Below are 119,999 nucleotides of genomic sequence, written 5' to 3'. Positions count from 1 at the left end.
GCCTTTCCTTCTCCAGATCCTTTTCACAGATGAGGAACTGAGGCAAATGGTTAAGTGTTCAGGATCACATAGCTGATAAGTGACTTGAGACACATTTGAACCCAGGAGGATTGAGTCTTCCTGACCCCAGGCCCCAGGGTTCTATCCACTGTTCTATCCACCTGGCTGCCCCTTTTAATTTTTTTTAGGTTTTTGCAAGGCAATGGGGTTAAGTGGCTTGCCCAGGGCCACACAGCTGGGTCATTATGAAGTGTCTGAGGCCGGACTGGAGCTCGGGTCCCCGGGGTCCACTGTACCCAAGGTGTGCACGCTCCCCGGGGGCAGTTGTCGGGGCGCTGCATCAGAGCCCCAAGCCTGACCCATCCGCCCCGGACGTCAGGAGGCGGCGCCCCACCTCTGGGCACCACACAAGGCCCCCGACACCAGCCAAGCGGAAGTGGGGGCGGCCCACGGCCACGCGCCCCGACCCCCGCCGTCTCCAGCGGCCAGGCGGCCCGACTTCCCTGAGCCGCACGGCCTGGAGGGATAGAAGGCGGGGCCCAAGCGTCATCTCACAGAGCAGGAATGCGGCAGGGCCCTCCCAAGGTGGCGGATGGGCGCGGACCCGGGGCCTGCCACCGTGCCTAGGACTCTCCCGCAGCCGCAGCCCGGAGAGGGAGTGCGCGTGCGCGCGCGCGCCTATGGCGTCACGGTCGCGCCGGCCTGCGCTTCCGGCCCGCGCCGCGCCAAACACCAATCGGCCCCGGCGAGGGGAGGGCTAAGAGCTCGCTTTCTAGGGAACTGACACTCCACTGGCTGGCAGAGACGCCCATCCTGAGCGGCTTCCTGTTTACGGGCTCGGGCTGCGCAGGCGCCGGAGGGCGCGGTGTCTCTGGCCTGAGTTGGGCGCCCCCGGCCTGTGCTGCGCCCGCGGTGTGGTCGCTCCTGTCCGGAGGATGGTAAGTGGCGCACCCCGGCCGGAGGCAGCCGCGGCCCCGCGCCGCGCGTGGCGGAGGGCTCCTCGGGGTGGGGTGCCCGGGCCGCGCCGCCCCTCCCCCGCCCGCCGCCAGCACCGCCGTCACCCCCGGGAGGGTCCCCCGGGGCAGGCCAGCGGCGGGAGGAAGCTGCGTCCTGCGGACAGGGCCGCCGCGCCCCCTGCGCGAGCCCTCCGGCCTGGAGCAGCCCCCCGAGGCGGGGCCTTGCCTCAGTGCCGCCCGCACGCGCCACGCGCATGCCCGCCGCCACCCCCCGGACGCTGGGCATTGGCCCCGGGGGGCGCTGGGGCGTCCATCACCGGCCTCTTCACTTGAGTTCTTACAAAAAGCTTCGCGGGGGGCGGCTAGGCGGGGCCGGGACTCAGGACGCCCTGGAATGACCTAGCTGTGTGGCCTGGGGCAAGCCACTTAACCCCAGTGCCAAGCTTCACGGGCATGAAGCTGTCGTATATACGTTACCTTATCTTATCTTTACAAAATCTCTCTTTGAAATTAGCCTTTGTAGCTGAGAAAAGTGAGACTTCATTATCACACCATTGCCATTCAGATTTGTGGTCCCTAATCTTTTTTCGTGTAGTCATCATGTCTTCCCCATTCTGCAAAGCACTTGATTTTTTTTTGAACCCAAGTAAAAGTCTTTACATACAGACTCATGGAATGCCCCCTGATCATTCCAGGATGACAGGAAAATATGATTTAACACATTTGTGCTTGTTTTCATTCTTGCTTCTTTTGCTTCCACCCTGTTTCTAGTTTTTAATTCACTTGCTGTTTTAATACCATTTATTTGTATCTGAATTTACCTTCCCAACCCAGATATTCACCCATTTTCTAGCTTTTGCCAGGTTTTTTGCATTTGAGGAATTTGACTTGCCTAAGTACCTTATCCTTTCATGTTTAAGGAGCTTCCTCCTTGTGGATATATTGGGTTATGAATTTAAAACCAGTCAGAAAATAATCATATTATAAAATACTTCCCCAGCCCTAGCCCCTGGGGAAAAAAAAGTGCTTCTCCATGAAAACCAAAAGTCCAACTTTATTGTGAAAAAAAAGTGCTTGGGATCAAAAGGTTTTTCTTTGGAGCAAGCTTTCTGAAGTAAAGTTGATCTTACCTCCTTAGAGGGTTTTAGGTTTAACCTCTGTCCTGTATCCTGTTTATAAATTCCAAAGTGTTTACTATTACTACAGAATAAACATTTCTGGCATAGAACTTTCTGTGATGTGTCAGATCCTCGGGTCTCAATTAAGTACATTAAGTCTCTGAGTCTATTCTCCCTTCCCTTAATGGAGGTTTGCTTCCTCCAGGATGTTTTGAATTTTTTCTTGGACTCCAGACTCCAGGGTTTTCAGTTGTTAAATGTTTCTGTTGCTTTTCCTCCAATTCTATTAAAAGAGACTTGAATGGAGGCTGGATATTACCCCCTTCCCCCATGCAAGAGATATAACTGTTATTCCTTGAATTTACAAAGTATATGTTTCCTTGAGGAGGGACAAATATCATTATTATCATCATCACCACCAGTCATTTACATGAGTTCTTACAAAAAGCTTCACAGGCATGAAACTGTTTTATATACTTTACCATATTTTTATCTTTACAAAATCCCTCTTTGAAATTAGTAGGGTTGGTCTTTTTAGCCCATTTTATAGCTGAGAAAAGTGAGATGGAATGGGATTAATTATCCTTCCCAATGTTCTTCAATTCATAGTGGAGAAGGCAACCTTTTCTGACTCAAAATTTAGGACCATTTGATAAGACATGTATATTAAGCCTTTCCCTTGATATACAGTGTACAAATTAAGCTACTTTTATTAAGGTTTGGGGGCAAAAAAAAGGTGAAAACAGGTCATCCCCAACTTGAAAACAGAATAATAGATATAAGTTTGGAACTTATTATTCCATAGAAATAATATTGTAAATGTTATTTAAATTCCTATTGTGACCCAAAATATAGTTGAACCATATAATATTTGAGGACTCAACCATTTTTTTTAGGTTTTTTTGCAAGGCAAAAGGGGTTAAGTGGCTTGCCCAAGGCCACACAGCTAGGTAATTATTAAGTGTCTGAGACCGGATTTGAACCCAGGTATTCCTGACTCCAGGGCCAGTGCTTTATCCACTGAGCCACCTAGCCACCCCAGACTCAACCATTTTTTTTATAACTTTTTTTTCATACTAGAATGTAAGTTTCTCAAGGATAGGGACATTTTTCATCTCTCTAGCTCAGTGCCTCACACTTAGAAAAGGTAAGAGAAGGGAATAAATATTTATTCAGGCCCTCAATTATTTCATGTAATCTTCACAACAATCCTGGGAATTCTGTGATATTTTGATCTCCATTTTACTGTTGAAGAAACTGAGGCCTGCAGAAGTCATGTAACTTGCCCAGGGTTGGTCACCAAGCTAGGAAGTGTCTGAGATCAGATTTCAACAGGATTCTTGATTTTAACCCTGGTGCTCCGGACTTCCATGATAGGTATTTCAGTGCTTTTTAAATTGAGATGGTGGAAATTGAATATGGGAAAGGATATTCTAAAGAAACTCTCTCTTCTGCTTTGTGTCTGAGCAGATAAAGATGGAATTAAAGGGATAACAGAGAATATCCCAGGTATTTCCATTGTCACCTGGGAGGGGATGAAGAATCTATTGATTCTAGCCAATCTTGGACCAGGAGATAAACTCTGGACTAGGAATAAGAGCCCAAGGAAGTTCTCCCTATTCAAGGAAATACTTATGATTTAAGTATCCAATCCCATGGACATTTAAGTATTCCTTAACCACGGTTAAGAGATATTTGGAGGACTAGGTGGCGCAGTGGATAAAGCACCGGCCCTGGAGTCAGGAGTACCTGGGTTCAAATCCAGTCTCAGACACTTAATAATTACCTAGCTGTGTGGCCTTGGGCAAGCCACTTAACCCCATTTGCCTTGCAAAAACCTAAATAAAAAAAAAGATATTTGGAAAGAAAAGTAAGGAGAGTAAAAAATAGCATTATTTTCTGTGCATCCTCTTCATATGAAGTGGACCTGTTTCAGGAACATGATGATGAAGTAAGACTGTAATAATAATCATGGCCTAGTTTTTTTTGTTTTGTTTTTTTCTAACAAATTCTGCTGTTAACACAGTTCTGTGGCTGTGATAGAAGGAATCAGCCAGGGAAAATTATAATACAACGACCCCAGGGTGAATGGAGAAGTTTGAGGAGTCAGGGAAACTGTAGTAAACCTTGGGAAATGGGTATTCATGTGAACTTGGGAACTCTTCCTAATCTTGTGGGGTTTTTTTTTCCATTTGCCAGGCTGAGGTAGAAGAAACCCTAAAACGAATTCAGAGCCAGAAAGGAGTGCAAGGGATCATTGTGGTAAATGCAGAAGGTACTTAGTTCTTTCTCTTGTCATGCTTTCATGTTCTTGATCTTGTTTTATCCTTATAACAGGGCATTTGTGGGGGGGGCTCTTAACAGACTTTTACAAAACAGGAAACTGAGGTTCAGAGGCAGCAGAATGTAGTAAACAGAGTCCTGAACCTGAGTTCCAGTCCTAGGTCTGCCATTCTCTGGTTATGTGTACAAGGACAAGATATCTCTACTCCCTGAAAATGTTTCCTATCTATTAAATGATGGAATTGGACCAGATGATCTTTAAATTTTTCCTAACTCTGACATTCTAGTGTTGCTTATTTATTTCATGTGCCAGGACTATCCTAGTCCAATTAGTAACTCAAGGTTCTGAAGATATTTCTAGGAAAGAGGAAGAAAGCAGAATGATAAAGAGAAAATTGTCCCTATATGTCTTGATTCAAGCTTCTGTAGAAACCTTAGAACTCATGTGGCTAGCATACAACAGTTTTTTCAGTAAGACCTTATCTAGGATGAATCCTGTGTGGAGGCTAAAAGACAAATTTGTCATGAAGTATCTTAAGACCTAAAAAATGTAGCGATTTTAGGCACAATGAAAAAAGCACCAGCCCTGGAGTGAGGAGGACCTGAGTTCAAGTCAAGACCTCAGACACTTAATTGCCTGTGTGACCTTGGGCAAGTCACTTAACTGCATTGCCTTAATTAAATAAAAAATTAAAAAAATAAAGAAAATAAAAATGTAGCTAATTTGAAATTATGAAAACAGTGCTGGTCTAAACCTACATAAAAAGTAACTTTGATGAACATTGAAAATTCACTTCCATATTGACAATTACATTGCAAACTCTTTGAAGAAAAGGGTATGTACTATTTCATTTTTTTGTAAAAAGACTCCCAACCTCAGGGAAAACACAGGCTAATCATGAGTCAAAGAGTGTAAGGTGGAAGACACCATCCAAACTGAACTCCTCCCTTGTAAATCTTGAGCTGTGGTCCTGAGCAGCAATGACAATGCCTTGAGGGCAAGGGATAGACCCTTAGGAATGATTGAGTCATAAGGATTCTTGCTTAGATCTTACTGGATCCAATCCTTCATTGATTAAAATAGCAACCAAGGCCCAGAGGAGGGGGAGTGACTTAATTGGCATTTAAGGCTCGGCTCGGCTCGGCTCGGCTTGGCTTGAGGCTTATGATCTGGAAGAGATGGTGGTGATGCAGTAATAGTAATTGAAACCTTCCTTGAGGTCTGAATTCTCACAGCATGAAGAGAAGGGAGAAGTATAGGAATAAGCTCTTTTAGAAGCTGCTTGAAAATCAAGGTACTTTTGGGGCAGCTGGGTAGAAGTAGATAGAGCACAGGCCCTGAAGTCAGGAAGACATGAGTTCAAATCCAGCGTGAGACACTTAGTAATTGTTTAGCTGTGTGGCCTTGGGCTTGTCACTTAACCCCACTGCCTTAAATGGGGGGGGAATTTTTAAAAATTAAGGCACTTCTTGGGGCATGGAGGGGGAGGGGAGGGTCAGACCACACCTACCATGTGAATTACTTTTGAATCTACTACCCTCTTGTGCCAGGAACTTGCAGTTGCCTAAGATCACCCTCTTAGTCAAGAAACTACTTGTTTTTTCAGGTCTTTGTCTGAACTGTTTTGGATAGAACCATGAAGCCTTTCCAGAACTGTTGTTTTGAAAGTACTGCTGAAAGCATGGGCACTTTGAGTTGCTCAGTTCTGACAGATCACACGACAGAATTGTTAACTATGGCTGATCAAAAAGACAGGGTAACCAGACTTAATCCTTTCTCTGCTTTATGGTGAAATCAAAAGCAATAATAGATTTGTATACCTTTTGGCAGTTTTCAAAATCCTTTTCAGGTATTATTTCATTTGATGATTACAAAAACCTTACTATGGAGGTAGGGTGGGAACTATCCCCATTTTACAAGTAGAAATGAAACCTGGAGGGTACTATGTTTTCCTCAAGGGCACATAGCTATGTAGTTGTTATGCCTGGGATTCCATAAGGTTCCATTCTAAAGAGGGAAGGAGTCAGGGGAAGACTGGGCAGTTATGTTGGAGACTAAAGTCTTTAGTGAAGCATGAAGCTTGCTGGGAAGTATATTGGGGCCTCAACAAGTTAAACTCTCAGTTTACCTTGTAGAGCTAAGGGACCCTGGACAGAAGACCAATTTTGCTCATCTTCCCTTTGATAAATGGGTATAATCTTACATTAACTATGGCTCATAAATATCTGTCAAATTCATCTTTGTTGAACCTAACCACTTAATATACATTCTAGACCAGTGTTAGGCATCAGGAGTACTGTGGGGAGTACAGTAATCATTCCAGCTCTAGTTATTTGAGTCTGGATTGAATAAAAATGAATGTTAAATAGTTATTGTTTGTTAAAGCCAGAAACCCTGAGGCTCTTTCCCTCCCAGTTTGATGGGGGGGGGGGGGGCTAGGTGAAAGAGACCCATCTCTGTCTCAGTTCTTTGGGTTTTGTGAGGCAATGGATTTAAATGACTTGCCCAAGGCCATACAGCTAGTTAATTATTAATTGTCTGGGGTCAGATTTGAATTGAGATCCCCCTGACTCCAGGGCCAGTGTTCTAAATCCAGTGAACCACCTAGCTGCCCCCATTTCTTTCTTACTTAGCCTTAATCACTGAATGGACTTTGCTTTTAAAAGGAGAGATACTATTATCTAGCTTAACTATGATAGATTTAGCAATTCTCAGCAACAGTGATCAAAGACAATTCTAAAAGATGATGGAAAATGTTATCTACATCCAGAGAAAGAACTAAGAAGTCTGAATGCAAATCAAAGCATATTGTTTTCATTTTTTATGTTTTTTCTTTTTTGTGGTTTTTCCCTTTTATTCTAATTCTTCTTTTGCAACTTGACTAATGGAAAATAGGTGTAACATGATTGTGCATGTATAAACTATATCAGATTACTTGCTATTTTAGGGCAGGAGTAAGGAAAGGATAGGAGGGAGAAAAATATTAAAAATGAATGTTGGTAGTTGTGCATATATTATATTAACCCTGTCAAAGAGAAGGAAAGGGAGGGAGGGAGAAAAATATGAAACTCAAAATCTTACACAAAAATGTTGAAAACTATCTTTACATGTAATAGGAAAAAGTAAATTTACAGCTCCTCTGAAAAAAATTGAATAGTGAAGATTATCTTTACATATAATTGGAAAAATAAATTAATTTTTAAAATAAACTCTGGTCTTAAAAGGCCAAGATCTCCCACTGCATCCAGGGCTATCTCCAGTGGTTCTGATCCATATCTGGTCTCTGGACTCAGATGATTCCGGAGGAGAAAATGAGGCGAGGCTGGTGACTTTGCATAGTCCTCCCTCACTTAAATCCAGGTCACTTTCATATCATGGTATCAAATCATGGAAGTCATGGTCCTCTTCAAGAAGAAAGGACCAACAACACTAATCATGAGGAATGAGCTGGCTTGTTATTCTAAACTAAGGTACCATCTATCAAAGAATGGTTCAGTTCCATAATCAAGGATAAATCTAAGATGATATACATCAAAGCACAGATAAATTGTTGGTTCTATGTCTTCTGAACTTTCAGTGTTTTTTCATATTCTGTTGGTGCTGCTGTTTTCTGGCGTCTTTGTGGTCAGTATATGCATGTTGTTCTCTTTTTTTACTTCAGGGAATTTTTCCATTTCTTTTTCTGACCTTTCTTTTTAGGTTTTTGCTAGGCAATGGGGTTAAGTGGCTTGCCCAAGGCCACACAGCTAGGTAATTATTAAGTGTCTGAGACCTGATTTGAACTCGGGTACTCCTGACTCCAGGGCTGGTGCTGCTAGACACTACCACTACAGTTTGCTGAGCCAGTCGCCAATCATTTAACCCATTGTTGATTTCAAGTTTTTTTAAAATGACTAACTTGAGAGAGCCTTTTGTCTCCTAAACTAGAACAAAAGGCCCCTTCCACAAAAGAAAGACTCATTGAAAGTTAATCCTTACTAGACTCTAAATGGATTGACTTCTAAATATAAATCACCCTGTTCATATCATAAAACTCAAGATTATAAGATTAATTTCTGGTTTTATTGTACAAGGCAAACACAGATGCCCATCTCTTATAACAAAGAAATGGGGAAGAAGCAGAAGAGCTTGCTTTGATTTTTCTTTCTTTACCTGTCCTTGAACCAGGCATTCCAATAAAAAGCACCATGGACAACTCCACCACCATGCAGTATGCCAACCTGATGCACAGCTTCATCCTGAAAGCTCGAGGTACTGTTCGAGACATTGATCCCCAGAATGATCTCACATTCCTCCGAATTCGCTCCAAGAAAAATGAGATCATGGTTGCTCCAGGTAAGAGTCTCATTGCCCAGATCTTAAGAGCAGATCTCAATATTTCATTGGGCATGTCAGAAAGAAAGTTCTTTGGGTAACGCCTTTGTGGTATTGTTTGGATTGTATGGATCATTGTATGGATGAAGAAACTGAGGTTCAGAGAATTTTCTTTGTCTTTTTCTTACTCAAGATCACACAAGGATTTTGTAGCAGCGAGGACTAGAATTCAACTCCCTTAATTCCCATTGGAGTACTAGTCTTCCTTCTACCACACAGCTGCTATTTAACCAAAGTACTTCAGAGCTAATGTTCATCTGTTCATATTACCAGAGAAATAGCTTTCTTAGCTTGTCTTATATTTTAGACTTCTACAAGTGAAAATGATCCTAAAATTCATCTTGCCCAACCTTCTTGATAATAAGAATCCCCTTAGGGTTAGGTGCTGCAGACAGTGACCTACACAGTCTAGATTGAATCTCGTTCTGTCACTGTAAGAAAATTATCTATATTATTTTATACCAAAAGTGTCCCTCTCAAATAGAAATTAACATAATCTATAATGTGTTTTTATTTATTTTGTTAAGCATTTCCCAATGACATTTTACTCTGGAGTTTTCAACTTGATACCTTTGGTCTACACTCCTAGGGTAGACTGGCCATCTGCCCCTTTTTTTTTGTAAGGTTTTTGAAAGGCAGTGGGGGTTAAGTGACTTGCCCAAGGTCACACAGCTAGGTACTTAATAAGTGTCTGAGACCAGATTTGAATTAAGGACCTCCTGACTCCAAGGCTGGTGCTCTATTCACTGTGCCACCTAGCTGCCCCTCTATACCAAAACAGTATAACACTTTGTCAACTGGGTATTTTGCAAAAACACTCAGAAATAGTTTACTTTTGGAGTACTACCAAGTGTGATATTTTAAGCATTAGTTTAAATCAGAGTTTCTAGATAATTAATCATTTTATTAATAGTGTTATCATATTCTTAATAATAGGGATGGTTATTTGGCCAACTTCCTTAGATCAAAGATGAATCATGGCAGTGGGCTCACAGTTAAGATGCCCTAGAAAGAGTAGGTGTTCCTGAGAGTGGCTATCTACCATGGTTAGCAGGTAATGAATTTTATTCTACTGGGGGCTTGGGGATTTGACTTTGATTCTGTCATTTTTATTTCCAGATCCTCTCCTAGCCTCTAAGAGTCTAGACAAAGGATCTATATCCCCCAACCAACTCTGAATCACCTTAAATTCTTTGTAAAGTGGGGTGGCAATACCTAGGTTGAGGAGAATGTTAATCCCATCTACTACACTCTGGCTATCTGAGAGTCCCTGGGTTTAGCACTGGAGATTCAGACACTTAGAGGAGTGCAGTCCCTACAGCTGTGGCCAGCCTCTTCTATATCACAAAGGATGGCTGTATTTTTCATTTAACACACCACCCACACATACCCACACACATCCTTGCCCCAAGACTGGGCAAATGGCTATTTTCAAAGTGGCTTTAGAGGCATACTCTAGGGACCAATGCCTAAAACTTAAGAATTTGAATCTTCCAACTCTTTAAGCAGTAACTTAGAGAAAGACAAAAGTAACATCTCCATCAGATTTGCAGGTGATAGGATAGGAGATGGATACCTCATATATTAGGTGAAACAGGATTTTTTAAAAGAGCAATGAGCCAGAATGTTGAGCTAAATTGAATAATGAGAATTTTTAAAGGGATAAATGTGAGGTTTGACACTTGGATTTTAAAATTTAACCTCAAAGATGGAGGGAGGCTTGCTTGATTGGACAGTGTTTGACCTGAAAATGATGTGAGACCACAAGTTCAGTATATGGGTCTGTAGGATGATATGGTATCCAAGATGGCTAAGGCAGTATTCTTCAGAATTAAGAGATCATGTTTAGCTAAAGTAGCATGAGCCCTGCAGAGGTAGTAGAAGGCAGTGCTTTCCTCCTTCATTGGAGCTTTTAAGCAAAGGCTAAATTGGCTTGTTGGATCTGCTATCTAGGGAATTATTTTTCAGGTGTAGGTTGACTTAGATGAGCCCTGAGGTCTCTTCCCATACTGATTTTATAATTCTATTACTCTTGTGACACTTGAGGCTTAGGGAAAGCAAAGGACTTGTCCAAGGCCCACAACAAATTTGTGGCAGAGCCTGGACTTGAGGTTGGGAATCAGTCTATTTGTAACATGTCTTTTCTTCTTTTTTGCAGATAAAGATTACTTCCTGATTGTGATCCAAAATCCATCAGAATAATTTACCATTTTCTTGATGCCATATTTTTTTTCTTTAAGTCTCCCTAATAAAAAGCATTGTTGATTCCTCTCACCACCCAATGGCATGTTGAAAACCAATCCATTATGTCAGAATGGATTTAGAGATCATGTGACCAAGGGCGTGGCCCAGATTGATTTTTCTGAACCTTTTATCACCTTGACTCTTCTGAGGTTGCAGCTGGAGCCATGGCCGTCTGGAAGAAGCCCTTTGAGACAAATTTAATGGCTGGGCTGGTGCTACCTGGCCCCTGAAGACCTGAATTCTCTTCTCCCTCCCCCCCCCCCCATGTGGGCTCTGGGCTTCTGGTTTTAATTTTGTTGCTGTTTTTTGAAAGGCTGTACAACTAAAAATAACTAATGATTGTTCTTTTGTTGTGTCTTTAAATGCCTTGTTGAGAAGGTCTCTTCAAGAATTATTGCATGGTGGGGGGATCTGAAACCTGGATCTATGAGGACAAGGCAATTAGCAGGGGGTGTAGTGGGAAGAACACTGGGATCAGAAGGCCTGAGCTCTTTGTGTTCCTTTTGGTCTTGGGCAAGTCACTTCCCTTCTCTTGACTTCAGTTTCTGAGTTAGCCTGGGTAACCTTCAAGGGTCCTTCACCTCTAAATCTATGATCCTATAACCTAGTGGAGGAGTCAAGACTGTGAATCAAATGGCAGTTGGGGGAACTGGGGACCTGGGGGTGTGGCCTTTCTATGGGCCTGGGACACACTTTAGATAGGTAGGTCCTGGTGTGAATGTGATCCAAGGGAAATCTGTGAAAGAAGCATGATTAGCTCCATTCTAACTTAGAAGAGATCTTTATATAAGCATTTCTGCTGCACTCTCTGTTTCATAAAAATAGGGTGAAAAGAAACTTAAGTGATATGGTGAGGCCCTGGAGGGTTCCGGACAAAGAAAGATTCCTTTGGGTCCATGAGATGCTATTGAGCAATTAAAGGGTTTCCTGTGTGGGAGCTGGGGTTGCATCATGCAGAGTTGTTGTTTGTCCTACCTTCTTGGAGAGGACCAGGCCATAAGGGAGGTGACACCATGAGTTGCAAATGAATTGAATTTGAGTGAGTGGGTGCTGTGCTATCACCATCTACCTCTCTTCCAGAGTGGTGGCCAGATATGTATGAAGCTAGCTGGAGGTGGCCCTGAAGCAGAGGCACGCCTTGACTTTTTTAAAAGAAGGTCTTTCCCAAGTTTCACTGAGGCAAGGCCCATTCAGTGATTAAGGCTGGGTAAAAAATAAAAAAACTTGTGAAAAAAAACTTGGATTTGGGTCCTGCCTCATAGCCAGACCCTTGGCAGATCATATAATCTCTCGCTGCCCTGGGAAAGACTGGGTGTGACAAAAATGCTCGTTATTTATTCCTCATCAGGAACCACCTTCAATTGGTAAAAATCACAAAAACAATGAAGTTTCATGGAACAGGGCAGTCAAGAGCAGTGCAGAAAAGTGCCTGTGAGTGATGTGCGAGGGTCCCTGAAGGCCATGGAGGTAGTATTTCAGGTGGCAGAGGAGGGCATTCCAGGCCTAGAAAGGCTGGTTGGACTTTACCTTCTGCGGGGGGCAGCAAGGGGCTATGGAAGGAAGGCTTTTGAACAGGGCACAGAGGGAGAGCTGGTCTAGGGAACTTCCTACGAGGCTGTTTTGTAGGGAAACTGGTTTTAGACATTGAAGTTTTCAGTAGCAAGGGGTTTGGACTTGATTCCTGTTTACCAGAGAATTACTTTATCTGGAAGGTTTTCCCTGTCACAGTCGTATGAAATGCAGTGTGTATGAGGCATGTGAATGCCAACAGCAACTCCGTGTATGATGGGGCATCAGTCTGCCGGGGTGATTCCAGCCTATAACCATGGCCCCCATGGCACTGCGGTGGCCCCCGCCCCGCTGCTGCCATCTCCAGCTGCCTCAGTACCCCAGGACACCAGGTGCTGGTCTCCCTTCGGAAGTGCCCCGGGGCAGGGGCCCCGCGGAGGCGGCGCGGGATGGGCTCGCAGCCCTGGGCGCCGCGCCCCGCAGCGGGCAGGGGCAGGACGCGGCTGGGCCCGGAGTCGGGGGCGGGGCGCGACGTCACGGGCGGACGCTGCGCCGTTGCCACGGCAGCGCGCGGGGAGGGCGGGGTCTCCTCGGGGGCCGCCCCTGCGTCACGGGGGCAGGGCGGGGAGGGCGGCTTTTTCGCCGGCCCAATGGCAGGCTGTTGTGGAGTGACGTCACGGCCGAGTCCCGTCTCCTCCGGGCGGCCGCGGGGGCTGCAGAAGCGCCAGGACCCGGAGCGTGCCCGGCGCCATGCCCTCGGACCGGCCCTTCAAGCAGCGGCGGAGCTTCGGTGAGGCGGGGGGCGGGGGGCGGGGAGCCGCGTGGCCGGCCGGGCCGGGGTCTCCGCGCCCCTCCGCCCTCCCCCACACGGCTGTGCCCTTTAAGGGCCGGGGGCGGAGCCGGCCGAAGCCCCTCCCCGCGGCGGCGCCCGGCCCGGCCGGCCCTCAACGCCGCCTCTGCCCGCAGCCGACAGGTGCAGGGAAGTCCAGCAGATCCGGGAGCAGCACCCCAGCAAGATCCCGGTGAGCGGGCCGGGCCGGGCGGGGCGGGGCGGCGGGCACGGCGGGCAGCGGGCACGGCGGGCAGCGGGCACAGCGGGCCCCGCGCCGCCCGCTCACCCCGCCCCCGCGCAGGTGATCATCGAGCGCTACAAAGGGGAGAAGCAGCTGCCGGTGCTGGACAAGACCAAGTTCCTGGTCCCGGACCACGTCAACATGAGCGAGCTGGTGAAGATCATCCGGTGCGGGGGGCGCGGGGGGCGCGGGGGGCGGGGGCCCGGGGGGCGCGGGGCGGGGGCCCGGGGGGCCCGGGGGGGGGGGCGCGGCGGCTCAGCAGGCCTGTCCCCGCAGCCGCAGGCTGCAGCTCAACCCCACGCAGGCCTTCTTCCTGCTGGTGAACCAGCGCAGCATGGTGAGCGTGTCCGCCCCCATCTCCGACATCTACGAGCGCGACCAGGACGACGACGGCTTCCTCTACATGGTCTACGCCTCCCAGGAGACCTTCGGCCGCTGAGCCCGGCCCGGCCCGGCCCCCGGAGCGCTGCCCCGCCGGACCCGGCTCTCGGTGCTACCCCGGGGCTGGAGCCTTGGGGCCCCGCGTGTCTGCGGGGGGTGAGAATACAGATGTAGACCCCCCTTGGAAGGGGCCCCTGGCGAGGGTGGGGGTGGGGGAGCGAAGGGGGCTCCCGTGGCCCCGGCCCCGCCCCGGCCCCGCTGTTCTCCTTTTCAGGCGCCCCCATCCCTACGGCTGCGGACTGGGCCCGTGCGGCGCGGCCACTCCCAGCACTCGCCCCCCCTCCTCAGCCCCCGCCCCCCTGCGTCCCCACACTTTGTACCGGACCAGCCACCTTACTCGGTGTAAATAAAAATTCAAATCCTACCCAGCCTCGGGGCAATGCTCCCTCTCTGCCTCCACAGCCTGAGCTTCGCATCCCTCAAGGGATATGCCTGAAGTTTTTTTTTTTAATGAAGTTCATTTACATGTTCAAATATGTGTCCTTGGGAGGAAACCCCAGCCGCTGCTCTAAGAGCATGACCTGGGAACTCATGGTTACCCTCAGGCACCTCCCCGGTGAGCGGCTCGGTTCTGATGGACCTGTGGTCCCGAAGCACCTCCGTGACACTAGTGGTTGCAGCTGAAGCATCCTTCCTGGACGTGGGGCAACGCCTATGATGTGCACTTAAACTTCTATTACATTAACAGACAGGCTAATTCTTAACCTCTACCCCCAAAAGAAGGGTGACTGGGAAGAAATGAAAATGACAGGAGGAACCTTTTAGTCATTCCAACAGGCTCCCAGCCTTTGGGATTTTGTCCCAGGACCGAGTAATGAAGCGGGCTGACAGCGATTGAGAACTTATGAACACTTGCCAACATCCTCAACTCATTCTCCCGGGCCCTACCCTTTTTTATCTCCACAAACAAGAATTCACTACCAAAAACACATTTATTCAGCATCAACAACACACCAAGGCTTTTGTCTGACTTTTAGGTTCATAAGGAGAGGGGCTGTCCAGGTTCAAGGGCAAAGGAAGAGTATGTAGGAATAGATTTTGGTCTGGGAGAATACAGGGCTGAGGAAGGGGCTATAAGGAATACTTTGGCCTGGGAGAATAAAGACCAGGGGTAACTTGTGCCTTGCTGAGGTGGACAAGGGATAATCTATGAGAGACAAAACAGTTTAGGATTTGGGGAATTGATAGGGGAAGGACCTGCTGAAACCATAATTTCCAGGGAGAAGACAAAAGACTCACCCAAAGCCCTCCACTGCTCCCCAAGGAGGACAGGCCCAAGGCAGACCCAGCCATTTCCCAATCAGGGACTACTTTTCATCCTCCATGCTGAAAGGCTTCACTTCCCAAAGAGGCCTTTGTTGACAGCTGTTCTCTTGAATTCCCAGGATCCAGGTCTGTGTAAGTCGAAGGAATCATGAGCCCCCCCCGACCTCTAAAACAGGCCCTCCCCAAAGTAGGGCCAAGATGAAGGGAAAGCAAAAGCCCAGCCTACCCCCAATTCTCCCAACTTGGTCTCACAGGAGTCCCATCTCCAGCAGGGCCAGCTGGCCCCTCACTACTTGAGCACCAGCATGGCCTCAGTCCCGTCCTGACGCTTCAGGTGGAGACCATGAGTGAGGTAGTACTCCCGCCGCAGGAAAGCATAGAAGTAATCTGAGATGAACAGGATCTGGGGAGCAAAAAGGGCAGTGAGAGGATGCACTCGTTTTCCAAACTCCACCCTCTCTGATGCCTCTTCTAAAGTCATGGCCTCTCATCTCCAGGGCTTCTGCTAGAAGGAATGGCCTAAAACACACCCCAAATCACAGCCTGTTTAAGGGCTAAAAAGCTATGAAAGAATGGAGTAACAGGAGCATGCATGTTTAACAAGCAACTGTTTCTTGGGGTTTTAAACAATTTAGAAAAGAGAGCTTTCATTTCTGTACTGTTTTAAAGTTTGCAAAAAGTCTTCCTCATTAGTCATATTATTAGGCCCATTTTATGAAGAAACTGAAAATCTCAGCAGTAACTTCTCCAAGGTCTCACATCTGTTTCATGGTAAAACTAGATCTTAAACTTAGATATTCAAGAACATTATCCTCTTTCAATTAACTAGAAAGGAAGATTATCTCAAACCAGGAAAGCTATCAAGGCAGAAGTCAAAAAGAAAATAGTGACAGGAAAGGAAAGGAAGGAATAATGTTTTCCTCAGAGACCATGCTGAGAAGCCTGGATTCAATTCCAAAGAGAGCCTGTCCTTTACTTTCCCAGAAAGTAAAGCAGAAGGTGGCTATGGTTATAAGGCCCTGACCTTCATTATGAAACTCTACCCTCCACCTAACTCTTAAAAGTAATAGCTTCATACCTTAAGGTCAAAAGATGCTGTCCCCCCCCCAAAGGGCAACAAAAATGAGCATACCCTTTGATCCAGCAATACCACTACTGGATTTATACCCTGAAGAGATGATGAAAAAGGGTAAAAACATCACTTGTACAAAAGTATTCATAGCAGCCCTGTTTGTGGTGGCAAAGAACTGGAAATCAAGTAAATGTCCTTCAATTGGGGAAGGGCTTAGCAAGCTGTGGTCTATGTATGTCATGGAACACTATTGTTCTATTAGAAACCAGGAGGGACGGGAATTCAGGGAGGCCTGGAGGGATTTGCATGAACTGATGCTGAGTGAGATGAGCAGAATCAGAAAAACATTACACCTTAACAGCAGCATGGGGGTGATGTTCAACCCTGAAGGACTCGCTCATTCCATCAGTGCAACAATCAGGAACAATTTTGGGCTGTCTGCAAAGGACAGTGCCACCTGGATCCAGACAAAGAGCCTTGGAATTTGAACACAGTTCAAGGACTATTCCCTTTAATTTAGAAAAAAAGAATAAAAAAACCGATATCTTATTGTCTGATCTTGTTATCTCTCACACTTCATGTTTCTTCCTTAAGGATATGATTTCTCTCTCATCACACTCAATTTGGATCAATGTACAACATGGAAACAAAATAAAGACTGACAGATTGCTTACTGTGGGGGGGGGGAAGTAATATGGGGGAAAATTGTAAAACTAAAATATAATATTTAAACAAAAAAAATTTAAAAATAACACTATCCACCCCAAAGGGAAAAAAAAAAGATGCTGTCCCTTGGCCAACTAGCCAGAGGAATTTCTATTGGGGAATATTCCCAATAAGTAGTAAAGTCAGGAGTAGAACTCAAATAGTCTGACTCCTCAGCCTAATGCCCTTTCCACTGCAATGCTTGGCTGGAATTCAAATTCATTACTACCTTCTTCACTCCACCTAAAACACCTAGCTGGCTACCTGTGTACATCTTGCCACACAACTGAATTATTACTCCCTAGTCTGAGACTCCTCATGACTTCTCCAACTTGACCATCTCAGAAGCAGAGAGAAAAGCTGTGAACTTCTTAAAAATCAGCAAAAGCAAGTAGTAGAAGAAGATGGAGACTGACATTACTCTAGAGTTGGGGGAAGGGGGGATTCAAGAATCTCAACCTTTAAAAAACGTGTACCCAAGCACAAACATGAACAGTTTCCTAGACCTTTAGCATAAGGGCCATGGTGGTGTGGGGTAGAGATGGACCTGGAAACTTCGTTAACTCTGCCCCTGAAAAATCTACTTCCAATTTTCCCCCATACCCTTCACCAGGCAGCCCTTGGCCCAAAGAGGTCAGAAGGAAGCTGATACTTTAGTTTCTGAGAAAGCAGATCTGCTCAAACTGTTACTTGATACCAAGAGCTGGCAGCTTCATTCATGTGAAAGTAGGAAGACATGGGAAATAAAGGGACACAGTGATCTTTCTTTGAGGCAGCCACACTGGACAAGGGCAATGGCTGGACAAAGCAACAAGATGAAAAGTATGGCTAGCCCAAGGATTCTATTCTCAGGACTGTCAAGAATAGCTCCTTTCTCCACAGGAAGCCACACCCTGCCCTCAACATCTTTAACTGGCAGGTGGACAAAGGAAATAAAGGAAGTTACATACCCAGAACCATGCTTTGGCACTGATAAATAAAAAAAGATAAATAAAACACAGTCTCTGCAATGAAGAGCTGACAGTTTAAAGAGAACCTGTCAACACAGTAGGGCTCCCCAACATAAAGAAGAGAGGGAGGGGAGAGAAAGCCCTGGTTGGTTCTAAACAACCCCCAGCCAACTTCATTTGCCTGCTACCATGCATAAATTGCTCTGGCTATAAAAATAAACTAAATATATTTTATTATTTGTTGTGTTAACTGATTCAAGTTTTAGATTCCTTTTTTTAATTTAAAAGGTCATCAATCTGAGGGCAGATTGACAAGCAATGAGTAACAAAATTTATTAATCTTGTAACCCATGTATCCATTGCTAACTATTCAAAAAAAATAATAAAAAGGATCTATTTATACAAAAATATTCAAAGTTGCTCTATTTGTAATAGCAACATATATGTAAAGCCAACAGCTTACGTTACATATTACTGTAATAGATTCCTATTCAAAGGATTTAAACAAGTTTTCAAAGGAAAAAATGCAAACAGCATGAAAAATTTCCTCATGTAGCTAATAAATGAAATGTAAAAGTAAAAACTAACCACATACCCATCAAATTGGCATGTATAAAAGACAAAAAAAAAAGATGAACTGAATCAAAATTAATATTGAAGGGACTTCAAGTATACAGGCATACTAAGCCACTACTGGTATATCTGTTCTTAAAATAATTTTGGAATACAAAAAAAGTTACCACTATTCATATTTTTTGACCCATCAATATCACTACTATGCATATATGCCAAGGAAGGGGTAATGACAGAAAGAAAACAAAACTTTTTGTGTTAGCAAAAGATTGGAAGCAAATTGAGTTGCTCATTGCCTGGAATATAACTAAATAAATGATAGTATGAATGTAATGGAATATTACTTACTGTAAGAAACTATGAATATGCAAAATTCAAAGTCACTTGAGATTTAAATGGATTAATACAAAAGGAAGAAATAAGATCCAGGAAAAAATTATGTACTCATGACTACAATGTAAATGCAAATAATTCCAAAAAAACAGAACTAAGATCTAATGAAATGCCAAATACTGGAAAATACTTTTTTTCTTCTTGGTAAAAATATAATGGCATGGAATGTTATCTATCTAGTTAAAGGGAAAGAATAAGTAGGGATGAGGAATAAAAGACAAAATGCAAGGCAAAATATTTGATGTGATATAATTGAACACCATAGTACCAAAAAATGGAAGTAAATATAGAAAGATCTATAGGATGGCACAGTAAAATTAGGAAAACCAGAACTGTATGCATACTAACTCCATTTGACTGCCAAGGGAAGAAGAATTTCAGAAAGATCTAAAAGAGGACAGAACAAAAGCATCTCATTTATTTGTCTGTTATTCATTAATTGTTCTTGTTTTTTGCCTTAACAGGTTAGGGATTTGAGTACAATTTTTACTGGTTTTGTTTGACTTACAGTTGATAATGACTAAATTTATAATAAAAAAAATTTTATAAAGTAGATGAACTGAACATTTCTTCCATAAAAATTAAGTTGCTACAAAGCAACTTATGTAACCTTTGATTAGTTTTTTTTTATCCTTTATGGGTCAACGACTTTCAACAGAAAAAAAAAAATTTCCCACTCAGACATAGAAAGGTCATATTTTTTCTGAGAATGATCCTGTGGAGTGAAAGAGGAAGCGATTCCTATTTCACATGTGAATTTATAAATGTTAGATAGCCGGAGCTATTAAGTGTGCAGCCCCAGTCAAAGGAGTGGCAAACAGTAGGTTTCCTACAGCTAAGACACAGGTCCTTCCTGGCATCAGCTGGCAAGGCATCTCTGTTCAGCTGAGCCATGTCCCATCTGAGCCACATACCCCCCTGGCCCCCCAACCATGGTGGCCTCTTACTTTCCTGTCCCTCCCTCAACAGATTCCAAAAAACAAAAAGCTTCTTCACTGGTACACAGGGTAATTATCAAATAATGAGGACCACGTGCAGAAAGATGCTTATAAATGCTTCAGAGAACTGCCTGAATCACACACTCTATCTAATAAACAAAGAATTCTTCCCTCAGAAAAATGCAGCCACTTTAAGCTGCACTACAATGAAAAGAAGGAAAAAAACCAACAACACTTTAATTTAAGTGGTTTGTCCATTTTCATTTTGTATGATGCTTCAACATGCCAAATATATCATGGATGAAATTCATATTGGAGTCAATACAATTTTTTTTTTGCAAGACAAATGGGGTTAAGTGGCTTGCCCAAGGCCACACAACTAGATAATTATTAAGTGTCTGAGACCGGATTTGAACCCAGGTCCTCCTGACTCCAAGGCCGGTGCTCTATCCACTACGCCACCTAGCCGCCCCGAGTCAATACAATTTTAAAGGTAATCAGGGATCAATTTTCAAAAATATTTCAAAGATGACTCTAAGAAACTGGAAAAACAACAAATAGTACTCTTATCCCAAAAGGGGGACAAAAAGACTAGCATCTACTTGTCCTTATGGTTTTTTTCATTTTTTAAAAGTCTTTACAAGGATGGCATATGTTTATTTTAACAGTATCAATAAAAATATGAGAAACAGGCTTTTAAAAACTATTTTCTGCAGAAGACAGATCAAGAGTGACTTTTTTCTTTACTGTTTGTGGATTTCAAAAAAGCACTTGACTCAGTACAATCAAATATAGCTTAAAAGATTTCTTTCAACAGGGTGTCTTCTATTCCATGGAATCCTGAAATCATGCAAGGTCTCAAGGCAGATGCACTCACAGAAAGACTTTATTCCAAGATATACTGAATATCAACATCAAGGAAGGCATCAAAAAACAAGGAGACATATAAGCTCAGTGTTTCCACACTGTCATGGCTATGATGTCCTGAATAAAGACCAAAAGATGTATGAATTCTTGATTCAAGATTAGGTTTTGTAGATTCTGATATTCACAGATTAACACTGTGCTTGATACACAGAACCTCAGAATCTCTCAATACACAAAATCTCTCAGTGATTCCTCAAAAGAGAGTGGCTTAGTTATCCACACAGAACAAATCAAATATATGGAAGGCACATGCTACTCAGACCATGACAGTTAGACAGTTGAACAGGCAACACACTGAGTGCATCAGTATATTGTAAATAGACACTACACTGATCTAGGTCCAGAATTGAATAAAGAGGCTAGGCTGGATTTCATTTAGGAAAATACACATTATAGTTAATGTTCCAAAGCAACTGGTTACTGTAGAAATCTCAATCTTTTTAAACCACCAATATTGTTCAAGTGATACTATATAGCTGTCAATCTGGGATCACTAAATTTTAGAAAGATCACAAATGTAGGAGAACTAAAGGGTAATGGAAATATCCATACTGTATGTAAGGTTGCAGTCTACTGTCAAAGAGGACTTTTATGCAAGGAACAAAAGATATCCTCAAAGACATGTTTGACAGTCAAAGGAGCTGGACCAGTAATATAATAGGAAGTAAGAATTAAAAATTAGTCAGCCCAGGTGTTGCAGTGGTATCAATAAATATTATCAGAACTAGAGGACAGACTGCATTACAATGGGTATCTATTCTAAAAATGATTCTGGGAAAACCATGAGGAAAAATTTCATAGGATGAGAAGAAATTGTGAGGAGATTAGAATCTCTATCAACAAAAGGAGGACCCTACTGATGAGATCATGGATCCTTCTCATAGCCCCTAGATACTGGTCAGAAATAAAAATCAACCTGAGGGGGCAACTAGGTGGCATAATGGACAGAGCACTGGCCCTGGAGTCAGGAGGGCCTGAGTTCGAATATGAACTCAGTCACTTAATAATTACCTAGCTGTGTGACTTTTGGCAAGTCACTTAACCCCACTGCCTTGCAAAAAAAAAAAAGTCAATCTGAACAGTTAGTTTTCTTTAACTCTTTTATTTTTGTTACAACAGAGAACAGGTATATTTGTAAATAACTGATGTTAAAAAAATAAAATTTAACTTTTTTTTTGGTTTTTGCACAGCAATGGGGTTAAGTGACTTGCCAAAGGTCACACAGCTAGGTAATTAGTAAGTGTCTGAGGTCTGATTTGAACTCAGGTATCCAATGCACCACCTAGCTGCCCCTAAAATTTAATCTTTTTTAAAGAATAAATGACAGGTCTGAAGCAACTCTTCCCTGGCAGCATGATTACTTACACACTTTTGATACAAACAAAGAATCTCCATTCCCATTCAAGGTGGATATAAAGTTTAAAAGACCAGGTCTATTTTTTGCCTTTCTTTGTACACCCAGCGCTAAGTGTTTGATATTAGGTACTTAATAAATACTATCTCTCTTGGTTTATATCTAATGGGTCCCTACAGTCACTTGTTCACATTAGCAGTTAAAAAGTCATTAATAGGTAGGAAGGTCTAAGTGTAGTACATCAACTAGAATTGGTATTCAGAGTCTAGAAGCCCCACAACAGCAAGATTTGGTCTTGATAACTAACTACTAAGGAAATATCAGTGATTTTAAAGAAAATAGCAGCTGGGTGAAAATAGTTTGAAAATGTATTCTATATTGCAGATACTATCTATCAGATTGAGTTGATGTGATAATTGGATTTATTGAATTGCTTTTTTCACTTATTTTTATTATTTTATAACGCATGACTCTAGATAAAGGGAGTGATATATTTAGAAATTAAAGGAAAAGAAGGAAGGAAAAAGAAAGGAAGGATGGCAAATGAACTCCAGATTAAATGCTTAACCTGGAAAACCTGAGTCTTGGAATGGAGGGGAAAGATGATGAGATGATCACTAATGGTCTTCAAATATCTAAAGTTTAGTCCTGCAGAATCAAGATTAAAGATCTTATGTCCAGAAGACAGAACTACTGGACAGAAGATAGAGGATGCAGATTTTAAGTATTATAAAGATCTTCTAAATTAGAGCTATCCAACAATGCACTAAGGGAAAGAGAAGAAGGAGATTAGATGTGCATTTTAACAGAAATTCTAAGGAATGATCAAATCTGGAAAGTTTCTAAAGTTTTGTATAACTCCCCATATTCTCATACAGAAGTTCACTTCTAAAGGAAGAACCAGATGCCCATCTATAAATGGCTATGTATAGAATAAAAATGTTTTGACTTTTTTTTTAAGATTTTTGTTTGTTTTTTGCAAGGCAGTAGGGTTAAGTGACTTCTCCAGAGTCACACTGCTAGGGGGATTATTAAGTGTATGAGGGTGGCTTCAGGGAGGTACTCTACACTGCATCACCTAGTTGCCACTTTTCTAAAAAATTTTAAGAATCAGAGCCTGCCAAAGAAAGTGAGCAGCAAAATCTAGGAGAAGTAGAATGTTGTCCAGGATTTCTTGCCACAAAGATGTATACATTATTAAATACATCAGTGTATCTGCTAGGTTGAAACCTGCAACAGCACAATGTAATGGAAAGAACATTATGGGATTAAGAGAATTGGATTCAAGTCTTGGCTATGACACTGACTAGAGCTTTGTCATCTTTGGCAAGGCAAGCCTTTCTGAACTTTTCAGATTTTTTCATCTGTAAAATGTATGTAACCTCATCCCAAGATCCCAAGATTGCTGCCATGGAAATTTAATGATGAATCTGAGAATGCTAAATCCCAGGTATTATTCATAGTTCCCCAAATTTCTGAGGTCTTTAGACAGTGAAACTTCATTCTGGGAGACACTGGTTAGTCATAAGAACAAAATTCTGAGAAGCAATTATGAAAAAGAAAAAAGGAGGAAGTTTATTGGCTTCCTCAAACAAAGACAGCATATAGCATAGCATGAATAAAACTGAGGAAAGATTCAGGCAGCAATGGAAAGCACAGTAGTTGGCAACATGAGTAAATGATCCATAGCTCTGGTATTCCCTTTTGTTTTTCCAAGTGCTGCCTGAAAGAAACTCTAGTCTCCACTCTAAATGAGCAATTTATTTTCTTTTTAACTCCCAAGGAAGAAGAAAATATTTGTGGGGAGGTAGAGGGGTAACACACACACACACACACACACACACACACACACACACACGAACGTGCACACAAACACAAAATCTATATCATTAAATGTTTATTTATATTCCTATGATATATGAAATGGCTTTTAAGGTTTTGGAGGTTTACAATGATTTGCATTACAAATCTATGAGCATTCAGCTTGGAATTAAAAGAAGCTGCTCTCTCTATTCTCAACTGAGGAATGTAAAGAACTCCTCCTGAGAAGAGTGGACAAGAAACTGCAAGCAACGTCATTCACAGTGAATCTGAGCAGGAGTTCTATTTTGGATCAGGAATAAAGGTCCAGATTAGCCAAACAGAAGTACACCTCCTCTATGAAGACTAATCCAAAATGCATTTTTCCTCCTCTGAAATTACTATCAATATAATTCCTATAGTGCACTTCCTAGTGGATGACCCCGTGGCATCTCTTCTATTGTCCTAAATTGTAATTTATATTTTTGGTTAATATTTAGATTTCCAAGTGTTTATGCATTATGTTGCTAATTAGACTAAAAGCAAGGAATAGATTTATCTTGTTTCTCTAAATTATCAACATCCCCTTGCACTAGGGTCCTGTTTACAACAAATTAGTCAAAACACTAGATAAGATCTGAGTAAAGGATCACTGAGAACAATCAAGGTAAAGTTCAGTTTTGTACAAAGGAGGCAGCCCAGAAGTAGATGAGGGCACCTGAAATCTGAAGGTAAGGGCATCCCTGATGGTGGTTTGGGCATTATCCCTGAGCCTTTATTTCCCCTATCTCTTTTTCAATATCTGCCACCATCTTCAATCTTGCTCACTTTGATACCACCCTTACTTTCACTGTGGGGAGCCATGTGGCTTGTAGAAAATAACTGGTTTACCTAGTAAGCCACAGGACTGACTCACAGTCAGCACCAGATAAGAGTCCTCAGGTTCAAGCAAACACTAACAGACAGTTGGGCAAATAAGACTCCCAGCAAGAAAGAGGAGCTCTCTTTCATAAAGAACTAAACTAGTACTCCTAAGTCCCAGAGATCCAACACTAATAGCTGAGGAAGAATAAGGAGGAATCCAGACTTTCCGGAGTTTGGAGGTAAAAGAAAGGGAGTCTGGGGAGTGTCTGACACCAAGAAATAGCACATGAAACAAAAAAGTATTTTGTTGTTCAGTTGTTTCATTTGTGTCTGACATTTTGTGATTCCATTTGGGGCTTCCCTGGCAAAGATATTGGAGTATTGTGTTTTTTTTTTTCTGACTAAAACACAATAGATTTCTTCATCTCTGATGCAGGCCCAGTGTTTGATATTCTAAGATAAATATCAGCACCAGACAATAATTTCCCAAAGATACCTATATAGCAAGCAGTAATTCTAGCTCCATCATTCACTCCCTTTCTTTTTTAAGATATAACCTTGAAAGCAACTGTTTTCTGTAAGGATTAAAGACACCTTTGCGTGGATCTTCAGTCATTAATCCAAAGGAAATGCCTAACCTTGAATAACTGGCTATTTAAATGGCCGTCCTTCCAAAAGGACAATCTCAAGTGCCCTTCAATACAACAAGAGGTCAATATGGAGAAGCTGGTTTTCCCCATGAATTAGAGGCTACTATGTGCTCTACCCTCTTCCCGACATGACTCACCTGTCCAACATTGAATGTCAGTGTGATGGCATAATAGAAATTGGAATTAGCACTTCCCGCATAAATCCAAAGATGCCACAAAACTGGGAAAAGCAGGGAGCAGACAATCATCACGCAGGAGAGAAAAAAGATGTTCCGAAGAACTACAAAAATAAACAAAACTGAGGTTTAGAGTCAAGAAACACATCTCTTGCCTTTTTTGGAATTTTTGGGGAGGTTTATTTGGAGTAAAGGTGGAGCAAAGAAAGGTTAACATACCCTGCCTCATATATCATGAGACAACCTCCTCAAAGATATCACATATCAATTCTCGTTTGTCAAGGAAATTGTTTCCAAGCTGGTATTTTCCAATCTTGTAAATGGGTTTATTAAAGCCCAGTGAGTTCAGTCACTAAAGCTACAGTTGATTGAGCAAAGTTATTATAGATAGTAGATAATTTATAGAAATCTATGTCCAGAGTAAGGAAGGTTAGACCACATCTAGATGATTTTATTAGTTTATCATCTAAATCTTAGGAAGGACATTCATAAGCTGGAGCATGTCTAAAATCATAAGTAGGACTGAAATATTAAATAAGGACTGAAGTGATTTAATTTAAAATGTTTATCAAGACCTAGAATTGCTCAAAATTAGAATAGGTATTACCTTGTGGATGAGTAAGATCTCTGCCACCAGCAAGTATTGAAGTAGAGGCTGAATTACATAACAATTGTTCTAAAAAGGGTAATTTAATCATCTATAATCCAACAGATTACATATGTACCACAGAAATTTGGACTCAAAGATCCTTTCCTATCATCCTAAGATTTTATATCAAAAAAGAATAATTCCTGAGACCCTGAGCATATCAAAACTATGGATAGATGCCCCCACTGTAATGCAGTAATAATTTTTCTTTCCCTAGTTTTTGTTGGCTAACAGTCATGGTCCCCTTCCACTAAAAAAAAAAAAATGCTTATTCCTTCTAAGACCATTTCAATAATTAATATAGTAATTAGCTTAAGTAAGTGTTCAATAAATGTTGATTGATTGATTCTATGACCTAGGCCCACCCTCCCCTAAAAAATTCCTTACTCTTTCATAACTGGTAATTAAACTCTCTTTGGGACAGTCAGATACATAAATATACCCTGGAAGCACTCCCTGGAGCAAAACACAATCCTTGGCTGCCTTGGGTTGGACCTACCTGTATCAGGTGGTAATGAGATAAGGGTAATCTTTCTCTCAATCCCAGGACTCCCAAATCTATGCTGAATCTAGATCTCCTGCTAGAGCTTCCCATGGACAAGCAACAAATCATTTTGATGTTCTTGCTTAATCTTCCTACTGGGTCTGCCACACAGGGCATCAAAGATAATTGCTTGTTGCCTACACTTCTTAAACGTCTGAAAATAACTTATCTTCACAGCCCCAGTTGCCCACAGCTATCTCTAAGACTCTAGAAATGATCTGTTCTCTTTGTTCTTGGTGCCAAAAAGAAGCCACTTCTCTTTCAAAGGTAAGCAAACATTAGTAACTAGAAGGGTTGGCATCTTGCTAAGAAACCTGGGATCTCTTTTGGATCTGGGTGGCAGTGACGCAGAAGTTTGAAGACCAGTGTCAATATGATATATTTTAGCTTTCTGGAGGGGAAAAAAAAAGATTTTTATGTGGCTATAGCCTCTCTGTTAGTCAGGGAGATGGAATATGCTTTAAAATTAGGATACAATGTCCTCACAGAATCATGTTTAGGCCTGGTGAAACTTTTAAGAAAGGACTTAAAGGAAGGTCCTATTAAAGACATATAGAATTAAGGATTCTCAAGTGCAATAGGTTTGGTTTAGGAAGGCTTTGATGGCACCAGGCACTCCAGACTTCTGGGACCATCAAGTAATGAGTAACTGTCAACCAAATACAAAAATACAATTCCAAGGCTATCTACAAGATATTAATCCTTCTGACCACCAGTATTTGCTTACTTTTGCAAAGATAAAGGTGAAAGGGAAGGAAGGTAAAAGAGGGATGAAGAAAGGAGGCAGAAGAAGGGAAGAAGGAAGGAAAAAAGGAAGGAAGGGGAAGGACCAAGAAAGTGAGAAAGAGAAGAAGAGGAAAAGAGAGAAAGAAAAGAGAGGGATAGAGAAAAAGAAAAGAAAATCACAAGTATTTTTTTTAAAAACACACAGAAATGAACAGAAGAAAGTTCATGAGAAAACATTAACGGAATAATTATGAAAGTAACATAGCTGCTTTATTAAACTTTGAAAAGGAAAAATTTTTACACATGTGAAAGGAAACTCTCTGTAACAGATCTATAGTTTCATGTTCTACTTTATATCCTGAAACGTTCGTTTTATTTGGTGTCAAGTCAGGTTTTTGGTTTTAGTTTTTTTTTGCTTTTTGTAAGGCAATTGAGTTAACTGACTTGCCCAGGATCACACAGCTAGATGATTAAATGTCTGAGGTCAAATTTGAACTCGGGTCATCCTGACTCCAGGGCCAGTGCTCTATCCACTGCACTACCTAGCTGCCCCCAATAGAATTATTTTTAAGTGAAGAGATTGGACTACATGATGGCTAAGGCACCTTCTACAATTAAACTTATACTAATAAAAATAAATGATGCTGAATTGGATATATGGGGGCTGAATCATAAAAGGACTTAAATGTTAAACCATGACATTTGGAGTTTATTTTATGACCCACAAGGAGATGGGTGATCAGGACTCAAGTCCTGGGCTCAGTATTTACTAGCTGTACAACCATGGCCAAGTCATTTAGCCTTTGTATGTTTCAGATTTTCCATCTGGGATAAAAATACCAACAGAGCCTACTTTCCAAGGTGATTACAGAGAAGTGCTTGGTAACTTCTAAAGCACTATAAAAGTATTAGCTATTATTGCTATTTTCCCTAAAAATATCAACAAAAAACAACTTTCCCTCTGTCTCTAGATAATCAGAAAGCACCAGAGGTCCAAGAACTCCAGGCCAAAAGCTGGTGGAATGTACAGAACAAGACACATTCCAACCACTAGATGGCACCCACGAGAATTAAAAAGGGTGAAAATTCAACAAAGTCTTTGGGGAGCAAAAATGAGGTAAGCAGAATGTAGTAAGTACAGAAAAGGCAGACATTTTGAAACATGGTCAATGCAGGAATTAATTTTGCTTGACTATGCATACTTGTTACAAAGATTTAGATTTTGGATTTCTTTTTTCCACTGGAAGCTAGAATTACGGAAAGGAAGGAAGGAAAGAAGGAAGGATGGAAGGAAAAGGAGGGGGGAGGGAAAGAAGGAAGGGATTACTAAAAAATTAAGAAAATTACATAAAAGAGGGCATCAATGGGGCAGCTAGGTGGCGTAGTGGATAAAGCACCGGCCTTGGAGTCAGGAGTACCGTACCTGGGTTCAAATCCCCTCTCAGACAATAATTACCTAGCTGTGTGGCCTTGGGCAAGTCACTTAACCCCATTTGCCTTGCAAAAACCTAAAAAAAGGGGGGGGGCATCAAATAGACCTGAAGGAGGCACAGGGAAGCTGGACAGCTTTGAAAATTAAATATTGTATGGAAATATGTTTAACTTGTACCAGATTATTTGCTGTCTTGGAGGGGGGGGAGAAACAGAGGGAGACAGGAAGAAAAACTTAAAATCTTACAAAAAATGTATGTTGAAAACTATCTTTACTTGTAATTGTAAAAAATTTAAATGCAAATTATTACAGGTTGAATTTATTGTATACTCAAAAAGAAAACCAAGCTGTAAGATTCATAATTTTATATATAACTTTTTTGTTTTATTTTACTTATGGAAAATTTCTTTTATTTAGTGTTTATTAAGATCAGAATAAATATCTATTTCACCTCCATATACATCTATCCTGAAAAAACCCAGCTATCTCCATCACTATATCAACAACCAAATCTTTCAGTTAAATGAGTGCAGCAAGCCTAACTCCTCAATCGTCTTTTGTGCTTTAAACCATCTATTCTACATTTACATAGGATCAGTAGTTGGGAGAAATTTCTCAAGCCCTGCTTAACTTCCCTTTTTTAAAAGTTTTAAGAGTTGTCATGAAAAGTTAACTTAGACCCAACCAATTGAATTTGAATTGAATATAAAGATTTGCCTAATAATCACTGGCAGTGTTTAAGCAGCAGGATAGATAAATAGAAAGAATTCCTGCTTCAGGTAGGAGTTGGTATAGATGATCTCTGTTTGGGGTTTTTTTTGGCTTTGCAAGGCAGTGGAGTTAAGTGACTTAACCCAAGGTCACACAGCTAGGTAATTAAGTGTCTGAGGCCTTATTTGAACTCAGATCCTCCTGACTCCAGGGCCAGTGCTCTATCCACTGTGCCATCTAGTTGCCCCTAGATGATCTCTTAAAACCCTTCCAACTCTTACAAGGAAAAAGTAAATTGTAAAGGTTGTTTTTTAAAAAAAAATTTAACAGTGGATAGAGAACCAGCCTTGGAGTCAGGACTACCTGAGTTCAAATCTGGTCTCAGACACTTAATAATTACCTAGCTGTGTGGCCTTGGGCAAGCCACTTAACCTTGAAAAAAAATTTTTTTTTTTTTTACTCTTCAGTTTCAGGTAATGCCACTGGCTTAAAGACTTCTAGCAACTTCTAGTCATAAACTAAAGGGCCAAAATTTAATGCCTCAAAAATAAGCTGGACAGGTCATGTGGTGATGTCACAAACATAACATAACATTCTAAGCAACATGCCCTCACAGCCCCTGGTGTTGAGAAGCTAACAGTCTCTATCAGTTCAAATGTAAGGAAAAAAAAATAAAAATAGCTCAGAAAGCAGGAGAGACAGTTTATTAAGATCTTATAGGTTCCCAGAAGCTTCACCCCCAATTCTCACAGTGACTCTATAAGGCAGAATCTTTTTTAATCATTTTTCAAATCTTAAAACATGTTTATTCCAACATCTCTTCAATCCACAGAACTGACATTTTTTTGAAAACAGACTGGTCATTGAGGTATAATAGTAGTCTGTACTACAAAGGAAGAAATATATATCCCCATGAATTTGTATAATGGGGTACTATATAAGCATCAGCTATAAATAAGAGGTAGTGTAACATTATAGAAAGAGCACTGAAATATCTATGCTGGAGTCCAATTCAATCACTAATTTTGTGACTTTAGAAAACTCACTTCCCCTTTATGAACCACAAGGATCTAATTTGCAAAATGAGGGAAAATATATACATACATTACCTGTTTCAAAGAAGTGTTATGAGGATATATGTAAACTATTTTGTTGTTATTGTATTTATGAGGATATCTATTACTACTAAAATGAACTGAGGAATGAGGATCAGGATCAGGAAGCAAAAGAATGAAAATCAAACATGTAGAAAAAGCAAAGAAAATAATTATATCTTTTTTGGTTTAAACATGAGAATCAGTTTGTTGTTCTAAAATATGAATAGCCAACTTTGGGAAGCAAAATAAGAAAAGGAGGATGAAAGGGACCCAAATCCTCAACCACATTACAAATTGTTTCCTGAAGCATCAAGTAGAGTCTTTGACCTTTATGCTCTCCAAATGACCTCATTTTTAAAAGGCCACAGGTCAGTTCTAAACCTGCTTGATGACTCTTGCAGATAACCACAAGGAAATTGCAGGGAGGAGATGAGGAACTGTCTGGGCAGCAAACACTCTTGCCATCAATCCAGCTGGTTACTCAGAATAGTTCCCTGCAGGAGCTGCTGCTGCGCCCACTCACATCACTGACTTGTGACAGTCACATTAGTCAGTTTCACCTCTGGAGTCCCTAAGTTTCACTTCCTGTTCGCCACAGGAAGTGCCAGCAGGTTGGTGAATGAAATTACAAGAACACAAGCTGCTTTCATTCACTACTACTCTGAGTTTTCCAAGGAGATTGCAAAAACTTGCTGCCTCATTTCATTTTTAAAACAAATCATAGCATCACAATGGGTTAAAAATTGCGAAGACCAGAAGAACATGCCTTATTGTCTAGATGGAGGAAATTTGGTGTCAGGGTAAAGGAATTTACTTAGGACACAGAGTAAATCAGTGGAAGAACTGGTTGTCTAGCACCAAGGTCTCTTCACTAATTCCTATGCTAAAGTGCCCCTAATTAAGGACATTCTTCCTCATTCTTTCTAGTCAACGAAAACAGCACATTCCTCCTGAATGGGTACTTTGGGCTTACTGAGCAGGGGTACTATTTCTGGCTGCAGTTACCTATTTAAATTTTTAATCTTTTCTTCAGAAACTGCATTTTACCTCCTTTAGGCAGTCTGGAATAGGGGGAGAGGGGGTTCCCTTGGGACAAACATTCTGTATCTGAAGTCAAAATACTTGAATCAGAAACCTGACTTTGATCTACATGACTATAGGTCACATCTGTAAAATGGAGATAACACTTATATCATTGCCTTCATAGGACTATTGTAAGAAAAGTCTTCTGTTAACCTTAACAAGCTCTTGGGAGTAGTTGGGCAGGAAATACTGGGAGTTCCTTCAGGGCAGGAACTGTGATTAGCCCAGTGCATAAGAGTTGCTTAATCAATATTTATTGATTGATTGCCTGATTGACTGAAGTACATCTGTAAAGCTCCTCTGAGGCCTATGGAGGCCAAGCACAAGTACTCAGAACCCCCAGCATAGAATCTAGTACAAGGCAATCCCTGCTTGAGGGTCTGGCTTCTTCGTGGCTTTCATCCATGGGGAGGTTTCTATTTTGAACCCAATAACCATAAACCTCCTCCTCACATCACTGAAAAAAATGAACATCAACATTCCCCTGGGGAATTAAAGAAAGATAAACCCAAAAAGTCGTGAAGGAAAAAGGAAGATGCTTACATCTGTAGAGATGGCTCCACACTGGAAGAAAAGCCAAGTACAAGGCAACATCCCCCACTGTGGGGTAGGACTTGAAAATCGAGATAACAGCCATCTGGATAAACATGAAGAACATGGGATGATCCCTAAGACAGAGAGTAAACCAAGAAAATAAATTAGAATCTAACATGAAGAGAATCCCCAAGTAACCAATCCCGCCTCTCTCAGCAGAATATTCTAGTACATGGGAAGGTCCAAGCCCCACAGTCCTAACACACACTACCAGGTGAACCAAGAGCCTTCATACCAAGTCAAAACCTCCCAAGGAGAGTAGTACCCAGGATGGGGTGTAACAGTAATCACAGACAATGATGCTAAATTTACCTTCTCACCTATGGAAGCAGCTAGGAAACTGATGAAGGCAACATTTTTTTTTACTGTGGCTATAAATAGTCAATCTAGGCTTCTGCAAAGATTCCCCCTGCTACTGTACTCATGGAATTGGGGCTTAAGAGCCAGCTCCTTCTCTTACAGCACTACAGAGGGTAAGGAGGAGCCCTCAGTTCTAGAGGGACAGAGTAAAGAGCCCTGGTCTCGGACTCAGCAGTCTTGACTCCTTTCCTATTCGACTGTAAGCTCCTTGAGAGCAGAGACTGTTTCTTGCCTTCTTCACTTGATAAATGCTAGCAGACTGACCCTTACTACCTGTGTGATTTAGGCAGATTATGTATCCTGCTGAACTTCATCTGGTCTCTAAAACATACATCACAGTATCTAAAGAAATGTGAGTTCTCATTAGTACATGAATGTGAGCTATTCTTCTCAGAGAAGGCTAGAAGCCATATGCAATTGTGAGGATCCTTAAAGGGCAATAACCACATTTTGACTGCCTCAGCACCATCATCAGGAGATGATGCAAACAGATCAATCCGTGGAACTACCCAAAGTAGAGAGGGAGGGCAGTGAGAAGGAACCTCTCTCTCAGGCTCCTCTCTCTGTTTCACCCTGGCAAAATCACTATCCTTGGTTGATTTATCTTTCTCAGTTAAGGACGGCATTACTAGCAACCTATCTCATAATGAATCCTTGTCAGCAAAGTGATAAAAAGTAGATCACAATAGAATTCATTCAGTGGGTCTAAATCTTATATCGGGGAACAAAAGAAGCATAATACACATCAGCTTTTCTCTGAAACTAAACTAACCCAACAGTAAAATTACTAGGTCAGCACAGATCCACAGTCTGGGAAAAATAATCTGTGGGAGCTAGTAAATATTTTCAGAAATGAGGAACCAACAGAGCATATGTACTATAGAGCACTACTTTAGGCAACTGACATCCTCACCAGCTGAAGCATGTCTAGAGAAAGGTCAATGAAAATATGGTGACAAGTTTAACAATTCCATAGCCTTAGAAAAAATTCTGAATCTTTGAATGAGTCTACTTGAGAGTCCTCCATCACCAGATGTGAACTGTTACCAAACTGGTCACAAATCAATCTGAGAGTAAGATTCTGAAGAGAATAGGAGAAAATGTAAGAAAAATTCTGGTATGCCAATTGGAGCACTCAAATGGACAAATCTTTCAAACAGACCAAAAAGCCTGGACAGTTCTCAGTATTAAAGGTGTAAAGATGAGAAGTCAGATGGTTCTAAGTAACCTCTGGAGCCCCAATGACAAGGAAATATCACAAGATAAACTGTGTCAACATCTCACCAGGAACGACTTTTATATTCACTCATAGAAGACAGGAAAGCACACATATTATCCTACTAAAAAGAGGAAAAGCCAACATACCTGCCACCCATCCAAACTGTGAAAAACCCCCTCAATCCCACTGCTGCTTACAGTCAGGCATATCTGATTTCTGCAAGGGCTGAGAAGTTGGAAAGTAAACTAGATCCATTTTTTCCAGAAATTTGCTATGTGAAAAATTGGGAGGTTTTTAGGGGTCTAGGTCAAAATCAGAGACATATAAAACAAAAACAAACTGTTTCCCTAAATGGAAACTCATCCATTATACTCAGTCAAATGAAAAGGAAGTCTGAATAGACAGCCAGGTCTTAAGAGGACAGTCTTAATTTGGATGTATTATCTGAGAGAAACTATTGTATCTGTCTTCTTGATTAGGAAGCAAGCAAAACTCATAGGAATCTTCATAGGAAACTAATAAAATGTATTGTTAGTATTTTTAAAGGACTAGATTACTAGGAGATCCTTGAGGTAATATGATCTACCAGACAGATGAGATGTTATTATTATGTGAAAATAAAAGAAAAAGTAAGTTTTCTCCTCCTCAGGCACACATGGAACCTTGGGGAAGTTTCATATAAAGCAAAATGTGACCTAAACCAGATGGAAAGATTATTTTGGCTGCTACAAGTGTTGCTTTCCATTGTCATAGGCTGGGGGTTTTTTTTTGCAAGGCAAACGGGGTTAAGTGGCTTGCCCAAGGCCATACAGCTAGGTAATTATTAAGTGTCTGAGACCGGATTTGAACCCAGGTACTCCTGACTCCAGGGCCGGTGCTTCATCCACTACGCCACCTAGCCACCCCCAATAGGCTGGCTTTCTTACACAGTAACATGGCAACAGGGAATTTCACAAGCACAAATACTTTAGCAGGAAATATCAGGCCAGAATCAGGTTACAGATGGTAAGCTTTTCCCCTAATGTCCTCTAGCTTCCTGTTATTATTGATGACACCAAAATTAATTCTTATCACAGTCACCTGCTAGCTTAAGTCAGGGCAGCAGTATAGTCATCATAGTGAACATCACAAAGGAAGCTATTTTAGGTTACTCAGGTAGATTCCTAGAGAAAGAGAGAGAGCAAGAAAATGCAATATTTCCAAAAAATAATTTCCTTCATCCATCTGGCTTGTTCTAGTTCTAGATTCTCTATCACAGTGTTACAAATGTGGTGCTTGCACATACTAAAAGCAAATGGTTAGATGATCCAAGTCATACACTTGGATGTATGGCAGATCACATAACCCCTCTGAGAAGCACCACTTCTCTAAACTTCACTAGTCTTAACTGAAAATGGGAATAATTACCTACTGTAAAAAGAAATGAGTTATGATTTTTGTTATTGAAGGAGATGTTTAATAAATAAATTATCAGATAGAGCAGATTTGGAAACCTAATTAAGGAGCCACAGTTCAATCTACCACCATCAAACTTGAAGTGTCAGAGCAGCAAAGAAATAACAAATACTTCTGTGGACAGAACAGCAATTATCTAAAACTACTTACTTCAACTTCACTGCTAAAGGGATGGTGTAGAAAAAGACATTGATCTGAAACACACAGACAAAGAAGAGGCTGAAGTGTTCAAACATTTCTGCAAAGAAGTACCAGAAGAGTCCGATGTTTGGTGTGAGATCAGGAACAGAAAGTCTGAAATTTTTAAAAGAAAAAGAAAAGTTAAATATTGTATATGTGTGTGTGAATGGGGGGGGGTCAGTTATAGTTTGTTTTCTCACCAAATTTGAGCATCATTTAAGAACTCCAGTCAATACAATGACCAACCACTATTTCAGAGGACAAATACTGAAACATGCTACCTATCCATCTAGTAAAAGAGAGCAAGGTGATAGACACAGGATGAAGACTGAGGCACAATTTTTTTCAACATGACCAATGAAGTCATTTATTTTGCTTGATAGTCCATATTTGTTACAAGGATTTTGTTTTTGTTCCTTTTTTTCTGCAGCAGGGGAGTTACTAGGAGCAAGAGAAAATAAATGCTTGTTAACTGGGGAGAAAAAAAGTGAAGTAACAATTACCAAAAATGCTAGAAAAAAAAAAGAATTTGGTCAGAGAAGGCAGTACCAGAAGGTCTAAACTTTAAAAATATAAAGTAAAAAGGGGAAGCTCACAAGAAAATAATGATATTTAGCCAATAAATAGAATAAAATATTCTGAATCAGGAAGAACAGAGATAAAAATCCTATCTCTGACTCCTACTAGTTTATGTGACTTTTGGAAAATCATTTAGTTTCCTCAAGTTTCTCCTCTTTGTAAAAGAGGAACTGATACTACTTGCCTTCCCTCCTAAAACAGTTATTATGAGGCTCAAATGAAATATTTACAAAAGTGTTTTGAAAACTTTAAAGCACAATTTAGACATTTATTATTATTATTATTATTATCATTAAGATATCTCCTGCCTAGAGAAGCAGGATGGTATAGTAGAAAGAAAAACAGATAAGAAAGACCCATTTTAATCTTTTTTTTTTAAGGCTTTTGCAAGGCAAATGGGGTTAAGTGGCTTGCCCAAGGCCACACAGCTAGGTAATTATTAAGTGTCTGAGACCAGATTTGAACCCAGGTACTCCTGACTCCAGGGCCAGTGCTTTATCCACTGCGCCACCTAGCCACCCCCATGTTTTAATCTTGCCTCTGATGCTTACCTTTTTGAATGAACATGGCCAAATTACTTAATGTCCATTAGTAAACATAACAATACTTATAGACACACCTCCCAGGGTTGCTGTAAAGTTCAAATGAGAAAATGGTTTTACTTATTTCTAAAACTTTAAGATGTTAAAAAAAAGTCAATTATTTATTTTTTTCTTAAAAACTTATTGTTATATGAGATGGCTCTCTGGGATGGGAGAAGAGAAACTGGAAATAAGAAAATTTAGACAAATAAACTAAAAGATATCAAAAAAGTTTTGTTAATGTATACAAATACCAAGTATAGAATTGGCTTTCTACTAGAAAAGGAAATGAGATACTAAGTTTTAAATAAACATTGAACTTTGTTTTCCTTTAAAGATAATTTTTCTTTAAAGATCTTTTTTAAAGAATAGAAGAGCTGGGATGGTTAGCTGTGTGGCCTTGGGCAAGCCACTTAACCCCATTTGCCTCGCAAAAAACCTAAAAAAAAAAAAGAACAGAAAAGCTTCAGAGGCAGCTAGGTAGTGCAGTGGATAGAGCACTGGCTGTGTAAATCAAAAAGACCTAATTTCAAATCTGGTCTAAGACAACTGATATTTCCTAGCTATGTGACCCTGAGCAAGTCACTTCAACAGTCTCAACAGTCTCAACCCCTCCCACCCTCCCACCCTCTCACCCCACCAAAAAAAGAAAAGAGAAAATAAAGAAGGAAAAAAAGACTAAGGAGGTAAAGGAGAAATCCTAGATTTTGTCAGACTGATATGTATAATTTAATTTGACTCAAAGCACTGTACTAGGCAGGTACTAGGGATTCAAAGACAAAATGGAAAAGTCTTTGCCCTCAAGAAGCTCACATTCTACTGGGGGATAGAATATATGAAGAAGCAAGCATGATACATGAAAAATTTAGGAGGAAGAGTGCTACTAACTGAGCACACTAAGGAAGATTTCATAGAGATTAAATTGGGGTTAAGTCTAAAAGAAGTTGAGAATTCGGGGAGGGATATTTGAGAAGGGAGCACATTCTAAGAATGAGGGGAAGTTTTTGCAAAGACATAGCAATTGGAGATGCCATGATAAATTTAGGAAACAACTTAATAATCCAATTTGAGTGGCACATAGAATGAAAAAAAAGAACATGAACTCAGGCTAAAAAGCTGAAAGATGGGAAAGGGGGCATGATGTTGTGGAGAGCTTGAAATACATATTTTATATTTTGTCCTTTAGCAAGAAGAATCGCTGAAGATTTCTGAGCAGAAGAATATTTTATGTTGGAAAGTTACTTTGGTTAGGTGTTGGATGATTGTTAAAGGGATTAATTATGAAACTATGACAATAGTCCAGGTGAGAAATGTTAAGGCCTAAATTGGGGGAGGGTAGTATGAATAGAGAAGATAAGAGAATCAGCAGCAAGAGATGAATTAGAGTTAGAATTGATGAGCCCTGGCATCTAAATGGTTATGAAGATGAAACAGACCGGAGAGTTGAAGATAACTTTGAAGTTATATAAAATGACTGGGGAAGCTATGAAGCCATTGATAGAAACAGAGACATATGATGGAGGGAACAGGCCTATAAGGACTTAAGATTCTGAGTTTAATTTTAGAACACTAATTTTAAGAAGCCTAAAAACATACAGATATAAATGTATAACAGATAGTTTATGATACAGTACTTGAGTTCAAAGGAACAACTAGAACTAGAAATACAGACTTAAGAGTTATCTGAAGTTAATACTTAAACCCATGGAAACAGATAAGATCACTAAGGCAGAAAATAGAGAAGGAACATGAACAGACCCCAAGGCAGAGCCTTGGAGGATACCCATATCAAGAAAACAAAAGATGATGAATCACCAAAAGAAACCAAGAAGTAATTATTAGATCAGTAGGAAGAGTCAAGAGAGATTAGTGTCCCAAAAGCCAGGACCAGGACAATATGCAGGAAGAGGGGATGATCCATCAGTGAAAAAGCAGTAGAGATGTCAAAGAGAATGAGGACTGAAAAAAAGATTATTTTAAGTGATAAACTTTGAGAGCAATTTCAGATGAGTTGGAAGCCAGACTGCAAGGCAGTGAAAAGTAAGTTGATGAGGTTAAAGTAGCAAAGGTAAACAATTATTTCTTTGATCATGGATTAAAAGCTTAACAGGACATTAAAGGTCATCTCATTTTAAAGGATGAAAAAGGTTAAGCAATTTGTTCAAGGCTATATGATAGGCTGCCACAAAGTGACAGAGACTGAATTTAAACCATTGTCCTGACTTAAAAATTCAGTGTTCTTTCCATACTCTACTAGCATGGCACAGTTTGGCAGTAAAATGAGGAAATAATAGCTTGAGGAGGAAGAACAGTAAAGTCAATGTTTTTTTAAGGATAAGGGGTTGTTGGTGTTTGTCCATCATTTTCGAAGACCATTAACATCAAGGAGATAATGTCAAGACATACAAGTGAATTGGATTTGAATGAGTGACTAGGTGCTGTGCAAAATCACCAGCCTCATGGGGGTGGCTAGGTGGTGAAGTGAATAGAACACTGACCCTAGAGTCAGGAGTACTTGAGTTCAAATCAGGCCTCAGATACTTAATAATTACCTAGCTGTGTGACCTTGGGCAGGTCACTTAACCCCATTGCCTTGCAAAAAAAAACAATCAAAAGCACCAGCTTCACTTTCTCCTCCAGAGCCATCTGCGTCCAGTGGCCAGATATAATCAGGATGACTGAAGACTGTCCTGGATTCAAGGCAATCAGGGTTAAGTGACTTGCCCAAGGTCACACAGCAAGCGTCAAGAGGCTGGCTAGATTTAATTTCAGATCCTCTTGATTCCAGAGTCAGTGCACTATCCACTGCACCACCTAGGGAATATTTACTTTATAAGCAGCAGCAGAGGTAAAATCTAATAAGATTTAAAGTAAAAATGACTGACAAATTCTTCAAAGGAGGTCAAAAGGAGATCTGATAAAGGATTAAGATAGAGGTCTTAATAAGAAGAGACATCTTACCCTCACATTGACAGAAAGAACAGGAGGATGAGTGAAAAAACTGAGGAGTTCCAAGGAATGGAGTGAGGTAAACGAGAGTTTATAAAGGTGGCCTCTAATTTCTCAGTAAATTAGGAGACGAAGTTACATCTCTTTCGAAGGAAGAGGAAGTTGGAAAGACACTGAGGTTTTGAAGTTTGAAAAAAAAGATTTTTGAACTTGTAAGGAATATCAAAGGTTCTTCTCAATCCAATGGGTCATGAAATTGCCCTGGAGGAATTGGATAGAGATGAATATAAATATAAGTTTAATAAAACTTGATAGGGGCATCAGTATTTCCATACTACCAACAAAGTTCAACAGCAAGAGATAAAAAGAGAAATTCCATTTAAAATAACTGTAGAATGTGATCATTATGGAAATGTTTTACATGACTATACATATATAGCCTATATTGAATTGCCTGTCTTCTCAATGGGGAGGGTGTTTTAAGAAGGGAAAGAAGTTGGAATTCAAAGTTTTAAAAATTAATGTTGAAAGGCAGCTAGTTGGTGCAGTGGATAGAGCACCGGCCCTGGAGTCAGGTGTATCTGAGTTCAAATCCAGCCTCAGACACTTAATAATTACCTAGCTGTGTGACCTTGGGCAAGCCACTTAACCCCATTGCCTTGCAAAAAAAATTTTTTAAATTGATATTGAAATGGTTTTTATATGTATTTGGGGAAAAATAAAATACTAAATAAACTTAAAATAACTGTAGACAATATAAAATTCTTGGGCATCTACCTGCCAAGACAAACTCGGGAACTATATAAACACAATTACAAAACTCATTTCATACAAATAAAGTCAAATCTAATCAACTGAAAAAATATTAATTGCCTTTGGGTAGGCTGAATCAACATAATAAAAATTACAATTCTACCTAAATTAATTTATTTATTCAGTGCCATATTAATCAAACAATCAAAAAATTATTTTATAGAGCTAGAAAAATGACAAAATTCATCTGGAAGAACAAAAACTCAAGGATATCAAGGAAATCATTGAAAAAAAATTCAAAAGAAGGTGATAGAGCCATACCAATTCTCAAACTGTATTTCAAAATTATCAAAACAACTGATACTGCCTAAGAAAGAGTGGTAGATCAATGGAATTTTTACATTCTAGTAAATGATCACAGTAATCTAGTATATGATAAATCCTTGAGTATATGATAAATCCAAGGATTTATCATATACTAGATTACTGTGATCATTTGCCTCAGTTCTCTACATTATTTTAGAAATGAGTCCTTTTACAGAAATATTAGTTGTAAAAATTGTTTCCCAATTTACTACAATTCTTTTGATCTTGGTTGCAGTGGTTTTGTCCATGCAAAAGCTTTTTAATTTAATGTAATCAAAATTATCTAGTTTGTTTTTAATGATGTTCTCCGTCTCTTCATTGGCCATAAACTGTTTCCCTTTTAATAGATCTGACAGGTAAACTATTCCTTGATCTCCTAGTTTGCTTATAATATTGTCCTTTATATCTAAATCCTGTACCCATTTTGAACTTCTCTCTTGGTATAGGGTATGAGATGTTGGTCAAATCCAGGTTTCCACCATACTAACTTTCAATTTTCCCCACAGCTTAGTTCAATAGTATTTGAAAATAAATGATATAATTCCATTTAGAGAAAGCCCATGCCAAACTCAATTGATTTCCTTTTAAAATAAGGTAGCTAGACTGGATTGCTACAGGGGAATGCTGTAAACAGAGTAAACCTGGATTTCAGAAAAGGATTACACAAAAGTATCTAAAGCTATTCATGTGGATAAGAAGGAGAAATATGATCTAGACTGACAGGAAAATTTGATGAATTTGGAACTGATTGAATGAAGAAACCCGAGGGGCAATCTTAAATGTTTCAATTTGGTCATATAGAAGGAATGTGCCTAGTGGATTGTTTTAGGAATCTGTGCTTGACACTCAGGTGCTAATTATTATCAATGACTCAAAAAGATTTCAATGGGCTAGAACAAGGAGATATTTAAACAGAAATAAATCTGAAGTCTACATTAAAGAAATTACTCAATTATAGTATGGGACAGACTACAAAACATTTTAGGGATTTTGGTAGAGCACAACCTTAATATGAGTTAAAAATGTAACAGTCAAAAAAGACTAACATAATTCTGACAGGAAGAGGGCCTAGAATAAGTATCTAGATGATAATCTAGATGCACTAGACCCTGATCAGATCACATCTAGTGCTAAGATCAGTTCTAGATGATGTTGATATTTGTCCTTCCTTCCTGAAGATGATCATGACATCAGAGAGGCAATGCCATGACAAGCACATGAATTGGATTTGAGTGAGGGGCTGCTGTGCTAAGTCACCAACCTCACTTTCTCCTCCAGAGCCATCCTGATCCAGAGGCCAAATAATCAATCAAGATGACTGGAGATGACCTGAGATGCGAGGCAATCAGGGTTAAGAGACTTGCCTAAGGTCACATAGCTAATGAGGTTCAAGTACCTGAGGCTGCATTTGAACTCCTGTCCTTTATTTTTTTAGGGCTTTTTTTTTTTGCAATGCAAATGGCGTTAAGTGGCTTGCCCAAGGCCACACAGCTAGATAATTAAGTGTCTGAGGCTGCATATGAACTCAGGTACTTCTGACTCCAGGGCCAGTGCTCTATCTACTGCACCACCTAGCCACCCCAAACTCCAGTCCTTCTAACTCCAAGGCCAGTGTTTTAGCCACTATGTCATCCAGCTACCCACAGCTAGTTCCAGATACCACATATTAAGAAGGATCTTGGAAAATTAGAGGACCTCTGAAAGAGGGCAATCTTCTGGTAAAGGGATGGAAGGCCATGTCATATGAGAATCAATTGAACCAAATGGAATTAGCAGCAGGCTGGAGTTGGGGGGGGGGGGGGGTAAGAAACGACACAAGATTTTGAATCAGAATACCTAGGTTCCAGTCTTTGTTCTGTAACTTTGTTTAACTACAGGAAAGTCACTTGACCACTATAAGCCTCAATTTTCCCATATATATAATACACTAGTAGTATTACAAAGCTGAAATGAGCAAATAAGGATCAAATAAGCAAAAGAGCAACAACTGAAAAAAGGTTTGGGAACCATAAGTTGCCATACATATATGTTATGGATTACTTAAGCCAATTAGAGGTCCAGGGGTCTCTAGGAACATCGTAAGAGATTATGTCTTCCAGCATTGCTATATAAAAAAATCTATTAAACATCTACCCAGGGAATGTCTCTAGTATTTCTAGTTAGATGACTTAAGCCAAATTAGCATTCACTCCATCTCAATGACTCTGGAATAACTTACATGAAACCATAAACAGAAGGAATGAAATCCCAGGAGCTGAGGAGGAAAAATGAGAGGCAGATGATAACCACTAGGCTTCCCACATACATCACAGCATATTGTCCTGTGAAGGTCCAAAAAGCTTTACTTTGCAGTTTTACAGGAAGGTACTGCCGCTAGGAAAGAACACAAAGAATATAATCAGTGGAAGCAAAGTCAGACTATCATCAAGCTATACCCTTGCCTAGCAAAGAAATAAGTTAAAATAAAATAAAATAAAAGGGGAAAAGACAAGATACCTTCTCATTTCTCACCTCTGAAGCACCAGTGTGACAAAAAAAGGAGAGAACCCTGCCTTGGGAGTCGTTTTAGTCCAGGTTTTGCCAGTGATTAGCTGTGTGACTTCCTAGAGTTATTTCTTCTCTAATACACATTTCCCAAGAAACAGCCAAAGAAATTCCCAATGGAATGTATTTCCCCAGAAGAAATCATAACACAACGTTCTAATAGAATGATTAGGATCAATAATGTATGTCACTTTTTACTTCTGTACTCTTATATAAAATGAGCTTAGTTGGAATGAATCAGCTCCCCAAACTATGAGTACACAAACTCAGGTTTTCCACCTAAAGCAAATAGAGCTTTCATAAGAAAATGTGAATGTTAAAATATTTTTCCTGTAAAATGTTAAATATATAATCATATATATAGATGTAGATATATATAAAAAGCCTGTGAAATATTCTTCCTTTCTAGCAATCAATAAACCACAAAAGTAAAAAAGTGACATACATTATTGATCCTAATCACTATTAGACAGTTGAGCTATGAATTCTTCTGGGGAAATACATTTTATTGGGAAATTTCTTTGGCTATTTCTTGGGAGATGCATATAAAACAAAATATAATAATACAAAGAAACACATTTTTAGAGCAATTTGTTTTGATATAAAAGAAGTCTAAGTTTCCCATTTTTTTTCCTCCAAAATTTTCCTGACTCCTGATTTTCACTAGGAGATAAAGAGTACATTCTGTCCATGCCAAAGACACAGACTAAGATATTTTCAAGGTTAAAAATGTTTCTTAGCCAAATCATTTTGGGGAAAACTAGAATAGATGGTGTCTAAGATCCCTTTTAATTGACATTCTACATACAGACATTCTTGGTAATAGTGTATCTTGTAACTCTAACTTTAGCCTTCTATTACCATCCAGTGAGCAATCCTAATTCCTTGAATCTTTTTCTACCATTCCCCCATAGCTTTGGAAGCTAAAAAGACTTGTTCTCCTTTAGGCAAAGTTAATTTCCCCAAAGCACTGACATAGAATGTTTATGAACAGATAGGTGAGGGAGAAGGGAAAAGTAAAAGAGAGGAAAAAATGGATTTTCTTAATTTTTAAAAAATAAATCTTTTTTTTAAAGGACTGCTTTTCTCTTCAGTTTCAGTCTAGGAAAAATCACTTGATTCAAGAGACTTAAAACTCCAAGTGAACTTTATAACTAATGGTAGGGGCTACCAAAATAATAGCAGCATCTAACAATTATAAAGCACTTCACCCTATTTATCAGGTTTGTTCATTCCTTTGATGTATGACTGAACTGTTTTCTTTTCCTAACCTTGGGTCTAAATATCTGAAAAATGTTAGACTAAAAAAGGCCCTGTATGATGACCTAATGTCCCCCACTCCCCCCCTTTTTATAGACAGAAAACAAGACCTTGAAAAGGGAACTGATTTATCCAAGGTCATAAAACAAATCAGTAGCAGAGCTCGGAAAACAGAAGTCTCTTGAATACCAATCCAGAGTTCTGTCCATTATATTAAATTATTTTCCCCAAAGTTGAAACAGTCTTTCTGTTTCCTTATTTTGAGAGGAAAAAGGTACAGATCTGGATAGAGGTCTAAAAAGGCTAAGCTTAGGTTTCAATACCAAAGTGGTCTAATAACAACACATAGAATCCCCTATGCTTAGATGCTTCAAACCTGAAAGGGATAGGTTGAACCTCCAGCAAAGGATTGACTAAATAGTGCTGGGGTCTGTGAAAAGATTTAAGTTTTATGGAGTAAATTTTAGAAAGTTGTTCATTATTTAACCACCATCGTCATAATTATATTTATGTATATTTATGTGAATGTAGATTAGATATATAAATAACATATGTATGTATATATTCACAATCACAATGTATAATAGAAATTATTATTATTATTATTGTTATTAATTTTTTTGGTTTTTGCAAGGCAATGGGGTTGCGTGACTTGCCCAAGATTACATAGCTAGGTAATTAATTGTCTGAGGCCAGATTTGAACTTGGGTTCTCCTGACTCCAGTGCCAGTGCTCTATTCAGTGCAACACCTTAGCTGTCCCATTAATAGGAATTATTTACACAACTTTAAGTGTTTATTTCTTAATTACTAGACACTAAAGAATTAAATGTTATTCAGTAATACTAAAATAGTTCACAATTCTATATGCAATTTAATTTATAAAACACTTTCTTTAAATAATCTTTTAAGGCATGAAGTGTAAGTTTAAAGAATAAAGAAAAAAAAAATCACTTCCTCAAAAAGAGGAAATGATTTGTCCAAGATATCCCAGTCAACTCCGGCACTCCTGACTCCTGGGCCAGTGCTCTATCCACTGTGCAACCTAGCCACCCTGTACTTTTCTCTTACTACTCAATCTTATATGGGCATAGCTGTTTGCATGTTACCTTTCCCATCAAACTGGGAGTTCCTTGAGAGCAAAGTCTATGTTCCCAGCACTTAGCATAGTGTCTGGCACTGGCTTGCTGATTTGACTTGAGTCAGATTGGTCCTATACTACATGACACAATCACAATCATAGAGAAAAAATGAGTAGCATCAAACTTTCCCAAAAGGACTTAAGTACATATGTTATTATATTTAAATTGAGTTACTGCTTTTACTAAGCAGTCAAGAGTTTACCTGGAGAAGATACAGCAACCCTGGTACAAACAAGGTGATTGGATACAAAGACTGGTACGTTGCTAAGGCCAGAAAAATGGCACTAAGAAAGGCACTACCTGTGAGAAGGAAATAAATGTGGTGAATGAGCCATTCTCACAGATCAAGATTAGATTCATGAAATATTTTTTAATATGAAATTGCTCATTATTATTCAAATAATCAGCTACCAAATCAGTGCCTTTTAGTCAGCAAGCAGTTTTTCAAATGTTGAGAGAAATGAGAAGGAGTTGGTTTGGTTTCACATATGAGGGGAAAAAAAGAGAGATGAACTCATACCTTTCCCCTTTAATAGTTCAAGATCCTACAGGTACAATCCTTGTGAAACTTATTAAAGAGAGACAAAAGGCTGGTAGCCCCACAATTTTCAACCCCCTGGTGTATATGAAAGAGATATATAGACTAATAGCTTCTTACTGTTACATATTTAATAATCAGCAATATAATAATATAATAAAAATACTTATTTAATAATCTATCAAAATGAACAGGTTAACACTGTAGAAAACCTCTAGGATTTAGAAAGGCAGTGCCAAATGAATTAATAACATACAAGTCATAAAAATGATTATATCCTTTGGTCCCTTCCAAATCAGTCTGATATTCTTTCCTTCCTTCCCACCCTCTCATGAAATTCAATCAACAAGCACTTAAGTGCCTACTGAGTGTCAGGCACAATCTAAGTATGGGGGGTATAAAGACAAAAATGAAAGTCTGCCCTCAAGGCCCTTATGGTGAGACAGGTGAGACAATATAGACATAAATCCATCGCTTCCATAACCTGTCAGGCAAGACACACACACGCACACACAGGCAATAAACAAAGGGAAATTTTGGGGAGAGAGATCAGAAAAGGCTTCTTCTACAAGCTGAATCCTCAAGCAGAGTTTTGAAGGAAATAAGAAAGCCTAAGATGAGGTGGGTGTGCCCTCCTGGCAGAGGGAGTGCCAGTGCAAAGGCACAAAGGCATGGGGAAGCCCATGTAGGAGGAGGAGGATGATCATGGAGACCCATTCAGCTAGTCTGTAGAGTGCAGGAAGGTTGGAAAGCAAATTGGGACCAGGATGGAAAGGACCTGAAAAGTCAAACAAAGGAGTTAATGTTGGACCCTAGAAGCACCAATGAGGCACTGGAATTTACTAAGCAGATAAGTGACATGATCACACCCATGCTTCAGGAAAATGATTTTTGGCAGCTGTGAGGAGAATGGATTAAGGAGGAAAAAACCTAAGAGGCAGGGAGAGCAATTGGGGGAGGGGGGCGGGATGCAGAAGTCCGGGTCAGGAGTGATAGGGACCTAAACTCTTGTGATGACTATGTGAGCTGAGAGGAGGCAATGGGTGTGAGATATGTTATTTAGAGCAATGACAAGATTTAGTAACTAATTAGATGTGTGAAGTGGAGAATGAGAAAACAAGGATTATGCCAAGGATGTGACACTGGGTGACTGGAAGGATAGTGGTACACTCAATAGAATATAAAAATTCAAAAAAAGGCAAGAACAAGAATTTAGGTTGACAGGTTATATAGCTGTCTGCAACAGTTTTTCTTTTTTCCTTTTTTTTTTGCAAGCAATGGAGTTAAGTGCCTTGCTCAAGTTCACACAGCTAGGTAATTATTAACTGTCTGAGACCACATTTGAACTGAGGTCCTCCTGACTCCAAGGCCACTGTTCTATCCACTGAGTCTCCTAGCTGCCCCTACAACAGTTTTTCTATCAGTTTTTCTTGAAAAGTTATTCCATTCCCCAGTGTTTTTTATCATGGGATTTTCAAACTTTTACCATTCCAGTTCTAATATTTATTTCTATTGATTAACTTCATTTTGATTTTGTCCTATAACTTCCTAGGCCATGATTATCTGTCTCTGAACTTAATTCATTATAGAACACCTAAATTTCTGAATTAAGTTTAGAAATTCAGTTCTCCTTGTTAATCATGGTTCTGTTCTTATGTCAAAGAAATCTGTTACCTTAAAAGATTCAGATGGACCCTAGGGAGTCTGATCATTATTATCTTTATACTACCAAGCAATCCTTCAAGGATGTCTTTTGTTGTCCAAAGAAGTCTAGTTTGCTCTCCCCTTGCAGACATAAGAAACAATAAATGTTTCTTAGTCACAGGAGGGAAAGTGGGGGATTGCTGCTAGCCTTCAGTCTCAATTTCTATCCAATCATATTTTCTTCCACTTGTGATGGTAGCCTTCCTATTTTCTGTACTCCCCAAAATTAGAAAGATAGCTATCCCCTTCATTCAGGATCATAGCCTTGCTGTTTAATCTGTATTAATCTGTATATCTTACTGTATAATTTACCAATAAACTGAATGTGCTCAGACCTTTATGCCTCATTTTACCGTAATTTCTTTTAATTTTGAGCAACAACAATTTATTTAAACATTATCCTTCTGTAAATATACTAATATTTGCATTTCAGTTATAATGGGGAAGTTATAATGAAAATTTCCCAACAGATACACCTTGAAATTTCAAACAACACTGCTAGGGCATGTTGTAAAAAATGAAATTCCAAGGCAAAGGATATGATAATAATTACAACTTTTACTACATGAGGAATGCCTTCTGTTAAAAAAAGATTCAGCAATAGACCTATTTTGCTACAACACTAACAGCACTGAATTACATTGCTTTTACTTTTTTCCCTGACAACTTAGTAGTAGTAAGGTAGCATCAATATTATTAAGAATTCTTTAGTGATTAATAATGTTTCCCCTTTCAAAAAATGCTCTTCATATTCTTTGACCATCTATTCATTGTTACTTGTGCATTTTAGATATCAATTTATTTACTAGTCATATTTGTTAATTTTCCAAGTCGTTTTTTTTTTGTTTTAAGGATTTATTTTCATATTACCACAATAATCCTGTTGTAAAAGTAGACATAAACACCCCCCCCCAAAAAAAAGATGGAGAAATCTCAAGAGAAATGAAGTCTGTGATCAGAGACTTTTGGCTCTGTCTCTAGGATGGGTTGCATTTTTTATCCTAAGTTCATCAGAGAAGTTGCTTCAATAATTTTTTTCCACAGTTGCTATTGCTGACTGAATTTTTCTCCATTCTATTTCTCCCCACTCCCATTTACTCTTTTTTATTTCTCTCATTTCACCCAGTCTCTCCTCAGAAGGGTATATCTGATTAACCTCTCCCACAAGCATCTCTCTCTTCTATCACCTAAACCCCACTCCCTTCCCCCTGTTCCCTTTCTCCCATTCCTTTGCTGTCCTTTAGCCTCTAGAGTAAGAATGATTTCTATACCCTACTGAATGTGTGCATTGTTTCCTCTCTGAGCCATTTCTGATGAGAATGAAGGCTCACTCATTTCCCCTCTTCCACCACACTGAAAAAGCTTTTTCTTAACTGTTTTACTTTTCTGTCTTAGCCCTTTCTACCCCTTCCTTTCCCTTTCTCCCAGTACATTCCTACCCTTCGATTCCATTTTTATATTATATTATACCCTTATATTCAGCTCCCTCCTGTGCCTTGTCTATATATGCTCCTTCTAACTGTTCTTAAAAATGAGAAGGTTTAAATGAGTTATCAGTATCTTCTTCCTTTGCAGGAATACATGCAGTTCAGCATCATTAAATCCCTCATAAATCCCTTCCTGTCCATCCTCTCTATGCTTCACCTGAGTACTGTATTTGAAGATCAAACTTTCTGTTCAGCTCTGGTTGTTTCAACAGGAAAGTTTGAAAATCTCCTGTTTCATCAAAAATCCATCTTGATAGTCATCTTGCTTTACATATCTATCTATCTATCTATCTATCTATCTATCTATCTATATATATATATATGTATATATATACATACATACACACATATTCAAGAAGTCAAAGATAGGAAGATTCCATATATACTACAATATCCACAGGAGCACTTTAATGGTAGCAAAAAGTTGAAAATAAAATAACAGTCCATTAATCTGAGAATAGTTGAACAAATCACAGAATACAGTATGGTACAATGGAAAATTGCTGGTTTGGAATCTAAAAATTTGGGTTCAAATTCTGGCTTTGTCATTTACTTAATGTGTGACCTCGGTTGGGCAAGTCAGTTAACCTGTTAGGCCTCAGTTTCCTCATCTGTAAAATGAGTGGTTAAGATAAATGGAATCTGAGGTCCTTTTCAGTTCTAAATCTATAATCTAATGAATGCAAATGAATACAGTTGCAATCTAAAAATTATGATTATAAAGAATTCAGAGAAATATGGGAATATTTATATGAACTTGTACAGAAAGAAGCTGAACCAGGAAAATATATTTATATGTTATATGTATTTAGTATGCACATACAATGACTACAATATAATCTTAAAAGACCAGACTCAAATTAAATAAAATGATCAATCTCAATTCCAGCAAACACATAGATGATGAAAACATATTTTCTGTCTTTCAACTGAAAAATGGGGTGGGGGGGAGGAAAAAAAAGAAAGAAAACAGAATGTTGCATATGCTTTCAGATATGATCATTTTGTCAATGGTTTTGTTCGACTATTTTTTTTTCATTATAAGGGAATATTAAATGTAAAAAAGAGACAATGAAATATATCTCCACCTTCAGGGAAGAAAAGTAAGTTACTATTAGTATTATTATTAGGCCAGAGTATTGTTCAAATTGGTCTCTATCAAATTTGTTTGCTTTTCTTTACCAAAAGGAAGGATTCAATCTGAAAGAGGTATGAAAGGTAAAGATAAAAAAGGCAAAAATAAAATAAACCAAAAACAAACAGTACCTTAAAAAAGACCAAGTTATACCAAAAGATGGAAACAGTCAGTGTTGGAGGAGCTATGTGAAGACAACCACACTGAGCACGTCTAAGTATTCTGGAAAGCAATTAGGAATTATGCTAAGAAAATAACTAAAATATCCCCATCCTTTTTTTCAAAAATTGGAATATCAGCTATATACCACAAGAATATTAAAGGCAAAAGTATACATCAAAAATATGCATATAGAACAGTAATAGTACCAATTTTTCTTGTAATAATAAAGCAGAAACAAAACCAAATCCACTTATTAGAAAATACCTAAACAAATAAATTGTAGCACATAGATATAAAGGAATATACTAAAAAAAAATGAATAAGAAATTAGAGAGAAGCATAGGAAGATTCATAAAAACTGATACAAAATGAAATAATAGAACCAGAAAAGCAATATACACAATTACTACCTCAATGTAAATAGAAACAACAAAGCAATCAAAACTAAATGCCATGAAATTAAATGACCTAGTTTCACTCCAAAGAATAACTATGCTAAGACAGGGAAAGGATATAATATCTAATGTCAACTGAACTTGTTCTTATCTTTTTCAATTTTTGCTCTTTGAAAGGAGGAAAGAGGGATGTGTTGGGAAAAGTAAATGATCAAAACCAAAAGGTACTTGAGTGGAATATTCCTTCTTAAGAGTTAACATTCCTAGTGACATCCTCTCAGGGTTAAAAATCATTACAACAAAAGACTGACAAATTACCTTCTGTGGATTGTGGGGGGAGTGAAGTAAGATAAGGGGAAAAATTGTAAAACTCAAAATAAATAAAATCATTAATTTAAAAAAAATCATTAAAACAAAGACAGACTATTATCCTTAGACTACTCTTAGAACAGGGAGCGAGAGGCAGCTAGGTGGCACACTGGATAAAGCACCAGCCCTGGAGTCAGGAGTACCTGGGTTCAAATCTGGTCTCAGACACTTAATAATTACCTAGCTCTGTGGCCTTGGGCAAGCCACTTAACCCCATTTGCCTTGCAAAAACCTTAAAAAAAAAAAAAAAAAAGGGGGAGCAAGGTCTTGCATTCCCAGTCTGCTAGGGAGTGAAACAGTGAATCATTTCCAGAAAGACCCTGCAGTGATTCTGTTAAGGAGGGAAACAGTAGAATACTTCCAGAGAAGAGACCTTGCAGTCTTAGTTAGCGTTAGCCACCTATTTGATAATAGACTGTGAGAACAGTAACCTGCCTTCTCTTGTTTGATAAGTACTAAATTAAAAAGATAGTAGAGTTCCTTAGAAGACCTTGCATACTCAGACACTATTAATTCATTTGACAGAAGGTAATTAAAAATCTTCTGGGGCAGAGCCAAGATGGTGACAAGAGCGGATGTGTCTTAGGCGCTCTCTCATAAATCTTCAAAACTAAGGACTCTAACTAAATTTTCCAGAGCCATAACACATAGCAGGACACAGTGAGACAGTTTTCCTACTCAAGGTAACCTGGAAAAGAGCAGAAAGGCTCTGCTCCCTGGGGTTGGAGGGGTCGCCCCCCCAGAGGGAAAGAATTTCAGCCTGCCGGAGGCAGCCCCAGGTCACTGGGAGCAGCAGGGGAGCACTTGGCACAAATTGGGGAACAGCAGGGGGAGTACCTGATGCCCAGCACTCAGGGCACACAGCAAGCAGTGTGGCCACTGCATTCCAGATCCAGGAACAGAAGGAGGTGGAGCCGCTAAGCAGGAGCCCCCAGGGCATGAGCCCATTGAACCTAGGGAGGGGAGTGAAGAAAGAGAGACTGCAGAGCTCTGTCCTCTGCCCCTGGAACAGGACTCTGGGGCTCTGACCACATTCAGATCCTGATCTCAATCTAGGCCCCTCAATAGAACGCAGGCCCCCCGCCACCTCAGCCCCGTGGCGGGGGGGGGCGCACATATGGTCATTCACAGATCAGGAGGGAGGACAGAGCCTCACACACTGAGACCCATATGGGAGTGTCCCAAAACCTCAGGAAGCACCCCCAAAACAGGCTAAGGCTGGAAAAATGAGTAAGCAGACAAATAAGAGGAACACCATTGAGAAATATTTTGCCTGTGAGCCCAAGACGGATCAAAACACTCAGCCTGAAGAGGAGGAAGCACAAGCTCCTGGAACTAAAGACTCCAAGAAAAACAGAAATTGGGCTCAGGCTATGACAGAGCTCAAAAACGACTCTGAAAATCAAATGAGGGAGTTAAACTGGGAAAAGAAATGAGAGAGATGCAGGAAAAACATGAAAATGAAGTCAGCAGCTTAGTCAAGGAGACCCAAAAAAATGCTGAAGAAAATAGCATGCTAAAATCCAGCTTAGGTCAAATGGATAAAACAGTTCAAAAAGTTATTTAAGAGAAGAATGATTTAAAAGCAAAATTGGCCAGATGGAAAAAGAGATAAGAAAACTTTCTGAGGAAAACAAATACTTCAGACAAAGAATAGAACTCGGGGAGATGATCAATTTACCAGAAATCAGGAATCAATACTTCAAAACCAAAAAATGAAAAATTAGAAGAAAATGTGAAACATCTCATTGAAAAAACAACTGATATGGAAAACAGATTTAGAAAAGATAAATTAAAAATTATTGGAATACCTGAAAGCCATGATCAGGAAAAGAGCCTTGACATCATTTTCAAAGAATTACTACAGGAAAATTGCCCTGATATCCTAGAAGCAGAGGGCAAAACAGAAATGGAGAGAATCCACCGATCCCCCCCAAGAAAGAGATCCCAAAAAACCAATCCCTAGGAATATTATAGCCAAGTTCCAGAACTCCCAAGTCAAAGAGAAAATATTACAAGCAGCCAGAAGGATACAATTCAAATATTGTGGAGCTGCAGTCAGGATCACAGAGGACTTAGCAGCAACTACATTGGAAGCTCATAGGGCTTTGGAATACAATATACCAGAAGGCAAAAGAACTTAGAATGCAACCAAGAATCAACTACCCAGCAAAACTGAATGTCCTTGGGGCAGCTAGGTGGTCTAGTGGATAAAGCACCTGCCTTGGAGTCAGGAGTACCTGGGCTCAAATCTGGTCTCAGTCACTTAATAATTACCTAGCTGTGTGGCCTTAGGCAAGACACTTAACCCCATTTGCCTTGCAAAAACCTAAAAAAAAACAAAACTGAATGTCCTCTTCCAAGGAAAAAAGATGGACTTTCAATGAACCAGGGGAATTTCAAATGCTCCTGTTGGAATAGCCAGAGCTGAACAGAAGGTTTGATCTTCAGATACATGACTCAGGTGAAGCATAGAGAGTGGAGGAGAAAAGGAAAATATGAGGAACTTAATGATGATGAACTGCATATATTCCTGCATAGAAAAATGACAGTGACAATACTCATATGAACCTTCTCAGTTAATAGATCAGGTAGAAGGAGCTTTTATAGATGAAGCACAGGAGAAAGCTGAATTTGAAGATAAAATATGGTGTAAAAATGGAGTCAATAGAAAAAAGGGAAATGTAATGGACAAAGAAAAAAGAGAGGGGGAATAGGCCAAGATATTTCATATAATAAGATTTTTTTTCTTTATTACAATGAGCTATTGCAATGATATGGAAGGGGGGAAGGCAAGGGGGAATGAAGGATTCTTCGCTCTCATCAGAGGTGGCTAGGAGAGGAACAGCATATATACTCAATGGGGTATAGGCATCTGGAGTAAGGAGGGGGGGGGACAGGGGGAAGGTGGGGATGTGAGTGATAGAGGAGAGGATGGACCATAGGAGGTGAGTGGTCAGATATAACACATTTTCTTTTTTACTTCTTGCAAGGGGCTGGGATTGGATGGCCTGTCCGGGACCATTGGGCCAGGTGGATGCTGGGCCTAAGGGGTGCTATGGGGGCTCGGGGCCTCTTGGCCCCAGGGCTGGGGATCTGTCTGCTGCAACACTCAGCTACCCTACATCGGAGTCAGAGTGAAAGGAGAGAGAAAATATAGTACATGATAGTGGAGAAATACGAAAGGAGGGAGTTGTGATCAGAAATGGCAACGGTGGAAAAATATGGAAGTAATTTTTGTGATGGACTTATCAAAGAATGTGATACAGCCGTGACAGAGTTGTTGGTATTGGAACAAAGAATGAAGCACATTTTTTACTATTATTATTTTGGGGGGGATGCAGGGCAAATGGGGCTGGGTGGCCTGCCTGGGGCTGCATAGCAGGGTGATTGTTGGGTGTCTGAGGCCAGATTTGGACCCAGGTGCTCCTGGCTCAAGGGCCAATGCTCTGTCCACCACCTAGCCACCCCTACTATTACTATTTTATTTGGGGTCTTTTTTTTTTTTTTGGCTTTTCCAGGACAGTGGGGTTGGGGTGGCTTGCATGTCACACAGCTGGGTGACTGTTGGGTGTATGGGGCCGGATGTGGGCTCGGGTGCTCCTGACTCCAGGGCTGGTGCTCTGTCCACTGCGACAACTGGCCATACCTACAATTATTACTATTATTTTTTTTAATTTTAATTTTTTCTCTCCCCTTTACTTTATTGCTCAAGCAAGTCTATATTTTTTGGGGAAGGGGGTATTTTGTTTACTCTTAAACAAGAATACCTTTTATTCTTCTCTTTGTTGCTGGGTCGATTTTTTGTGTAATGATTGTAACTCTGAAAACCTTAACCAATCAGGTTGGAAGAAACGGTGCTAGGGACGGGGGAATCATGGTAGGCCATATAATCTTACTTGACTGTCACCTCAGGACATCTTCTTGATCTTCACTACCTTTGTGAGACTTTGGGGTGCCCTTTTCTCCAGAAAAGCCAAAAATAAACTTTCCTTTTTGCTCAGAGGAGTCTCTATTTTTTTAAGTGGCTTCTTATCCCACACAGTATTAAAAATATTTTTTAACTGTACATGATGACTACTACAACAATGTAAAGGAAAACACAATTAACAAAATGAAACTGAATATTGTGTAACTATAATGACCAAGCTGAGCCTGGAAGAAGAGACAAAAAACAATATCCCACTCCTTTCAAAAAAGAGGTAAGCCTATGGTTGTGAAATGTTGCAGATGCTGTCAGATGTGGCTCAGGTATCAGCTGATTTTTCTCTTTGTTACAAGGTTTTGAAGGCTTGCTGGATAATGATATTTATTTAAAAATGAATAAGATATAAAAACAAAAGGAATCAATATTTAAAGAGGGTGCAAGGGTAACAGATAATCTTTAATATGAGGTTTAGCAAAAAGCTTGAAATAGCTTAAAACTGAAAACTAATGCTTTTGGAACCATGTATTTTATAATGCTTTAAGGTTTACAAAGTTCTTTCCTCAAAACAACATTGAGAAGTATACAATATAAATGAGGAAGCTCAGATTTTTAAAATGCTTATGATTATATAGCCAGCAGTATCCAAGTTATGTTTTGAACTAGTATCTCCTGACTTGTTGGGCCAATACTCTACAATATAGTGTGTCACCCTTGTATCTATTCTCTCCTTCCCTTTCTCTACAATATTAAGCAAAAGAAAACACAAACCGAAAAGAAAAGGATAATAAAGAAAGTTTAAAATAATTATATCTATTTGCATTCAGATTCCATGAGTTCATTCTCTAGAAGTGGATAGTATTTTTCAACTTAAGTCCTTCAAAACTGTCTTGGATCACTGCACTACTGAGAATAGTGAAGTCATTCACAGTTTTTCTCTTGGCTCATTACATTTTGCATCAAAGCATGTAAGTCTTCCCAGATTTTTCTGAAAGCATCCTACTTGTCATCCTACAATCTACTAAGGCACAATAGTATGTGATCCAATTTTCTAATATTATAGCAATTGGTTAAAATTTTTAAGAGCAGAGTTCAGTTTCAGTCTTTTTGGGAAGAATATGAAATCTCATTAATTATGATAATTTGCAACAGCCTATTTCAATATATTGATATACTTTAAAAATTAAAAGTGAATTATTTCAATTAAGAATTTCACAAAATTAATTTATTTTAAAGCACTCATCAAATTTTACAGACACTAACCTAACACAGTAGTTGACAGCCCACAAAAAATAGTATTTATTTATATAAATCACCATCAAAAGAATCAATGGAAACTGGACAAATACAATTTAAGATAAAAAACATGTCAACTATTTGGTCAATAGATACACAAGATACTTGTTCAATGATAACTTAATTAATTCTTTATCAGACAATGTGTAGGATTATTTATGTCCAAAATAGTACTTGTGTTTTTGAGTTCAGAATATTCAATATGAAATAGCTTTTGCTATCAATTTGCAAACCCAAACTGTTGACAAAAAGGACACCTATATTTAGACTTCACAAATGGATAATTTTCTTAATTAATATAAAAAAAGAATTCTTTCATTGCCGTTTCAGAGAGACTTGGATAGTCAGATACATACACCTCAATAATCTTCCCATTAATTTTGATAAGTTTTCTTTGAGTTTTTTCCAGACGTAAATAGAAACTTATGGGATACGAAGTCCAAGAAAGAAATTTACAAAGTAAAAACATTTGAAAACTACCTTGAAAGGAAGAAGAAATCTCTTAACAACAAAAGATAAAGGAGCTTTTGAAAAAAATTTGGTCTTTGAGACGATAGCTTAGTAGTACATAGTACTCGTACATAGTACATCCAAATAAAAAAAAAAAACCATTCTGATCAGGGAGTTATTGAAAAGTAGAGGGTGGAAAAAGTAGATGACAACTGAAATGGAAAAAGGTTAGATTCAACTCATTGTGGATTCAAATGGTCTTTTTTTTAATTAATTACAATGTCATGTATACCTGGGTGATCAATAAATAAAACTTAACAATAATGTGTTCTCTTCTATCCATGTCAATGATCATCTGCAAAGGCCACCACATACACATCTTTTGAGCACTGGCCAGGGACAATCTCATATCAACAACAGAAGAAGTAGGAGATAAACTGCCAGCAATACTCCTAAAAGGAAGGACACCCTGATTACCAGTCAATCAACAAACATTTATTATGTGTCTATCATGTGCCAGGCACTGTGCTAAGAAATAGAGATAGATACAAAGACAAAAACATGAACCAGTCTCTGCTCTCAAAGAACTTGGAGTCTTATCATCAAGCCTATGGTCTCCTTAGAATGTTTTTAAAAGCAAAAATCTAAATGCATAAGATTATAAGGGAAACCAATTATATTGAAACAATTATCAAAATTAAGATTAAAAAAAATCGATGGATTCCAGATTTTAAGAACCACTGTTCTAGAGGCAACAAAAGCCACCCCTTAAAAGATGCCATAGAACCTATTTAGGGTTCTATAGAAAATGTTAAAATATTAAGTAAAGTTGAAGAAAATAGAAGCATAGAGTAACCTGAGTGGAATAATTTTCTATGCAAAAAGAAAACAAGGTAGGGGGTATGTGTGCGTATCTGCACAGTGCCTATGTACACATGCGTGTGCAGGCAAGCACATATAAGGAAAAGTTAAGAGACAAGTCTTTCAAACTCCATTATTTTCATTAAAAAAAACCACAACGAATTGTCTTGCCCTGGGAGGAACATAAAAAATAAAATAAAGATAATTTATTTTAACTCGACTCAAACGCATCTATAATCTTGGGAAAACAGTCTTTTCTTGACCTTTTGATAGAATAAATGGTCAATTATTACAGAACAAAATGATAGAGCCTGTGCCATTTATATTTTAAGTAATTATGCTGGGTTCTGTGATTCTCCTTTCCTGTATATAAAGACAGTTCATGAGAGTCAGCAGACCCAAAACACTCAGAATTTTGGAACCAGATCAGTAAGTATTACCTTCTGAAACAAAAGCTGAGAATAAAAAACTGAACAGATAGGATTAGAGAACAGTAGATATCTTCCAAGAAAGAAACTCACTCAAAATGATTTGTGTTGACGAGAAGATTAGGGTGGTGCCTAATCAGTGAGGGAGGCCACAGGAGTTCCATGCACTTGATGATTTGCTAATGGTCCATGAAAGTTGAGCTCTGATTCAGAGAAACATGGGAAGATGCATGTGAACTGATGCAAAGCAAAAAAATAAAATAAAATCAGGAGAACAATATAAATAATGACAAAAGGCAGATGAACTAAGATTAATTGCAATGACCAATTCTGTTCCTGGAAATCAAATGACAAAACATATTTCCCTTTATTTGACATAGAGGTGAAGGTCTATGGGAATGAAATATTATATATGATGTCAGACTAACTTACTCTGTCAGTTAGCTTTTTAAAACTTTTTCTTTGTTACAAAGAAAGGCAGTGGAATGGGAATATACAAGAAAATGACTAATATGAAAAATAAGACACTAAGACATTTTTTAAAAGGCTCTAAAAAAATAAGCTCTACTGAGTGAAATACCAGTTTAGTAGGTAGACCTTTAGAAAAGACACTGCTAGAATTTGCTGTTACTGATGCAAACTTCTCTAGCCTATCTGAGAATGGCAACAATTTAGTGTGGGAAGGGGTTCAGAAACAGGTGTAGTCAGTCTCAAAACAGGTGCAGTGTGGGCAAAAGTATATGTGGGAGTCAGGTAGGTATATGTATAAATAAAAAGTAAGAGAGAAGATTCCAGATTATTAGAAAGGGTGGAGGTGTTTTGAAAGAAATCAGAAGCCTTTCCTAGTCTTCCTTAACCTTAATGTACCTTCCCTCTGAGATTATCTTCAATTTAGTCCTTTATTAGCTTGCTTGACTCTAGTTGTTTGCATGTTATCTTCCCTTCTAGACTGGGAACTCCTTAAGATCAGGGCTTGCTATATTGCCTTTCTTTGCATCCATAGTCCTTAACGTATTGTCTGGCACACAGTAAGTGCTTCATAAATGTTAGGTGACTGAATAAAACAGAGGAGCATGAAAAGTGCAGAACTTCATTGTATTCAAGCAGATAATGAAATGGAAACATAGCAACTGATACAAAATAAAGTGAAGAAAAACAATTAAACAAGAATAACAATATTTTTGAGACAACTCCGAAAGTCTTAGGAACTCTGATCAACACAATGACTAAGCACAATTACAAAAGTCTCATGATGAAACAAACGGCCCACCTCCTAACAGAAGTGATGGACTCAGAAGAGACTGAGACATTGTTGTTGTTTTTTTATATTGGCCAATGAGAGAATTCATTTTGCTTAACTATAAATGTTTGTAGGTTTTCTTTTTCTTGTTTTCGCAATGGAAGTGGAAGAATAGATCTCCATGAAAATAAACTGAATTTTAAAAAGAAACTATTAAACTACAATTATAAGGGAATAAACAAAGGTAATATTTATCTACTTTTATGCAATCAAATGGTCAAATCTAATGTCCAGAAAAAGGAGAGTAAAAAATTTATAAATGTCCTGTATTATAGGCAACAACTGGAATTCAGTTCTGAAAACATGTTAAGAGAAACATTCAATTAACAAGCTAGAATATATATGAGGACATCTCACAATAGGATAATGAGGAGACTTAATATTGTAAGGACTATAAGAAAGAAGTGAATTGCTTAATATAAAGCTGTTTAGATTTAGGGGAGATGGAATCACCATCTTTTAATTAGATGAAAGGCTATCAAAAGAAAGAAATTAAATTAGCTCAGTTTGGTCTCATATGGCAGATGACAGAATGGATAGAATTAAACATGGGGTATACTTCCACTCAACATAATAACAATAAACATCCAACAACAGAATGGCCTAAGTTACCTGTCTTTACAGGCATGCAGGAAAAAGCCAAGAGACCATTTTTCAGGAATACTACGCAGGGGATTCCTCTTTTAGGGTGTGAGTGAACTATATGATCTACTCCATGTTTACATAAAAACGCAAATTTTTAATAGTAGTGAAAGAAATGAAAACCATAACACCTTCAAGATGTCATTGCACACTGACCAAAGAAAAAAAGATGAAAAAAGTAAAAACTCATATTGGCAAGGCTGTAGGTACATACACACACTTACTTTTTTCTTTGTTAATAGTATAATTCTTTCTATGTGTTCTCTGCTACTTGTCAGAGACACTTAAAAGGACTGAAATACTAAAAGAATTCTCTAGGAATTGCAGGGAATTTGGATAGAGTTAACCACTGATACATCCTTAACAAAGAATAATATAGGAGACGTAGAACAAAAACTACAAAGATGTGTGCTGCCTTGATTGAGTCCAGTAATTCCACTTGTAGAAGTATAACCAGGAAAACAACCCAGATAAAAATCTAAAACAATGCATATGGTAGCTTATTTATAATGGCAAAAACCTGACAAATCTTTTCAAAGGCTATCTATCACACACGATCCCAATCTACTTTTGTCTATTCTAGCAGCTTGCACTCTTGATCATTTCCTTTCTTTCCTAGTCAATCTTTCTCTTTAAATCTACCTAGTCCTTCCCCACCTGCTATAAGTTCCAAAATCCCAAACAAAAATCAGCATCCCTTCCACTATGTTCTCTGGAATACATGCTCCACAAGTAATAAACTTACTTTCATCTTAAATATTTTCTTTTTCCATTTCTTCCACTGTCTAACTCTCACTGAGATTTGGCTCTCTCCTGATGTCAATTTCCTCCAGAACTGGTTGCATTTTCAGTCATACCTCTTGAATCACAGACCATGATGGGGAAATCAAACTACTTCCAAGACTCTCCCTCTATCAACATTACTCAGTAACTTCCCCTTCTTTGAGGTTCACTCAATCAGTATTTATCACTTAGTCAAGATGCTTGACAGTTGTTATCTCCTGACCTCTTGGCTACTCTCCTTCCTTCTTTAATGATTTCAGTACTTGGTTCATAATCTCTCTCTTCCCCAGCTCTTGCTCCCATAGTAAGACACTAACATATTGATTCTCCATCAAAAACCCTGATTTCCTAGTTTCCTAACTTATTCATTTCCCATAACCTACTACTCCACCCTACCTCAACCACACATGTACTACTGTAATGTACTACTTCCACGTTAATAAAGTCTGGAATTCCATTATCTGATACAAGCAATTGGCCTTCCACATGCCAACCTCGTTCTTCATCTACAGGACCTCCAATCTCTTGACCTTTCAGTTTTCTCCCAAACCATTACCCCATGCACTAGTCACATGTCTCTTTTACATATTTTAATCCCTTGGTGAACCTGTTCAACTCCATATTGTGTTCTTCTTTTGAGTCCTTTGCCCCCTTATTACATTGCTGAATATATACCCTGCCACACTTCAGCCTTGGATCACTACAACCATCCCTTGCCTTTGCTCCTATAAACATGCAATGGAACAAAGGTGGAAGGAATCATGCAACTGTCCTGACTGATACTACTGCATAACTTCAACTGGGCTCCCACTGCTGCTAAACAATTCTTTTACCCTTCTCTAAGTAGCTCCTTGGGCAACTAGATCGAACAGTGAATAGAACACTGGTCTTGGATTCAGGAGAACAGGATTTCAAATCCAGCCTCAGAAATTTGACTCTTACTAGCTATGTGACCTTGTCAAGTCACTTAACCCTGACTGCCTTGCATCCAGGGCTACCTCCAGTCATCCTGGTTCATATCTGGCCACCAGACCCAAATGGTTCTGGAGTATAAAGTGAGGCTGGTGACTTAGCGCAGCTCCCTCACTCAAATCCAATCCACATACTTGTCATGGCATCACTTCCCCTGATGTTATCATCTTCAAAAGTGAAGGCTGGGGGCAGCTAAGTGGTGCAGTGGATAGAGCACTGGCCCTGGAGTCAGGAGGATTTGACTTCAACTCTGGTCTCAGACATTTAATAATTACCAAGCTGTGTGACCTTAGGCAAGTCACTTAACTTCACTGCCTTGCAAAAACAAAACAAAAAAAGAAAAGAAAATGAAAGACAATCATTAAGTACCTCATTATCCTACTCACAACAGTAAGGCTTTCAAACCTTTTTATCTACACATACACACACACACACACACACACACACACACATATACACACACATAGACAGCAGTCTCTCTTCTCCAGAAAAGAAATCAGGGGGATGGAAAACCTTCCTACTGAGTTGAGTTGTCCAAAAGTTTACTGGGAAGCCTCAGGAAATGAGCTGTCCCCATCAGGACAGCCCTCATTAGAGGTCTTAAAAACCTTATCTCATATTTTACTGAAAAAAATTGAAAAATTTACTTCCAGTTCCCTCTTCTTCATTCATCACTGAGATGCCTTCTACCCCTATCTCTTTCTTCAACCCTGTATCACATAGAGGTATCCTTTCTCCTAAGATTAAATCATGACATGTACAATTGATCCAATCTTCAACAGAATGCTTCTATCGCCCCACTTTCTTAATTACCTTCAATCTCTCCTTGTCCACAGACTGCTTCCCTATTGCCTCCAAACATGTCCATGTCTCCCATATCTTCAAGAAACCCTCACTTACTCTATCCCCACTAACTATCTTCCCATTTTTCTCCCATCTTTTGTGGCTAAACTCCTTGAGAAGAGCAGCTGCAATAGGTGCCTCTATTTCCTCTCCTCTCACTCTTTTCTTACATTTCTACATTCTGGCTTCCTCCATCACCTAGCTGAAATTGCTCTCTCCAAAGCTGTCATTGATCATTTAGTTGCCAAACTAATTGATCAATTAGTTGCCAAATCCAACAACTTTTTCTCAATCTTTAACTTTTCTTATCATTTCTGCCATCTTTGACACTGTCCATCACCCTCACTTCCTTAATACTTTCTTCTCTCTAGGATTTTGGGAGTCCAGTTTCTCCTGGTTCTCTTCCTACCTATCTGCATGATCATTATTTATGTCATTCCCATTAACTGTTCAGTGTCCCACAGGGCTCTATCCTGGGTGTTCTTCTCTTCTCTCTTTATAGTATTAATGATCTCATCAGCTTCCAATTATCATCTCTACACTAATAATTCTCAAATCTACTCATCTAGCCCTAAACTTTTTATTGACCTCCAATCTTGCATCTTCAACTGCCTTTCAGACATTTCAGATGGATGTCCTGTACTTTTTTTTTTAAGTTTTTACAAGACAGTGGGGTTAAGTGACTTGCACAAGGTCACACAGCTAGGCAATTTTTATGTAGCTGAGACCGGATTTAACTCAGGTCCTCCTGACTCCAGGGTCAGTGCTCTGTCCACTTCACCACCTAGCTGCCATGTCCTGCAGGTATCTTTAAACTCAGCATGCCTCAAACTAATCTCATTTATCTTTCCCCACACATATCCCATTCCTTCTAAAAAAAACTCTATAGTAATGGAAGGGCTAAGAAAACTGTACAGATTCATACTGGCTGGCATATCAAAGTGAAAGGCAACAATTACACATATATTACTACTATACAACTGATCATAAAATGCTAAGTACATTCTGAATATGAGTAAAATTCTGCAAAAACACACTAATGAAGGTTGTCCAACAACTGAAAGATGTGACCAATATAAGGATATTGAATTCTTCATACTTACTTATTTTTTGTAGATTTTAGGGTTATATAGGATTACTTCCACAACTCTTTGTGTACGGGCAACATAAAACTATCTTAGTTGATTACTAAGCGGAAGATAGAATGAAAGAGAAAGGAGTAGCAAGAACTGGATATCTAGTAGCAAATATCCAGTTTGCACTGTAAGCAATTAGTCACAGAGAAAAAATCTTGGGGCTCTTCCACGCTTCACTTCTAACTCAGTGCAATCATTCCCTTAGAACAACTCCTTCAAGGAAAATATTCCATTGACTTTACAGAGTCAAGAAAAGGTTGAAGAGTGGCAGAATACCTTAATTTTTCTCTGTTAGATCCACTGAAAATGGAAACACATGACACTTATATATACAGTTTATCTTTGGGCACAGCTATTTTTGAGATAACATTCCCAAATGCCAGTAATCATTCTTTTCTACTCCAGAGTAGAATGAATGTACTATTACAAAGAATACCAAATGCTTGCCTGACACAAGTCAGGAACAATCAGCTATACAAAGAGGAACCTACATGGCCTAATTATACACCTGATTGAAGTCAAACACCATTCAAAGGAAATAATGCATTTCAAAAGATGAGCAGCTGTTTGTCTCAGGTAACTTTAAGTATTAAAACTAACCAACAGAAAATTAGTTGGAACAAGAAAAGGAACAATATTTTTCTACCAACTTTCTAATCATTAATGTAAGAGCCAATATAAAATAATGGCTATGAGAGGTTATATAACTGGAACTCTGCAAAAATTATTTGTGTGCATTTGTGGCTGGCAGTTTTTAGCTAATTTAATTGTGAAACCCTTCATATTAAATAGTTTATTCATCAAAATGCATCAATTTGCATGTTCAAGACGCTAAGAAATCTCATGTATAATTATAAAGACCATAATAATAATTGACATTTATATAGCATTTGAAAACTATATTCTTAGTACCTTACCTTTTACTGTAGCCAAAATGAAGAAAGCAATGATGGTGTTGTTTATGGCACAAGTGGACTTAGCAACACAAGATAACACTGTATAGGGATTTAAAAGATAGCTGGAAAAGAACACACAAACACACATTTAGCATAATAATTATTGCCAACTGCAAGTATTACCTACGGTCTTAATTTTTCAACATATCCACTAAAAATGTATTCAATAAGACTGCAATTATCTCAGAAATATTATATCCTAGGCAAAGAAAATAATATTTCACTAGATTCCTTAGATTCAGCACTCACAATCCAGTAAAGGCCTTTACAGAAAAACCAGGAAGGAATATTCTATGTTATCAAGTTCTCAGGCACTTCTCATATCTTCTGAAATGTTACAGGTATCTCAGATTCACCCCTCTCAGCAAACAGCAGAACTCAGAGACGGACATCAAAGACACGTTCTGAATATCTAGTACATAAGTTCAAATGCTGTACAACTTCAAAAGTACACTTAATTTTCACTGAAGGGGATTGGTGGAAGGGGGGAAACCACTCAGGATGATCTCTCTCTCTCTCTCTTCAGCCCATTTCAAGGCTATTTATATAATAATTTTTACATCAATTCACATTTTTAACTCTCAAAAATAAAGGCTATCAGGGTGGCTAGGTGGCGGCAGTGGATAAAGCACGGGCCCTGGAGTCAGGAATACCTGGGTTCAAATCCAGTCTTAGACACTTAATAATTACATAGCTATGTGGCCTTGGGCAAGCCACTTAACCCCATTTGCCTTGCAAAAACCTTAAAAAAAATTAAAATTAAAAAAATAAAGGCTATCCATATAAGAGAATCAAAGTCACTGGCAGAAAGTGTTATGTGGAATCAAGTAGCTATATCTAGTGAAGAAGTCATACAATACTTCTCTGTAATAGCATCATAATTTTTAAAAGTACCATATTATCTTTCAAATCAAAGAGTGAATCAGAAGGGTTTTTTTTTACAGAAATGCTAGGCACAGGAAAGGGGATCTAAATTTAAAAAACTAAAAAATTCATCTATGAAATTTCTATTTTTGAATTTCATTTTAACAAGGGTATCTCTCTAGCTAACTCTAGCCAGTCATACAACAGGACTATAGAAAATATTTGATGAAAAGACAATTGTATTTCTAAATATCCAGCAAATATGGGAAACTATTCATATTTTTATCTCAATTACTGACTTAAAAGTCTCATTCTACTGGATAGTACTTACAACAGTGCTACTTTAAGAGGGATATAACGCATTTCCATAGGGGTCCGTATGAGTTCAGCCACATCTGAGGCATATTGGTCCAATTCAAGAAGGAGCTTCTGCTTTTTAACCTGGAAAAAAAAAAAAGGCAAAATTAAACAAACAGGATTTTCAGTAAATTAAGAAAAGATAATGGCAAACTCAAAACATTTTGTTAAAAAGTAATCTTTAAATCTAGTTCCTCAACACACTAGACCAAAATCAGGCAAGCAGTAAATGTGAGAGGTACTATAGTGATGTTTGCCCTTCCTTCTTGAAGTCACTACAACAGGGAAGTGATATTCATGCATGTGAATCGGATCTGAGTGAGGGGAAGCTGTGCTAGGTCACCAGCTTCACTTTGTCCTCTGGAGCTATCTGGGTCCAGTAGCCAGGTACGAATCAGGACAACAGGAGATAGTTCTGGATGTAAGACAATCAGGGTTAAGTGAAAGTCTAAGTTTTGAATTCAAAGTGTTTCTGCCTTGAGGGCTGGTGTTCTATCCACTGTAACATCTAACTGCCCTGACATCACATTCATGTACTTGTCAAATACAGACAGGAATTCTGGACTTGAAGTCATAAGAACCAAGATCCAAGTGATTCTGCCAAGGTCACGTCAGAGATGTTCTATAAGCACTACTTTTACTTTCTTCATCTATAAAAGGAGACTAAACGATATTTGGCATTGACTAACTCACAGAGCTGATATGAAGATCAAATGGCATCATTTAACAAATATTATTGCCTACTACCACATATCATACTGGTGCTGGTGAAACTCCAAAACCATTTCTCTACTCATTAGGAAACTTACAGCCTAGAAGAAGGAAATGATATATACAAATTATATAATATGTATGGTATAATACATAATATATGTATCATTATAATATATTGCACAAATATACTGCTTTATAGTTTACAAAGTTTACTACTTTCTTTTCAATATGTGAAATAATGTAAATATCCTAATTTTAGAGATAAAACAGATTCTAAGAAATTCAATTAAGGCTATAAAGTACAAAAGTCTAAATTCAAATAGTCTTATTAACTTCAATTCCAACTTTCCACTGACTACACAATACAAACCACTATGTAAAAGTCTGAACCTAAAAAGCTTTAGAGAGTAAGACAAAATTTTCTAGAGGAAATAGAATGGGTAGGAGAATTCAACAACCAGTATGGTCTTCTGTACACAAATATCAAATTTAGGTACATCCAATATATATACTACATAGATGCAAGATAATTATAGAAGTGAAAGCACTAATAGCTATAGAATGAGAAGAGGTTTAATGAAGAAGGGGGCACATTGTCTTGGTCTTTTAAAAAAGCAAGGATTCTAAGAATACAAAGTGAAGAGAAAAAACATTCACATGGGAAAATAGCAAGTGTGAAGGCATGAACAAACATAGAAAAGAGTCAGATGAAGAATGTCTGGTCCATAGTAAATATGTCTGGTCCATGGAATAGAGAAGTTAAGATTTGGTCCTAGAGATAACAGTTTATTGAGAGGAAGAATGCCATGTTCAGACCTATATATGGGTAATAACATTTTGGCAGATAGAAAATGGATTGGAAAAAGAAGATTTGAGGCAGGGAGAACAAATTGGAGGCTCATGCAACAGGTCAGGCAAAAGATGAAAACTTGAACTATGATTATGTTTACATGAGATAAGAAGATGAGAAGACATTTATGAAAGCAGTTATAGAGATTGAACTGTCAAAATTTGGTTAAGTAGGGGCAGCTAGGTGGCATAGTGGATAAAGCACTGGCCTTTGAGTCAGGAGTACCTAGGTTCAAATCCGGTCTCAGACACTTAATAATTACCTAGCTGTGTGGTCTTGGGCAAGCCACTTAACCCCATTTGCCTTGCAAAAACCTTAAAAAAAAACAACAATAACAACAAGAAAATTTGGTTGAGTAACTGACTATGTCAGGTGAATGAAAATGAGCAATCAAGGTTGTGAATTTAGGTGAATGAAAGGATGTTACAAAGTTCAGAAGTGGGATGAATCTGGGAGGAAAAAATATGGGAAGTTTAAAATGAATGAGAGACATTCAGTTTGAAATGTCAAAATAGGTAGTAAGATAATACAGGGTTCAGGAGATAGGGTTAGATATATAGATTTTTAAGTCATATACATAGGGATTATAATTGAAACTCAACTCAGAAAAAACTAGAAAATATGAAAATATGGAAGAAAATTTAAGGTATGTTTTTATTTTTTTAACAGTAACAACTGATCCAGAAAAATAGGTCAAGAAGAGATAATGTCAAAAAGAAAAAGGTGGCGAACAAAATTTTTCATAAATTATAAATAAATATTGTCCAGAGCTATTAAAACTGGAGGATACACACATATAACAAATCCACTGATCACCTCCTGAAAAGAAACCCAAAAGGAAAAGTCAGGAAAGTCATAACCAAAAATCAGTTTCCCAAAAGACAAAGAATACTGCAAGCACATTGTGTGACAATCAACTATGACAAATGTATCTCTTCTCAGCAATACAATCAAAGACAATTCTAAAGGACTTGTGATAGAAAATATTACCTACATCCAGAGAAAGAACTATTGAATACAAACCAAACATACTATTTTTATTTTTTATTTTTAAATTTATACTCTTTTCCCCCTTTCACAATTTTTTCATTTTTGTCCTGATTCTTCTTTCTCAACATAGCTAATATGAAATAAGTTCAACATTGTTATACAAGTAACAACCTATATCAGATTACTCATTGCCAAGGGGAGGGAGGAAGGAGGGAGGGAAAAAAAAAATGTGCAACTCAAATCTTACCAAAAAATGAATGCTGCAAATTAACTTTGTATGTAGTTGGAAAAATAAATAAGTAACTTTACTTAAGAAAAAAAGGGGGCAGCTAGGTGGCATAGTGGATAAAGCACTGGCCTTGGAGTCAGGAGTACCTGGGTTCAAATCCGGTCTCAGACAGACACTTAATAATTACCTTAATTACCTAGCTGTGTGGCCTTGGGCAAGCCACTTAACCCCATTTTGCCTTGCTAAAAAAAAAAAAAAAAAAAAGAATACCTCAAGAAAGAAGCAGCTCAAGCACCAAGGATACACAGACAAGATCACACAAGACCTGGCAACTTCTAATCTTTAACTCAGTTTGCCAAATAGCACCAATAATACATGGCAAGCACTGATTACACAAAGAAAGGCAAAAAACGATCTAGGCTCTCAACTAATTCACAGACTAATGGGGAAGACAAAAAGCAAGTAACTACATACAAATATTAAGTGGAGACCGGGAGAAGATTCCAAAGGTAAAGCAATAATATTAAGGAGGACCAGGAAAGTGTACTTGCAGAAGGTAAGACTTTAGCTGACACCTGAAAAAAGATGCTAGGAAAGCTCGAAGGCACAGCTGAGAACATTCTAGGAACAGAGGCAGTGAAAATGCATGTAGTCAGGAGATAATGTCTAGTATGACGAACAAAAACAAGGAGGCCAGTGTCACTGGATCACAGGGAATGTAGAAGAGAGTAAAGTGTAAGCAGACTGGAAAGCTAAGAAAAAAGTCAGTTATGAAGGGTTTTAAAAGCCAGAGGATTTTATTTTTTATTAGAAAACCACTGAACTTTATTGAATTAGAGAGGTGATATATATGGTCAGAATGGTGTCTCAGGATGATCAATTGGATAGATAACTGGAGAATGGGCTAAAGTGTAGAAAGAAAGAGAGACTTGAAGGAGGGACTACAACTGTAGACTACTTCAATAGATGAGGTGATGAGGGGTCTGTTCTAAATTGATGGCAGTGTTAGAGGAGAAGGGGACATGTATGAGAGCAATTACAAAGGTAAAACAAGAGAATTTCACCACTATGGCTATGGGTGAGAGAAAGTAAAGAGTTGAGGACAAAATCTGAGTTGCAACCCTGAGAGACCAAGGAGATGGTACTAACCTCAAAAGTAATAGGGAAGTTAGGAAGAAGTGAGGTCTTGGGGGAAAAAATGAATCTTACTTTGGATGTGTTGAATATAAGATGTCTATGAGACATCCAGTTTGAGATATCAATTAAGCAGTTAAAAGAAGCAAGTATGGCAGTGAGGAAAAAAGCTGGACCTAGAAAAGTAGGTCTGAGTGTCATCTTCATAGAGAAGATACCTTAATACAAAGGAGCTGATGAGATCAAATAAAATAATATAAAGAGGAACCATAACAGAGTTTCTACTATAAATGAGAGAAGACTTTGAAATACAATATTACCAAAAGTAAAAGATGCAGTTTTATGAGAAAGAATAACAGCCTGCAAAGGTGATGATAATCTTACAGGAGAAAAAACCTACAACCATGAACCTTTAAGGGAATAAAATACTTTCAAGAATTTCTAATCAAAACACAGGAGATGAGTAGGAACTCTAAAACGAAAAGCTAGAGTCCAAAGAAATTGAGAAAGGTATATTTATTTTAAAAATTGGAAAGATTTAGGGATGATGATGATATAGAACTAAAATTTTAATAAAGGAGAAGAAAAAAGTGTCCTCCCTTCAGAACTTTAGTGTCTTCAGAGGTATTCAGAGAAAAACAGAAAACATGAAGATTGACTCTATTCTGAGAGTTATAAGAGGGTAGAAAATGGAAAGATAAAAGGAGGAATATGGTAATGTAGAAAGAAGGAAGAAAAGGTTGGAATTTGGATCACAGCACTCAGCTTCAGACTTTGCCTTAGATACTCACTGTGTGACCATGGTAACTCACTAAATATCCACAGTTTCGTCATCTTTAAAATAATACAGGGCCTATCTCTCAGGTTTATTATAAAGTTCAAATGAGACAATTATGAAATATACTTTGCAAATCTTAAAGTGCTACATAAATTTTAGCTGTTATTCCTATTCTTTCTATTTCAGAGTAGGGGGCATGCCAAAGGGCAACAAAAATGTATATACCCTTTGATCCAGCAATACTACTACTGGGTCTATACCCTGAAGAGATCATGAAAAAGGGTAAAAACATCACTTGTACAAAAATATTCATAGCAGCCCTGTTTGAGGTGGCAAAAAATTGGAAATCAAGTAAATATCCTTCAATTGGGGAATAGCTTAGCAAACTGTGGTATATGTATGTCATGGAACACTGCTGTTCTATTAGAAACCAGGAGGGATGGGAATTCAGGGAAGCCTGGAAGGATTTGCATGAACTGAAGCTGAGTGACATGAGCAGAACCAGAAAAACACTGTACACCCTAACAGCAAAATGGGGGTGATGATTAACCTTGATGGACATGCTTATTTCATCAGTGCAAAACTCAGGGACAATTTGGGGCTGTCTGCATTGGAGAATACCATCTGTATCCAGATAAAGAACACGTGGAGTCTGAACAAAGTTCAAGGACTATTTCCTTTAATTTAGGGGGGGAAAACTGATATCTTATCGTCTGATCTTGTTATCTCTTATACTTTGTGTTTCTTTTTTAAGGATATGATTTCTCTCTCATCACACTCAATTTGGATCAATATACAATATGGAAAAAATGTCAAGACTGACAAATTGCTTTTTGTGGGGGGGGAGGGAAGTAAGATTGGGGGAAAAAATTTTAAAACTCAAAATAAATAAAATCTTTTTTTAGAGAAAAAAGATCTTCAAAAAAATAAATAAATCATATTCACTATGGCAATTACAAAAAAAAAGAGTAAGGGGCATGGATTAACAAAAGGTTTGACAAGTAGGTTTTAAAAGAACTACAGACAGCTGTATTATCCACTGGTATATCAAAGGGAGCTGACAAGTTGGGAAAACTAGGACCAGAATCTGAATGGAAGAATCCTACAAAGAAAACTAAATGAAACAAAGGAAGAAATCTTGCTAGTTCTCCAAATGAGGTTTCCTTCAAATTAATGATCCAATTTGTGGAGTCACAAAGAGCATGGAAGTTCTATTGCAATAACATTAATAATCTCATTCTTCACATTTATTCTTTTCTATATACTTAGTAGTAATAGTGCTGTATTGCCCTTAGTTCCAAACTATAATCTAGAATGGCCCAGAGCTTGGAGTTCTACTATTCATCAATGGGCTTGTCTTCCTACAGATTCTTCAATAATTATCATTTTTCCTTTTCTGTCATTTTTGCCCATCTGTTGGGTGTTACATAAAACTTCAGTTATATCTATTGGAATGACTCATATCAATTCTCTATATATTTTGAATACCCAATGTTATCAGAGAAATGTGCTTTTTTTCCCAGGCTACTCATATCTAATATTTTTGTAGTACTTTATGATTTGCAAAGAGCTTCCCCAACACCACTTATAAGACAGTTAATAAAAGAACAATCATCTTCATTTTACAAAAAAGAAATAGGTTCAGAAAAGCTAATCAACTTGTCCAAAGTCACTCTAAGTGTACTGTTTTTTTCTACTCTACCAGATTGCCAAAAAAAAAATCTTGTTTTTTGCTCACCCAAAATTTAAAAGTGTAAAAAAAAGTCAATTGAAGGGCCAACAGTCTGCAGATTGGCTTAACAATTTGTGAAGGATGTAATGGATTATTATTGAGCAGTAAAAAACAATAACTATGAGGAATTCAGAGAAATAGGGAAGATTTATAGGAACAGATTGATGTGACAAGTTGTTATTGTTGTCCCTCATGCTTGAAGGAGACAAAAATAAAATCACGTTGTCAAAGTCAACGTACATTACCTAGCTGTGTGACCTTGGGCAAGCCACTTAACCCCATTTGCCTCGCAAAAACCTAAATAAATAAATAAATAAATGAATGAATGAATAAATAAATAAATAAATGAATGAATAAAGTCAGCATACAGTATGTGGCTGACAGACCAATATAAGATCAGAAGGTTCTATCACAGATCAGGCACGAAAAGTCCATACAATTATTTGGGAGGGAAATTTCTCTAAATTTGTGCATCTCACATTTCTTTTGAGTTACTGCAATCTGATTTGCTCATAGAGCATAGTGCCTTCTTTGTTATGGGCACATCATCCTGGACAATTCTATGCTAATTCTTCTACGTCTCATAATCAATTCCAAATTTCTTCAGAGATACCCTAAAATTGTCCTCCTATCACTTTTTCTAACCTCCATATTACTGTTTGCCTTATATAAATTCTCCATAAAATAGTCCTTAAGACAAACATACAATTGGCAGTCAAAAACTGTGACCAGTCCAGCAGAGCTGTCCTCTGCATCAGAATTTGAATGCTTGGCAGTTCTGCTGGAGAAAGGAACTCAGTGTCCAGTACTTTATCTTGACAAATGACCTTCAATATCTACTGAAAACAATTCCAATGAAATGGATTCAATTTTCTGGCATGATACTAGATTATCCAGGTTTCACAGGCATGCAAAAATAAGGTCAGCACAAGAGTTCTGTATACCTTTAATTTAGTAGACAGCTTAATATCTCTTCTCTCCTACACTTTCCTTGAAGTCTCCCAGCTAGCTCTGATGATGAATGAATCAAACATATCTTCTATGCGTACACCCCTGAAAAGCATTCTACCAACATAAGTGAACTTATCCAAGAATTCAAAATTTTTCCATTTGCTATAACTGATGGTTCCATGTATGGATGGTGTAGGCTGGTTAGTGGAGAACCTTGGTTTTCTTGGTGTTAATTGTTAAGCTAAAATTAACAGAAGCAGTAGAGGATTGATCCATACATTTTTGCATCATTGAATGCACAATCACTATGAACAAAAAATGTCAATGTTGATGCAAGGATGCATCCATGAAGTTTTGTTGTGTTTAGGTAAATGGAAGATAGTGTTAGTGATGTTAAGTTCATGAGACATACAAGTCTTTAGTAGATAACATTGCTGTTGCTGTTTCTGATCTACACTTCCCAAGGATTCTCTGTCATATCTAATAGTCCATGCCTATTCTGGCATTAAAGTCACCCAGAAACACAAGCTTACCCTCTTTTGGCACAGTGATGATAAGGATCTGTAGATCTTCATAAAATTTTCCTTTGACCTTATCATGGGTTGTCATGCTGAAAGCATAGGCACTGATGGTGGTAATGTGACACTTTCCTGCAAAAAGCAACCACACTGGGGCAGCTAGGTGGCACAGTGAATAGAGTACCAGCCCTGGAATCAGGAAGACCTGAGTTCAAATCTGGCCTCAGATACTTAATAATTACCTAGCTGTGTGGCCTTGGGCAAGCCATTTAACCCCATTTGTCTTGCAAAAAAAATATATATACATAATACATACATATATATATATATATATATATATATATATATAGATATAGATATAGATATAGATATAGATATAGATATAGATATCTCAACCACCTTGCCATGAGCCTGTCATCATTGATGCCTTTTGGGAAATATACATGTTTGGGGACCAAATTAGACATATTGTAGAACCAAGACCAGCTTCACAGTACTCCCCACCACGATGGCCACTTTAGAAAAATGTATCCCTTTCCAATTTCAGGAAGGTGGGCTTCATTTGCCAACACTGTTTCACTTAGGACTTCTATTTGGATGGGATACCTGCAGAGTTCTCTTGCAGCAAGAGATGTTCGTCATTCAGGTCTACTGGATTTCTTCTTATCCATAAGCAAGTCCATATACCAAAGGAATTATCTTCACAAAAGTTTTTGTACATGTTCTGGTATACTGCAGGGTGGGATCCCTGAATGCTACAGAAAACAGGTCAGGATTAGATGAAGCAGACAAATTTTAGAGCACCTCTTCTTCTTCTTTTATTTTTTGTAAGACAATGGGGTTAAGTGACTTGCCCAAGGTCACACAGCTAGGTAAGTGTCTGAGAGCAGATTTGAACTCAGGTCTTCCTGACTCCAGGGACAGTGCTCTAATTCAATGCACCACCTAGCTGCCCCTGGAGCACCTTTTTTAGACCAGTCCTCAAATAAGATGAACAATGCAATCCTTAAAAAGGCTCCTCAAAACACCCAAGGTGCTGCCAAATCCCACTGCTGCTTCAGTCCAGTGAAAAGATAGCCCTGTGGGGCCTCGGCTGCCTGTGCACAGGGCTGTGACTACAGCTCCCTGAGTATCCACAACTGCTGTTTTGTCATTAGCCTGTCACCAGAGGTCTTCAAGGTAAGTTAAATAGTAAGAAGTACAACAGTAACAGTAAAATAATAAGTAATAAAATAGTTAAATAACAAAATAACAAAATTATTGAATAGAAAATTAATAAAATAAAAAAACAATAAAATATTAAAAGAAGTCTTTTGACTCACACATAAATTGGATTTAAGTGAGACAGAGTTATGCAAAGTTGCCAGTCCCAAAAGTCAAAAACAACTGGTGATGGCTCTGAATGGTGTCTTTGGCATCTGAACAAGTTCTAAGCGCACCACAGCACCTACTTCTAGTCCCTTCACAGCCCATTGAAACAAAATGTTTGTATCTGCCCATTTCACTAAAGAAGTCTTCACATGTTTGGGGCAGACAACCCCCCCCAATTCAATGACAGGTTTGAGGAACATTAGTTACCCTCAACATGGTTTAGTTCATCTGTCAAGATAGTTTTATCAAGGTGTGGTTGCTGCATGAGAGTTGGGTGGCAAGTGGACACCAAAGGTAATAAGCAGCTCTAAAAAGGGCTCAGCAGCCTTCAAATCAGAAGTACTAGTCCTTCTTACACATCCCATACATTCTGATGCAGTGAAAAATAAACAGAACTAAAGAGAACTACACAATAACTATAGTAAAATCAACAAAAAACAAATTCCAAAAACAACAATTGGACTCCTATATATTTAATAATCATCTCTATGCTGATAATTTGAAGATCTAAGATCTAGTCCTAACCTCCAGGCTTGCTTCTCAACTGCCTACTAGACATCTTAAACTGAGTAAGTTACTGACTTCTTAGACTTTCCCAAAACTGAATCATCTTTCTTCCCAAATCCTCCCATCCTTACAGACATGGAGGAGAAAGCTAATTAAAATAAAGTCAGAAAATGGAGTAGGGAAGCCTGTGTCATAGGATCTCAGAGTATATTAAGTAATCCAAGTTACAAGTTGACTAGAGAGATAAGAATGCTCTCCTTAATTTCCATCTTCTAGCTTCTCTGGCTTCCTTTAAGGCTCAGCTAAAATCCTACTTTCTGCATTCCCCTTAATGCTAGTGTTATCCTTCTGCTATTATCTCCAAGCAAATCTGTATATATCTTGTTTGTATGTTGTCTCCTCCATTAGACTGTCAGTTCCTTGAAAATGGAGCCAGGATTTTTGAGGAGGGAGTTGTTTTATTTTGCTTATCTTTCTTTTTATGAGCAGCACTTAGGAAATGACTGCTATGTAAAAACAAAGAGGGGAAGGAGAAAATATAAACACAATAGAGAAAAGTCTAAAATTGTAATATATGAGTTTACTAGGGATTTTTAGATGGAGAGAAAAGTCATAAGGTAGATATGACAACTATCCTCTTCAAAAATTCATAGAGATGGGTAGCTAGGTAGGTGGCACAGAGCACTAGACCTGAAGTCAGGAAGACCTGAGTTCAAATCCAGCCTCAGACACTTACCATATTTCCCCATATATAAGACATACCCTTTTTTGAAAAATCTGAGTTCTAAAAACTGGTTCTGAATTTTTTTTTACTTGCATTTCCCATTTTTTTGAGTTTGTTTTTGCAATCATTGTGGAAGATTTTTTACTTGCATTTCCTGCTTTTTCCCACTTGTTATCTTTGCACTCATTGTTTCACATTTGTTACCAGTATATTAAAGTTACATTTTGCCACATTCTACCCAAAAATGGCTCAGAAAAGATTTTTGTACAAAGCTGAATTCAAGTTAAAAGTGATCCAGTTTACACTATTGTTCTATTAGAAATCAGGAGGGATGGAATTTCAGGGAAGCCTGGAAGGATTTGCATGAACTGATGCTGAGTGACATGAACAGAACCAGAAAAACACTGTATATCCTAACAGCAACATAGGGGTGATGTTCAACCTTGAAGGACTCGCTCATTCCATCAGTGCAACAATCGGGGAACAATTTTGGGCTGTCTGCAAAGGAGAGTACCATCTGTATCCAGATAAAGAGCCATGGAGTTTGAACAAAGTTCAAGGACTATTCCCTTTAATTTAGGAAAAAAAAAACAACAGATATTTTATTGTCTGATCTTGTTACCTCTTAGACTTCTTGTCTCCTCCTTAAGGATATGATTTCTCTCTCATCACATTCAATTTGGATCAATGTACAATACAGAAACAAAGTAAAAACTGATAGATTGCTTTCCGTGGGGGGGGGGAGTAAGATTAGGGGGAAAATTGTAAAACTCAAATAATATCTTTAATAAAAATAAATTTAAAAAAAGAGTTGAGGAAGACAACAAAAAAAAGTGATCCAGTTTGCAAAAGTGAATGGAGGGGGCGGCTAGGTGGTGCAGTGGATAGAGCACCAGCCCTGGAGTCAGTAGTACTTGAGTTCAAATCCGACCTCAGAAATTTAATAATTACCTAGCTGTGTGGCCTTGGGTAAGCCACTTAACCCCATTTGCCTTGCAAAAACTTTAAAAAAAGAAGTGAATGAAAATCCTGCCACTAAATGTAAGTTTGGTCCTCCTCCAACTGAGAAAACAATTTGAGACTGGCTATAGGAAGCAGAAACCCTACTGAAGACACCACAGCAGGAGAAGACCATGAGAGGCAAGTCAGCAAAATGGCTTGATTTCAAGAGGTAATTGAAGAAATGGATTGAAGAGCAAAGGGCATTTGGCATTCCTGTATCCACAAAGATGGCTCAGCATGAAGCAAGAAGAATTGCTAAATGAAAAAAAAAAAGTAACTGATTTCAAAGGAGGACACAATTGGTGCTACAGGTTCATGAAATAAAACAGAATGGATTAAGCATGAGTCCACGCAACCAGACTTGCCCAGGGAGTGCTTGTGGCCAACCACAGACTAGAGCACAGGCAGAATAGCAGTCAGAGCCTCTCCTAAGACAGTGCTTCATCATCAAACACAGATAAGGACAAGCAAATGGATAGAAGTTTTGACAATGACAAGTTATATGAATTTTATAAATAAAATTTGAGTTCAATAACTTTATGTGATATATTTTTTTCAAATTTCAGGACTCAAAATTAAGGTGTGTCTTATATATGGTAATGTCCCATATGTGGGGAAATACTGCATCTCTTAAAGCTGTAAGATAGAACAATAGACACCAATAGACATGGTGTTGTGCTGGTTTTGCTTCTGCATAGCTTTTTCTTTGTTATAAAAGTTCTCTAGCAGAAAGATTAGTATAAAAAATTAAAATAATTTAAAAATATTCACACACACACAAACACACCCTTGCATTCATTCCTTTTCTTTTGCTCATCCTGGCCACCATTACATGATTTCACTCTCTCTCAGCTGTACTTTTTTTAAGGTTTTTTTTGGCAAGGCAAATGGGGCTAAGTGGCTTGCCCAAGGCCACACAGCTAGGTAATCATTAAGTGTCTGAGACCGGATTTGAACCCAGGGACTCCTGACTCCAAGGCCGGTGTGCTTTATCCACTATGCCACCTAGCTACTCCTCAGCTGTACTTTTCATTAGCCTTCTGGTCTACCTACTTTAGCCTCAGCCATTCCCAGTGCCGGATATATATAATGCCAATTCATCTTTTTTTTATGCACAAGACCTAACCATAACAGTGCTCTTCTCAAAATCTTCCTTCCAATGGCAACAAGTAATCACCTAACCAAATAAGTTCAGGCACCAACCTACATTTCCAGCCTATACCAAACATTCAAGTTACACTAGATCACTGACTATCTACATTCTTGTATTTTCCTAAAACTGCACCTTTGCTAATCCTATCTCCTATTTATAGAATTTTTTTCTCTCCATCTTCATCTGAGGAAATCATAGATACCTTAGCCAGACAATTTAAGTGCTATCTCTTCCTTTTTTAAAAAAAATTTATTTAATTCATGAATTAAAACAAGTATTTCCAAAATATAGTACAATAAAAATGATGATTGCAATGAAATTTCAAATCTATTATGTACAACTTGCCATTCCTTTCAAATATACAACAAAATTATCACATAAATTTCTTTATTTCTTCCCTTCCCCATCCTCATCCTATCTTAGAGAGAGAGGTACTATTAGGCCTAAATAGGTATCTCTTGATGCTCTTTCTTCTTATTTCCTTTATAGTTAATTTGGGTTAATATTCAAGATAACTTATCACTCAAAATTGTTCTTTTTTTTCCCCAGGCAATGAGGTTAAGTGGCTTCCCCACGACCACACAGCTAGGTAATTATTAAATGTCTAAGGCCGGATTTGAATTCAAGTACTCCTGACTCCAGGGCCAGTGCTCTATCCACTGCGCCACCTAGCTGCCCCTCAAAATTGTTCTTAAAAACAATATTACTGTTTGTAATATTCTCTTGGTTTTGCTCATTTCACTCTTTCTTTCTTTCAAGTCTTTCCATATTTTTCTAAAATAACTGAGCTCCTCATTTCTTATAGCACAGTAGAATTCCATCACAATCATATCACAACTTGTTTAGCCATTCTCCAATCAATGGACAACCCTGCAATTTCCAGTTCTTTGCCACCACAGAGAGAGCTAATATAAACATTTTAGAACATATAGGTTCTTTTCCTTTTTTCTTAATTATCTCTAGATACAGTAGTGATATTGCTGGGTCAAAGGGTATATAGAATTTAATAACACTTTGGATTTAATTCCAGACTGTTCTCCAAAATGATTGGATCATTTCATAATTCTACCAACAATTACTTAGTGACAATGCTAACTCTTCCATGTGGTTACCTGAATAAAAACAATCTTTTCTTTGTCAGTGCTCACAGAGAATTTTGTACTCATCTCTCTTATGCTCACCAAGTTTATATTTTATTACTGTTATTTGTCAGTAGGTCAGATTCTCCCTCCTAAACTCTATAAGAAATGCATGAGAGCTGGAAGTTTTTGTCCATCTTTCCATCTCCAACTCCTAGCATGATGCTTAGAATAGAGATAGCATTTAATAAAGGTTTGTTGAAACTACTGAATGAATAAATTACAGTTATTGTTCATTCTCCCTTGAAAGGTAAAAGCAAAGGTCAAAAAGAGAAGAAGAATTTTAGGACTTATATTAATAGTAATACTGTAGCCCAGTTCATTCAAATCTAAACTTACAAAAGGAGTGTGATACCATGAAATTTTATTAACAGGCTACACAGATTACAGTTGACTTTACTGTAGTTATCAGTAAGGTCTGACAATCACCTTCAGTTTCATTTCCTATGACTTTGATGATAGAAGATTCTTGTACAAAAAGAGAAGAAAAACTAGATGATAAAATACCAAAAGGAACGATTCAGCTACTGACTACTTACCACCACCTTGTTGTAGTCCTGGATTGCAAAATATAGTGCAACTGCAGTAAGTGCATCAGTTACCTACAGAAAGTAAGAAGAAGATTACAAAATGGGACCAAGTCAGAGAGAGATTAGGAAAGGTCTAAAGCTCAAGGGATACATCCCTATCACATATTCTTACCTTGGTCATAAAATTCATGAAACCATGCAGAACTACTGCCTTACTCTTACCTGACTGAGCCCCAAAAATAAATTCACAGAAGCCTATGTTTAATTCCTTTTAAAATAATACTAGGTAAATTAAGTTCCGAGTCCAGCTCAATCTTGCCTCTGAGTCATTTCAAATCCACAAGAGATAATGTGAAATTTAGGGGTCTCCACAAGGTCTTTTTCAAATTAGTCTATTTATATCATTCCCCAATCAATGCAGAATAAGTTAAATAAGATATAGAAGTATCTATACTAAAATGAACCTTCTAAGTACCCACTGGTGAAGATGAATATCCCCAAATGAGCAAGTAAATCAAATGAACAACATTAAGGTCAGCTTTAAAAAAATACAAACTCATTAAGGAGTGTGAATATTTTAATTTCTGTTTTTATACTTATAACCTAATCATGATATTGTCTTATACAAATACTTTATATATATATATATATATATAGAACCAAATTGTTTTCACCTAATTATGATACTGTCTTACACAAAGATAACTTTATAAATATTTGTTGAACCAAAATGTTTTCACCTTTTTTCCTATGCCTAGCAGAATTACATAGAATATGTATAAGGAAAAAGAATAAGCCCAAAATTAGTCTCACAATTCAAGATAATCATAGATTCTTAAAGCAAGGTTATGTAGTCTGGGTTCTATTTCCAATACATTAATAAATATACAGCAGAAGAAGACAGGTCAAATTCACATGGCAAGTAAATCTAGGCAGACCACAACTAGACAATCTTCATTTTAGTTCTAGATACCACATTTCAAAGGGGAACGTTAAAAAAAATGGAATATGTCCAAGAGGATAACTAAAGCAGTGTGAAGATTCAAACCATGTTATACATGAATTGATTATGACTGGGGAGGTTTAAGCCATTTAGTATGGAATATGACTAACATCTTCAAATATCTAGAGTCATACCTGCAAGAGCGATTACCTTAATTCTGCTTGGTTCCAGAAAGTCAAATGAGGAACAATAACTTAGAAATTACAAGGAAGCTAGTAACAGCTTGAGAGAATGAAGAAATGGAATGAAGCAGTTTCATTAGATAATAAGTAACCTATTACTGGAAGTGTTCAAGTAGAAATTGGAATAGCCACTTGTTGCAGATATTTCCTCCATAGGGTACTCAGATGTTAATTACATTCAAAGATTTACCAGTGAAACCAATTAGCAATTAAAATCATACTTGGATTACATACCTTTAAAAGCAACAACCCTAAAACAGAAAAGTATTAAATAAAATATTGCTACTCTGCATAAATGAAGTGGATTGAGGTAGGTAACAGAAACTATAATATAACAAGTCAAAATAAGTTTAATTGCAAATAGTTCAACAGAGAAGAACTGTCACAAAGTTAACTGAAAGGGTAGCTAGGTGGCATACTGGATAGAGTACCACCCTGAAATCAGGAGGACCTAAGTTCAAAACCAGACTCAGACACCTATGTGACCTTGGGCAAGTCACTTAACTCCATTGCCTTAAATAAATTAATAAACGAAGTTAACTGGAAATCAGACAAAGGTACAACAAGAATCCATGTGAGTGCTGGAAAAAGCTAGAACCAATGCTAAAAAATGCTAGGCCTTTCATTAAACAGGAAGTGGATTAAATCTCCAAAAGCTCTAAAAATAGTTCAATAAAACACAGTTCAGTTCAGTTTACTCTATTCCATCCATTTTAAAGACTAATCTAGTCAGAGTAAATCACTAGCAAGAAATATAATAGAGGGGCAGCTAGGTGGCGCAGTGGATAGAGCACTGGCCCTGGAGTCAGAAGTACCTGAGTTCAAATTTGACCTCAGACACTTAATAATTACCTAGCTGTGTGGCCTTGGGCAAGCCACTTAACCCCATTTTCCTTGCAAAAGCCTAAAAAATACACACACACACACACACAATAGAAACACCAGAAAAGATTCCCTCTAATTTCTGAGGAACAAATGCTAATACCATCTATATTCAGATCACAAAAAATATTAGTAACAGTACTGATAAGGGACACTGTTAAAAGTGTTGCTGATATCAACGTCCTGTTAGTAATAACAATTAGTTATTGTGCTGTAGACAATATTTAGAGGCATTGTGGAGTAAAGGAGAAAGCATTGGACTTCATTGTGTTCTAGATTAGACCTGGAAGGGACCACAAAGACCATCTATCCAATCCAAAGAATCTGAACTTTTTTTAATATCATGGATCCCTTGGGGCAGCTAGGTGGCACAGTGGATAGAGCACTGGCTCTGGAGTCAGGAGTATCTGAGTTCAAATCTGGCCTCAGACACTTAATAATTACCTAGCTGTGTGGCCTGGGGTAAGCCACTTAACCCAAATGTCTTGCAAAAACTAAATATGTGTGTGTGTATATGTGTGTGTGTGTGTGTGTGTGTGTGTGTGTGTGTGTATGTATGTATGTATCATGGATCCATCCCATGGTAATTTAGAAAGCTTCTCAGAAAAATTTTGGCTTTTACATAACTATAGGTATATATATTCATATACATTTATATGTATATGTGTATGTGTGTATTTATTTTCTTCTCCCCAATTACATATAAAAACTTTTAAGATTTTGAGTTCAAAAATCTCTCCTTTCCTCCCTTCAAGTCCATCACTGAGAAGGCAAACAGTTTGATAAAGGTTATACATATGCACTCATGCAAAACATATTTCCATACTAGTCACATCATTAAAAGAAAACAGACAAAAGAAAATTAAAAAATAAAAATATGCTTCAATCTGTATTCAGATCCATCAGATGTTTCTCTGGAAGTGGATAGCATTTTTTTTACCATAAAAACTTCAGAATTATTTTAGATTATTTTATTACTGAGAATAGCTAAGTCATCACAGTAGATCATCGTACATTATTGCTGTCACTATGTACAATGCTCTCTTGGTTCCACTCATTTCAGTTTGCATCAGTGCATATAAGCCTTTCCATTCTTACAGCACAATAGTACTCCAGCTCAATCATATAACACAACTTGTTCAGTCATTCCCCAGTTTATAGGCATTTCCTCAGTTTCTTCTACTTTGCATCTACAAAAAGAGTTGCTAAAAATGGTTTTGTATGGGTCCTTTTCCTTTTTCTTTCATCTCTCTGAGGTATGAAATTAATTATGGTATTGCTGGATCAAAAGGTATGCTTAGTTTTATCACTCTTTTGGCATAGTTCCAAATTGTTCTCCAGAATAGCCAGATCAATTCACAACTCCACTAACAGTGCATTAGTGCCTCAATCTTTCCACATCCCCTCCCAACATTTGTCATTTTCATTTTCTGTCATATTACCCAATCTGATATGTGTGGACTGGTACCTTAGAGTTATTTTAATTTGCATTTCTCTAATCCATAGTGATCTGGAGCATTTTTCTCACATAACTATAGGTAACTTTGATTACTTTGTCTGAAAACTATCTGTTCATATCTTCTGATCATTTATCAACTGGGGAAGGGATCTTATTTTGATAAATTTGACTCAGTTTTCTAATAATTGAGAAATGAAGCCTTCATCAGAGAAATTAGCCATAAATACTTTTTTCATAGTAATGATTGCTGTGTACTTCCCTCCATACTATTTCCTCCCATTTATCCTACTCTCTCCTTTCATCTTGTCCCTCAACTGTTTTGCTTTTGACTACCATCTCTCCCAATCTACTTTCCCTTCCATCAGTCCCCCCTTTCTCTTAGCCCCCTTCTCCTCTCTCTTTTCCAAAGAGTAAGATAGATTTCTTTATCCCAATGATTATGTTATTCCCTCTTTGAGTCAATTACAATGACAGTAAGATTCAAATACTTTCCTTCACCTCTGCCAACTTCCCCTCCAATGTAGAAATAATTACCTTTCTTACCTTTCTACCTTTCCCTTTCCCCTTCTCCCAGTATATTCCTCATTATCACTACTTAATTTTACTTTTTTTAGATATTACCTCATAATATTCAATTCACACCTAGGCCCTCTGACTATACATAATGCCGTAAAAATGAGGAAATTCTTAGGAGTTACAAAATATCACCTTCCTGTGTGGCAATATAAACAGTTTAACCTTATTGAATCCCTTATGGACTCTCTTTCCTGTTTACCTTTTTATGCTTCTCTTAAGTCTTTTGTTTAACTATCAGGTTTTCTATTCAGCTTTGGTCTTTTAATTTGGAAAGCTTAAAAATCTCTCTATTTCATTAAATTTCCCTTTTTTCCCCTAAAGTTTTGTTGGGTAGGTGACTCTTGCTTCTAATCCTAGCTCTTTTTCCTTCCAGAATATCATGTTCTAAGTCATTCAATCTTTTAATGAAGAAGTAGCTAAATTCTGTTTTATCTTAACTGTGGTTCTGTGATATCTGAACTGTTTGTTTCTAGCTACTTGCAACATTTTCTCCTTGACCTGAAAGTGCTGCAATGAGATTATAATGTTCCTAGGAGTTTCATTTTGGGATCTTTTTCAATGAGATAGTGAATTCTTTCAATTTCTATTTCACCCTCTTGATTCTAAAATATCAGGGTAGCTTTCCTTGATAAATTATTTTTAAGTGATATTTTATTTCATTTTTCCAATTATATATTATGAAAGTTTTTCAACATTCATCAACATGCATATGCTATTTTTTAAGTTACACAGTTTCCTTCTAACCTCCCTTCTCATCCCCCTCCCCTCAGCAGTAAACAATCAAGTGAATATTGTTAAACATGTTTACAGATTAGTCATTTTCTGTATGAGGAATTAGGATTAAGGAAAAAGAAAGAAAATCATGAGGTAGAAAAGAAATACATAAGAGAAATTTTTTAAAAGTGAATGTATGCCCTACCAATCAAAATTCCAAAAAAAAATTACTTTAACAAGTTAGAAAAAGTTGTAAGTAAATTCATATGGAGAAATAAAAAGTCAAGAATTGCCAGGAGCTCAATGAAAAAAAGTGTAAAAGAAGGTGGCTTAGCCCTACCTGATCTAAAATTATATTATCAAGCATCAGTCATCAAAATTGTTTGGTATTGGCTAAGAAAGAGAGTGGTGGACCAGTGGAATAGACTAGGTGCAAAAGCAGGAGACCATTATAGTAATCTGCTGTTTGATAAACCCAAAGAGTCCAGCCATTGGGATAAAAACTCCCTCTTTGATAAAAATTGCTGGGATAATTGGAAGTTAGTAAGGAAGAAACTTAGATTAGACCAACACCTCACACCCTTTACCAAGATAAGATCCAAATGGTTACAGGACATAGACATAAAAAAACAATACTATAAGCAAATTAGAAGATCAAGGACTAGTCTACCTGTCAGATCTATGGAAAGGGGAGCAGTTTATGACTAAGGAATAGTTGGAGAACATCACCAAAAACCAATTAGATGATTTCAATTACATTAAATTAAAAAAGCTTTTGCACAGATAAAACCAATGTAACCAAGATCTAAAGAAACGTAGTAAATTGGGAAACAATCTTTACAGCTAATGATTCTGACAAAGGAATCATTTCTAAAATATACAGAGAACTGAGTCATATTTTTAAAACAAAAAGCCATTCCCCAATGGACAAATGGTCAAAGGATATGCAAAGGCAATTTACAGATGAGGAGATCAAAGTAATCCATAGCCATATGAAAAATGCTCTAAATAATTAATTATTAGAGAAATGCAAATTAAAGCTTCTCTGAGGTACCACCTCACACCTCTCAGATTGGCCAATATGACCAGGAAGGATAATGATCATTGTTGGAAGGGATGTGGGAAATCTGGGACACTATTACACTGTTGGTGGAGCTGTGAACTCATCCAACCCTTCTGGAGAGCTATTTGGAACTATGCCCAAAGGGCAACAAAAATGTGCATACCCTTTGACCCAGCAATACCACTACTGGGTCTATACCCTGAAGAGATGAGGAAAAAGGGTAAAAACATTACTTGTACAAAAATATTTATAGCAGCCCTGTTTGTGGTGGCAAAGAATTGGAAATCCAGTAAATGTCCTTCAATTGGGGAATGGTTTAGCAAACTGTGGTATATGTATGTCATGGAACACTATTGTTCTATTAGAAACCAGGAGGGACGGGGTTTCAGGGAAACCTGGAGGGATCTGCATGAACTGATGCTGAGTGAGATGAACAGAACCAGAAAAACACTGTACACCCTAACAGCAACAAGGGAGTGACATTCAACCTTGAAGGACTTGCTCATTCCATCAGTGCAACAATCGGGAACAATTTTGGGCTGTCTGCAAAGGAGAGTGCCATCTGTATCCAGATAAGGAGCTGTGGAGTTTGAACAAAGTGCAAGGACTATTCCCTTTAATTTAGAAAAAAAACAGATATCTTATTGTCTGATCTTATTACCTTTTAAGACTTCTCTTTAAGGATATGATTTCTCTCTCATCACACCCAATTTGGATCAAGGTACAACATGGAAACAAAGTAAAGACTGACAGAGTGCTTTCTGTGGGGGGGTAGGGGAGGGAAGCAAGATTGGGGGAAAATTGTAAAACTCAAATAATATCTTTAATAAAAATAAATTTAAAAAAATAAAAGTGAATGTAGTGTTCATTCAGATTCTGTAGGGGTTTTTTGTTTTTCTTCCTCTGGAAGGGGATAGCATTGTCCATACCCAGTCTCCTAGGTTGCCCAAGTTCTCTGACTGTTGAAAGGAACTGCATACATCCTTGATAAGTTTTTTTTTTTTAGGTCTTTTTGCAAGGCAAATGGGGTTAAGTGGCTTGGCCAAGGCCACACAGCTAGGTAATTATTAAGTGTCTGAGGCCAGATTTGAACTCAGGTACTCCTGACTCCAGGGCTGGTGCTCTTATCCACTGCACCACCTAGCTGCCCCAATAAATTCTCGAAGATGATTTTTTTGTTCATGATTTCCAACTAGTTCAATAATTCTTTTTTTTTTAAGTTTTTGCAAGGCAATGGGGTTAAGTGGCTTGCCCAAGGCCACATGGCTAGGTAATTATTAAGTGTCTGAGGCCGAATTTGAACTCAGTACTCCTGACTCCAGGGCCAGTGCTCTATCCACTGCGCCACCTAGCTGCCCCCTAGTTCAATAATTCTTAAGTTACCTCTCCTCAATCTATTTTCCAGGTCAGCTGGTTTTCAAATGAGATATTTCACATTTTTTGAATTTTTTTTAAAATTGTTTTATTGTATCCTGATGCCTCATGGAGTCATTAGCTTCCACTTACTCAATTCTATTTTAAAGGAATTATTTTCTTCAGTGAACTTTTGTACTTCCTCTTAGATTTAGTCAATTTTAAGGGTTCACCTTAGTAAATTTTTTGTAAATTCTTTTCCATTTGGCCAAAACTCTATTTAAAAGTGTTATTTTCTTCAATTTTATTGTATCACTCTCATTTATCTTCCCACTCTCACTTCTCTTTCCTCTTATTACTTGATTTGCAAAATCCTTTTTGAGTTCTTCCATAGCCTGAGACCATTTCATATGAATGTAGCAGTTCTGACTTCGTTGTATTCTAAATTTGTTATCTTGATCTTTCCAGTTAGACATTTTTTGGTTGCTTGCTCATTTTTCCAACCTGTTTCTTGACTTTTAACTTTATCTGTTAAAATTGAGCTCTGCTTCTGAAGTGGAGGCAGCACTGCCCCAAGATTCAGGTTTTTAATGCAGCTATTTTCAGAGCTAGGGAAGGGGGTGATCTATACGTTTCCAGTTTTCCATGGGAAGCATGATCTAAGGAGAAGTATGTTTACTTCTCTCCAGTTCTGTGCTCTGAGTTATGAGTGTCCACAAGTCCTCTTTTCTGCCCTAGAATTGTGACCAGGGTCCCTACTCTCCTATGGCCACAAACTCTAGTATGCTGGTGCTTCTCCTTCTCCTTACCTGGGATCTATGTCCCAGATCCAAGTATGGACAATGCAATAGAGTCCTGCACTGCCAGGAAAGAAAGCCCTCTAATCTCTTTCTAACTAAAGCTGTCTAACCCCTTACCTTCTGTGAGCTGAGAGTTACAGGAGTCTCAGGTGCTGAATTAATTCAGGCCCCCCACCCACCCACCCAAGGCCTGATCCTAGAGTTTGCTGGAGTGCAGCCTGTGCTGTTCTGTACTCCACTTTCACCCCATTCAACAGATCTTTCCTGCTGACCTTCTGAGTTGTCTTGGTCTAGAACTCACTTTTGTGGTTTCTGCCATGCCAGAATTCATTTTGAGAATGATTTAAAGTTGTTTGGAGGAAAACTGAGAAGAGTTCAGGCAAGTCCCTGTCTTTGCCTTCTTGGCTCCTCCCCCTACCAAGAATGTTTTTAAATGTAAAAAATTAAATACATAGAATTACAACAGAAATCAACTATATTGAAATATTTACCAAATTTTTTTTTTGTTCAAACCCCAGATCAAGAACCTCTAATCACTTAGTTCAACTCTCATTTGTTAGGTGAAGAAGCTATAGCCCAGAGAGGTTAAGTAACTAGACCAAAGTCACATAAGTAGTAAAATGAGATCATGAAGGTCTTAAATCAGAAGGTCTATGTTTAGGTCCCAGCTTTGCCAAAGATTCTTAAACTTGATCATGATGCTTAATTTATAGAAGATCTATAGTTTCCTCATGTATAAATGGTCATATCAACATCTGATCTATCATTTCTAAGGATCAAAGAAGGTCAATATATATATAATAAACTCTGTGACTGCAAAGTACAGCATATCATATATATTAAACTATACTGAACTTCTGTTTAATATGTTAGATTTTTCTGAAGATTAAGTAACAAACATGAGAAAATGACACCTTCTCCATAAAGAACTTTCCCTCATTTGCACTCACAAATGCTCCCTCATATAATTTCATAGCATCTTCTGTTGCTTTTATGAATTTGCATTGTTCTAATTGACATTATATCTATCTGTGTATGTCTTATCTCTTTCCTAAAAGACTGAAAGTCTCATAACAATATGGAATGTATTAATTCATCTTTCTACTGCACTTTAAAGAATGAGAGGGGAAGAACAAAGAAAATTTCCTTTACGTATTTCAGTATCTATATAACATTTTACTTCTTATAAAGTACTTCTGGTATATTATCTCACTTAATCTATGTCAAAAAATCCTATGGAAAATCCTATGGAAGTTACAGAGATGTCTTTTCATTGAGGGCCAGTTAAATAGCTTTCTAAAAAGGCCCTATCATTTAATAACCCTCAGAGGAGAGAATTAAATACAGGTCTTCTGACTCTGAAAACAAAGTGTCTTTTTCACCCCACTATATTCCTCCCCATCTATTTAGTCAGAAATTTTGGAAAATACTCCTTGCTTCCATAATGCTTTATCATTCTAAGAATTAACATACATCAGAATCTAAGGCTATATAAACTATTACAATCAAGACAAGTTCTAATAGATTCTACAAACATTTTAACAATGTTTACTCTTTAAAAGCAGATTACTTAAAAACAAGAGATATAGAGCATTGTGAAATATAAAATAGATAGTTTTGATTACATTTAATAGTTGTATAAATATGACCAGTGCAGCCACGATTAGAAGAAAGGTAGAAAATTGGAGAAAAAAATTTATGAGTTTCTCAGATAAAGGTCTCATATCTCAAATATATGGAAAATTCTGTCAAAATTTGTAAGAATTTCAGTCCTTTGCCAATTAATAAATGATCAAAGAATATGAACAGGTAGTTTTTTAATGAAGAAATCAAAACCATATACAGTCATATAAAAAAATTCTATAGATCATTACTGATTAAAGAAATGCAAACTAAAACAACTTTGATTTAACATCATACAGCTATCGGGCTAGTTACAATGACAGAAGGGGAGCATGACAAATGTTAGAGGGGACAGGGAAAAATTAGGACATTAATTAACATTTTATGAAATTGTGAACTAATCCAACTATTTTACAGAGCAATCTATCTAGAGCTATGCCCAAAAAGTTATAAAAATTGTGTATATAGTCTTTGACCCAACATACTACCACTAGGTCTATTTCTCAAGGTCATCAGGAAAAAGGAAAAAAGCCCATGTGTTCTAAAATGTTTATAACTACTCACTTTGTTGGGGCAAAAAAAACTAGAAATTAAGGGAATGCCCATCAATTGGGGAATGGCTAAACAAGTTATAAAAAAGTTATAATATATGATTGTGATGGAATACTACTGTGTGGTAAGAATTGATCAGCTGGCTGATTTCAGAAAAACATGGAAAGACTTGCATGAAATAATGAAAAGTGAAAAAAATGGAAACATGAGAGCATTTATACAGTTATAGAAATATTGTTCTAAGCACAACCACGATATTGTGAGTACTATAAATATTCAACTCAATTACAAAGGACCTATAAAGGAAAATGCTATTCACTTTCAGAAGAAAGAACTGATTAAAAGTAAGTATGCACAGTATGTTTTCACATATATTTATAAATTTGTGTCAAAGGTAGCCTTCTCTAATTCGAGAAGGGGAGAAAGGGATGGAAACATTTGGGAACTTAAAAAATAACAAAAAAATTAATTTAATTTTTTAAAAGTAGACTACTTACCATAAATACCAACTCTGCATGGTCAATCAGGAAATGGAAAAGATATATTATTAGCGGTGTCTACAAGATAAAAACAAAAAAATTTAAGCCAAATCCCATACAATCAAAAGAAACAACTAGAATAAAATAATTTCCAAAACAACCCCCAAACTGCAACTTATTACAACCTACATCAAGGGAAAAAGTGCCCAAACAAATAAAACCATAGAATTATCTAAATATTAACCATAGAATTTTAACTGCTTACATCTACACTATTTTTTATCATTACAAAGTGTTAATCTATTATCTTTTCACAAGCTTGATGTAACTAATGCAAGAATATCCTTATTTTACATAGATTAAAAAGTTAAGTAACAGCCTAGACTGTTGTAGAGTCAAGCTTCATACTCAAGTGCCTTGAGTCCAATTATCTTAACCCCTATACCATGCTGTACTCGCTAGTGAGACCTAAGAGTACAACAACATTTATTTCTCAATTTATCCAGATGAATATTTGTACTGTGGACCTAGAAACAAGATCTGGGAAGACAATATAATAATAATACTGTCAAGAAAGGAACTTTGTAGAAGTCTTTCTATATTCCCAAATAACCTCTCTGGACATATTTCCCATGGCCAAGATCTGTTTCTTCAATTTATACAGCAACCATTTCCAACACAACTATGATATCACTCTCATATGATGAGAACTTCAAAACCAGGATCATTTCTTTTTTTTTAAGATTTTATTTATTTTAAGTTTTACAATTTTCCCCCTAATATTACTTCCCTCCCTCCACCCCCCCACAGAAGGCAATCTGAACAGGATTATTTCTTTTCTTTTCTTTTCTTTTTTAAGATTTTTGCAAGGCAATGGGGTTAAGTAGCTTGCCCAAGGCCACACAGCTAAGTAATTATTAAAGTGTCTGAGGTCGGATTTGAACTCAGGTACTCCTGACTCTAGGGCCTATGCTCTACCCACTGCGCCACCTAGCCACCCTGAAAAGGATTATTTCTTAAATGATTTTTCAAAGAATATTTTAAGCTAACTAGTAGTCAGTGTTTAAAAATTGTTAGACTTTGTGTGAGTAGCAATAAAATATTTTTAATACATGGAAAAGAAAGAGAACATTAATACTTACTTCATGAAAAACTGCTCCAGAATAGGGAGACACTCCCAAATCCAATAGAGAGAGTCCTTCGACCACTGTAAAGACAAACCAATATCCACATCTGACTCATATAAATACCAATAAAATCAAAGAACTTAAATCCCAAGAAACTCTGAGGCAGTTTAAATTTTGACTTTTCAGGAACTCACCAGAAATTAATGGTTAAGTCTTTCACACATGGTTTACCATGTTATAAAATGTCCTAATGCCTGGAATAAGAGCCTGAGATAAGGGAGAAAAACAAATGAATTTCTTGGGAATAAACTTTAAGAATAACTGTTTTCTGGGTTAATTATAATATGTGTCTATAGCACTTTATAAAATGGTTTATAAAATGTTTCACATCTATTAACTGATTTAATTCTGAAATCCCTGTGAACTAGTTACAGCAAAATGTGGCATGGAGTCACTTGAGTTCAAATCCAAAATCTACTTGTATGCCCATGACCAAATCAGTTAGCCTCTGATTCTCAGTTTCCCCATCCTTACAAAGCACCTACTTCACAAAATTGTCATACAACTAAAATGAGACAATTTTTGTCTTCTGTAAACCTTAATGGAAGAAGCAGTAGAGATGGAGCACTGAGTCAAAAAGACCTCAGCTGACTTTAATTTCTGACACTTAGCTGTGTGACTTTCCAGCCAATCATCTCATTCTTATCTTCATTGTCCTTATTTGTAAAATGGAGAACATACTATCACCTTCCTCAAAGGATTATTATGCAGATCAATTGAACAATCTATGCAAAATCCTCTGCAAAAACTTTAAAGAATTATACAAATGTAAATTATAATTACATCCCCATTTATCAGAAAATAAATATGAAATCAAAGTGACTAGCCCAAAGTCAACTCAATTCAACGTTTATTAAAAGTACACTGTATGCAAGATCACAAAAATAGTATGTGTCAGAATTAGTCTTCCCCAATCACAACTAGAGAAAGTACTATGGATTCTGAATGTACACCAAAGCATACTATTTTGTGTTTTGCCTTTCTCATGGTTTTTCTCCTTTTGTTGTGATTCTTCTTTCCCAACGTGCCTAATATGGAAAAAAAAATTAGTCTTCCAACTCAGAACTTCTAATTCTAAGTCTACAGGGGTTTTCTTCCCACACTACACTAAAATGCTTCTAATACTTTTATTAGATACATTCATCAAAGGACCATAGATGTAGAGCAGAAAGGGACCTCAGAAACCATATAGTCCAAAGTAGAAACCATATGGAAAAATGAAAGTATATTCCACCAACCTAACCCAATACTTTCAGTCACAATGAATAAGTTGCTTTCACAAATCCAACAATACTAATCAGGAGGCAGGCAGCAACAGAGAATTAATAGTTGCCTAGAAACAACTATTATATAGGAATACTGGGTTCATACAATGGAACAAGCACCAGATGTCATTTCTGTGTTGTATTTCTCAGATGGTGAGTGCTGTACAAAAGACACATTCAGTCCATCAAGAAACAATTTCTCATCTCTCAATCACACCCCTGAAAAAAGTGAGACTTAGAACATACCAACTAAAGAGATGCTTTCCTCCCTCAGAACAGAAAAGACCTCTGAATGTTGAAAGGAAAGCAATAAATAACCCTTGCTACTTCAGCAGTGGTTCTCAAAATGTAAGCTTTATTGTGCCATGAATTTTTATTCAGTATGCCAGAAACTGTATGACTTTACATTTACAAATAAATACTTGGATCTCCTAGAAATGAAGTTTCCACATGTAAACAATCATATGAATAGGTACAATTCTATTGACTCCTATACCATATGGTGCCACAAGTCCTCAGAGAAAAGAATAAATGTACTATGAGCAAAAAAAAAAATTCTGAGAACCATTGTACTATATACCAAACTTCTGGTTTTCCTCCTATCTCTCAAATAACTTTTCTAGTCTTATTTGACACCTATTTTTCTGGGGCATGCCTAATTCAGGCCAGTTCAAGCTCCGGGTTAGAATGTAGTGAGACTCAAGTAGACTATAAAACATAATTAAAATGATTTACTAATAATAAATATAAAGCTTGTCCTTCATTTTCAAAAAAGACCATATCAGGGAGGTGATGCCATGACAAACACAAGAAATGGATTTGAGTGAAGGGGAACTCTACTAAGTCACCAGCCTCACTTTCTCCTCCAGAATCATCTGGGTCCAGTGGCCAGATCTGAATCAGGACCACTGGAGATGACCCTGGATATGAAGTAGTCAGAGTTAAGTGACTTGCCCAGGTTCACACAGCTACTTTTTTGTTTGTTTGTTTGTTTGTTTTTGGGGGGGTTGCATGGCAATGGGGTTAAGTGACTTGTCCAAGGCCACACAGCTAGGTAATTATTATTAAGTGTCTGAGGTTAGATTTAAACTGAGGTCCTCCTGACTCCAGGGCCAGTACTCTATCCATTGCACCACCTAGCTGCCCTGATTTACTAATAGTAAATGTTAAAAGGATACAATTTCTAGGGTTAAAAAAGATAGTAAATCAAATAAAATTGCTATCGCCCATCCCCACATCCAAAATTCTCCAAGATCATCAATGATGCTAGAGTTCCTACTAAGCAATAAGAATTCAGCTAAAACCTTCAACAACAGCTCTCCACCGCATGGGTTTTTTATGCTCCAGGCAAGTAAGAAGGCAAACCAATGATCTTGAGAACAGCCTCCCCAAGCCTTTAAAGGCAAATCTACCCAAACTACATAAAACAGGTGCTGTGACAATTGTATCTACCTTCTTAGTCCTGTCCTAAGTCAAAGGTTATGAATAATTTAATTACTTTTTCAAGCATAGTTCTAATTCACAGGATACGATCAATGTGTATATTCCCACAGCTTCTACAAAAATTGTTTTTTTTCATCAATTTTCTTAGAGTATGATTGAACATTAATTTAATTTACATTTCTACATGAAGCATTTTATCATTTGGTAGTCAAAAGTTTCCATTTTTTGAAAATCATTTGTTTAGATCAAAGGAAAAGGAAAAGGGCCTAGAGATACAAAAATATTTTCAGTAGCTTTTTTGCGATGGCAAAGAATTAGAAATTGAGGGTATGTCCATCAATTGGGAAATAGTTAAACAAGTTATGGTATATAATTGTGATGGAATACCATTGTGCTATAGGAAATGATGAGCAGGATACTTTCTGGAAATATTTATATGAACTTATGCAAAATGAAAGGAGCAGAATGAAAACACTATAAAAGTAACAGCAATATATGATGAGCAAATGAGAATGATTTCACTCTTGTCATCTCTTCATGACCCAAAGTAATTTTTAATTGAAATTTTATTTTTCCAATTACATGCAATGGTAGTTTTTCAACATTCAAACAATTAATAAGTTTTACATTTTTCATTCAGTATATTAATTACTACATTTCAGGCAGTACTAAATACTAGATATAGATACAGAGATATAGCTAAAGACATGAACAGAGAACTTCAACAAACTAGTTGAGACAAATAAAACAAAATGAAGCTTAATAGGAATAAATGTAAAGTTCAATAATTGCAATTAAAAAATCCATATTGTTCCCCACCAATAACTCCACCAATAATGCATTAATGTCCCAATCCTCCCACAACCTGTCCAACATTGATCATCATTCCTTTTTCTCATCTGGGCTACTCCAATAGGTATGAGATGATACCTCATGGTTGTTTTAATTTGCATTTCTCCAATCAATAGGGCTTATGTTTAGCTTTAATTCTTCATTTGAAAACTCTGTTTATATCCTTTGACCATTTATCAATTGGGGAATGACTTGGAACCTTATAAATTTGATGCAATTTTCTACATATTTTAGAAATGAGACCTTTATCAGAACTCTAGTTGTGAAGATTGTTTCCCAGCTTTCTGCTTTTCTTTTAATTTTGGCAGCACTGATTTTATTAGTGCAAAATCTTTTTAATTTAATGTAGTCAAAATCATTCATTTTAGGAGCGGCTAGGTGGCGCAGTGGATAAAGCACTGGCCCTGGAGTCAGGAGTATCTGGGTTCAAATCCAGTCTCAGACACTTAATAATTACCTAGCTGTGTGGCCTTGGGCAAGCCACTTAACCCCATTTGCCTTGCAAAAACCTAAAAAAAAAAAATCATTCATTTTGTAGTTTATAATCTACTCTAATTCTTGTTTGGTCATAAATTTGCCCCTTTTCCATAGATCACATAGATAGAATATATTTTGATCTATTAATTTATCTATGTCTTTATGTCTAAATACTGTACTCATTTTGACCATATTTTGGTATATATAGGGCGTGAGATGTGGATCCATGCCTTTTTTTTTTTCAGTTTTCCTAACAAATTTTTATCAAATAATGAGTTCTTATTCCAGAGATAAATTCTGAGAGCTAGGGCAACTGTATTCGACAGATTATGGACTATATTATCCCCAACCAGAGGAAGAAAAACAAAACAAAACACCCCTACCGAATCTGATAAACACTTTACAAAAATAATCTCTTATGTATCTCTTTCCCTTAATCCTAAATCCTCATGCCAAAAATTACTAATTTGTAAAAATGTTTAACAAACTATATATGTAAAATGCTAATCTGACTGTTCCCAACTGAGGGGAGAGGGGTGGGAAGGGAGGGGGGGAGAGAAACTTTGTAACTTGGAAATATGCATGTACAAATGGATGAAAATAAATAAATAAATGAAAAAATAAAAATACAAAAAACCATTGAAACCTTCCTCAAGATTTGGATGCCTTAGGGGACTTATAACTCAAACTGTTGATGAGATTTCCTTTTTGTCTGAAAACAAAGTAGTGAAGAGGATCTAGAAAGGGAACTGAGAGTTTAACTCCAGGGGCTCCCCATGCCTAACATTATTTATCAATTGAATAGACTTCTGCTATGGCGAAGTAAATACCTTTTTGTTAACCACTGAATGAACAAATGTTTCAAATTCTTCCAAAATAAAACCAAAACTACCAGGGGACTGTCCTGAGACAGAGTAATAACCAAAAATAATTGTCATCCTAGGATATTTTGTGAGTATAAGAATGAAGAACTTGACAATTCCAGTCACTGAACTCTATTCATATCTATGAGAATACTGAATTGTTTTCAAGATGGACATTAAGGAGGAGGAGGAGATACACAGTGTCAAGATGGTGGTATGAGAGGGACAAAAGCTATCTCCTGCTCCACCACAATGACTGTGGTCATCAACATACCAAAGCACAGGTAAGAGAGCAGCCAAAGCCTCTCATAAGATCTGGGAGGAATTAAGGTCCCTGTGGATTGTCCCCAAAACCCCCCAAAGCCTTGGAAGTGCGGTAAATCAGTCACAGGCTAAGGAAATGAGCAAACAACAAAAAAAGAAGAATCTGATCAAAGAAAATTACTTTGGTCCCATGGAACACCAAAATACATACTCAGATGATGACAAAAAAAATCAAAACTTCTGTACCCAAAACCTCCAAAAGAAATAGAAAATGGGCTCAGGCTATGGATGAGCTCAAAAAAGACTTTGAAAAGCAATTAAGGGAGGTAGAGGAAAAATTGGGAGGAGAAATGAGAGTGATGCAGATAAATCATGAAAACCAAATCAGCAGCTTGGTGAAAGAAACACAAAAAAACACTGAAGAAAATAATATGTTAAAAACCAGTTTAGGGGGCAGCTAGGTGGAGTAGTGGATAAAGCATCAGCCCTGGAGTCAGGAGTACCTGGGTTCAAATCCAGCCTCAGACACTTAACAATTACCTAGCTGTGTGGCCTTGGGCAAGCCACTTAACCCCATTTGCCTTGCAAAAAAGAAAAAAACAGTTTAGGCCAAATGGAAAAAAAGAAACACAAAAGGCAAATGAGGAGAAGAGTACCTTAAGAAGCAAAACTGGCCAACTGGAAAAGGAGATAAAAAAGCTCTCTAAAGAAAATAACTCCTTCAAATGCAGAATGGAACTAAAGGAAGCTGATGATTTTGTGAGAACCCAGGAAGAAATGAAACTATTCCAAAAAAAAAAAATATTAGAAGAAAACGTGAAATATCGGGGCAGCTAGGTGGTGCAGTAGATAGAGTACTGGCCTTGGAGTCGGGAGTACCTGAGTTCAAATCCGGCCTCAGACACTTAATAAATACCTAGCTGTGTAGCCTTGGACAAGCCACTTAGCCCCATTGCCTTGAAAAATCTAAAAAAAAAAAAAAAAAAAAATGTGAAATATCTCATTGGAAAAAACAACTGACCTTGAAAACAGATCAAGGAGAGATAATTTAAAAATTATTGGGCTACCTGAAAGTCATAACCAGGAAAAGAGCCTAGACTTTATTTTTCAAAAAATTATACAGCAAAACTGCCCCGAGATCCTAGAAGCAGAGGGTAAAATAGAAATTGAGGGAATTCACCAATCACCTCCTGAAAGAGCTACCAAAAGAAAAACTTCCAAGAATATTATAACGAAACTCCAGTACTCCCAAGTCAAAGAGAAAATACTAAAAGCTGCCAGAAACAAGCAATTCAAATACCATAACTCTATAGTCAGGATTACACAGGATCTGGCAGTATCTATATTGAGGGCTCACATAGGGCTTGGAATATGATATTCTGGAAGGCAAAAAATCTTGGTTTACAGCCGAGAATCAACTACCCAGAAAAACTGAACATCCTCTTTCAGGGAAAAAGATGGGACTTTTAATGAAACGGGGACTTTCAAACTTTCCTACTGAAACAAGCAAAACTGAACAGAAAGTTTGATCTCCAAGTACAGGACTCAGGTGAACCATAGAGTGGGTACAAGAGAAAGACTAACTATTAGGAACTTAATGATGTTGAACTGTTTGTATTCCTAGCATGGGAAGAAGATACTGGTAACTCATTTGAACTTTCTCACTTATAAGAACAGTCAGGGGGCAGCTAGATGGCGCAGTGGATAGAGCACCGGCCCTGGAGTCAGGAGTACCTGAGTTCAAGTCCGACCTCAGACACTTAATAATTACCTAGCTGTGTGGCCTTGGGCAAGCCACTTAACCCCATTGCCTTGCAAAATCCTAAAAAAAAAAAAAAAAAAAAGTCAGAAGGAACATATATGGACAAGGCACAGGAAGGAGCTGAATACAATACTATAAGATAGTAAAAAGATGGAGTCAATGTGTAATAAATGAAAGTACTGGGAGGAAGGGAAAGGAGAGGAAGAAGGGGTTAAGATATTTCAGATAGGAGTCAGGAGGAAGCTTTTACAATGGAGTAAAATGAGGAAGTCAAGGGGAAATGAGTGAGCCTTCATTCTCATCAGAAATGGCTAAGAGAGGAAATAACATACACACTTAATAGGGTATAGAAATCCGTCTTACCCTAGAGAAAAATGAGAGGAAAGAAATGGGATAAGGGGGAACAAAGGAGGAAATAGGTGATAGAAGAGAGGGAAGATCATGGGAGAGGGTACTCAGATACAACACACTTCTGAGCAGGGACAGGGTGAAAGGAGAGAGAGAATAGAATAAATGAAAATGATAAGGAATAGAGTGGAGAGAAATACTGCTAGTATTAGCAACTATGGGAAAAATATTGAAGCAATTTCTTTGGTGGACTCATGATAAGGAAGGCAATTCATCCCAAAGACAGAGTCATTGGAATCTGAACACAGATTGAAATACATTTTTTTCCCCTCTCTCACTATTCTTGAGGTTTCTCATCTTTTTTTTGGAGGGAGGAGGGGGTTTTGTTTACTCTCACAAGATTATTGAAATAATATAAAATAAATAAACCAAAAAAAAAAAAAGAATGGAAGGGTGAGAAAGAGGGAAGCAGGGAGAATGGAGAAGGGAAAAGGGAGAGAAAGAATGGCAAAAATCGTCTCATAAACAGGTCAAACATGGAAGAATTTATAAGCAACACTTGGACCTCCAGTACATCTTAAATGGTAAAAGGAGGGGAGATCATAAACAATGGGTAAAGAAATTCATCTAGCTCAATAGGGAAATAAGAGGGAAAAGAAGAGAAGAAAAGGTGGTGGGAAGATAATTGGGAAGGTAAATTAAGAGATGGCAATCAGAAACAAAATATACTCTTCAGGAAGGAACTGGGTAAAAAGTTTAATCTTTCTTCCAGATTACAATCACTGTTATGCCCTCTTTAAATTTTTTTTAGACAAAAAAAATTTTCATCCTTCCAATATAAACTTTCTCATTTATAAGAGCAGTTAGGAGTATATATAGACAAGGCACAGGAAGGAGCTGAATATAATGGTATAATATAGTAAAATAAGATGTAGTCAATGAGTGATTAAGGAAAGTACTGGGAGGAAGAGAAAGGAGAAGAGAAGAAGCCAATTATTATATATAATTTTACTTCATTATAGTACTAAAAAAGACCTTCTAGACCTGGCATTGAATCTTTTTAATCAAAATGCCCACTGCATGAATAGGAATACTAGACTGAAACAGAATTTTTTTTATTTTAAATTTAATTTATTTTCACATTACTACAATAGTCTTTAACAGTAAACATAATCATAATCCCCTCCCCCCACAAAAACAAAGGAACCTCCAGAAAAATAAAGTGAGGAAAAAAAAGAAAAAAAAGAGTGTACTTCAGTCTGTGTTAAAATAACATCAGCTCTGTCTCTGGGTTGGATCACATTCTTTATTCTAAGTCTATCAGAAGTTGAAGCAGAATTATTAAGAACTGCACTGTTAACCACAAAAACTGACAAGAATTATACAGTCTATGTAGGTAATATAGGGAAGCTTCATTTGAAGCGAAAACGTGAAAATATAGTTTTAAAACTAAAGTAATTTCATATTCAATTAGAAGCACAGTATCTATAGTGAGAGAGATGATGGTTCCATCTTGCCCTGTACAGCACTGAATATGCTCTTCTGGATTAGAACACTTGTAAACATCAAGACGGGTATGATGAAAATGATGGGGAAATACAGAAGCTGCTAAATGAAAATCAAGAACTCTGCAGGTTTTGCCATCAGAATAGTTCATCCTAAGAAGGCAACATTTAATTCCATCAAAAGTAAAGTACCAGTGAACCTTAGAGACCTGCAGGACTCTTTACTCAAGTAATAAGGCAGATGAAATTTAGTTTTATGTATAAACAGTAACAATCGTTTGCCCTGGAGGCCAAAGACCTAGTTATCTCAACTACTCAATGCTGATGGAACCATATCGATTAACAATAGGAACATGATCCAAGAGAAATGGGTTGAACACTTCCAATTCTTAACAGAACATTATCAATCAATGCAGAAACCATTGATCATTTACCTCAAGTTGAAGTCAATCCGACCCTAGCTGAAGTTTCAACTAAAGAAGGAATTTTGAAGGCCATTAGGCTCCTTTCAAGTGGTGCTGATTCTTTTCAGATGAGATCTACAAGGTGGGGGATCCATTGCTCACCCAAGAGTTGACTGAAACTTTCCAGGCATGAAGAGGTAATCCCCCAAGAATTCAAAGATGTCTCCATCAACCATCTCTATAAAGGTAAAGGTAAAGGAAATAGATTGTCCTGTGACAATCACAGGGGTGTTTCTCTTTTGGTCACTGCTGGTAAAGTTCTTGCCAGAGTCCTTTTCAATAGGCTGATCCTTAACTTGGAAGATGGTCAGCTCCTTGAGAGTCAGTGTGGTTTCAGATAGGATCAAGGCATAGTTGATATGGTATTGGCTGGCCAACAACTCTAGGAAAAATGCTAAAAGCAGAACAGAAGTCTGTATAAAATGTTTGTAGGTCAGATGAAGGACTTTGACCAAAATTTGGCTGCCCGGAGAAGTTCATCAGTATTGTATGTCAATTTCATGATGACATGCCTGCCCAGGTTCTGGAGAGTGGACAATGCTCTAGAGATTTCCCAGTCACCAATGAAATGAAACAAGGATGTGTCCTTGCTCCCGTGCTTTTTAGCATGATTTTTTTTCAGCCATGTCATCAAATGTCTTCACTCAGGATTAACTTGGCCTCAAGGTCGCTACCACACTGATAGCTAATTCTTCAACTTGAAAAGGCTACAAGCCAAGACCAAAGTGGAGGGAGTGTTGGTGCATGATCTTCTGTTTACAGATGACTGTGCACTCAATGCAGCCTCTAAGGCTGAGATGTAAAAAAGTATGAATTGATTCTCTGTTAACTATGCTAATTTTGGTCTAAAAATTAACACCAAGAAAACACAGGTGCTCCAGCAGCCAGCACCACCATCCATATGTGGAAGCATCAGTTACAGCAAATGGAGAAGTTGTGAGTACTGTGGATAAGTTCACTCACTTTGGCAGTGTCCTTTCCAGGGAGGTACACATTGACAAAGAGGTTAACACATGCATTGCCAAAGCTGGATCAGTATTTGGGAGGCTCCAAAAGCAAGTTTGGGAGAGAAACTACCAAACTGAAGGTGGAAGGAGAAACTACCAAACTGTTAGGCTGATCTCATTATTGTATGCCTATGAAACCTGTACATTATACTGGTGCCATGCCACGAAACTGAATCGCTTCCATTTAAATTGTCTTAGGAAGATTTTGAAGATCACCTGGCCCTAAACTGCTAAGCATTTCAACATTTCTATGGAAAGTGCAATTATGATGGGTTGGCCTCATTGTTAGAATACCAGATATACCATTGCCAAAAAAAAGACTATTTAAAATTATAGAGAACTCACACAGGGAAAACACTCATAAGAGGATCAGAAGAAGTGATACTGGACTGGGACACAATGGAGGTCTCTCTTAAAAACTTTAGAACTGATTGTAAAGAGGCAGCTAGGTGGCACAGTGGATAGAGCACTGGCCCTGGAGTCAGGAGGATCTGAGTTCAAATCCAGCCTCAGACACTTAATAATTACCTGTGTGACCTTGAGCAAGTCACTTAATCCCATTGTCTTGCAAAAAAACCAAAACAAAACAAAAAAGAATTAATTTTACATCATGGAAGACACTGGCACAGGACCACCCAGCATAGCGTGCCCCCATCAGAGAGGTTAATGCACTCTATGAGAAAGGCAGAATTGAAGCAGCTCAAAGAATACATGACACATAAAAGTTTAGAGTAACTATCCCAAGTCTTCATATAAACTATTTGTGCCAGACCTGCAGCAGAGCATTCTAAGCTCATATTGGTCTAATTAGCCACAGTCAGACCCACTGTAATTTGTTTGAAACGTGGTGCTGTCATTTTGGTCTTCTTTGATAACGAAGAACAAGAACCAACCTAGTCAAACAATCCCCCAAAGTTTAAGGTTCAGTTGTGGGCTCAATATCTTAAGAAAGAACACTAACAAACTAAAGTTTATTATATAAAGCTAGGTGACCACAATAAGGAGGGGTTTGAAAACATATCCAACATAATTCAAGCTCCTTGAAGACAAGGACTATTTCACCTTATCTTTGCATACCCAGTACCAAGCATTGGTTTGCACAGAGTTCATATTAAAAAATGCTTTAAACTGAATTATGGGAAGGATGCAAATATCTTTGCAATGGCAAAAAAAAAAACTTAAGGGAGGACATAATAGAAGTTGTCATCCGAAAGAAAGATTAAACTTTTTAAGCTACATTAATGGAAAAAAGAATCAAGGAAAATTGGATCACTGCTTTGAATAGGTCAGTGAATCAGCTGATCAATAATAAGCATTTATTACACATCTACTATACCTGGAAGAGAGACAATGACAGGGAGAGAGAAGGGAGAGGGGGAGGGAGAGAGAGGGAACAAATTTTGGAAGGCAAACATGTAGAGGAAAGCTGGCTTTTCAATATGTCCCTGATTTCCAGATTGCCTTCCTAGAAACTTCAAGGAATTTTCCATTGAAGGAGAACATGGGCTCTCTCTCAGATGATATGAAATATCTTAGTTCTAATGAATGACCTCATGTATGCTGTGTATCATCTGATATATATTCTAAACCTTATAATTTCTCTGATTTCTCTTTGTTATCTGCTTGGACAAATTGATCAACTTAGCATCACTATAATGATGGTTTTGTAGGTCATCAGCATTTGGTAGGAAAGGGTCAAGCCTTCAGATATAAGATTCAGGTACTCCTTTCCTCTTTAAAGAACCAGAAAAAGTATCTTGAACCTTAGAAAAAAAGCCATTAGACTAGCAATAGTTAAGGTGCAAATAGATATAACCCTAATCTAGTACCCCTCTTTTCAGAGAAGAACAAATGGTGAATTTTATATCCCTTCTGTTCCCCTACTGACAGGAATCAAAGTCTTCCCTGGGGTGGACAAGATTCTTGAAATATCTATGAACACTTCCTCAAAATATGCATATAGAAAACCCATGTGGACAGACATATAATCTACATGTGCAGTATACACATCCTACACACACACATATATATATATAAAATAAATGTAATAAGGTAATTTGGTGGAGAGGATATTTAAGGGGTAGGATCAGAAAAGACCTCATGTAAGAGGTAGTACATGGGTTGAACTTTGAAAAAAATTAGGAGATCCTAAGATATGGAAGAGAAGAAATTGCATTCCAAACCTGAGTCAACCCAAGGAAAGGCATTAAGATAAGATGTTATGTCATGTGCAAGGTACAATAAAGAATGTTAGTTAGACTAGGATGACTGAAAGGGAATAATATATAATAAATCTAGAAAGTTAGGTTGAGCCAAGTTGTAAAAGGTTTTTGCCAAAGAGAAGAATTGTACTTGATCCTAGAAGTAACAGAGAACAGTGGAGTTTACTGAGCAGGATACACTTGTGCGTTAATTTAAAATATCAATATGAAGGGCAGCTAGGTGGCTCAGTGGATAAAGCACCGGCCTTGGAGTCAGGAGTACCTGAGTTCAAATCCGGTCTCAGACACTTAATAATTGCCTAGCTGTGTGGTCTTGGGCAAGCCACTTAACTCCATTTGCCTTGCAAAAACCTAAAAAAAAAAGTAAGAGAAGACCTTTAGATTTGGCAATTAATGGATTGTTAGTAACTTTGGAGAGAGTAGTTTCATTTGAAGATAAAATTTCTCAAGTATAACTACAATAAATAATACCTAGTGAGGATGGATTAGATCAAGTAAGATTTTAGAGGAGGGATGATTCATGGGTATGATTATAGGGTACAGGAAAATAGAAGACAAGAAGACACTGAAGATAAGTTAAGTAAGAATGACAGAGAAGTCGATCAATTAGAGAAGAAAGGATGAAACAAACACTTGTACTTGTAGAGGGATTGTCTCAGTAAATAGACAGGCCACCTCTTCTTGTGGGACATGAGTGAAAGAGAATACTATGGCAGTAAATATCTGATCCCCTGATCAGATTAAACCTGAAGCATTGTGCTTGTTTCTATTTACCACAGTTTAAGAACATTAGTAAACTGGAGCATAAAAGGCAATTTACAGTTGAGGAAATCAAAGTAATCCACAGTCATATGAAAAATTGCTCTAAATCATTATTTATTAGAGAAATGCAAATTAAAGCATCTCTGAGGTACCACCTCACACCTCTCATACTGGTCAATATGACCAGAAAGGACAATGATCAATGTTGGAAGGGATGAGGGAAATCTGGGACACTAATACGTTGTTGGTGGAGCTGTGAACTCATCCAACCTTTCTGGAGAGGAATTTGGAATTGCATCCAAAGGGCAACAAAAATGTGCATACCTTTTGATCTAGCAATACCACTACTGGGTCTATACCCTGAAGAGATTATGAAAAAGAATAAAAACATCACCTGTACAAAAATGTTCATAGCAGCTCTGTTTGTGGTGGCAGAGAACTGGAAATTCAGTGAATGTCTTCAATTGGGGAATGGCTTAACAAACTGTGGTATATGTATGTCATGGAACACTATTGTTCTATTAGAAACCAGGAGGGATGAGAATTCAAGGAAGCATGGAAGTATTTGTATGAACTGATGCTGAGTGAGATGAGCAGAACCAGAAAAACATTGTACACCCTAACAGCAACATGGGGGTGATGATCAACCTTGATGGACTTGCTCATCCCATCAGTGCAACAATCAGGGACAATTTTGGGCTGTCTGCAATGAGGAATACTATCTGTATCCAGAAAAAGAATTGTGGAGTTTGAACAAAGACCAAAGACTTTACCTTTAATTAAAAGAAAAAAGTTATCTTATTAAGTAATTTTGCTATCTCATACTTTATTTTTCTTTTTTCTTTCTTTTTTTTTTTAGATTTTTGCAAGGCAAACATGGTTAAGTGGCTTGCCCAAGGCCATACAGCTAGGTAATTATTAAGTGTGTGAGACCTGATTTGAACCCAGGTACTCCTGACTCCAAGGCCGGTACTTTATCCACTACGCCACCTAGCCACCCCTTTTATTTTTCTTCCTTAAGGATATGATTTCTCTGATCACATTCAACTTAGATCAATGTATACCATGGAAACAATGTAAAGACCAAAAGACTGCCTTGTAGGGGGGAATGGGGGGAGGAAAGCAAGAATGGGAAGAAAATTGTAAAACTCAAAGAATTTTAAAAATAAATAAACTGAAGCATATCTAGAAAAGGACTACCAAGGTCGCTGACTAGGACAGAGGGATAGAGTTAGATAAATAGAACTCTCTTGAATATCTGAAAAGCCAATTATGATGGTTGTCCTTCATTCTCAAAGATCATGACATCTGGGATTGGTGATACCATGACAAGCACGTGAACTGGATTTGAGTGAGGGGGTGCTGTGCTAAGTCACCAGCCTCACTCCTAGAAAAAGTTGGGTCCAGTGATTAGATATAAATCAGGATGACTGGAGATGGCCCTGAATGTGAGGCCATCAAAGTTAAGTGATTTGCCCAAGATCACATAGGTAGTGTCAAGTATCTGAGGTTGGATTTAAACTCCCATCCTCCTGATTCCAAGGCCAGTGCTCTCTACTGTGCCATTTAGCTGCCCTGATCATGGGGAAAAAAGTATTAGACCTATTCTGCTTGCAACAGTCAACAGAACTAAGAAAGTATGGGAGTTTGGTATTAGAAATTGTCTAAAAACAGAATGAGTGTCATAAAAGGAAGTGATTTACCCCTTTTTTGGGGTCCTTAAAGGAAAATTGGGGGGGAGGGGATGTATGGAGTGATCCTATTATAAGTCCCTGATAAATTTCCAGTTCTGTGACTCTAATGAGCCCTAGGAAGAATTGTGACCACTGGACAAAAGCTTTAGGGAAGTAAATTTTAATTTAATACAAGAAAGAACTACCACCACTGAACAATTCTAATTGTTAAGTTATAGTTGCTCTATAATGAAACCAGTTGTCCTATGATAAAGCAAACTTTCTGTTACTACAGGAGTTTAAGCAAAGATTGGATGCCCATTTATTGGGGATTTCACCAAGGCCATTAATGCTTCAAGTTAGGACTGGTCTAAATCAGAGTTTCTACACTTTTTTTAAAATCAGGACATGAATTCCTTCTCAGAATGTTTTTAAATGTATAAAATAAGATTACAAAAAAATTAAATATATTGAGATAAAGTTATAGAAATATTTTTTAATTTCATCAACTCCAAGTTAAAAATTACTATCCCTGGGCAACTAGGTGGTGCAGTAGATAGACCCACTGGCCCTAAAGTCACAAGGACCTGAGTTCAAACCCAGCCTTAGACAATAATTGCCTAGCTGTGTGATCTTGAGCAAGTCACTTAATCTCACTGCCATAAACAAAATTTTAAAAAATAACTATTCCTGCTCTGACACTATAATTCTGCCATTGGTTTTGAACCCAACAGTTCTGTAGCCAAGATATTTCATCACTCCATTTTTTTATCTTTCTTTTTTCTTATAACTCTCATGCTGTATTTTCCATAACACTGCATAATTATCCAATTTGGGAAATGTTAAAAATATACATCACTAAATGGTTCACACAAGTGATGACTGTCACATGTTACAAACTCTCCATAAAATATTACAATGAATAAGAAAACTTAACTAAAAGAGGAGCTACTTATTTGGCCAGAGGAACCTAAGAAAGCACTAAACACTATTAATTTAACTTCTGAAATAAATTTTGAAAAGCACAAATATTATTAACTAAATCACATATATTCCAATAGGTTGGCTAGAGATCATAAAGGAAATAACTAAGCAAGATTGACTAACAGAGAGGTTTCAAAAAATATACTGGGATGTACCTTTTTTCACAGACCTGTAAAAATCTTCACTGACTTTCTCATACTAACCACACCTACAACTGTTCTTTATGACATCAAATCTAGGATAAGACAACATAAATATTTACATTAGTCACCAAAGTGATGGAAAAAATGTGCTGCCTTATGAGGTAAGAGGTTTTTCTATCATTACAGGTATTCAAGCAAAGACCAAATGGTTACTTATAAAAGCTGATGTTGAGGGAAGTTAAGTTAGGAGAAACGTAGGTCCCATCCAGCTCTAAAATCTTACAATTCCATTTCACTGACTAGGTCTGCATTAATCTACCACATAGGTCCAAACTATTTTTGTGCCCAATGTACAATCTCTCTTGGATTATAAATTAAATATATATATATATATATGTACATACATATATATACATATATATAATAAAATTATAAATTTACAAGGCAAGTTTTACATAACAATGTATTAGTGAAGGAATTCCTAGAATTTGGGAAAAACTTCTTTAAAATTACCCTTTGTAATGGTTTATAACACTGCTACTCCTAAAACACAAGGGTACTTCCCAAATTTTATCAAGGAGATGAATCTATCTCTTGTATCTCATCAAAGAAACAGAAAAGATATACTGTGATTTTATTTTTGAAAAGATGAAAATGCTGCCATAAGAAGAGTAGTCTATATGGAGCTCTGCTGTCCTCTCTCTTCCAGTCAAACTAAACTTCCTATCTGCTGCTCATGAACATGCCTAAACCTAGAATGTTTGGCTTCCTTACCTATATTCATGGAATCTTTACCCACTGGAGGGGGCCTCTCCTGATCCTTCCGGTTAATTGTCTTTTCTTGGTCTTGAAACTAATTTTTATTATCTTTTGTGTATTTTGTACATATTTATCTGTGTACATTTTACCATGCACTCAAAAAGTTCCTTGAGGTAAGACTTTCATTCTTGTCATTGTGTCCTCATTACCTAACATGATGTCTTTTGTACATGGTTCAATTGCTGAACTGAGAGTCAAAGTGCTATCCAGAATAAATCAATGTCACTATAGACTAATTCAAATATTCTGGTCTCCTTAGAGGAATATATATCCCCAAAGAACACTATCCACCAAAATCCCACAACTCCTTTTTCACTGAATCTACTTTCTGTGAACTCTTCCAATTTTAATTTCATTTATGTCTTATTGGGAAAAAAAAAAACAGTGACCAACTGACATATCAAGAACATCCTTCTCTTGCCACCAAACACCTGTCCCTGACCACTGGCAAAATCCCCTTGCTAATTACATTTCTCAATGTAAATTGCACAACTGGCATTTTAGTTTGTCTAATGAACATAAATCATTCAGTACTCCTAGAACCTTATCACTACCAATTGAAGGATAAAATCAACTTTCTGAACCTACCAGGCTTGTGACCCTCCCAGGATGCAAATAACCCAGAAAGTTCTGCCTATAACTCTATCTTATCAGCAACAAGCAGTATGCACAAAACCCAGCATTTTAATAATATGTTCTGACAATTAATATAAGGCCTTAAGTCTCATCATTCATCTAAAAATACAAATAAATTACTTTAAAAATGTGATCAAAATGTAGGCCAGATAAGAACTCTACATCTGATAAAAACTGTTAGAAAAACCAGAAAATAATAAGGAAAACATTGGGCTTACCTTATTATCTTTACAATATACAATTCTATATGGATACATGACATTATTTAAGATTGTAAAATAAAGAAGTTTATACCTTTCATGATTAGCAGTAAGAGATGTACTCTTTTTTTAACTTATTTATTTTGAGTTTTATAATTTTTCCCCTTATCTTCCTTCCCTCCCCCCCCCAGAAGGCAGTTTGTTTGTCTTCACAATGTTTCTATGGTATACACTGATCTAAGTTGAATGTAATGAGAGAGAAATCATATCCTTAAGGAAAAAAAATAAAGTATGAGATAGCAAAATTATATAATAAGATAACATTTTTTTTTCTAATTTAAGGTAATAATCTTTGGTCTTTGTTCAAAGTCCACAATTCTTTTTCCTGGATACAGATGGCATTCTCCATTGCAGATAGTCCAAAGTTGTCCCTGATTGTTGCACTGATGGAATGATCAAATCCATCAGGGTTGATAATCACCCCCATGTTGTTGTTAGGGTGTACAGTGTTTTTCTGGTTCTGCTCTTCTCACCCAGCATCAGTTCATGCAAATCCTTCCAGGCTTCCCTGAATTCCCATCCCTCCTGGTTTCTAATAGAATAGTGTTCCATGACATACACATACCACAGTTTGTTAAGCCATTCCCCAATTGAAGGACATTTACTCAATTTCCAATTCTTTGTCAAAGAGATGTATACTTAAGCAAAGGAGACAGGCAATTACAAAAGATAAAATTAATAACTGTTTATGTGAAACTAGAAAACTACTAAACAAAAAATGTTTACTTAAGAAGGAAAATGGATAAATGGGGGGGTCTTCATTATAAATTTCTCAGATAAGGAGTTTCTCTCCAAAATATAAGAAATATTTAAGTAACAAATCAAAAATCATTTCCCATGAGATAATTGGTAAAATGATAGAACAGTTCTTAAAAGACAAGCAAACTATTAACAACCTTAAGAAAAATATGCCAGATCACTAATATGAAAAATGCAAATCAAAACAATCCTTAGATTTCACCTCACTCTCAACAAACTGGCAAAGATGATGGGAAATGTCAATATTGGAGGGGCTGTGGAAAGATAGGCACACCAATGCATTGCTGGTGAGACTGTTGATCAATATAACACTTGTGGAAAGCAATTTAGAATTATGCAAATAAAGTAATTGAAATATCCATATCCTATGACCCTGAGATTCTACTAGTAGGCTTTCCAAGGAAATCAGTGATATGAAGAAAGTTGCTAATGTACACATAATACTTAGAGCATTTTTTGTGATAGTAAAGAACTAGGAATAGCTAAATAAATTGTGGCAAATGAAGGTAATAGATTACTTTGTGAAAACAATAAATAGGGGCAGCTAGGTGGAGAAGTGGATAGAGTACCAGCCCTGTAATCAGGAGTACCTGGGTTCAAATCCGGTCTCAGACTCCTAATAATTACCTAGCCATGTGGCCTTGGGCAAGCCACTTAACCCCACTGCCTTGAAAAAATCTAAAAAGAAAGCAATATAATGAATGTAGAGAAACATGGAAAGACTTGCATGATCTGATGCAAACCATAGTAAGCAGAGCAAAGAAAATAATATACACAATGATGACAACAATGTAACTAGAAAGAACAGCAAAACAATCAAAAATGAAAGCTGGAAAATTACAGAAAACAAGCTCCAAAAGACATAAATGAAAAGATATCCCCATTACGTTCTTTTGAGAGATAGAAGGACAATGGTATGGAACACTGCATATATTTCCAGACTTCTACAATGTATTCATTGGTTTTGCTGATTTTTTTCCTGTGCTTTTTTAATTTTCTCCTCTTTAAAAATAGAACATTATAATAATTACCTAGCTGTGTGGCCTTGGGCAAGCCACTTAACCCCATCTGCCTTGCAAAAACCTAAAAAAAAAAAAATGCAAAGATACTGAGTTTTTACCTCACTCACCTGAATGGCAAAGATAACAAAAAACAATGATGAGATAAATATTGGGAAGGTGGGATGATAAAGTTAAGAACTGATCAAACTATTCTGGAAAACAATATGGAACTATACCAAGAAAAGTCATTAAAGTGAATATACATTTTTACCTCACAAAGCCAGTAATAGCCATCTAGTCTCAAGGAAGTCAAAACAATAGAAAACAGAAAACAGAAAGAATGCTACTCAACTCCTAAAATAAAGGTGATGCACTCAGGTGTAGAATGAGACATATTTGGGGCATTACCAATTCAGGAATTTGTTTGGTTGCCAATGTATATTTGTTTCAAGAATTTTGTTTTTCTTTTCTTTTGTTCTATAGGGGGGAAAGAGTTGAGAAAGCCTTAAGGTGAAAAAAAAAGAAAAGTTGTGCTATATATATGTATATATATATATATATATATATGAAAATATTGAAAATAGCACTTTTTGTTATAAAAAACTGGAAACAAAACAATCTGACTTAATCAGAAAATAGTTGGACAAATTGTGGAGTATTAATGTAATAGATTATTATAACATCAAAAAACAAATGCTGCAATATTCTATTATATTGTCAGATGTTTTGTTTCTAGTTTCAGACAAATTTGATGAGACATATGTAAGGGGAGTGAAGTAAGCTTAGCCAAAATATTTACTCAAGGACCATAATAACATAAAGGAAAACACTGATCATAGAACTCTGATCAGCACAATGACAATCTTGAATTCAGAGTACAGATGGTGAAACATATCTTCCTCCCTTCAGATGTGAGGTGGTAAATTATGGCTGAAGAGTAAGGCATAGTTTGTCAGACATGACCAATATGTTATTTTATTTAACTTTATCTCTTTGCTAAAGATTTAAGTTCTACATGAGTGGGGGTTTGGTTATTTGATTATTATTAATAATAAGATTATTGTCTTCTTAAATCTAAACTCATCTTATAATTTTCCAACAACTACATTAGAACCCTCTTTAAACATCTCTACTCCTTTTTTTCATAATCTGTACTATTTTCCAACTGTGGAGTTAATCTCTTATCTAACTCTCTTGAATCAATTTCCTTCTCAGGTCATATATATATTCCAACTAAATTTTTATTTTTAAAAATCTGTTTTACTATAAACTAGTGAACTCATCTATACCCAGGCCTTCCAATTCTTTTTTTTCTTTCACTTTTTTAATTTTTTAAATTATATAAATATTTTATTTGTTTTCCAATTATATACAATGGTAGTTTCTTTTTTTAATTTTTTAAGATTTTATTTATTTTGAGTTTTACAATTCCCCCCCATTCTTGCTTCCCTCCCCCCACCCCCCACAGAAGGTATTGTTAGTTGTTTCCATGGTATACATTGATCTAAGTTGAATGTGATGAAAGAGAAATCATATCCTTAAGAAAGAAAAACAAAGTATGAGATAGTAAAATTACATGATAATATAAGTTTTTTTTCTAATTTGAAGGTCTTTGGTCTTGTTGCACTGATGGAATGAGCAAGTCCATCAAGGTTGATATCACCCCCATGTTGCTGTTAGGATGTACAATGTTTTTCTGGTTCTGCTCATCTCCCTCAGCATCAGTTCATGCAAATCCTTCCAAGCTTCCCTGAATTCCCATCCCTCCTGGTGTCCCATATACCACATTAAGCCATTCCTCCAATTGAAGGACATTCACTTAATTTCCAATTCTCTGCCACCACAAACAGGGCTGCTATGAATATTTTTGTACAAGTGATATTTTTACCCTTTTTCATAATCTCTTCAGGGTATAGACCCAGGAGTGGTATTGCTGGATCAAAGGGAATGCACATTTTTGTTACCCTTTGGGCATAATTCCAAATTCCTCTCCAGAAAGGTTGGATGAGTTCACAGCTCCACTAACAATGTATTAGTGTCCCAGATTTCCTGTATCCCTCCCAACATTGATCACTGTCCTTTCTGGTCATAGTGGTCAGTCTGAGAGGTATGAGGTGGTATCTAAGAGATGATTTAATTTGCATTTCTCTAATAAGTAATGATTTGGAACAATTTTCATATGACTATGGATTGCTTTGATTTCCTCAGCTGTAAATTCAGGCTTTCCAATTCTAAAACACTATTTTCTGTCAAGATTCCTGAATTCACTTCACCAACCAATTTCTCCTTATGAATAAAATTTAACTAAACTTTTTAACCCAGAGAATTCATTCCCAAACATATGCTCTTAAGCAGCTGTTGACAAAAAGAAAGGCTTCAAAATATTTACAGCAGCACTTTTGAGGGTTAAAAAAGAAAACAAAGTAGATGATCAACTGGGAAATGATTAAACAAATTATGATATAGGAATATAATAGAATATTATTGTGCAGTAAGTAAAGACAAACATGAAGAATACAAAAAAGTGAGGGAAAATGTACATGAACAGATTCAAAAGAAACAAAGCCAAGAAAACAATATATAGAATAACATCAACATAAATGGAAAGAATAACTATTGCAAAATAAATAAAACTGAATGTTGGGAAATTCTTAAAAAAAAAATTTGGCCCAAAAGCCATGAGAAGATACCTCCCCCTCACTCCTCTGCAGAGTTATAGTCATATCACAACAGATATTTTTCAATGTATTTATCAGTTGTTGGTTTCTTTAATCTTTTTTCTTAAATTCTTTGCTCTAAGGAATAGATCTGGAAGGGGCAAGAAGAAGGAAGCAAGAAAAATCTAAAAAGGGGCAGCTAGGTGGGGAAGCGGATGAAGCACAGGCCCTGGAGTCAGGAGTACCTGGGTTCAAATCTGGTCTCAGACACTTAATAATTACCTAGCTGTGTGGCCTTTGGCAAACCACTTAACCCCATTTGCCTTGCAAAAAACCTAAAAAAACAAACAAAAAAAAACCATTATCCCTAAGAATCTGAAATAATACTACATTTACCACCTCCAAGAAAGCAGCAATAAAATCAGCCCAGAATTTTCATCTAAAGCTCCATATCAGGGGGCAGCTAGGTGACACAGTGAATAGAGCACCAGTCCTGGAGTCAGGAGGACCTGAGTTCAAATCTGGTATCAGATACTTAATAATTACCTAGCTGTGTGACCTTTGGCAAATCACTTAACCCCACTGCCTTGCAAAAATAAAAAAAAAAAAATAAAAAAACCTAAAGCTCCACATTAGCCTGGCCCTATTATCATTTAAAGTCAGAAAGGACTTTGGAAGAATGAGCAAACTAGAAATAGAATACTATTATAAAAAGTCATTTTGATTACAAGGAAGCTCAAGATACAAAGTCAAAAGAGACATTCAAAAAGGAGAAAAGAGAAAGGAAATTAGCATGTAAACTACACCTACTAGATGCCAAGCAAACAGAGGTTAAGTGACTAAGTGAACCAGTAAGTGTCTGAGGCCATATCTAAATTCAAGCCTTCCAGACTGCAGGTCCAGAATGCATCTGTGCTACTTGATGCCATCCAAAGCATCTACAAGCAAAGTCTCAAACACAAACCTAGCTTGGGTATAAATTCAACTACAGTTCTTGGAAGAGATGAAGCAAGAGTTTAAAAAAAAAAGTTAAAAATTTTTATGAATTTTTAGGGGCAGCTCGGTGGCACAGTAGGGGAAGCTAGGTGGCGCAGTGGATAAAGCACGGGCCCTGGAGTCAGAAGTACCTGGGTTCAAATCCGGTCTCAAGACACTTAATAATTACCTAGCTGTGTGGTCTTGGGCAAGCCACTTAACCCCATTTGCCTTGCAAAGACCTAAAAAAAATAATTATGAATTTTTATTGTTTATAAAGAGTGCTAGAGGGGAAAAAATTGTAAAAGAAATGAAAGGAACTACAAAGCAGGGGATGGACAAAGTGCTGGGCCAGGAGTTAGGAAGTCCTGGGTTCAAAAACAGTCTGACAATTACTAAATATGTCACCTGGGAAAGTTTCTTCAACTGTATAAAAATGGGGATAATGGGGCAGCTAGGTGGTATAGTGGATAAAGCACCAGCCCTGGAGTCAGGAGTACCTGGGTTCAAATCCGGTCTCAGACACTTAATAATTACCTAGCTGTGTGGTCTTGGGCAAGCCACTTAACCCCGTTTGCCTTGCAAAAACCTAAAAAAAAATGGGGATAAATGAAAAGAAATGGAAAGGGAATTAATAGCTTAGAATATGAGGCACAAAACCTTACCAAACCAAGAAACACAATATGTACCAAGTAGAAGTCAATGACTCCAGAGACAACATTAAATAGTAAATAAATATAAGATAATAAGAAAGATTAAAAATGACTGAAAGCTGAAAATAGAAGAAATTGTATGACATAGCAAAATCAACTGACATGGAAAACAGACCAAGGAGAAAAAAGTTTAAGTATAACTGACTGACTGAAAGTCATAACCAGAATAAAAACAGCCTAGACAGGGTCTATCACTGGATAGAATGTTAGGCCTGGAATAAAACTTGAGTTTGAATCCAGTCTCAGACACTTACTAGTTGTGTAACCCTGGTCAAGGCACTTAATCCTGTTTACCTTGGTTTCCATATTGCATTTCCATATTTGCAAAATATAGTATCTTTGCCAAGAAAACTCCAAATGGGGCCATGAAGACTCAGACACAACTGAAAGAACTGAACAAGAGGATGTATTTCAAATTAAAAGAAAAACTGCCCAGATTTCCTAGGATGATAGGGCAAAGTAGAAACAGAATCTTCCAGTTCCCTCCTGAAAGAATGAAAACTCCCAGGAATAATAGTAAAGTCAAAATCCAGCTTCCAGATTCCACAATGAGAATCATACCAAATACAAGATCCACTGCTATAAAAGAGTATGCAAAAAGACATCGCAATACAAAAAAAAGAAGGGATGGAAGAAGCAGCTGAAACTTCATTCTAATTGTCATATGAACTGATTAAAGGAGGAATACACATATAGAGTGGGGTAAAGAAATACATTTCATTCAAACAGGAAAATAGGACCAAAAAGGGAAAAAGGAGACAGGGGAACTGCAGTAAGGGTAGATTAAGGGAGGGATTAGTGCTAAGCAAAACAAAATCTAAAGAGCTACAAAAAATATTTATAGCTTTCCTGATGGCAAAGAACTGAAATCTGAAGGGGTGTCAATAAAACAAGGAATGGCTAAACTAGTTATGGTGTATAAATGTGACAGAAATCTAGGGAGACTTGGATGAATTAATGCAGAGTGAAATGAATGGAATAAAGAGAATAATTTAGATAGTGACTATAATATTATAATGAAAAACTTTGAAAGACTTAGGAATTATGAACATAATGAGTAGCCAAAATTTCATTTGAAAACTAATGAATGGCTCAGAGTATATAATGAAATATATATGCATCTATATTACATATATTTATATTTTTATTTAAATGTGGCTAATGAAATTTGTTTTGCTTGACTATATTTGATTTGTTTGTTGTTTTGTTATTTGTTTTTGTGCAGGACAATGGGGTTGAGTGACTTGTCCAAGATCACACAGGTAATTATTAAGTTTCTGAAGTCGAATTTGAACTTGAGTCCTCCTGACTCCAGGACGGTGCTCTATCCATTCCTCTACCTAGCTTGTAACAAGAGTTTTGTTTGGCTTTCATTCTCAGTTGGGAGAAGGGGGAAGTGCAGGTTATTTCTGATTGAAAAAATAAAATTTAATTTAAAAAAAGGAATGTTATTTTGCATTTAGTGTTAAGAAATAGCAGACTTCCTGATGGTTCGAGTTCTGAAAATTTCTTTATCTAGTCTCTGTGTTATTTTCCCTCTAGGAAAATGAGAGAAGGGTCTCATTTTTAAAACTGACATTCCTAATACTTAACATAGTGTCTGGCATATAGCAAACACTCATTCATACATTCATTTAAAAGTCTATATTGGGGGGCGGCTAGGTGGCACAGTGGATAGAGCAAGGGCCCTGGAGTCAGGAGGACCTGGGTTCAAATCATTTAATAATTACCGAGCTGTGTGGCCCTGGGCATGCCACTTAACACCATTGTCTTGCAAAAGTCTAAAACTTAAAAAAGTCTATGTGCCATTAAGGATTTGTCTGAGATAGGTTTTGATTCCAAGTCTAACATCCTATCTATCAATACACATTGATTACTGCATAATAAGTATTTCTGAATTGAGTTTTGAGACATGTGTCAGGAACTCATCACGCATGCCCTCTCCGGGCTGGTTGGTCTGTATTTTATTCGCACTCTACAACATCACCTCTGTCTCTCTACCTTAAAAAATTGTACCACTCTTCACGGATTTCTCGACCCCTCCAAGTCCTCCGGGGTGTAGAATCAAAGGAGTCAGAACGAAACGAAACCCTGGAGGCCCTTCAGCGCTTGACTCTTGCAGAAGAGCTGCAGCTCCGAGAGGCGCCCTGCTCCTCGCCAGGCCCGCGGGGTGCCAGAAGGCGACCCTGAGGCGGGCAGGGCGGCAGGAGCAGGACCCGGCCTCTCCGGCGCAGGCGCAGGCGCACGCGCCGCGGCCCAGGGACCCCCCGGCCCGGGGCCGGGGCCGAGGAGCGCGCGGCTCATCCTCCCGGGCGGGGGCGCGGCCCTCCGGGAACCCCGAGCCCCCCCCCTTCTCCCGGCCCAGCCCCCACACCTCGCGGCGCCGGCCGGGGCGGGGGCGGGGCCGGGCCGGGCGTGCGGAGGCGGAGGCGGCGCGGCCCCGCACGGACTCACCTCGTTTCCAGGCGGTCAGCGGGGACACCACCTCCACCCTCTCGGAGATGAAGTCCACCAGGCTGGAGCGGAAGAGCAGGGCCCGCACGGTGACGGCAGCCACCAGCACCAGGGCCAGAGGAGCCGCCATGTTAGCGGGGGCGGGAGAGCAGGCGGGTGCGCGGAGCGGAGCGGGGCGGGGTCGACGCCGGACGGTACGGGCCTCGGCCCTGGAGCATGCGCCCTACGCTGTAGTTCTTACCGCCCAGGTGGGTGCTGCGGCAGCCGAGGGGGCACCTCGGCCAAGAAACTACGACTCCCAGAATGCTCTGGGTGAGGCAGGACGCGAGCGACGGAAAGCGAGGAGGGACCGCCCATTCTCGCGCGCAACTGTGTGGTCCCAGGCTCTAGGACCTGAGATGGAGGCTGCGCGCCCGGCTGGGCATTAGAGACCCGGAGGGGGCGCTTATCGCGCGTCTCTGCTAAATCCTTTGTCCGGGTCCCCGCAACCACGTGACGCGCTCCAAAGCTGCTTCTCTGGGGGTCTCGGGCTAGGGGAGGGGCCCGGGAAAATGGAGCATAAAAGCTGGGCCGGTCACTTAAGGATCATCCTTTTCAACCGTACCTTGAGACTTTTGAAGAGAGCAGATTTCAGGCTGCTCCAGTTAAAGCAGGAACAGAGCCGCAGAGTGACGCAGTGCATAGAGCCCTGGCCTTGGAGTTCAAGACTCACTTAGCTGTGTGACCTTGGACAAGTCACTTAACCCTGATTCCCTGGCATCCAGGACTATCTCCAGTCATCCCGATTCATATTTTTTTTTAATTTCTGAGGCCGGATTTGAACTCAGGTCCTCCTCCTGACTCCAGGGCCGGTATTCTATCCACTGCGCCACCTAGTCGCCCCATCCTCATTCATATTTGACCACTGGATCCAGATGGCTCTGAAGGAGAAAGTGAGGCTGATGACTTAGCACAGCCCCTCCTCACTCAGAGCATATAATGAAATATATATTTGCATCTATAT

General features: G+C 37.9%; 3 protein-coding genes across 8 annotated transcripts; 2 read left to right on the top strand and 1 right to left on the bottom strand.

Annotated features, from left to right (window-relative positions):
• The first annotated feature begins 831 nt into the window (after window positions 1–831).
• Window positions 832–11,320, top strand: DYNLRB1 (dynein light chain roadblock-type 1). The gene is made up of 4 exons (XM_074212130.1): window positions 832–938; window positions 4,274–4,349; window positions 8,526–8,693; window positions 10,891–11,320. The coding sequence occupies exons 1-4, from the start codon at window positions 936–938 to the stop codon at window positions 10,932–10,934; spliced, it is 291 nt and encodes a 96-aa protein (XP_074068231.1). The 5' UTR covers window positions 832–935; the 3' UTR covers window positions 10,935–11,320.
• Window positions 11,321–13,109: 1,789 nt separating this feature from the next.
• On the top strand, window positions 13,110–17,066 carry MAP1LC3A (microtubule associated protein 1 light chain 3 alpha). Of its 3 annotated transcripts, none has more exons than XM_074212121.1 (4): window positions 13,113–13,275; window positions 13,452–13,507; window positions 13,619–13,725; window positions 13,841–17,063. In XM_074212121.1, exons 1-4 carry the CDS (start codon window positions 13,236–13,238, stop codon window positions 13,995–13,997), a joined length of 360 nt encoding a protein of 119 aa, XP_074068222.1. In that variant the 5' UTR covers window positions 13,113–13,235; the 3' UTR covers window positions 13,998–17,063. The 3 variants fall into 3 exon arrangements, with proteins under 3 accessions (XP_074068220.1, XP_074068222.1, XP_074068221.1); XM_074212120.1 differs by having other exon boundaries at window positions 13,116–13,275; window positions 13,835–17,056; XM_074212119.1 differs by having other exon boundaries at window positions 13,110–13,275; window positions 13,452–13,725; window positions 13,835–17,066.
• On the bottom strand, window positions 14,918–119,160 carry PIGU (phosphatidylinositol glycan anchor biosynthesis class U). 4 transcript variants are annotated; one of them, XR_012473717.1, is made up of 13 exons: window positions 118,997–119,156; window positions 92,644–92,708; window positions 91,520–91,579; window positions 80,825–80,887; window positions 66,468–66,577; window positions 65,234–65,334; window positions 46,093–46,190; window positions 43,164–43,318; window positions 35,688–35,831; window positions 32,453–32,577; window positions 25,629–25,771; window positions 15,492–15,668; window positions 14,918–15,393 (listed from the first exon to the last, which is right to left on the bottom strand). XR_012473717.1 is itself a non-coding variant. In XM_074212116.1 (12 exons), the coding sequence occupies exons 1-12, from the start codon at window positions 119,124–119,126 to the stop codon at window positions 15,555–15,557; spliced, it is 1,308 nt and encodes a 435-aa protein (XP_074068217.1). In that variant the 5' UTR covers window positions 119,127–119,156; the 3' UTR covers window positions 14,918–15,554. The 4 variants fall into 4 exon arrangements, 3 of the variants coding, with proteins under 3 accessions (XP_074068217.1, XP_074068219.1, XP_074068218.1); XM_074212116.1 differs by having other exon boundaries at window positions 14,918–15,668; XM_074212118.1 differs by lacking the exon at window positions 118,997–119,156 and adding an exon at window positions 92,823–96,782 and having other exon boundaries at window positions 14,918–15,668.
• Window positions 119,161–119,999: the final 839 nt, after the last annotated feature.

The sequence above is a fragment of the Macrotis lagotis genome, chromosome 1 (assembly GCF_037893015.1).
Source record: "Macrotis lagotis isolate mMagLag1 chromosome 1, bilby.v1.9.chrom.fasta, whole genome shotgun sequence".
NCBI classification, from domain to species: Eukaryota; Metazoa; Chordata; class Mammalia; order Peramelemorphia; family Peramelidae; genus Macrotis; species Macrotis lagotis.
This window is presented reverse-complemented; position numbering and strand designations above follow the sequence as displayed.

Coding starts and splice junctions, on each gene's coding strand:
- PIGU (XM_074212116.1), bottom strand. CDS start 119,126: ATGGCGGCTCCTCTGGCCCTGGTGCTGGTGGCTGCCGTCACCGTGCGG. Junction 66,578..80,824: donor AGGACTACAACAAGGTGGTG/GTAAGTAGTCAG, acceptor TTTTTTTTCCAG/GTTAAAAAGCAGAAGCTCCT. Junction 15,669..25,628: donor TGACATTCAATGTTGGACAG/GTGAGTCATGTC, acceptor TTTGCTCCCCAG/ATCCTGTTCATCTCAGATTA.
- DYNLRB1 (XM_074212130.1), top strand. Junction 4,350..8,525: donor CATTGTGGTAAATGCAGAAG/GTACTTAGTTCT, acceptor TCCTTGAACCAG/GCATTCCAATAAAAAGCACC. Junction 8,694..10,890: donor TGAGATCATGGTTGCTCCAG/GTAAGAGTCTCA, acceptor TCTTTTTTGCAG/ATAAAGATTACTTCCTGATT.
- MAP1LC3A (XM_074212119.1), top strand. CDS start 13,236: ATGCCCTCGGACCGGCCCTTCAAGCAGCGGCGGAGCTTCG. Junction 13,276..13,451: donor CAAGCAGCGGCGGAGCTTCG/GTGAGGCGGGGG, acceptor CTCTGCCCGCAG/CCGACAGGTGCAGGGAAGTC. Junction 13,726..13,834: donor GAGCTGGTGAAGATCATCCG/GTGCGGGGGGCG, acceptor CTGTCCCCGCAG/CCGCAGGCTGCAGCTCAACC.